At 40.1% G+C, this 144,179-nt stretch overlaps 1 protein-coding gene across 9 annotated transcripts; it reads left to right on the top strand.

Moving 5' to 3' along the window:
• The first annotated feature begins 51,448 nt into the window (after positions 1 to 51,448).
• flrt2 (fibronectin leucine rich transmembrane protein 2) lies at positions 51,449 to 102,568 on the top strand. 9 transcript variants are annotated; one of them, XM_034700230.1, is made up of 2 exons: positions 51,449 to 51,745; positions 95,256 to 102,568. In XM_034700230.1, the coding sequence occupies exon 2, from the start codon at positions 95,701 to 95,703 to the stop codon at positions 97,681 to 97,683; it is 1,983 nt and encodes a 660-aa protein (XP_034556121.1). In that variant the 5' UTR covers positions 51,449 to 51,745; positions 95,256 to 95,700; the 3' UTR covers positions 97,684 to 102,568. The 9 variants fall into 9 exon arrangements, with proteins under 9 accessions (XP_034556121.1, XP_034556124.1, XP_034556122.1 ...); XM_034700233.1 differs by lacking the exon at positions 51,449 to 51,745 and adding an exon at positions 89,932 to 90,007; XM_034700231.1 differs by lacking the exon at positions 51,449 to 51,745 and adding an exon at positions 91,195 to 91,224.
• The last annotated feature ends 41,611 nt before the right edge of the window (positions 102,569 to 144,179 follow it).

The following is a 144,179-nucleotide window of genomic DNA, read 5'->3' as shown; positions in this document are numbered from 1 at the left end:
CTGGCTTTCCCAGATCTGACAGTGAGTGTGTTTACATGGACTTGAGTATCCCAGCTCTGAGCCGTATCCCAGTTTTCGTCATAATCGGGGTATGGTGTTTACCAGAAACAGCGAAACCTGGTTATTCCAGGTCACTCTTATCCCTGTACACATGATCAATACTTTTATTTACATAGTTAGCTAAACAACTCATCCAGACTCTATATGTCTCCCTGTAAAGGCTCAGCATCAGATGCATTAGAGAAGCCAAAATCAACATCACCATCTGCTGTGTGGCCAGTGGATGCTGACCTGGCATCTTGTCCAAGATTTTGTGATATTCGAACGTTGCAGGATCAGAGCCACTTCTTTTTTTTAGATGTTTGGCTACTTAGTAATGTTTCCTCAGTGCTTTCCAACGTGACCTGATTTGCTCTATCCTACATATTGGGAAACCGGCGTCCTTTAGTCTGTTCACCACCGATAGATTCCAGTTTCCTGCCTTCTAAACTACAAATTTTATTTATTCTTGTTTTATCAAAAGACAAAACTTAGTGTATAGGTCGCTACGGAGGTAAGACTCTTGTTGCTGCGGCCATATTTGTTTTGTTGATACGTCACTTGGCTGTGACTGTGACTGAACAGGCAGTCGGCAGCTGTCAGAAGCTAGAGTAAAAGTAAATAAGAGTCAATAATAAATGATAAGAGTAAAATAAGATGCTTAAATGCACAAATAAAAAAATGGGATGCTTAAAAGGTAGAAACACTCAAAACCGGTACACTCTAGTCCATGAAAACACCCTGAGTATGGCCTTTTCAGGGTTGGAAAAGAAACCTAGGAGGCCAAGCCTTTGTTGAACGGGGTTCATGGTTCTTTCACGTAGGAATATATAATAACATTAAAATAAAATAGTTTGTTTAAAAATATATATATAATTTCATCTTTTTAGCCATGCCAGAAGCAAGCTTGAAGTACTTATTTAAAATCATTGTGGGTAGAGTGTTAATAAACACAAGAAAGACCTTGTGTTTTAATCGGTAAGCTTTAATAACTCGTCATGCCTTACTCTTGTTTAGTATAAACCTTATTTGTATTAGGTTCCCAAGTCAACCTTTTCTTGTTTTGTTGTCATATTTGTCCCTCTTGTTTCCTTCTTCCTTTGTTTCTGCTCCTGCCTTTGTGATTGCCCTGCCCTGATTGTTTTCACCTGTGTCTGATAAGTCTCACCTGTCCCTGATTACCTCCAGTGTAAATACTCCCCTGTCTTTGCCTGTTCATTTCTTCCACCCTTGCTTGTCATGTGTTCTTCCTGGCACTGCCTGTGTTTTTCACGTGTTTGCTGGACTTTATTTATCTCATTTTACCGTTGGATATTTTTTTCCTCAGTGCCCAAAGTAAGGCTTGTTTTGGCATTTCTTTGCTTTCTGTCAATCCCTGCGTTTGTTTGCATCTGGGTCCTCTCTTGGTTTAAGCCCTAATGTGGCACAACAGTCTGCTGCAATGCAAAAGGAAGTTGCCGAGAGCTTCAACGCTCAACCATAACAGTGAAGCTGCAGCTTGTAAAATCTAAACATTAAATCTCAGCGGACTGAGAGGAAGGGTATGAGGTTGGGGAGGTAACTTCAGAGTCTGGATTTTTACTGCTGTAAAGATGGTTCACATGTAACTGGGGTTTATAAGTCCTTTTTATTAGCTGTCTTTCTTACTGATCTTCTGGCTGTGTAAGATACTTGATTGTGATTGGTCTAAACCCCTTGACAACGGTTATTAACTTTTATTAACATGAGAAACACCAGAGGCAAACTGATCACACGTCACGTCGAATCATTCTCCTGGGAAAAGTTCCATAACATTTTGATACACCATAGACCGAAAGGTGAGATGACACCAAGCGGCAACCTCCGGTCTAAAAATATGAGTCCAATGCGGAAGTGTTAAAAGCTGCAGTTCATCGAGGATCCGCTTGAGGCTGGCTCCGGAAGTACCGGAAGTCACATACACATGAATGGGGAAAAGACGATCTTTGCAGCATTAATAAACATGTTTAAAGCCTGGTACAAAAGATGAGTGTAGTCTGAATAGCTAATTTCTCGATGTCCTCTCACTGTGAGGGGGGTGAATTTTTTTCTAATTCGGTAATTTATAAGATATTGAGATTACTAGTCTTCCAATGAAAGGCACAGCTGCCTGTGGGAACACTGCAGCTGTTGGCTAGGAGGCTCAAAGCCCGCCTCTTTATGTCACACTGGCTCGACAGAAGCAATATGGCTGCCGCAGCCGATTGGTCTCAAAACAGCTCTTCAGAAACAGATGGGTGACGTCACGGATCCTACGTCCATATTTTTTACAGTCTATGGATGACACCATTCGCATCATATTGGTAAACATTGTGGCTAAAACGTAAGTTTCAGTTAGCATGCTAAATCCGCAGGTTAAACAAGACAGACATTTTCATATTGGATCTTGTCCAGCAATATTAGCAATGGCAGTGGAGCAGGTGACTGAAACTTTGGGTTAGCAGTCAAATAAAGTAGATTCCAACAAGCTTTGTACTTGTTGTGTGTATATATAACATTTTCATTTGTGTTGTTTATATTTTTTTATGAGGTCTACATCCCTGTTTTGATATGATATGGTTTACAGCTGAGAAAATGCCATCCACACTACAAGAATACAGCTGAACAACAAATGAATTAAAGGGGATACATGGGAATGATTGGGAAATTGATACCATATTCATTTCTCACTCTTTCAGTCTCCTTTTTTCTGCCAGTTCTGCAATTTAGCAAATACAGCTGTGTTGTTTCACTCAGGAGTGTAATCTCACCTAGAAGTTCTTCATATTTTCTTTTAGATTATGAGACATGATACAAAAGTATTGCTAAGACTGACACCCTGTAACCTTTACCATAATAAAGACACATACTGTTGAAATTTCAGTTTTTGGTATCAATGAAAAGCCTCAAGAGAAGCACTGACCTTACTCAGTATTCCAGAAATGGTTCTTTTCATAAAGCCTCTTGCCATTTTAAGGTCTGATATTGTGAAGTTAACAGTATGGGTCCTTTTGAAACACCTAGTTGTATTCTTTTAAGCTGAAAGGCCACTTCCCTGAGCCGCTCTCCTCGGTACCTCCTCAGATTGAATGGGGCAATGGTTGAAGGTCATCACTACTGGGAGGAAATGTATAAAAACATTCAGCAGCTATGTGTGTGTGAGTGTGAGAATTGCTGGTCATGCCTAGAGTAGCAGATGGGCATTCTGTATGACTGATGGCCTTGTGAAACATGAAGGTGTTGTGTCAATAAACGATGTTCCACCCCATCCATCAACTGCCACTGACAACAACATGTGCACATTTTTATCTGTTACACACACAAGAACACGTCGGCCTTCACAAACATCCCTGCACACACACATTCACACACATAAAACTTACTGTACCTGTATATAAGAACACCCACACACACACATTCAGCCCTCTGCACTCTCCTACTGCACTCTCCTGCTTCGTAACAGTCATGCTGCTTCGATACTGTCATGTGGGAAAGTACAGCACTGAGAAATAAATCTTGTCCAACAGAGCATATAGTTATTGAGTTTTCCACGTGCTGCCGGTTCCTAGAGTCTCAGCAGTGAAGGGCTGCTGCACCTTTACAGAATCAGGTCTCATGTGGAAATTAACTTTGTGTGGGTTTTCCCAAGCCTCAGACTTTCACTAGTTTCAAAACTAATATGAAAGCACTGTTATTCTCTACGGTATAGTGCTGTCCAAAGTTATTATGTGAGAGGTGTAATTATTCTAAAATTGTACACTTAGAATGAAAGAAACACACAAGATATCAGTCTGCTGAGTATTACATGCAGGGGTCACATTATTCAAATGTTTTCAAACATTGGTGGACTATTTTCAGCAATTTTAAAAAAAGTGAAAGATTTTGTTTTGTCAGATATGACTTAAACTGATCCAACATAACTTTCACTACAACACTGTTTATAACAAACTGATGGCTACCTGTGGTAGACGCTCTGTCCTGTTGTTTGTGAGGGTGCATGTTAAATAGTTTGGCTCGCTCATCTCGTCTTTGATCTTACTTTCACTGTCTCACATACAAGACCTCATCGTGGAGCCAAGCTGTCACAAAATGTCACAGCAGCTTTGCGTCAAGAGTTTAAACATTGTGGGTACAGTATACTGAAGAATCTTTCGAAAAGCATGCGTGATAGATTAACATCAGGATGCACTACAACACCTTCTCACCGATCAACAAAACTCATCCTTCTTTGTTTTCTGTGCGCATACTGTAAAACAAAAGTCTTAAGCTGGTGTAGCCCCACCCTTTGGAAATATCTCCTACAATCAATCAGATCTGAGTGTTTTCATTTTGGTTTGTCTGTTTCAAAGTGTGCTTTGTTAAAAGTAGTTATTTATTTTTATTTATATTTGTTTTGTCCGAGTACTAAATTTGAAGTTTTCAATTTCAAGACAAAAGATTTGGAGTCTCCATTTTACTGGAATAGAGACTTAATATTTTGAAAATAAAATCTTGCATATATAAAATAAAGTTGTAATATGATAAGAATAGAGCCTTACATTTACAAGAATAAAGCTGTAACCTTACAGGTTTTTAGGCTTTGATTAGTGTGTATTATATTTTGAAAGGGCCTAAAATGCCTAAAATGCACATTCCTCAATTGAATAACATGAAGCATCTTGTGACATTACATTTTAGGGTAGGTTTCAAAAAAAAAAAATTCTATATTACTCATTTTCTTTCCAACATTTCTCAGAGACCTGATACTTATCACAATGTGGTTTAAGTGTACTACGATAAAAAGTATGATGTTATTAGCTAAACAAGTGTTCAAAATAACGTAAAGGTTAACCATAAGCCAAACTAACAAAGTTCTTCTCATAAATTTATGATTTATTTTGGTACTTTAAATTCAAATTATGACTTAATTGTTGCAAAATTACTACCTATCTCTAGTTACTTACAAATTTGTTCTTGTCATTTTAAGAATTAATTTTCCAAATCTCAACTTTCTTTTCTTTGATGTGGTGCAATACTTCTTAGTAACTTTGTAAACAATATGTTACAAGAGCAATATAATAACGTTTTTAAGGTTTTAAGTCAGCTCTGAGTGATCCTAAAGGAAGGAACCATAACCACTTCAAGCTTAAAGGTGGTAAAACTCACACTTAAGGATCATTCAACTGCTTAGTGTAATGTGTATATGAAATAGTGATGGCACAGTCTGTCCCTTTTAGTTGGTATTGTATCTCTTTTAATGCATTAAAAAATGTGAATCAGATTCACTGTGATCATTTTGAATGCTTTTTTTGCTTTTCCTTGCTCCACAAGGAAATGCAAAGAGTGTATCTCAGTAACATTCAACTTTTACAAGTAATAATAGAAAACAGCTGAGTGTTTTCCACTCTGTCTGTCACAACAGCAGATACAGAGAGGAGTCCACTGCTACCACTGATTGCATTTTGTTGTTATATTGTACTCCACCAATATGTATGACACACCTGCAGTCAGCTCCAAATCAAACACTTATAAACATCCAACATCTGTATCCCACAAATCCATTATTTTAGTTACAGAGAGAGTCGACTGTGATAGAGATATTAAGATTGTTGCATAAGAACAGACTCCATAATTCAGTGTGGAAAGCCTATAGCAAAGTACATTTAGCTGTGTTAATTAGATATTGTGTATATTCTTAGGGCTTCCTCTTGATACTGTACAACAAAGATGTCTTAAGTTACTCTATGCCCCAGCAGCTTTCTTTTCATATCATAATGACTTCTGTGCACATTCTTCAGACAATTTATTAACTGTAATAGAAGGAAAGTCATTGGCAGTCAAAGAAAACAGAAAACTCAATATTCTCTGAGGTCGTTTTTATCCTTGCACTGTCTGTCTCTGCAGATTAAATCATGCTCCACATTAGACAATGCCTGACTGTTTGCTGTTTCTCTCTGTTTTTCAGACAAAAATACACCCACCGCCCCCGTGACATTATTACTCTATCTATGGAAGTCTTCCTCCAAATGTCAGACTAATCCCCCCGAGGAATGTCATACAACCTCTGGACGAATATTAGATGAGTAGGGAGCATTGGTCCGGTTATACAGGCTATCCTTAGACTGTTAATAAAGACCAGACAATGCTGTGGGCCGCTGGATTCAAACAGACTGTTTTCAGCACGCTGCCAGAGGAGATTACTGTGAAAGAATAGTTGGACAAAGCACGGGAGCTCCCACATCAGGAACAGCTTCCATTAGTGTTGTCATGAGAAGAGCTGCACAACAATTTTGTTATTAAGTGTGTTTGTTGAGGTTTCATTGCTCTCAGTATTTTTTATTCCTGGATGTTCTCTCGTCTATTTTGTAACATTTCACAGGCCACACACACACACACACACACACAGCCAACAGTTTCAGACCAAGCAGACATGCAAAAACATTTCTAATGATTATTACTAACAGCATTACTTCCATTAAAACTCAGTGCATCATACATTATACATTTACCCATCTTATGAGTCTGCATTATCAGCCACACTGTAGCCTCATTAATGTCGTAATGGTTACTCTTCGTTATGCATTTTCAGACGTTTTATGTTTAGATGTATACTGTGAATGTTCCACATATGCTATAGCCGCCTCCTCATGGTATAACAAAGCCTGAGGTGTCATAATGCTTATATTTTTGCGCAGTTAGTTTCCAGAAAACATGTAAGGTCAGTCTTACATTATTTTCAGACCAAGTACAATTCAAGGTAAGACGATTTAAACAGAGAATATCAATTTAATTATGTGTCTGACACTGCTGTCGGTACGTGCCTTTGAAAAAAAAAAAGTCTTCATTTCAATGATAAATACATGTGTCATCATTGATGATCTTCACTTTTTAATTTTCGCTGGTATAAATAGCAACTGTAGCTGTGATACCAAGAAATATGTTACAGGATTAGTTTGAAAATTAAATACATATCCTTGTAGAGAACTTAAAAGCATGTACACTTTAAGGGCCTATGTCCACTATCTGCCTCTTTATTTTTGCATTGGTAGCACCTATTGTCCATACAAAACCAATGCATTCTGCCAAGCTCAGCATCCCAAGGGCAACAACACCCTCGGTGTCAGCTATTTTTGAATCGTTACACTCTCTGCACTCCCAGTGCAAAATTGCGCAAGTTTTATAGCACTGTTGCACTCGTCAAAGATCACTATCCCTCATTAACCCATGAAAATCAAGAAATATGACATCGACTTTTTATAACAAGAATAGCTGAAGTACTTGTGGAGGAGAGACTAATCACGCTTAATTTTTCAAGGTACATTTCCAGGTCTAGAGCCGCTGCTGAAAGCAGACATGAAGCATACATTTTAGTTGTTAGATAGACGGTGTGTATGTAGTGGTTTCTCTAGTCTTCTGACCACTAAAAGCACTTTCACATTACATTACATGTCACATTCACACACTGATGGCAGAGGTTTTATAAACAGCCCATCAGTATTAACTATCCCATTCAGACACATGGCACAGCCACTGGGGGCAGTTAAGGGTTAATTGCCTTGCCAAAGGACACTTTTACATGTGGACAGCAAACCAGGGATCAAACCCCTGACCTTACGATTTAGAGACAACCAACTACGGATTCATAACTGTCCAAAGATGAGTTAAAACAGACTTAATGGGGTTATTATGAAGGGAAGTTGCTGTGAGATGCTGATGTGAAGTGCTTCGATATTGAGTCTTAGGTTGAGTGCTGCCAGCACAAAACCATTGAGTAGTGGACATGGGCCCTAACTCCTAACATAGTTTTTTTTTTTTAAATCAAGTTATTTCCCTGAGAATATCTTGCCTGATTGTTCTTACCTGCTGTGTGGTATTTTGGCATGAAAAACATGAACCTGATACTCAAACTGGACTTTAAGGCAGAGCTGCCAGATTGGGGGTGGCCCCTGATGACATTTTTAGGCTGTAATCCAAGATCTCTGCCTCTCACCTCCCCTGTGTGATGGGTTAAATTGAAACAGCACTGAGTTCAGATGGCTCAGCTCCACATGTAATGAATAACAACTGAAGACCACATAAAATCCTGCTTTGACAACAATTTGAGCTGTGTTTACAGCCAGTGTAACTCCTTCAGTTCAAAATATTTCCCAACCAGAAAAAAAGGAATTGGTAAATAGTCCGACATTACCATTTCCATGGCAACCCTATTTCCATAGGGCAAGTGTCACTGTCAACATTAGCATATATATTTTTTCCATAGGTATATATAGATATAACTCTAACACAAGTTTTGTGACAGAGGCCTGTTACATTATGTATTATGGTGGTATTCTTCCCAGATTTGGCTCCTGGCAGCCTTTGGATGACCCTACATTAACCATCACACACAGCAGGGCACTAAGTGTCACCACACCTTTTTCTCATTCTTCTCCAGTTTCAATACCTGAGCCCACCCGATACCTCTGAGTCTTGACCGTCCCTTGAGTAAGAATCCTGGTCTAGGCTGTGAGATGTTGGTGAAAGGTTAAAAAGTAAAGGGCGTTTTTATTATCAGCAAACAGCAATTTGATACACAGCCATCAGTCACAAAAAGGGACTGAGAGTAAGTACAAATACAACATAGACAATCATCATGAGAGTTTTTAAACGGTTAAAAACAGCAGACAAAAATGAGCTCTTACCTCAGTTTTTTTTCTCTGCCTCTTGCCAGCCAGGGTGTCTGCAGCCTGCTCAAGGTCCTAGCTTTACACAAAATAGGAAAGTCAGTCAAGGATTTGCTTGGAATTCTGCTGCTCATCATGAAAATACCCCACAGTCTGCAGTTTCTGTTTCAAAGGGTAAGCAACCAGCTACCAAAAAAGACTTACTTATATAAGAACAAAGTCGCTTAAACAGGAACAAAATACTTTCAGAGATGTCTAACCAACATTAACATCCTGCATTCACTCACACTGAGAGCTCTTGGTGGGTTTGTTGCCAGTGATTCCCTACCTGGATTGCTGCTGGGTTTTCTTTTCTTGGGACTGAAAACCTCCCCATTCTAATGGTCCATGGCTCCAGTGCTGGTTGTGTAAATGTAAACACTCCCCTGGTGTTCTAAGCTCCTGTTATTTTCTTCTTTAAGCTGCATAAAGTGGGCCAATTTCTCATTTTTAATTAACTGTGGTATTTTTTTCTCTGTATGAACAAAAGCTTACATTATTTTTGCCTATGCATATAAAACTGAATACTCACTTTGTTCATCAGTGTTTGAGTGCTGATGTAGTTTGAAGGACAATTTTGTTACAGCTGTCGAAGTGAAGCAGCTCAGAGCAAAATATAATAATGAAAATCTGCTTCAAAAGGCCTTGTGTTTTAGTTTTGAAAGCTCCCGTTTGTTACCTTGACTTATTCAGGTAAGGTTTGTTGTTCAGAGGTGCATTTACACCTCACTGGGCTGTCCCACTGTTCCAATCCGGCTGCCTATTTCACAAATATGTGACATGTAGAGGCAGAGCGGGCAGACAGATGGACACCCAGGCTGGTAGAACGCCCCCCATCATTAAATCCTCCTCATGCAGTTGACCCTGTGTGGCCAAGAGGACTCTATTCTGGCATTGGCAGTTTATGCAGCAGGACTGAGCTGCTATTCATCACTCATGGCAGGTTAAACAGTGTGCACAATCTGTTTATATCCATAATTATAAGCCATCAACCTGCCCATGGTCTGCGAGGGTTCAAGAACATCTGCTTGGAGCGCTCCAGCAGGAGGAAGGCTGTATCTTGAGAGGTCTCTGGGTTATATATCAGGTGTGTATAAATCTACTGTGATGGGTATATTAGGTGTTTGTGTGTGAGTGGTCAGAGTTTCTGAGAGGCAGAGTAAATATCTTTGTCTGAGTGGACGGAGAGAACAAAGTCTTCCTGAGGCGTAATGTTTCTTCTACAGGGTCAGCAACAAATTGTGTTGTCTATTTGACTTTTACATGACCACAAAATAGTACAGCGGTTTGTTCTGCCTCCAAGTCTCTATATATTTCTCGGTGTGTCTTCCTTCAGGGTAGAGACGGTATCCAAACGGCTGCTAACAGTAGCTTCCAAATCTGTCAGCTGGTTTTCAGTAGCTTGCACTCTGGAATTGATGTATTTTATTGCCCTTGAATCTGCACAGAATGTATGTTCTGTTTTATTATTGGACCTATAAAGAAGAGTTTCAAAGAAAAGTCTCAGAAGCAGAAATAAATTCAAGTATGTCATGCTAGTAGTGGCTAATGTAGCCAGGAGCTGCTAGCCACAAGGAAAGATTGGCTGCAGAGTAGGGAAAGCTTTATCAAGGCACATAAAAATGTGATATTTTTTTAGTACTCATTTGGTAATGATCACTCTTTTGCTTCTCTCTCAGCTGTTTTCAGTTATTTTATGTCATTGCATTATGTCAGCATCATCAATTTTACTACACAGGGCTGGCGACCCTATTTATTTTAGCTTGAGACGTCCTGAATTTTCCCTTTTGAATTTGTGGTCCACAATGACTCTAGTCAAATCACTTGAGGCCATGTTAAAGATTGTATGCACTCCCTACTACAGACCCAAATGGTTCTTTTTTGTTACACATTTGCACTATAAAGGCATTACATGTTGTATCATTCTGGAGACTACTTATAGCTTGTGGCACCATTTACCGAGCATCAGCGTTAGCCTCTGTTTCTGACTTCTTCTGTTGAAAAGGCATTTTATTTGTGTAACAGTGAGATCCCTTCTCTGCCCAGCTGGTTTGAGGAATAAACTCAACAGACTTACTTCACATTCTGTCCAGTTTTTCACATCTCTACATGGCAACTCCAGACTTAATGTTCTGGATGATCTTTGAGGCCATCATTTTTCATTGGAACAAAACATTGCATTGAACCTTTATATACTTTTGAAAATTCTGAGACCTCTGCAGTGTTTTAGTTTGTGGCTCATTTGTAAGCTAATGGTTTTATTATTATTGACTAAGGGCTTAGGGAAAATGAAAGGGAATTGGTAAATAGAATAATAATAAAGTGAAAAGTACACAAAGAAAAAAAAGACCTATAATGCACAAGCATTACACCAGTGAGTACATATGCATAATCGAGGTAGAGCGTAGTGAGAGATGCTGCCTAATAGCATAATGATATTAATGAGAGACCATTCATCATGCAGACTCATCACTTAAGTTGATGAATACCAGCAATTTAAAGTAGAGACTCAAGTGGAACATGCCTCTCGCTGCTCCACTAGCTAACCTTTCAGTCTATTATGCCACGTGTCTCCACGGATTTAAAGCTGAATGAGCCGATGTGAAAACTGCTGGATGTTTTCTTGAACATATCACCAACAAAATAAAAGACCAGTGAAGCACAAGGAGGAAAAATAAATAAAAAAATTAATCAAAGTAGTTTCAAAGACTGCTATGAATTTATAATCATAAACATGCACACATACGCTTATTTTTTAACCCCCCTCCATATGTAGAATCAACCCCCCCTCCCCCCTCCCCCCCTTCTCTCTTCTCTAAATGCAGCCATGAAAACACATTTTAATTACACATAGTTAATTAATGACTCCCATCCGTGAAACTTTCGTCGTGATTGCAAAAAGCTGATACGTTCATTACTATGGAGGAATGGTAAATAGACACATAAAGTTTGAAAGTGATAGAAATCAACCAGGGGAGGCCTTGCTAATTAAAGAGATCTAACATTAGCTGATTAGGGGGAAACTGGAACCTTATCTTGGAGAACTTGTGCAGTAGTAAAAAGAGAAAACATAGCCAAATGAGATTTTTAAAAAAAAGAAAAAACAAGTGCTGTGTTTGCCCCTTGTTGCAATCAACTCAGTTGTACATGAATAATTCATCCATAAAGATGTGTTTTTTTTCTGGGCTAGTTGTAAGATTTAAGGCTCACAACAGTTGTGTTTTTTCTCTTTCTTTTTTTCTCCCTCTGTAGGTGTTGTCTATTTTCATTAGGTGGATTCCTGCTGACTTTTTCAGAAAGAGGGCATGTGCGTTACTCGTCAAAAGTAAGGGTATTACCCACTGTGGGCTCTATTAAGAAATGGGCTTTACTCTCCTGTCAGAGAGCTTGTTCATTTTGCACTATTCAAGGACACATCCGTGTTCCTCTGCCTGCAGGGAATCAGGTCCATGATAAACCAGTTAACCTCACTTTTGTCAAGTACTTTGATATAATGAAAATGTTGATATTTATTTATTTAAGCACCAAATGCTGAACATTATATGGCTGACACAGTAATGACTGAAGAGTTAGTCAGTTCAGCTTAGTCTCCCCCTTCAACATCTAATAGTGTATTTTGAATGAAGTCCTATTGTGCTTTAACTTCTAATAATAGAGGAAAGTTGGTAAAAACAGCGACATTCAGTGAGTCAAGGAACTCTGGTTGGTGTGTGTTCAAGACTGCAGCTGTATGTGATCCACTGATGTCCTCTGGTTCTGAAAGATCCTGAAATACTCTTGTTACCAAGTGAGTGAAAGTAGTTTTCTTAGTATATGGGCATGGACTTGCGTTTTACAAATCTACGCTGTAAGGTAACCTGGGATCTCTCCTGTTTCTCCCCTTCTCCCTTTGGACAGTTGAATCTAAAGCCTGGTTTATAGTTCATGAGCACTACATACTTCCGCTACATTTACAGCTTGCTTTTTCACAGCAATTCCGATCATATTATATTAACTCAGAGCTGATACATGTTGCGTTTATCATACAGCAATGATTACAGGGAAGAATAAAGAGGAGGAATTGGAGGATATTAAATACACAACAGATGAACTGCGATTCTGCAAATGCTGTAAATGCAGGAAATACAATGCCATCATGCAGACCAATCATAGTTGTTTGAGGCCCGTGTTGATTTGACGCATAGTTACAATTTGGAGTAAGTGTGCATCAGCTACGTGTGTAGGCCTCTGCATAGGTACCGGGGCTACGCACACCTAAGGCGTAGGCTACGCCGTCCATCCTATACAGAAGTATAAACCAGGCTTAATTATTTAAACCCTGGTTAACAAAAGCATCCTTTTGTGTTTGTCTCTTTTAACACCTGCAGACCCAAACAGTGGATCAGTGTGCTTCAGACAAAGGAACACGTATTCATCGCGTCTACGAATAGTGCAAAAAGAAAGAATGGGTAATTCAGACAGCAAAGCACAGTGCTGAACAGTTTCCAGGTAGAGCATACGCTTTCTAAAAAGAAGCTAAATTATGTTTTAGAGCTGATCCTGTCTTATAAACCTTTGCTTCCATCCTACATTCAGTTTTGAAAGAACTAGGCCGAGCTGACCGGCATCCTCTGTGAGTAATACACTTACTATTGACAAGTATCTCATTCAAAGCCCCTTTAAAAAGGAAGAAAAAAACATCCATCCCTTTAATGGATTGTACATTGGGATTACTCGGAAATTACTTTCAAATTGTATGTTCGACACACTAAAAAATAGCTCTAAAATGCCGTTTTGAAGAAGCTGGAATAAATAGCAATGTCATGGGTTCACCAGACAAGCTAATGTTTTTCCATCATACGAAAGTGGAGAAGGACTTTTCTCCATCAGTTGAAATTGAGGGCTGTGATTCCAGTTTCCCTTTGAAAACTTAATTCATTAGAGTACCAAACTAGTTAATTCTGCTTTCCAGGCCCACATTTGCATCCCATAACCAAGCAGCATTATTGTTTCTTCCTACTTTTCATCACACATGCCTGGAGATAATTGACATTTATTAAATCAGCACTGTTAAGGAAAAATAAGGAAATTGTGGCAGCGCTAATTTACTCAGAAATGAGTGCGTTCTTAGAAATGTAATTTCTATTAATCCAATAACCTCCTTCCATAATAAATACAGGCATGTCTGGGTTGACACAGGGGGAAATCATTTCAGAAGCTGGAGTAAAAAACTTTTTTCTTCCTCTGGCAGACAAAAATCCATCAAATCATCCGAGTCTGAGAAAATAAAAGTCAGGTGGAAAAGCTGTTTCCATCTCAAAAGAGAATATTTCAGTGTAGGACCAATAATAACAGCATGTGGGAAGAATGCGCTTAAATCACTCAAGCTCTGGGGATACACATATTTGAACACAGGAGTCCAACCAGACAAGTGTTTTCTTTTGTGTGCAACTGGCGCGACAGTGTTTTTTTCCCAAGCTCCTCTCTGCTGCTTTCATTTCGACCAACAGCACTTACTTTGAGCTCAGACAAAAGCGCTAGAAACAAAAAATGTCACAATCAAAGGATCCTGATGTTTAGATTGTACAACAGGGGTGCTGACAGCTACGAAGCCCTGTGCGACTACAGCGAGACGCACTCTCACATTTCCCTTCTGCTGGTGCTTCCTGTCATTCTGACTCCTTTCTGTATCCCTCCACACGTCAGTTTCATCACTCCGCTCTTTAGATCACCATCTGTTTTCTCTTCCTCTATCTCCTACTCTTTTCTCTCTCAGTCTCTCAATATCTTCCTCTTCACACAGATCATCCTTTATTCCAGTACACCAAGTGATTCTTGCACTAGCGGTGGGCGTGCTATCAGACCCATTAGTTCAATATCCGTGTGTTGAGTGGGGACGATGAGAAATGGATTGGCGGCGATGCGGGTTGCGTGTACCGCTGTGAGGTATGTGTGTGAGTGAGTGTGTGGGCGGGAAGCGATGAATGTGATGAGTGTGTGGCTTAATGGATGGCTGTGAAGTGTGTGTGGTAGAGAGGACACAGAGTAAGAAAGAAGAAGATAGCCTCTATGCTAATTTGGAGCCTCTTTATGAAGTTACAGGTATGTATGAAGTGTGAAGTATATGCGGAGGATAAATGCATGTGTGCCAGTAGGTGTAACTGTGTAGGAGATAAAGAGGTAGTTAAACCAAAAACTTTTGTGCTCTCAAGCCTTTAAATATTTAATTAAATCAGCTTTTAAAAGCTATCTTTTGACGGCAAACAAGCTAAATGCATCAGAGCTGTATTTTAGGGCTTACTCTGCAGTTTGTGGCTAAATAAACAAGTATATGAAGGCAGGGATGGCTGTGCACATGATGATCATTAGGGTCTATTATTGCATGTCGAGGGGGATTTCTAATCAACTAAGACCCTGTCCACATGTCTGTAGATATTTTTTGAAATGTAGTTTTTTCCTCAGTTTTGGCCTTACATCCACATGTAAACAAAGTGTTAGGTCACTGAAAACTGAGGTTTTAGAAAACGCCTTCCAAAGTGGAGAATTTCTCTGTTTCATCTGTTAACTGGGACAGCTGAATGAAACAGAGGTTTTTTGGAACTGCTTGAAGTCATTACCTCAACTTGCGTATGACTGTTGTTTATATGTCCTGCACATGTTCCAAGATGGCAGCCTATTGGTGTACGTCTGTTAAGTACAGTTATGTTTAATTGCATGTTTACAAGGAAACCTAGCAGCAGTGTTTGGGAAGTAACAACACCACTAATAGTAGCAATTTAACAACATTTCCCAGCATCTTGGTGGTAGTGTCACTGTTTGCAGTTTCAGTAGCTTAGATGTATTTTTTTATCAAGTCAAGCAATAGCATCAAACAAACAACATTTTTGTACAACAAAGTTGAGACACAGTGGGGTGCTCTGCTCAGTAGATGAACGTAGAATTGTAATTGAAGCAGACTGCTTACTCCTGTATGATGCCCATCTCACTATATCTAATCCTTTATATAAACTCATGGCGGCCCAGCAGCTGGCGATGATTCAGACATTTTCTGCACTTAAATGATAATAAGAGAGAAGTCATAATGTTTGGATGTGGTCCAGCAGTCTTTCCAGCTGGTTTTCTGTCCCCCCCATCCAATCATCAGTCAGGAATCTTGGCGTAATATTTGATGACAGGCTAAAATTTGATCGACAGGTAAGCTCAGTTGTTAAAAATAGTTTTTATCACCTGAGGATTTTATCAAAAGTAAAGGGGTACCTGCCACAGAGAGATCTTGAGACGGTAATCCATACTTTTATTAACAGTCGACTGGATTACTGTAGCTCTCTGTATTATGGCCTGAACCACTCATTATTACACCGCCTGCAGCTGGTACAAAATGCTGCTGCCTGTCTCCTCACTGGAAAACGTAAGCGTGACCACATATCCCCCGTCCTAGCTTCGCTGCACTGGCTCCCGGTTGCCTTTAGAATAAATTTTAAAATTGTATTGTTTGTTTTAAAGCTCTTAATGGCCGAGCCCCCCAGTACCTGACCAAGTTTCTCCAATATCATGTCCCTGCCAGGACACTGAGATCATCTGGTCAATTGCTATTGGTCACTCCTAAAAACCAGGCTTAAAACCAGAGGTGACCGAGCCTTTGTGGCGGCTGCCCCTCGGCTCTCGAACAACCTGCCCCAACAGATCCGCTCTGCAGGATCAATCGAGATTTTTAAATCCTCTTCTCCCTGGCTTTTAATCAACATTGAGTGGACATCTGGCATAATCTTAATTACATTTTAATTTATTTTATTCTATCTTATTTTATTATACATTTGCACTGTTTACGTATTCTAGTATTGTATTTTAGTATTGTATCGTATGCTATGTTTGTCATTTGTGCTGTTTTTGTCCTGTACAGCACTTTGGTCAACTCCGGTTGTTTTAAACGTGCTCTATAAATAAAGTTTGAGTTGAGTTGAGTTGAGACACACAATGCATTTCTTTAACAGGGACCTATGTGAAGACGATTCCTGAATAAGCTACAAAACCAACCTATGAAGTAAACAATTACCAGGTCAGTCTGCCAACACCTGATAGTAAACCCCCAGAAATTGGACACAGTAGCATACAGTTGTAAAGAGGTGGACAACAAAGAAGGGTTTAAAGAGAGGAGTTGGTAGTTCAATCAGGAGAGATTTGAAGAATGAAATGTTATTTATTACAACTAAGTGAATAATGTAACTTGACAGAAGATCTTTGGTGTCAGGACGCAATGGGGATATTTTGTGAGCGTAGGATGTCTGATCTTGGCATCATAAGATCATCCCCCATTGAGTCCAGACACTGGTGGTGGTAGTGCCACTGCTGATTAACCAATGACAGCCCTGGAGCATGCAGCAGGAAAAGGGTAAGCTAATGAGCTAGGTAGAAGAGAGTTAAACTACTGCTGTGAATGTAGGTATAGTCTTACTGTCTGAAAATTCACTAGAGCTACATTTAGATTAGAAGAGAGGGACAAGTTGAACCAATGGTAGGTTGATTAACATATTTCCAGACTTCTGTATACTTTTTTTGTCAGTTGATTTTGTTGTAAAAAGAAACACATTATTTATGTCTTTCAGTGATGATGAGAGACACATGTGAGATGGTCTTAGTTTTACTTACTCTAAAATCATTATTCTGACTTTCATAGAAGGAACTCACCACATTAAATGACCAATGTGTTTAATCAAATGCATGCAAGTCAATAACTAGTTGTTAAACTGACACTATCAGAGGGGAATAATGCAGATTTTCTGTGCTTAAGTTAATTTGTTTTGAGTGTAAATAACTTACAATTTTAGAGTGGAGCTGTCCAAAATATACATCCCAAAAACAAACTATTGACTTTGATTTAATTTCAGCAAATATCAGTCATGAAATACTACTAATCATTATCTGTATTGGCCCTGAAAAATGATATTGGTTGACCCCTACTAATTACTGATGAGAATGCTGTTCTTTCTTCAGTCTCAACAGAATTGGTTTTCAGTGTAGTTTTTGTTGGAAGCATGCTAACATTTGCTAATTAGGACTATATGCAGATGACAATTGAATTAATGTTTTTAATTTGCAGCTAAGTTCAAACACTGTGTGAACTTTTTAGTACCCAGCAAAAACCCAGGTTTGTTATGTAGTTAAAGCTGGGGTTGGCAGTCTTGGAAAACCAGCATGAATTTGAATGCAGCATTTCCTCAGGACTCCGTCTAACCCCTCCCCCCCTCCCCTCGGCGCTCCTCCGAAATGACGCCCCCCCCGCAGACATGCACGAGCGCCGCTGACTTGTGACCATATGATGGTGACTGATTCAAAACCGGTCGTCACCAAAACATTATTATAGTGAAAGTTAAAAACACAAACAAACATGGCTCAAAACTGTCATGCTAGCATTATCCAGTTGTACTGGTGACACGATATCAGGGGAAAAGTTGTAATACATGTAATACTGTAACAGCTCTCCTGTTTGTTAAACAGGTTCAGTGTAGATGTTCTTAATTCCTACAGTGTTGACAGTCAGTGAAGGCATCAGGAGAGGTGTAGAGAGTGTGAGCTGAAGAGAGGAGAGACGAGAAGTTCTTCATTCATTCAAACATTGATTGTTGCTTTGTTGGTTGGCGTGATCTCTGCCGACAGTGACCGGTTATTAAAGATCAACGTGTTCACAAAACGGCTCGTCATCCCTACAGCTTCCGGATGCACGCTACAGTACATCTACATTTTCTGTAGGACTTACTGAATGTCATTAATTCTTCTGCTTGTCAGAGCCCCCGTGGTGAGAGCTTTTTAGACTCTGACCCGGACTACAGTCCTGAGCAAAGCACCTCATCAGGTCAGAGGGGACAGGCCCGAGGTCGAGCGAGAGGAGCAGGAAATAGAGGCAGGGGAAGCAGAGGCAGGAGATGGGGACTTGGAGTGCACGCCGGGGGAATGTACGCGCAGGAGGCGAGCAGGACGGGATTTGAATGGTTTAAAATTTTGGCACCCAAAAAATGGTGATTGGCTGGTGTTTTCCCAAGTTTACTCCGGCTGTAGATAGCAGCTTTTTTTGGTTCTTTTTTAAGAACACATTATGTATTGATTGCCATCAGGACATAAAGATCATTTTAACCAGTATAACAAAAAGTGTATCTAAATCTGATTACCAACCCCAGCTTTAAGGGCGAGGTATATGGCTCTGTTAGTTAAAAGGTGCTGGTCAAGCTAGGTAAAGGGTCAGGGATTATTTAAAGTCTTTAGGTTTTATCCTTTGGTGATAATTAAAAGTTGAAAATAGGATATTCCACATTTAAACCTAAATGTTTCTGAGATCCAAAGTGCCATGACGAGCATGGCTAATGAAAATTCTCTGATCCTCTAAAGCACTAGAAGTGATGGATTTGAGCATTTTTGCTCGCAGTTTATTTGGAGTGAATAAAAGCTCCATGTGCAGTTGTTGGTAACCCGACGAAATAAACAAAGAGAAAACAAGTACCTCCAGGAACTGTATCAACATTAACATCAAGAAAATACAGCAGACATTACATTTTTCATCAATAAGGAGGAAAGTGTGCTTAAAAGAAAGCTGCCTTCAGTGAAAAGAAACCAGAATTCAGCACTTTCTTCAGAAGAAGCATTAAAGGATGAGATTGGGCTGAGGAGGCTTTTAGATGCCTCAACATCAATCAACACATTGTTATTCCTAACAATTCAAGCAGCCTCTGTCTTCTTAGAAATGTAGCAAAGTTTTGCTGATACATGAATACCTCACACATTAACAACAATAATTTCTACAAAGGATGCTTGTGCAATCAACACTGTGAACAAGGCTCATGAGTAGAGACTAACTCACTGGTCATACACTAATGACTGGAATTATTTCAGAGCACATGCTGTGCTGCATTTTGTGGGACCCAAAATGAGAAACCTGTGAAAATATTTTGTACTATCTTGACTTGACGAACAAAACAATGTAAGATAACATGATGGTGAAATGTTAGGGTGATGATTTTTCATAATTTTTCAGCTACAGACCTCATAAAGCACTCTGTGGAGTGTTTGACTCCTAATTTCATTGTGGAGCAACACACTTTTTGTAGGCACATTATTAAGCATTATTTCATGTAATGCTGTTTGCTTCACGCAATACTCCAATCAAAGGTGCAGGGAGAAGACGACCATGATATTAACTTTTCACCAGAGTTGCCAGGTGTCGGTGAAAAAAGTCTAAGTGCTGATCAGAACTAGCCCAGGAGCCAATACCAACCAGCCCAATGCCACAATAAATAGTAAAAAATTGAAAATAAGCCAGTACAATGGCAGAAGACAACCATGATATTAACTTTTCACCAGAGTTGCCAGGTGTCGGTGAAAAAAGTCTAAATGCTGATCAGAACTAGCCCAGGAGCCAATACCAACCAGCCCAATGCCACAATAAATAGTAAAAAATTGAAAATAAGCCAGTACAATGGCAGCCACACCGAGTACATTGCCAATAACACTAGAAGGGCCAGAATTCCATTTAGAAAGGCCACGAGAGGTTATTTTGACTGCCAGATTCCAAATTGTATTATCTGTCATGATAAATACCAAATACAGAGAATGATGTGTTTATTGTTTAATGATATACTATATATATATATATATATTTATGACAATATACATATATTTATATTGAACTTTCCTCTGCAAGTCACTTTTATCCGCTTCTTATTCAGATAGATCGCCGGTCTGCGCTGTCCAATTCCTGAACAACTGTCATCTTCCTCAGCAGTCATCGCTCTCTTTGTGCTTCTCTTTGCTATAATTGCCAAAATAAAGCCAAAACTTGGAGTAACTCACGGCCAGTCTCCAAGTTGTATAGAGACAATGATTGTGCCAGGCAACCAAGAAGCGTATGCCCAGCGTGAAAATGTATCAATCTAATCACGGCAGCCATTATGACTGCCTGTGGCTGAAGTAGGTAAACATGATCATATAATTGTTGCCTTTCATGCAATTTATATAAATTACATTTTAAATACGTAAACACACAACTTTAGGAAAGGTCAGGAACCAGCAGCACTGTAAACTTTAATTTAACAAAGTTACACAACATATAAAGGTCAAAAAGACCGCCTTGGTCTTCCTAGTGTTTAAGTACACTAGTCATGCTATTGGAATCAGCAAACCTGTCTACCCTGCTATGCACAATTAAAATTGTAAAAAAAGAAAATAAGAAGAAAAAGAGCAATATTAACAGAAAGACCTGATGTCGGTACGGTTTCACACACTGAATAGCCACTTAAAACCTGATCTACTAAAGGTTTGCGTGTATAAAAACACGTGCAAACTTGATAGCGCACACAAAGCTGACGTACTAACCGGGAGCACCAAGGATTGCGTCTGTCAAATGAGCAAGGTAAAACTCCTTGCAACCATAGACTGTAAATCTTGCAATACTGCATTTTCTTGTAATAAAAAAATAAGAAAACAACACAAATTCAAAGCAGTTCAGCACTGCGGATAGCGACCGCATCATTCTGACACCCACTTTAACTTTTTCAACTAATGAAAGCACAGTAGGCCACTGTATCAACAGCTATAAAGTTTAGTCAAATTGGCACAGCGCCCCACATCTTCACATACGAACAAAAAATCTATATGAACTCGGCCTACTCACCAATGTTTGGACAAGCCTTAAGCTGTATGTCCATTTTCTTTGCTCTTGCTCAATGAACAATGTGGCAAGTATACTCTGTCTCTCTTGTCCCATCGTGCTCCTCAATGGGTTTTTAATTAGATTTAACTTGGAGAATGAGCGCTCAGAAGTTGTGCTGGAAGCGACAGGAAAAGTAAAAAATAATAGGAGGGCGCAAACCTCACTGCTGGGTTGTTGACAATGCACATTTTTGCCAGATCCCTAACAGACTTTTGCTTTGGTATCTGGTCCCTGAAAGAGGTTCTAAAAGAAAGCAGTTGGTCATGGAAGCTGGGGGCAATGTCCCGACTGTGGTGCTCACTAAGCTATTTAAGCTGGTGAATCTTTGGGACAGTTACTGGATGATGATATCAGGCATTAAAAACGTTCACCTGAAAGTTGCTCTCTGCGTCAGTGAGGCGACGGTCTTCATCGAAGTGACGCCTAACTTTACTGGCCCTGGTTGTTTCAAAACTGTGATTGACTTCCCAATTAAGTAGCTAGAGCAAGAGTGGCAGACTTTTGAACTAATTAAATGTGTCCAATATTAGAGATTTTATTAAGGGAAAGTTTTTCCTTTTTTCCTATCCATGGCTTCAAACTTCATTTTTCGTTTACGGCCACTCTGCTCTCCAAAACTATCCATGGTGACAGCCGATTTAGCACACGCAAAATCCTCATTTAAGGGCGGTCCGTATCCACTTTTGCACTTGTTATCATTTGCACACGCAATCATAGTAGATCACCCGCAACACGCCCAGAAATAGCACATGCAATGTTTTAGTTTGCACACGCAATATAGCGCTCGTTATTTGAGATCTTAGTAGATCAGGCCCTTAGTCTGTACAGAATACAAGCTACATGTTCAGGCGTATCCGTTCCACAGGATGCATTCAGGCTCAGTATTGAATTATTGGATCACCTGTGTTTTGTTAGCGCTGAAAGTCTACCACAAACAGCAAAACATCTACACTTAAAAAGGGGAAAGAATGACAGTGCTGGATGTGTTAATCTATTCCTCCATGCCTGGAAGGTAGTGAAGAATGTTGTGGAACTCTGTGCTTTTTATGATCGAGTTAGCCAAAAGAACAACATTATGATTTAGATGAGTGCAAAGTAAAAATGTAAGAGAAGCACAGTATCAAGCGGATTGTTACTCAAGTTCAGAATTTTGATCCAGCACAGATTGTTAGTTTCATGTACATGCAGATACCTGTTTAAAAAGAGATATAAATTGGGCTCAGATTACCATTGATGGGTGCAAGGATGTCACTGCCACCGACTGCATTCCACCATCTCTTGCTCTACATGTAGACTGTTTTATCTTGCTGATGCCTGCTAATGGGTGATTGGTCAAGAATAGAATAGAATTAAACTTCATATGTCCGTGATGTGGAAAATTGTCATTGGCTTCACAGAAGTCACAAACCATACAACATTCAGAGACAAGTAACCAAGGGAGCGCTTGGGGTTCTTCCCATCATCATAGTCACGGTCAACATAATTCATAAAGAGAGCAATTTTAAAACATGTAATTGCACTTTAAAAAGTCGAGATCAACCTAATTTGTAATCCAAGCAATACTGCATGGACTACAAATGTACAAACTGACACAAGGACATTTTTTACATCAATAATCCGGATCCCCTGGGTACAGATTCTACATTGTTGTTTCAATTTCCTTAATATCCAGCCCATCTATGTACTGTTAATGACACTGAGTCAAAGCCTCTCGCCTCGAGCTTACTGCTTTAAATAAAATCTAAATACAGAAACTCAAATGGCACTCTGCTGTCTGTTTCATGGGACCGGCAGCTTTGAACAAAGTTTTCAGGGGCTTAAAGACATGAAAAGGAGTTAAAGCCAAAGAAACTTTCTTGTTTTAATAAGAAAGTGTCCAGAGTTTTAAATGTTTCTGTAACTGTATCTGAATAAACCCGGACAGTATGGCAGTGAGATGACAGCACATATCTCCCTTTCTGGTCTCCCCGGTGAGCGACTGTGGCGTCTCTGTCGGAGTGAGGAGCTTCTTCCTCTCACCCCTCCCTCATTTATCACTCCTTACACCAGTGGAATCTTCCCCTCTGTGTTCAGACACATTCACCAGCTCCATAACTCTTCTGACGGTTTGACAGCCCGTTGAGTGTGTGTGTGCGCGAATATGCGAGTCTCAACCATCTTTCTGCCTGAATTTGTGTGAGCCCCCTCTCAGCTGCGTGTAGGTCTTTGCATGTGGGCAATTGTGACTTTGTGTGAACGTCTGTGCATTAAGCTCCCCTCTCACCACACACACACACACACACACACAAAGGCCTTTCTGTTCCCAAAATGTATCACAGTTTCCTTTCTTAGGACGTGACGGGACAGGTGTGAAGGGCTTGAGGCGGCGTCTGACATGGGGGGATAATGTAAACAGGCAGGAATGTGATCCACATCACAGTGACTGATTTAGGAGAGGGGCTTTCGAGGGGTGAGAGGTCAGTCACCGCACTGCAACAAAAGAAATGAAACATTATCCCTGTGACAATCACACTCCACTTAAGTTGCTGTTTCAACCAATTGCTATTGTCTGTCAACTTTGTGGGCGAATAATGACTGCTTTTGGCTCCACTGTGATTTATGTTTTCAGGCTATATTACTAAGAGAACAGAACATGAAGTGAAGGGTCATGTCAAACACAATTAAAGGACACTGACAATATGATACATGCATATCATGACTGATAACTAGTTATGCATTTGATTTTAGTTTCATTATTCTAATTTACCCATGCTTACAGAAAAGCTACAATGAGGGGGAAATACTTCTTATTTGAAGTATTGTCGATTTTTAAATGAGAATATACCCTATCATGCGTTCCTTGTAAACATTAAAATATTTAAAATGTTTGATCCATCTTGAGAGGGAAAATGTTCCTTACTTTTCTAATTATTTTCATGTTAAAATACTTTAAATTGGATTTAGAGCCTTATCACATTACAAAACTTTGTTCCAGCGTTATTTAAAAACATTATGCGGGTGAATATTTTTCAAGTACTATTTTTTCCATAATGAAGTCGAGACAAAGTCCAGCTAAACATGCATCACTGATATATATAATCATATAAGAAATATGATGAACGGAAGTTTTTTTTTTTTGTTCCACAGGAGATTACTTTTTAAATAACTCATTAGTTTATTAGATAATAAGATTATGTATTTTACATCAGCAGGTGCAACATTTCAACTCCGCCTCTTTAACTGTAGTTCGGTGGACTCAACATGCAGCATGGTTATTTCCAGGAGTTGTACCAGCAACCTCTGCGACAAGGACTATAGCCTCTGTGTATGGGACATGCTTAGACCGCTAGGCCACCAGCACCCGAGTCAGCATTTCCAATATGGTGACTGCCGATGAAAGGCTTCAAAACTCTGCATCAGAAACCAATAAACAAAGTCACGGATACTACTTCCATATTTTATAAAATCTATGGGCCATCCATTTTCTCTTCTGTGGTTGTGGAAATGTGGCAGTATACAGCAGCATTAGCATCCATTCAGAGTCCTAGTTTAGGTAACCTCATGAATGATATCCAATATACGTTCACCCATTAGCTCTGATTTGGTCTACTTAACAACCTGGATGACATAGCTGCTAATATGGCTCTTTAGCAGGTCATCACTCCACTACACACATAAAACTGGTGGCGTACAGTTGGTTTGGCTAAGCTTTTTGTCATTTTTGTTTGTGTATACAGTATCTGTGCCTCAATAGCTGCCAGTTGTCTAGAACTTAAGTCCATGAGAGCTCTAAGAGGAGTTGTGGGCCATAAAGCCAAAACAATAAACCGAAAGACAGTAAAGCAGTCTGAGCTGAGCTCAAGGACAGTGCAAAATTTGGTGAAAATTCTCTTAAGGTTATCAAAATGAGTGCTCTTCATCACCCTGCACATTGTGAGTCCTCCTGTTGTTTGAAAGATACTGATAGGACATGTTTAATACTAATTTTTAATTAAATGCATACATTTATCTTTTGCTAAGCAAGAGTTTCGTTAGATTGCAGTGACCTGTGTTGCAGCCTTGATGCATATCCCTGCTCTGCAAGCTCATCTGTTTGAACTGACAGAGCGAAAGGGCAGGAGAATTAGTCGCTTATTAAGCAGGGGAGCTCGCTCTTTAATCACTGGTGTTGTTTAAGGAGAAGGAGAGTGTTGCAATACAGTAGCTGTGGTCCTTCATGTTCCAAACTAATGATGGTAAAAGCTGAATTTATCCATAAAATCCCAATCAAAAAAAAAAAGAAAGAAAGAGAAGAGCGATAAAAAGTTAAGACAAGTGCTGCAGCAAATGTTGTCTCATTTCCTAGCTCTTCTTTTAGAGTGTAAAGCCTATTATCTGAAGCTCATTATAATTTTATATCTCAGAGCGGCTGTAAAAATATACATCTCAGAAAGGCCAGGAGAAAGAGAACATAAAGAACGAAATATTTTAGTTTCTTCATGCAACCCACCTCTTTGCCTCTTTGCATTGTAGATGAAATAGGTTCACAATTAGTTGTTGAAGTTAGACCTCATGTTGAGATGAAGTGAGGCAGTCGCTCCCACATATACCCTGGTTACATCTGGAAGAGGAGTGGAGTACACAGAACAGCTAATTACCACTAAGAAGATAATAAAACCTGTGGCAGTTGATGGTGGTAGAAGAACACTGCACAGGAGTTCATGTGGTGGTGTAGAGGCACAAGTGTTTTAATTAGGTATTTTGAGGATTGCTTGTTCGGCACAAGACGGAAATTACTTTACATTCTTTAGCTGGCGTTACCCTACAAGCCACCAGTATGGTTGCTCATTGTCAGAGGGCTAATTCTCTGGTAAAACAAAATGGCAGATGATTGTGCAAGTGACACAATACAAGTGTCTTACTTTTTTTATATTATGCCTCAGCCAAACTGCAAGTAGTTAGGGACCCCCCATGTTAAGGAGCATCCCATGGCCCTTATTGTGGCTCAGAGGAGAGAGGATCAAGAAGAGAGGAGGGAAATCTGAGGAGCGATAACTGAGTATACATGAGAGTGGTTGCATCGCAATGGTCTTCACTTAGACTTCACATCATGATCAGAGTTTAATAACAGAAAAAACAGACCTTAAAGTAATCACTTAGAAACCTTGAAACAGATCAGACAAATACTGTAGGTCAGTTTCTGAACATTATGTTGGGGCTGAAATTGAAAGTATTTCAAGATAAAAGAACAGTGTATAAGGAACAAAAATATTGAGCAGAACTTTCAGAAAATCTATAAAACAGAGAAAAGTTTTATATCTGATGTGTTTTCTAATACACTATCTAACAAAAGTAGTCAGTGTAATAAGACACGGATAATAGAGTTATTTCCTTTGTATCATATATTCAGTCTGAGAGGTAGACAATCTCTATAGAAATAGGAAACAGCTTATATTATATTTGAAGAGAACTATCTTAACTTAGAATCTATACTTTTTTCACATCACAATTTAATGAAAGCCACCAACAACAATGTTTTTCAAGTGGAAATGATACAGGATGATGTTCACAGTGTCCTGGTTTTGAACTAAAAGCATGACAACTTGGTGCAATATGCTTTCAGAGCTCAGCTGCAATGGATCATGGTCTATTAATTCTTGCTACAGTAGCTCATTTCACTGTTCCAAACATGGCACGGTCGCCATCATTCTAAAATGCTGAGATACTTTTCTACAACATTTAACAATCTCTGTGCAAGTAATTAGTGACAGCCATCTGGTTGCAACTTAATTTAGACTACTCACAGTGGAGGGTGTGATAGGGTGTGGGGTCCAGACTGAAGAAGAGAAAAAGCCTTGAGTGTAGTTGGCTGAAGTTGGAGACAGTTAACGCTGCATGCTAATTGCACATAGAGTCATTCTTGTTTCCCAGGATTCTCTTTTGGCTTCGTGTGTTGCTTGAGGAAAGGTGAAGGAAGGGGGCTCCAAGCAAAAACAGCGAATATGTTCCCAAGCTTTATTAAAAAATCACTCTTTTGTTCTCCTATCATTTTACCGGAACAGAAACTAATGGTTTTACCTCACCTTACGGTCTATAGTGTCAACAAGCAGAAGCAAAATGTGCCGGAACTCTTTTCTGTGGATTGATTTGACGTGACATGTGATCAGTTTGCCTCTGGCGTTGCTCGTTAGTAAAAGTTAATAACCATCGTCAAGGGATTGTCAAAAGCTTTTCAGCAATCAGAATCAAGCATCTTATGCAACTGGAAGAGAGACGGGTAATAATAGATAATACAGCTTTGACTTTATATTCCCTCACAATGCCAATAATAATAATTTGCATCAACACTGTGAATATTTGACCAGAATAAACTAACTTATTAGCTTATTACACTCGTGTTAGTCATAAATAGCTGACAATTCTCTAGGTCCATAAATTCCACAACAGCTAATGTTTTGTCAAAGTTCTTACACAGAAATGAAAACACAAGCATGCTAGGCTTAAATTAGCACAACATCTTGACAACTCTGTAATTGTAAAGGTCCCAAGAATCGTGAGAACCTGAAGAAACAAGGTCAAGGGCCAGAAAGAGTTAAGAACATTTGCACTACAGTGACGTTGAGTTCAAGCTTAGGTTAACGTGAATTGTGGCTGGCAGGGGATTGTCAAGTTTCAGCAGATCTCAGGGAAACTGTATCATCCCCTGTCACTGATGAGGACGGATTGTCTTAAGTTTGGACTTGTATTTTACTGCAACTCTATCCTGTTGGCACTTTAAAACTTCAAAACATTGGGTTTCCGTGAAAGGAAAGCCAGAGCGCAAGTCTCTGCTTGTTGCAGGAAGACTAAGCTCAGTCTGCCAACAGCCTTGACATTTTATACAAATCTGCTGACGGGCTCCTCCTCAAGTGTGCTGATGAAAATGTCAAGAAATTTTAAAAAGAAGTATTTACCGGAAGATTATAATTTTTTTTTCTTCGTGAGATTCAAACTCAACAGGGGACACGACTGTCTGTGTTCTTTTCTGACAGCACAGTGACAGCCCCGACAGAGGCGAGGACATCAAAGTGCAGGTGGAGAGTTGGTAACATACGGGCAGAGCAGGATGAAGGGATCACATCACCCAAGATAAAAGGCCAGGCGTCACACACACATGAAAACAAGACCACCGCACCACCAAGGCCCAATATCTCTCGCCTGTTACACAGCGACCTTCAAAAGGTCTTGTTTTATCTTTTGTCAACAAAGTGTCTGGTAGTTTTAAGTGTGGATGGATGTGTGATGAGTGCACTGAGGGTGTGTGTTTAGGCATGTCTGCTGCATGTGTGTTAGTGCTTTTATTATGTAGCAGATAAAACAAGAGAGCTACAGAGAAAAAGCACAAGAAACACAATAGTGTTCTCTCAGAATGATCCACGCAGGCTCTTGTTTGTACATATTCTGATACCTTCGCTCTCTTTTGCCTCACCTCAGAGGCTTAACCCCCCTCCTCCCTCTGTTTAAGGTAAGTCTACGGCTCTGAAGCCTTTGAGGCCAGACAAAAGCAGCCATCACACAGACAGGATAAACTTAGAGCTGTGTATAACCAGATTTGATCCTGCGGCATTGTCAGGGATGCTTTACTTTATTCAGCAGCCTGAGTGATGCTGCTGTTCTTAGCTCTGCCTGTCTCATGACTCCACCTGAGTACTATGATATTTCGTCGGACACGGCAACAAAATACTGGGATCATTTTGGATTCCTAACCAAGCTCTCCAGTGGTTCTTCAACCCTCCCTGGATGGACGGTTTGGGAGACTGAGCTAATGCTCTCACTTCTTCTCAATCATTAATCAAGTGGTGAAGATGGCTCAGTCTTTTTATGGATTACAGCTAAAACCCAGCTTGGTGAGTTAATTATATTTAATCGTAGTCTTCATATGAAGATCTATTCAGGCAAGAATCAAGGTCTCCTTGCTGCCATCATTCGCAGGTTCATGCGAATAAAGTCTAACCATAAGAATATGTAGGAAGGTTCATTTAGCCCGTACAACATCAGACTTCCACCAGATCTCTGTCTGGTGCGTCTCCAATCTACTGTGGTCCTGTTCCTTGCTCTCATTCTTCAACACAGAACATTTGCGTCTTCGCAGCATGGAGCAGGACCGCTGGAAAGCTGGAGTCATGTGACCGAGGTTTTCAATGATTATCCGCCTTCTCCCCTCATCCATGTTGTCTTTATTGAATTCTAAAAACCTCTGACCTGTTGACTCCAAGCCTGGCTTTGCTCATTATGACAGTTTGTTGTTGTGGTTACGTGAAATATGACCTGGTGATAACAAGGAGTGTTTTATTCTGAAAATTAACCGGATGCTTCATTTTGTTTTAGTGCCTGACTTCCTGTCCCGCACGATTTGCCCTGTTGAGACTTATCCGTCGTGCTTTGGCATCCGTCTTGCTTATCTAATCCGGAGGGCTCTAACCTAGACACATAGACTAGAATCCGGTGCCGTGGCGGATTGGAGATGAACCGGACATGGATCCTGTGGAATTTGGATGTAATAGTTGCTGGATTCACAACATGTGTTATAAAGTTGTTTCTTAAAAGTGTCATCTTCTTGTGTATGGAGGAACTCTGCTTTGATGCTGCTCACAGCATCAGTTTGTGGATTTTGTGCCCTCATCCTAGAAAAGTTCATCAAAGGTCAACGGGAGAGCCATCTGCTGTTTCTTTTAAAGGCTTATTTTCAAAACCAAGCAGGTCTGTGTGTGATTAAAATGAATTGAGAGTGAATAAATCTACTGTAAGGTCAACAAGAATGTGAAGAGTATCTATCTATCGATTTATAGTCAGATCAACCTTGAAAACAATGACAGTTTTGCAAGTGAACTTTGTGCAAGTGAGCGCAGAGATTGTCTTTTAATCAGTCGTAGGTGTATTCTAAGCAGAGCGTGAATTAAACCAATCAAATAATCATTTTCCTTTTAAAAAGCAGGTTCACTCAAATCTGGTACAACATAGTTGTGCACGGATTGGATTATCCCTCACAGTTGTGATCGATAGAAAATATATGTCATCATTGTTCACAATAAACTGCCTGCCAATCAATACCCATGCAGAGTCTCGGTGAAAAGAAAGCAGTGTCTTAAGTGGTGCTTATGGATGCCATGGAGATCTACTGTATGAATGTAAAGACAGCTCCTAACGGTGCTTCTACTTTTCCTCTCACTTTCAAGTAGGCGATTGTCATGCAGACAACAAGTGGTTCTGTGACAACAACCAGTATCATATTGTTAGTAACATTTATCCACAGCCCGCTGCCGTCTGTAGCTGTGAACTCAGCCATATCATTAATTCTGTTATACAGCGTTGTGTATGTCTTAAAAACTCAAGACACAGTCAAAGTATTTCACATACAGTCCTCTCTGTTATTGAGTCTGACTCATATAACATGCGCAGCAGGAACAGCCAGTGTACAGATATATACACACTTGCACAGCATGAGTTGCAGGAGCAGTCAGTGCTCAGACACACACGTCTGCTAAATGAACAGTGTACTTCTTCTACGTGTTCACATTGTTCTGTATCACAGTCTGCTTGTGTTAGTATTATTATAGTTATTGTAGCAATTTCTATGGTGCAGAAAATTGAGGGTGCAGTATATTGTTGGTATGTATGGAGGATCGGTGTCATTCATTAAGCCTTAAAATGCACAGATACTGAGGGGTGGAAAACTTATAAATACACAATGTGTGATCCAGTTTAAACTAAGATATTAGTGCTTTGCCATTTATGCATCAGGTTGTATTCATGACTGTCATGAATAGAGTCTAGCTCACTGAGTGTGTTCAATTTCTTGAAAATGCAGGCCATAATTATTTCATGAAGGAGATCCGCAACAGCAGAGGAAATTATATTTGTGTCAGTTTCTGAGTGTGCTTTCACAAAATCAAACTAATGCCGCTTTATACATTTTGAAATGTTCTGACCTGCTAAAATGATCTGCTGTTAACAAGAGTTTTGGGTGCATCTTAACAGATTTGCCCTCTGAATAGAAAAAAAAAAAAAAAGTCCATTGATGATACCAGGTTTTGTTGTTAATCAATCAGTTCAGTCCTGCTTCAAAATAGCAACGCACCAATGATGACCCTGATGTTACCTCATTCCAAAACCAACACACCCATGGGCACACAAATGTAGTCAAATGCATTTGCTACAACATCCAGCTGGATATAGCACTGATACTTGAGCTGTGTACCACCCTTAGAAGGCATGATCAGGCCTCAGCCATACTAGCATCTCTGTGAGGCTGAACAGTGGTGCTGAAAGTTAAATACATTACATTAGGAATCATTGACAACGATAATATGTTTATGTTGAGCAGCTATGTGTTAACCTTGTTCACTATCCATAGCTGTTTTAGAACGCTCACACCAAATATGTTGGGAAAAGGCAGATGTGTCGTATGGTGCCTTCAAATGAGGTTGTGTTTACCGTGTTCGCGGGAAATGGCAGTATGAGCGCCCCCCCCTACTATCGTACTCACGATATTTTAGGTTGAAATTTTCTGAGAGCATTGAGTTCATGAGTCGTAATATGTCTGGTGACGTCCATAGTGGAGCCCATGGACGCCAGTTTCACTCAAATAGATTACGTTATTATGTAACTGATAGGGTCAGTAGTTAGAGGTGTGAAATTAGCTAACATTAGAGAGAGCTCAGCTTGGACAACAGGATTTGATAAATGTTAGCAATGTACGGGACCAAGAGGAGCCAGGCAAGTGTTAATCTAGATTGTTAAGTTTGTTGTTCTTCCGCACGGCATTTCAGCACATGTAAAAAGTAGTAATCTTAGCATTTCTAACAACAATTTAACATTTGGTCTTAGCGTATGTGTTACCACTTGAACGCCAAGCCAATCATTCACACGACTTCACTACACAAATTTACAACTTCCATTTGAGGGCAGCAATAACCAATGTATGAAAAATCCCAATGACCAACTTTTGATTGTAGAGGAAAAAAAGAAGACCAAAGACATAGAAGACAAAGAATATTGTCTTTCAAACAGCGATGCCTTCAAAATGACTTAAAAGAGTATTTCAACTAGAAGGAGAATGGTTAATTTATTAATGAAGCATAATAAAAAGTCAGTCCACACTGAGAGATCCAAGAACTTTGGCCTTCTTTTCTTTTTCTCCTGACTGCGAACAGTACTGAATACTAAGAGGATTTTTTGCCTGAAGGCTATTTAAGGATTTTACTTTGCCAAACTGAGGTGGATCAACGGGGAAGCCCTGCACAGTACAGCTTTCGCCCTTCAACTTTCTGTTTTTCTGGGAGTCTACCGCCGCCGTGTTGGTGGGACCTCTCCCTGCTTCACTCGTTGGCAGCAGAGAGGGTGATTCAGCCTCATAACTTTGTTCACCAGCAGGTACAGGAGACACGGGGTGTGTCTGCTAAACGGTGGGTGACCGACTGTAATGATGCTGCTCTCGGTATCGCTCTGCGTGCAGCTTGAGGCCCCCGGCTGCTTCAACTAGCCTCAGCATTTCTACTCCATCTGTGGGAGACAGCAAGACCTGCTGGGTAAGAGTGTGTCGGCTGGGAAGAGGCAAACACTAAGGTCAAAAGAGAAGGATTAGCTCGGAAGAAATGTTTATGCAGAGCTGAAGGGTGGTTGAGGAAAATAATAGTATTGTTGGAAGATTCCTAGCTATAACAAATACGCTTGACATTCTGGTAGAGTTGAGGCACTGAATGAGGTCCAGACTGTTAACAAATAAACACAAATAAACCATTTAGGCAGAAGTTGCTACAGAGAGTTCATCTGAGAAATATTGAAAACAGGAGGTTGTTGGTAGAAGACTCAGCTGCATGGTGCAGAGTAAAACACCATTAGTTAGACAACAGGGCTCAAATCTTGAAGCTGCATTATTTTTTTGCACCTGAGGGGTGGCAAGATTAGCAATAATATCACATTACATAGTAAACAGGGTCACCAATATTTATGAGCTAGTTTGACACCATGCCAGTTTATCAGTTGGTTGCTGGGGTTTGGTATCCAGTGGGATAATTGAGGCTTCATGCAGTAAATTCTGTTTTTACATGTATATTTTATATGCCATTTGGATCAGTGCATCTATAAAGCATGACTATGTCAAAATTTGATGAACACTTTGGCCACCTGGGACACACAAAGTATAATTTGGGATGGTTATATGGATTTCAACAAACGCAGAACAAGAGCCAACATAGCTACCAAAAATAACTGGTCAGACAAGATTGAGTTACTCTGTAGCACTCAAAATGCTCAGGGGCGAATTCACTGATGTATTTGTGACTGCTGCTAGTACAGAGTATTGCACAATACCCCCCTTGCTCCATTCAAAGTTCCAATTCACAAAGCATATTGTAGTAATCATATTCAAGTATAAAAAGGCCCTCAAAGTTTTCATCACTTCACTAATTGTGAATATAAGCCATGAGCATCTCCACTCAATGCTGTGCAGAGCTGCACCGTGTGCTCTCATCCTGACAGTGCCCTCAGTTCTGTCCACTTACAGATGTTGAGCTAAAGGGGGACGGGGAACTTCATACCAGTGCAGATGCTTCATGACGGATGTGAAACAAACTTCAGAACTTTGTGTAGTTTACTTATTGAAGTGAGCAAGTAAAAAGCAGCTTATGCAGATTTTTCTTTTTAAAGTGTATAACACCATGTGCGAGGGGGAAACTCAGACAGCCCCAGGCTGATTCAACCCTTGATTATTTTAAAAATAGTAAAGCCAAAGTTATATTGTTTGTTTTTGGTTATCCAGAGGAGGAATTGTTATCATGATCACTGGAAAGTCTTAATGTGAAATCCTTTATTAATACTTTCCATTGACCGCCAACTTTCAGCTGTACAATTTTCCCTTACCTGTGTATTGCTGTAATCACCAGGTGTTTTGACCCAGGCATGTTTTGCATTGAAGCTCATATGCATAGAAAGGATCATATTTAGCCCCAAACTTTTGCACAATGCCTCATTTGAATGTATGCAAACACCAACACACGGTGACGGTATTTGCTCTGCAGCCCCGTCTGTGGTGTAACATGTGTTGGCTCATTTGAACTGGATTAGCGGGAACAAAAGCCATGCAATCCAGGCAAATCTGGGCACTCAATCTGTTGAACTGTCTAAAGATTTGTTAAAGGCTAACTTGACAATATTGATCTGAATATGAGACAACCCTGGTTATGAGAACAACAACCCCACCCCACTCCATCCTTGTTTTCAAGTGTAATCTTTGTAAGACTACTTTTGAAACCAAACCAAATCTTTTTTTTAGATTTATTTTATTTATTTAGAATGATGATAATAGAAACATTAAATAAAATGAGGTAATCTGTTTACAATACTTTGTAAATAAAATTGTGTTTTCATTATCTTTTGGACTGAAATGTAATTGTAATGGCTGTATAATTTGCACGCTTGTAGTTTTCACCAATAATACAAGATAACTAACCTGTTGTTTATTAATCAAAAGATGCTCTGTTTCAGTTAAAAATCACATTCTATTGTTTTCCCTATCTATGGATATTACACTCTGTGACACCATATACTTTGGCTGCTTGAGAGTTATTTAATGACTCTGCTTCATTGAAAACTATTCTCTTAAAAGCGGCATCATAACTCAACATCAGTAGTTGATTGACTTGGCCTACTTTTGTGCCGCTCTGTTCGTACTGATCACTGTAGCTCTCCGTCTTTCATCCCCTGGTGTTGTAGAGAATGGACATTAGTATTGTTAGGTCTTCACACCAAATATAAGACCATTTTTTTATAAACATGTCCTTTTGGGGAAAAAAACTTGTCTTCTTTTCAGGTCAATGTGTTATTTTACTTTTGTAGTTATATGTTTGATTGTCATAGAACAGGCTGTCTCAAAGAGAGCATGTCATGCATTCTTCAAAAGGCAGCCTGCCTGTTTTGTTCAGTAGAGCATGATCTTTAATGCAAATGTCAACTAGCCACATTCTGACGTGTATGATGTGTTTGTACAGTCGAGAGAGAATTTCATTGACAGTGTTGTTCTACAAGTAGACTGACATCTTTCCAAAGCAGCGGATATTACCTCTTTTTACTTTCACATCCTCTGAAAACTACAAGCCTGCACAAAGTTTGGCATGCTTTGGCTTTTCAAAACTTTTCACTCATAATGAGGAGCCCTGAGTGGACAAATACCTCAGACTGACAAAGTGAATAATGTGTATTTTTCAATTAAAGTAATATATTCATCCAAAACAATAATGGTTTGTAGAAAATGGAGTATTACATAATGACTGTCTAGCCATTTTCTGTTCTGTTGAAAGGTCAAACAGATTATTCTTTCAGCAGTCGATCATGGCAATTTGACCCGATGATTTGCTTTTTCACTTTTACTTGCAAAACAAACTTTAATCATATTTCCAAATTGTATCACTGAGAAAGCTAAAAGATTAACAGTTTTAGAAAATCACATAAATGTTCCCAACAGTGATTTCACAATAATGCAGGGAAAACATCCAACAGGAAACATTTGCATAATTATGTTGACGATGTAAAGAATGTACAATTAGAGCTGCTTTCACAGGAGCATGCACACCGGCAACATGTAATTTGCCTCTGTGTGTGCTTGTGCTTGTATGTGTGTGTTTGTGTGTGTGTGGCAGAGCAGAGGTTTGTCAAGTGTTTATTTAAGTACAAAAGTGCAAAAACCCTGACACAACTTGGGAGGACACAGTGAGTAAATTAACTTGATGATAATGCAAAAAAGTCAGCAGGAAAGAGTGAGAGGGAAGATAAAAAGGGGCTTGAAAAGCTAAAGGCCTAAAGAAACCAAAATAGGCAGTTTGTGGAGAGCCTAATGCAGCCCTGCAATAAACAAAATTACAGATCAGCTTGGCTTTGCTTCACATTTCTGCAACCGCAAAAACTGATTTCCTGTTTATCTTGATGGTTAGATAGATGGGAGTGAGGGCGTAATTTGACTCCATTTTTCATCTGACTTTTACAAGAGCCTTTTTCCTGACTTGACATCTGTGTGGTGACATACACATGGCCAATCATATGACTCATTAGTGAGTGTGTGTTGGAGGTTATGCTGTGTGTGACTGGAGTGTGAGAGCCTGTGTCTGTCAGTGTGTGATGTATGAGTGGATATGTGCGTTTGTCTACTTTTGAACACTGACATTCAAGGTTTTATTGCAAGAACGTGTAGACAGGAAAACCTGCAGGGCACTTTCTCATAGTTCCCCAGATGAGCTTTGCTCGGAAAAGATGGAGGAAGAGTGATGGGAACAAAAGGAGGGGAAGTTGTAAGGAGGTACAGGGAATAAAGGAAATATACTGTGGCGAAGGTGGGAAATAGATCGACAACAAGGACTGTATTTAAGTAGATCCAGGAGAAAGAGTAGATGTGAACAATTTCAAAGGTCAAGGCAGCGATACTATAAAGCATTGATCTTTGTCAGCAATATAGCTTGAATGACCTGTAAGCAGAGAGAAGATACCATTCATTGCTGATAATGGCAGTATAGGACAGTATATGCTGTACAGTCATTAACATCACTGTGAGGCTCATCACTCATGCTGAAACTTGTCCTTGCCATCGTAAAGTTGAGATACAGTAAAGTAAAACCTTCCAATTACCACCTGAAACTTGACATACTGTTATTTGTTTTAAATTAGAGAGCTCACCTGGATGTTTATCTCCCTTCAGGCTACAGAAATGATCTCAAGAACTTTCACCCATTTCCTAGTTGGATGCTTTCCAACCTCCCAGCATGCCATGTTGTGTAAATACATGTTCTGAAGGTGTAAGTCTTGCACATGAACCTCATTAATTTGCACTGTGCACCACAGAGGAGGTCAATATTCCATAAACTGCAACCTTGGGGTTCATGTAAAAGTAATCTACCATGGCAAAGTCAGAGTTAATTACAGTGGTGAGGACCTCACAGAGCTCTTTTGTTGTGTGACAGCGGTTTACGCAATCAGTCAGAAATGCAAAGGTGAGGTTCCCTCAGGCCGAGCCTCTGACAGCTTCAACTCTCACTGCTATCAAAATACACCAGCATGTTCCTGAGTGTGGGCCTGACGGCGAAACACAAGGCAAAGTCGCCCAGACTCCTGCATGAAACATTATACAATAGCCAATAAATTGTTAAACCGAGGCCTGGCCTTAAAACCTTGACGCGTAAATGTAAAACGACCTCACTTGTCAGGAAACACCCTTTTAGCACCGGGCCGATGGAGCGGGTGGGTGGGAAGGGGTGGTTTAAAGTCAGTCAAATAGACCTGCCAAGGATAAGGTCCTTTCTGAGGAGGGAAATCCTCAGTCTACTTAGTGTTCATTAATAAGTTGGACAGTCAGTCTAAAGCTTTATGTGCTGTTTCAATGTCCAGTTAGATTTATTCAGTGGTTCTTATATGTTTTTATTAACACACCCCCTAATCCTTCAGATGAGCTCGAGTTCCCCTCCAACTTTTCCTCCCATCGTGCTGCAAATGTTTGAACAGGTTTAACACTGGTAACACTGCATGGGACTGTCGTTAAAATCATCTTTATGCCTTTTTTATGTTGGTTTGGTTGGGCTCTACTTTAACCGCTAGGACTGTTTATCCATTTCTTGAAGCAATTCTTTGAAAGCACACCATCTGGTAATCCTAATCCTATTGGATGTTTATGTTTCTCCGAAATCCAAGTAAGGGATCCACATTTTAAATCAAATTAGAATTTATATATTTTCAAAATTGGAGGAGGACTTCACAGTCAGTCCACGTACTCCCTGGCAACTGCAGAAGTACCCCCTTGAGTACAACAGTACCCCTGATTCAGAATCACTAATCTCCCCACCAACTGAGTAAACTGAACCTGACTCATAGCTTCGCCCTCTGGGAAGATCAGCCAACAGCAAAAGACATCAAATCGCTCGGTGCCACATGTTCCATGAACTTGACACCATTGATCGGTTTATTAGACACAGACGTTTCTTAAGACTCTAGTATGGGAGTGGTGCTCTGCTGCAGGGCACCAATCACTGTGTGAACAGCAATGGAAATAAATCAGCTGCCCGCTCTTTATCTCCACACTGCCACAGCGGCTAACAGGATTGGAGAGTGACATGATTCCATGTAACATAATTACATCAGTCTGATTATAAATTATGCTAAGCCCATCACAAAACAGTGGTAATTGAGTAAAATGGAGATACTATGCGACAATCGTTTGACACATTTGAAGAGCTAAGGAAGTATTGATAGGGCAGATTCATGCTTACAAGAATTGATAAGACTACACAGATTAAAGTCTTAAAATGTGATTATCATTGTGTTTTTATTCTACTCTATTCATGATATCATCCAAAACAATGTTAATACATCACTCTGAGCTGGACTGATCTCATAATCCAGTCCACAAGTAATGTTTTAGCAGGTAGGAGCGATAAATTTCATTTAGAGTGACCTTGCCCTGTTTCAGCCCGGCAGCTGCTCAGTCTGTCAGGCCTTTCTCCGTGTGCCACAGCAGCAGCTGAGGAGCCATTTTGGGGCCTGATGCATTCAACAGCTGGTGGTGCCAAGCCCAGGTTGGGTGTGGGAGGAGAAGTGAGGAAGGGGGGGAGCACTGGGTCGTCCGTCTATCGAGCCGTGGAAACATGGGACGTGGAGCATATCGGACAACAGGCACGCAGCCAAAAAGCAAAACAAGAACTTCACCGGCATTGCTCTTCACAGGGCTGACCTAAAATCACATTTAAACTGCAGCTCTAAGCATCCCATCACTCAAACTACGATGTAATGCATGCCATGAGAACACTGCACGTAACCAACCCATATGTGGCATGTTTGAGGATCCAAACTCCACGGCTGGCTCCCACTCCGGTTCAGGTATGCTTGTGTGCGTGCAGACACAGCCAGACAATGCAGCACTTGAGGATTCTTGAGACGTGAGCTTCATTTTACGACACCATGTAAAAAAAGTAGATGGTATCCCATTTTTCTTACAACCCCAGGATGTGTTTACATAAAATCAACCTTAGCGGTGTCAGGTAATGGAAAAAATGTCTGCCAGTTTGAATGTTTACAGACACTAGAGGGTACGAGAGAGGGAATTATTTAGTGAACAACCTTTGTCTTGAAATATCTCAAACCTCTTGCCGCACTTCATTGCAACCCACTCACTCTGTAATGACAATTCTCATCCACAGCCAGATGTTCAAGATGATTATTTCTCCTCTTTTCTGGCGCTGTAGGAAGCGTTGTGGTGCGCGTGGCACATTGGTTAGGTTAAAATGAGGTAGAGAGTCAGCCACATGAAGGTGGAGTTTCCTGTAAGCTTGTTTTTCTCACATGTAACTCATCCAGCATCTCCAAACTGACACTCAGAGAGGATTTTTTTTTCTCTGTTTCTTTGTGGTGTGCGTAGTTTCTCTGACTCCTTGTAAATTATGCACTCGGTATACTCTTTGTGTTCTCTGAGTGTGTGTGTGTGTGTGTGTGTGTGTGTGTCTGCAGAGTTGACAAGACAGCTGAACAAATGAAGAAAGAGATAAACATTTGGACAGGACACACCAGGTGGATAGAGAGCACAATCCAGACAGTGCAGTGTTGAATCAGACTGTGGGAGATTGATACAAGTTGATTTATTTTTTTCCTTATTTTTCTCTTGTCAGGGGTCTTCAGAGCGAAAAGGAAAAACAGGACGGGGTAGTAAGATATTCACTTGTCAGATACATGCAAACCAATACTTTTTTTATCTACAAGATACACCATGGCTTGCCCCCCCAAAAACCCATAAACATACATACGTACTGATCACATATTGTTTTCTGATTAAAAATAAGGAGGATTTTGGCTGCATTTAGCAACTGAAAATGTTGTGTAATACTAAAAATCTGGAGGAATATCTCCTGAATAATTAGGTTAATTTGCAACAGGTCAGTAAAAGTCCCTCAGAAGTAAAGACTAGAAGAGATTCGCCCCTCTGAGAAAGTCTGCATGAGCAAATAGCTCAAAATGTTCAGAAGAAGTGCAAAAAATTAGTGGGCAGAAAGGCAGAACTTCAATACTGGATGACCTTCAGGCCCTCAGACTGCACTGCATTAAAACAGACATGGCTCTGTAGTGGAAGTTATTGCATAGACTTAAAATGACATCCAAAAATCATTATTTGTGAACACAGTTCATCACAGCATCTACAATTGCAGGGTGAAACTGTACCTCGCAAATCGCAAACCATATAAAACCTAATCCAGAAACACAGGTGACTTTTCTGGGCCGAGTCCCTTTAAGATGGACTGATCCAAAGCTTATGCTGCCATCCACACAATACGTTTTTCAAGGGAGACCTTGCATATTGCAGCAAGAACATGCAAAACTATGCTCTGTATTACAATAGCATGCTCTGTAGTAAAACAGGCCGAGTGCTAACCTGTCTGCCTGCATTCATGGCTTGTCAACCATCGAAAACAATTGTCACATCATGAAATAAAAAATACGACAAAGAAGACCCTGAACTGTTGAAAAGCTGAAATCCTTATCAGGCAAGAATAGGACAACATTTCACTTTCAAAATCCAGAAACTTCTATGCTGGATTCCCAAACGCTTACAGAGTGTTGTTAAAAGAAGAGCTGATGAGCACAAAGGCAAATGTTTTATACCAGGGCTATTCAATTAAATATTTGGTCGGGCCGGATTTTCAGACTAAGGACATGAACTGGGCCAGACATTTTTAGCAGACGGTGAGCAAAGTTAACCATTTAATAGAAATACAAATAGATAAGATAACAAACACACTGGATGTTTATTAACTTATTGCCACATCCAAAAGGGCATAAACACAATAAAAGAGCAGCACTTGTCAGTGTTAGTAAAAGATGTTTTTCTTGCCAGACCCAAGTCACAATGTCCATCACTTGGCAGTTGCTTTCGAGCCACTCGAGGGTTGATTTCGGGCCGCATGTGACCCGCGGGACGCTAATTGAATAAGGCTGTTGTATACTATACCCGTAACTCAAAAGTTAAAGACAAGTTTCAAACTAGGAAACCCCTTAAAATCTGTTTTTCAGTTATTTCATGTAATGTTCTCAGCTGAATAAAGGTTGAAAAAGCAATCAGTGACACATGCTGTAAAAAAAAATTCTACAAGAAGCCTAACACATTGCTTTGTAACTGTGATGCTGTTAGTTAATTTAAAAAAAGAAGAGAACTATGATTAAAAAACATGGGTCTTATTTTTTGTTTATTTATTTTTATAGCTTGTCATGATTACACGCTCTTTAAACTCACTGCTTAGAGTTAGTTACAAAGTGATATTGCTTCAATGAAGTCCCACAGGGGGAAAAAACACAGGCAGTCACATAATCATACAGTGTTGTAAACAAGCTTGCAAACAAGCCAGCTTGAGCACAGTGGTACTTTGAAATGAATGCTAATGCCAGCAGCTAACATGCTCACACTGATGATATATTTTACATGTTGGACAGCTGAAGCATTTTAAAATTGGGAGTTAACACAGAGCTTGGTTATAAGCCAAAGACTGGGAAAGGGAAGTTGATCTCCATGATGTATTGATGTGATGGTGGCAAGTGAAGACATCTAAGCAGGGGCATGTCTGGATTTGTTTTGACTAAGCTCAGCTGGAGCACTGACATATGTAGGGGTAGCAGGAAGTAATGCATGCCCACACATTCACACAAATGGATATTTATTTACCAATTTGATCTCCACTAATCAGAACTACTACCATCATTTAAGCCTCAAACAAATATTTGATACTTATTTTGATGGACTGATTCCCCCCACACACCTGCCTGATGAAATAGATGTATGAAGTGTTTTTCTACAATTCAAACTCACTCTTCTTCACCCTCTATGGGACTCAAGGCTTCATTGTGTATCCTCCATTGTACTCTGTCCTAGGCAGCATGTTCACCACGACCGGTTCTAGCTCTTGTGTCACACTTTGACGCCGTGTGGAATCTGGCCTCCCAGGTTCCTTTTCACCAGATGGTGTCCATCTCAAGGCAACTCTTGGGATCATGTATTGTTTCATTCTCAACACATGACCTAGCCATCTCAACATTTGTATGGGATTTCCTTGATCCTGCTCAGGCTACGTGTTCTCTTTTAGAGTAGATTTAGATTTTTAATCTAAATTTAGTGACAACTACCACAAGCCAGTTTTCAAAATCGTCCAGTTTGGTTGAAAAAGTGAAAAGCAAATTATAGTTTAGGATTTGGGGTGGCCAACAGGGAGAGGTGCCCCTAGTCACCCCACTGGGCACGCCCCTGCATGCACTTTATGTTTAACTCAGAGCATGAATGAAGTTTGAAAGCAAGCAGTTTAACAGAGACACATCCATCTGGAACGAAGCAATCTGAAACCCAAGTCGCTAACACTGCCAAAAACGGCAAAACTCAAAGAACAACTATGTTTTAGTGCCATACCTGAGAACGCATTACTCACTCCCTCATTACTAAAGTATTTCTCATAAGATGCCTAAGCTGTAATGTAAGGGAAACTGACCATATGAGCCTTGTAAAGAGGTTTATAAGGGGTAGAGGTGATTTGGGTCCTGGAAGACAATGAGCTAGAAAACGAGTGATAAGTCATGCACATTATTGTGCATTGTTTTGAGTCCTTTTCAAATGTAGCTTGGTTTAAAAGAGGGTTTACAGTACATGGTAAACAGACTGCATTAGAAGCCATTTGCTGCTCTCTCTCATGAAAGTTGCTTTGCAGCAAATACAGTTTGTATTATGGTCCCCAAATCGGTGTGATTTTTATGAACTGTCAAACCACTTGAAGCAGTTTAACTAAAAAGCTGTGAAAAAACATTTTCTAGAACAAATCCCTCTCTGTTTTCTTCATTTGACCTGATAACACAGTTGGGGATCAGTATTACGATGATTCACACTGATTAGCCCGCATTTCCAAGAGGTTAGAAGAACACTGCTGCCATATCCTTATTTGACACGCTACTCACCTCCTCTGGTGCACTCAAGGTGTGCCAATGAATATTTCAGTGAGTTAAAATGGATATTACTCCTGAGTCAGAGATGCTGGCACAGGCTGCAGCGCTACAGGTGGGGCATTAGTGCCAGGCACGCTCAGAGCACAGGGGTAATGTGTCGAGATATTACGTGCCGGGTCACCTCAGTCGTTTTCTACTCTCTTCAGATAAGAGAAAGTTGCATGTGGAAGATTCTGCTGAAATTCAGAGTGTTTAGACAGATCACGACAGCTTTGGCTCAGCTATGTAACTGTAGCTCTAACAGATGGATGCAAGACTGTAATGTTTGAGTTTCCTCGTTTGACATTTGCTTACGTTTTAAATGACTTCAGACGCTGCTAACCTTAGCTGCTTTGACTTCAACAGCTCACATGTTTCTTCCTTAAGGATTCCACAGACCTAAATTACGGATGTATTTATAGATTTTTGCTCCTTTCACTAAGCACTGAAAATCAGAACCATTCATCCACCTTCTTATGTGTGATTTACATATGGTATAGAGAGCACGCAAACACTTACTCAAGGCTAAATTGCAGGTTTTTCAAATCCTAGCTTCAGCTGCTTATGTGTCATCCAGAAGGTTTGAGGCGATAGAGTCCTCACTTGGCTCATCAAAAGATAAGCTCTTCTTAAAATTCTTGTATTTCAGCTGAGACCGCCTTCCCACAATTATAAAACCTAGCAGAGGAATTGCCTTTAACCAGTCACTGTAGAAATACTTAGACGTAAACCATGCATGAAAGACCTTACCCTGAGCAATATGTAATGAAAGAGAATGCACAAAGAAAATATGATGCTGTGCTTTTATGGAAACCCCTGAAATCAATGCAGACTAACATATGATAACATCGAGCTTGCTATAAGGATGTGCAAAGCACAGCAGCCATTATTCGGACATGAGAGGCAAATTATCCTTGGCTGCTGGCTCTGAATTTGCAAGAGGCACTTTGACTACAGCTACAAAGGGGCTATTCAGAGTTTTACTCATCCCCTTCACTCTTATTCATGACAATACATCTTATTGTCGAGCATCCATCTCCTTTCATGTCTCTCCTCAGGGACCAAACCAGTATCATAAGTAATATGCCATGCATCAAGTATGGTTCTGCCCATTCATTTTCCATATGACTCTTGTCTGTCAGGCTCAGAAGTAATAAGCTAGCGCCTCTGGTAAAGACATTTGCAAAGTAAATAAGGCCTCCTTCCTGACACCGCAAATGTGTGCCTATGACTGCTGTCGCCATGGTAGCGCCTGTCAGCATCGTTGTCACCAGTGTCGTCATGGCAGTGTGGGTTGATGTTAATCTTCTCTGCGGGTGTGACACTTTGTGGTGGGGCAGAGTGGGAACTCCAAAAGCAGACTTGTGGTAAATGTGTGAGATGGCTACTGTAAAGGCAAAGATTAGGATAAAGTCGGAGGGCATACAGAATACAAAAAAAAAGTAGTTTAATAAAGTTGTGGTTAAGCTTTGTACATTTTCTCGTTTGCACATTCAATTTAATCCAACTTAGCAACATGGCTCCAAGGGCCAAACTGTAAGTTGGTTTATCATTAATGATGGACATTCATGGAGCCAAGAGATTGAACACTAATGACTTAGATAATCCTTCGGCTTTCCCCTCGTGCCAGTTAAGGATAAAAGTTTAAATATATCAGGACCTACAAGACAGACTGTCACATTCTTCCATAGATATTCATCTCCCCGACAAAATGAGTTCAGTGGAATTGTACTGATGTCCCAGCAAGTAGCATGAAGATGTGCACAATCAACTGCACACGACTTGATGGACTGACATGTACATTTGATACACACATTAAGATGAGTTGTTCTAACCCTGGTTATCCCTGGCAGGAGAACAGCAAAGAACTTAACGGCATCATTTCCACGCATAAGAAAACATACAATGGTCATGAAACTCTGAAAAAACACCCTAGAGCCAGTGTTCTGAATGTCCACTGTAAAATTACTGTATAAACAGGGCAGATACCATGAAGAAAGACAAAATCCCTCCACTAATGTAAAAGGCCTATTGAAAGGTAACACACCAAATCTTGTTTAAAGGTGACGATCCATGTATAGAAGCATACAAAGGCTGTATATATATTTCTTAATTTCACACTATTTACCCTCCTTAACCTTAAAGGTCCTATAAAGTTGTATTTTTTAGCTGTTTACAACATGTCCCAGGTTTTGAGTTCAGTTGCAAAAGACATCATAAATTCAGCTTCTTTGGAGGATCTGCAGCCTCTCAGTTTCTAACCCCATTATCCATGCAGTGATCTAAGTGGGCAGGTATGCAATGCAAATGAGGGGCTTTGCTGATTGGCGCCCTGACAGTTGTGAGGAGGTTGCAGACTGGTGCAGATGAATGCAGCGTGGAAAAGTTTGTGGAAAACTTAACTACTGGCCAATCAATATGCCTGATTGTGGAGCTCTGAGAGACCTGTAGGACACTTGGCCAAGCTGTATAATTTTACATGTAAAAACTATTAATGAAAGTTAGCGTTTGTTCTCTCCCAACATTCAGCAGAATGGGCTTTCATACATAGCATGCTAAATGAAATTGAAATTTTAGCCACACATTTTACCAGTACAATGCCAACAGAAACTAACTAACAGTTTTACCTGACCTTACGGTCTATGGTAACTCTTGGAACTCTTTTCGCAGGATTGATTTGACAGGACGTGTGATCACTTTGCCTCTAGCGGTGCTCATGTTAGTGAAAGTTAATAACTGTTGTCAATGGGTTTTGACCAATCAGAATCAAGCATCTTACACAGCTGGAAGATCAGTGAGAGAGATGGGCTAAAAAATAGTCCAACACATATGATATGTGTCATATGTAGCTTACATTGCCCCGTGCATTAAACGTTAATACAGAAACAGGCCTTTTTCATTTCCACATGCTCAGTGTTTTTAGGGTGTGGAAGTAAACATATAGCCTATAGGCAAGGGAACATTTTTGGTAATCTTTCTTATGGCCTTGGAGCATTGTTTATTTAACTTTAAAACAAGCGTTATCACCAGTTCTATAATTTAATTATCTTAAACCATATTAAAATTAAATTAAGCCGTTACTGTTCATCGTGATTGTTGTAAAAGTTTGCAAACCAAAGACCTCAGCTGTTCTACCTTTATATCTTACCAGTTTAACATTAACATTTCATCATTCATTCATTCTGAGCATAGTAGCTTGAAATGTTAGCACACTCTAATACCATCAATATGCTAAACTAAAATGTGGAGTATGCTTGTCATTTTTCATTCATGCTTCCCTTAACATAACTGTGTAAGCATGCTAGCTTTTGCATTTTCTTCAGTACAAGTACAGCCCAACAGAGCCCCTATAGACTCTGGAATCATATCCCTGGAAGGGTCTTGAGCTAATGTTATTCATCCAGAGGTAACATGGTAACATGGTGTTTTAAGACAAGAGTCCCTTGTAAAACATTGATAGTGGTCAGCTGGTGTTCTGAGGAAGCAGTGGAAGAAAATGAAAGACATTTTTCATTTCTACACCTCTCTGGTCTGTTTCACTCTCAGGGGGGAACAGAACTGAGCATTGAACACGTCAGGGACTGGACAGGTCTGGACTAAATGTGAGTGTGTGTGTTGGACGGTGGGTTACCTACTGTAGTGTTGAGCGGGAGCTGGAGAGAATCATGACTGTTTTCTTTTTCAAAAGCGTGCCCTGTGCAGGTTTACACTGTAGCCGTGCCATATGCTCTCCCTAGGAAATAGGCTTTATTAATACTTTTAAGAGCACGTCAGGCTGGGTGACTTATGGGCTATGTGAGCCAATGTGAAGGTGCATTGTCGACAACTTTTCACAAATAAAGACAGGGAAAAAGGGGAAAATTGTGGAAAGAAAAACAGTCTCTTGGGGCCTCTGTGGAGCAGAGGACGGACTGGTTAAAGGCCTGATTTGGGGGAGAAGGCTGTTTTAGCTGAGCCTCTGCGTTCCAGGTGTTGCTTTTTAATTGGCAATTCCGCGAGCAATAAAGCATTTCACTTACATTCGCTTGTAAAGTGCTTTCATTCCATCTCCAAATGATGTAATTACCTCCACGTCCCAGGCGAGAGGGCGGCAGGAGAGGAGAGGCTTTGCTCTCTGTGCAGCCTGCGCTCTCAGCAAGAAGCCGGGTGAAGGGTTTCCTGGAGTATGTTTCCATTTAGGAATCCAAACACCATAAAGTGAGGTTTGCACAATAAGCATACACTTTAATTTCATTCCAAGCTCCCCCTGCTCTGTGTGTGCCTAATATTTATGAAAACTGAACATATAAAAAAAATGATAGGTTTGCTCTCTTTGATGTTGAAGGGCGGTGGGGGACTCTGTCCATGGACACAGATGGGGATGGAATTTGCCCGTACGACCTTTATCTTTCCATGTTTTTCATGAAGCTGCTGGAGCACATTTTTGTTTTCATCACAGTTTGAGGTTGACTCATTCAAAACAATGAGTCAAGGCTTTCATACATTTTTGCTTTTAATTGTGCCGCTACAAAGTGCTTGTTCACAATTTAACTGGGAAACCCAGCGCCAATGCAAATAAGTCTTAAAACTTGAGCAGTCTTCATGCCTGTAGAAGCTTTTTTTTCAAGTAAGGGTCTACAATTCCAGATATGATAATGAGGTCAGCCTATCCGCGGCTGATGTTATCATTTGGAACTTTAAGGAAAGGTGAGATTTAAAAAATGTATTTTCCTGTTTACATAGTTAGGAACTCCCCCTCAGACACAGAAAGGTCAAGCCAAAGCCAAGTGTGAGTTTGCCAAGCGTGTGGAGACGTGTAACACTAACCTGAAGTCATTTGACTAAAACGGATCTCATCATCCACCTGAGGATTGTGAACCCTTAAGAACGAGTTCAGGCTGTCAGCTTGTGGCATGAAGCGAGTTCTGAAACACAAACTCCATCTGATTAACATTGCCCTTGGATAGATGAAAAAAGTCTGAGTTCTATTGAAACTGTATGGCAAAATATCTCAGCATGAATGAAACAACACACAGGAGGAAGTCCAAGGGAAAATATTTTTTCATAAAGCCGACCTGGCAACATTTTTGCATATCAGACATCCTCGGTGTCTGACAGTATTCCAGCCATGGATACATTGCCAAAAAACACAAAAACAAGCTGTTCGCTATCATTGCTGTTCCCATGGGAACAGGCCCGCAGAGGGTGTGCCCGCTCTGACACTCATCTGCACAAACAGCATGCAAGCCTACTCCCCAGCATGCAACGAAAACCAGGAGGGGTGGGAGGCATGGGGATGTTTCACAGGCCTCTGCTACCCCAAGCCTCTCTCCCTGAGAACTGGGGCCTCAAACAGAACCCTATCAGTGTAAGCGATTAGCTGGCTCCGCTTGTGAAAAGTGCCACAAAGGGTAAAAGGATCAAGATTCCTGAGATGTTGGGCCTGCAGCGCTCCTTCGCACACTTCCTCTCCATAATAAAGACCACACATTCCCAGCGGCTGGAGCAGCGCCGGGCCAGCAGAGCTGCAGTTCAAAGCTAGCCCGAGCTGCTGAAGAGAGGGGGGGGGGAGTAAACAGCAAGAATGTCAGCTAGCAAAACAATAAACAAATATATGCGAGGCCACTTCAGTTACACACAGAAATGTATGTTAGGCTGTAGCATGAGAAGGAGAGAAGTCAGCTCGGAGAAAACAACGAAAAAGGCATCACTCTAGTCTCTATGTTTTTTTAATTAGCTTGTGCTGTGAAGTTAGCCGAGAGTGAGAATTAGCACCACTTCTCGAGACCTCTGCTACACCGCCACAGGTGGCTCAAACACTGTGTAATTAGCTTACATTGCACCTGCAGTGTTTTTGCATTGCTTTATGGAAACACATGCAAATAAAACACACACCAGGTGTGACAGTGACAGTTGCGCATTTGCATGTTATCTTCCAGATGGAAATACAACCAAAAGGGTAAAAGTTAACAAACTGAAAGGGTAAATAAAATTACTGTATTTTTATATATCTATAAATGGTGCAACATATTTAAAATAAAGGTGGTTTGAAGGGTAAATCTATCTGAAAACCTTCCTTTAACTTGAATGCCAGAGCTAAATATTATTTTAGCTATCTGGCTGTTACCTGAGGTGTTGGTCTCTGTTGTTGGCCTATCCTTTTTTTAAAAAGAATAAAACAAAGCAAAATCTGAATAGCAAGGTAAGCGTGTTAGCTAGTACCAATTATCAGTGTTGCCAACTTAGCGACTTTGTCGCTATATTTAGCAATTTTTTAGACCCCTCTAGCGACTCTTTTTCAAAAAAGTGACTAGTGACAAATCTAACGACTTTTTCTGGTGTTAAATGGAGAATTTTTGGAGACTGACGTGACAGCATGTATGGTTCTTACTCAAAGAGCAGTGGATGTGAGTCCCTCCTAGCTGTAGTCAGAGCTGGAGGCGGTCACCCCTCAGCATCCAGACTGCAAATGTATCACACACGTACGAAGACACTGCTGGCTGATCCCGCCTCCTGTCTCTTTTTGGTCCATTTAGATTGTTAATTTAGATTGTATACAATAAACATGTTGAAAATGTTATGGTTGAAAAATGTAATGTTTTACTTTGATTTGTTTAGGCTCATAAGTACAGTTTAAACATATTTAGGGTGTTTTTTAACCTCTTTTTGTCTCTCCTACAGCGTCCATTACAATTACAATTATGCAAATTAAGCAATGACGTCATTTAGTGACTTCTAGGAGAAGCTTTTAGGACAGCCAATAGCTACTTTCCTCACTGAGGAGTTGGCAACACTGCAAATTATGTTTCAAGCTGTGGAGCCAGAGTCAACAGAAGCAGTTAGCTATGTGACTTAGTTACCTTGTTAGCATTTCGGTTATGAATGTTCAACAGAGAGAAACCGACTGTCCAACTCAGAGAGATTATGAAGTTAACAGGTTGGCTAAGTAAGCTAGTAGCAGCCTAGCTAACATGAGCAAACTTGTGGCTTTTGTTTATTTGGGAGGTGAGAGGCTGTATTCCTCGCGGCGAGCAGCTGAGTTTGGTTCCAAGCAGCTCTTATTATTAGTCATAAGCTGCTTCCTTAAATTGTGGATAGTTGTCCGTGTAATAGCGCTGCTTGAGATTCAGAAACAACTAGAATATATTTTCCTTTCAGTGTTCCTCTGAGGTACTTTATAGTTTTTTTTTTATATCATTCTCCCATTCTCCATTGTTTTCTTTTGTCAGATTGCACTCTAATTATTTCTGTTTCACTTAAGCTGTGTTCTGTTTGTGTGACACCTTGGTAACACTGCTTTCAGACTGTGCAAATAAAAGTTTAATTATGATTCCTGTGATTGTGGTCACCCTCTTCAGTTTTATAGCCTGAATTGTGCTTCTCATATCTCTGACCTCAGACTGCTAAAATGTGTAAACAGCATTTCTACAAGACACACACAAAAAGATTTTCTCCCTGAGGAAAACACTCTAGTCTCTAAGTGAGCAATAAATCTAGCACTTAGAAGAGGTTGAGTGTTTGTGTGTGTGTGTGTGTGTGTGTGTGTGTGTGTGTGTGTGTGTGTGTGTGTGTAGGTGTGTGTGTGTGTGTGTGTGTGTGAGTGTGTAAATGTACTCAGTGTCTTCAAGTCCATAGCCTCCAGAGCTGTCAAACATAGCCTGGCCCTGCGACATCCGTAACCTGTGACCCCCTGTAACTCCTGTTTTGTTCTCAGCACTCCAGGCCCCTCAGATATCCCTCCTGTGGAACTCCCCCAGATGACAGACACCCCTCTCCTCTCTGTTCCTACACACTAGCCCGGTAGCCTTTGACCTCCCCAGCACCTCTGCCTCTCTGTGCGACTGCCCTTGCATTCCAGTAAAGGCACTGAAACCCGAGCCCGCAGTGAGCTCATCGCCGGGCCATGGATGCAAGAGTTAAATGATACCAAAAAACAGAGAGAGAAGAGAAAAAAGGAGAGGGAGAGAGAGAGAGAGAGAGAGAGAAGAGGGGGAGAGGCAGCAGCCGTTAGTACAGGACAGGTCTGGAACTGGTTCTGTGTGTCTGCTCGCCAGGGCTCTTTGGGGGTTAAGTTACACAAGAGAAAGAGAGAAGGAAGAGGAAGAAGAAACTGCTGGCGTCTCTGAATTCTCTCTGCTTTTGTCTGTCTCATTCTCGCCCTCTCGCTGTCTCTCCATGGCCTGACTGACTGGTGCCTGCAGTTTCCTCTTGACACACTCCAGCGAGCCCGCCGCCCTCCATCCGCGCTTTCAAGTTAACGAGCCCCTTCGGTCCCTTCCTCGTGTCTGGGAGCTAGGCTGGGATGTGAGTGCAATGCCGTGAGGTCGCCGTCTGCATTCTCTCTGTGCCTCTGTTCTTCCCTGACCCTGCCATGACCAGCAAGTGTCCAAAGACGGTAAGTGTCCTTCTTCAGATTGCCTTCCAGTTTGTGTGTGTGAGTGTGTGTTGATTTGAGGATTGTGTGTCTTTGTCTTGAGTGAAAAAAAGTGAAAAAGAACTTCTCTGTTCCAGAAAAACAATCTTCTCCAAAGCTGTTTCCCAAATGCTGCATCTAGGAATCATTGTGATTCATGTCTCACGTTGTGATGAGCACCATTAAGATGCTTAATCACTGCAAACATAATTAAACCAATCAGTGTTTCTCACAAGCTGAGTCTGGAGGATTGATGCACCAAGTTAGAAAAAGAGGCTTTTTCAGCTGAAAGCAAAGATCAACTTTTAAAAGTTTTAATCGCACCATTAAATAAAACCTTTCGTCCATGCATTATTCATGGCGTCAGTGTTTCTTTCTAGTTCACTGCCTGTTGTTCACTGTGTCTCTCTCTGACCTCCTGCACTTGTCTTGTCAACCTTTGGGGTGACAAATCCCTCCAAAGTAAAGTTTTAAACACGTTGATGATTTTAATGGGTGGCCCTCAGGAGACTCGAAAGAAAAGGTTGGGTACACGTTATTAAAAATAGATAATAGAAGAGTGTGTTCACATTTTCTCTCAGGTGTTTTAAAAACTCTGAACAGTGTGAAGGCCAGTTTACATCCAGAGTTCTGCCTCCTGCTCTTTTTCCCCAGCAGAGAGCAATTTAAAATAATTGTGAATGTTTCCAGTGATAACTTTAGAGTGTCTGAGGTGAAACAGTAACAATTATCACTAACATCTTTTTGCAATGCTCTCATTATTTAAATGGGTGTGAAGTGCTCCAATGCGTCTCACAGGTAAACACAGCATGCTTCTTTGGAAATAATGACATCTCTATGATCAAAAGCTTTCTTCTTTTTTAAGCCTGGGAGGGTTGCCCTGAATACACTTTATTTGAAAGCTGTTTTAGTAACAAATGCACCACTTGCATGCCAAATCCCCACACCATGTCTGCCAATAAGTGATTAATGTGTAAACAACATCCAATACAGAGAAGCTGCACAACCTCACTGGCATAACCTCCAACATTTAATTACAGTTACAGTCATTCAATCTTTTTAGGCAGCATGTTCATTGATTAGAATTATTTTATTCTCCATTTGTTTTTGCAAAGTAGACAAAACTGAACAAACTTATTTCCAGAATTAACTAAATGTACCTTTTATATAGCTCCAATGAAATTAGATTGTACACCTATAAGCCATGTTTGACTGACATAGTCCACATATCTGTAAGGCTTTGCATCTGAATTGATTTGAAAGTAGAAATAATGTTACACAGTATATATTTCTGTGTGTGTATCAATAGGCTTGGTTAAGTTGTATTCTACTAAGACTAGCAGTTCCATTAACTTTACTTTTCTAGGACTGTCTTCACAATGCTGTGTCATCACGATCAGTGTAGAAGTTACCTACAATTCATAATTAGTTACAATTACTTGTAACGCATGCATTGACTGAGTGCATTATAAAATGTATCTGTAACTTGGGAAAGTGACTTCAGGGTTGCTGCTTTTTGCTGCAATACTCTTTTAATGTACCCTGTCTCTTTTCTAATCAGGATGTTGATTATCATTTCTCTGAAAGCAGCAGACTCAACAGTTGATATGGGAGGCGTGTCTTCTGCAATCAGTCTGTTTAGTCCATACTGGCTTACAGATTGTGAAGCTGGTGGTGATTTAAAATCAAGCCTTGGCTGTTTGCATGGAGTGACTCCTCCTTGGTTTGCCGAGCTAACATGAGCTGTGCTGGGTCAGCTGTGTAAGCAGAGCTGGGCTCTCTAGCAACTAGCTTAGTGGAAACAGTGGATGACGTTTTCCTGCCTGCACACTAAATAATAAAGTCTTGGCTATTTTACGTACATTTCAGTGATGAGTCCTTTCATATTTCTGTAATTTTAACAGCATCATTAAATATGGAAACTAACTAGATGCAATAGTTACTGCAAGTAGCGATGTTACGGTAATTCATTACTCAGTAATGTGTTACTCACAACATTGGTCATCATGGGAAAGTTGGAAGTAAGGTGACAGAGTATAGTACTTTGTCCTGTCATGCTTTAGAAAAATTGGTTTTCGAAACTGATGAAGCTTTATGAATGAACCAAACTGAATAATTTAGAGATTATTTTTGGCAGTAGTAGCGGTAATGTACAAGTCAAACAAGCAAAAGACACAATTTACGTAAAACGACTGATATTTGTTACGTGTTTCATACGTAACAACCATCACATGCTGTATATAGGCCTGGAGCCCAATATGTTTATACCCTAATATTATTTAACTTGTGTAACATGTGTTAAGTGTCATCACTAGCAAAAAAACAGACCAAGTAGTTTGAGTTCCTAAGCATTAAGGGCCGTTTTAACCTAAAAAGTAGTACACGTCTTTGACAAGAACATGTTGTCTGCCATTAGGAACACTATTTTAGAAAAGTGCTCCTGTTAGTTGTGAGGTAAGAACCATACACTGTATAAAACATGGTTGTAGTCTCTGTGACGTCACCTTGGATTGGATTCTGGAGAGACCTTTTGAAGCCCAACACTGGCAAGCACCTTGTTGGTTGATCAGCCAAAACACAGGCAAAGAGGTGGATTTGAGGCGGGCTTTCGGCCTCCTGCAGCAACAGGCTATGCACCTGTCTGTCTGTCCACTCAGCTGTGCCTTTAATCTTGCAAATTTATATTTAACATTAAAATCAAAATTGATGCACTACAAAACAACCTCCCAGTATGTACAAGTAAAGAATTTAGCTACGTTTTAAAGCCTCTTTTAAACCAGGCTGTTAACATGTCTAAATTTGCAGTTACCCCATTGGCATTACTTTTTGACGTCACAGGTTTCAACAGGAGGACTTATAGGATTATTCTTAGTCTCACTATGAGCTAATCATTTCAACTCTTTGAACTTTAACATCCCACTCTGTTTTAACCTTTTATCAAATCATTTTAAAAGCATCACTTGTTGCTTTATAGTTTAAATGTAGAACCCTTTCTATCATTTGTCATTTAATACTTTTTCTCATCTGATTTTGCACAAACTTCAGAAAATTATTTGAACTTATTTTTTTGGAGGCTCTGTACTTTTTTTTTTTTAATTGCAGTCTAGCTTTCATGCAGTGTATTCTAACTGATGATATTGAGAAAGGTCAGCATAACTCTGAGTTCTGTAAAACTTAAAATAACGGAATATGAATACATGTTTTATTTTTAAACCTTTGGTGAGGGGTTAATGTCAGACTATGATTTCTCTGATGTGGCTGGTTGAAGTGGAGCTGTATGAACCACTTGTTATACTTGAATGTTTTTCAAGCACAAAGCCGCCCTTTCTAACGTGAGGATTTTCTGTTTTCTCTGCTTAATATCATTTTAAGTAAATATCTTTTGGGGTTTTGGGGCTGTTGGTCAGACTTAACAAGACATCTGAAGATGTAATTGTGGCCTCTAGTAAATTTGAGGAGACATTTTTTCTCTATTCTCAGAAGTTTAATAGACCACAAATTTGATTGAATAGGAAAATGATTCCCAGAGTCGCAGATTTCATCTCCAGCCACAGCTTCCAAATAAATATAGTGAAGAGAAATGTTTCTTTCTTTTATGTCTTGTACCCATTGTGTAGAGTATGTGCTTTAAATGTTGTCATATCTCTGCAAATTTCATGCACCATGATTTATGCATTTGTTCTAAATGTAACAGAAGTGTCAGAGGTTGTGTCAGTGTCAGACAGCTCAACATGCTCCTTTTCGGAGGGTTGAGGTACAAGTGTTGAAAGAAAGCGCTTACACTTACTGTACATCTGCTTTAGGGGACAGGCAGGTAGTCAGAAACAGTTTTATACGGAAGTACAGGGATGAAGTATTTGACAGCTGGAATGTGTTTTTGTGCGGTGCAGGGGGAAGAAGGAGGCACAGATTCAAACCTAGAATCCGAGCAGTCCAAAAGATATCTAGTAGCAGAAATTTGATTCATTCTTTGGCAATGAGAATTACCATGTCTGAATTAATTTAAAATTATAGACAAACGGGATCTCACAAAATGTAAAAATCAAAACGAAATGTTTTGTAGAATTCCCGTCTTTAATTTATTTGACTGTTCTGTTCAGTTATTCCTATTTAAGCGGTTGCTTACATGACACTGAAATTGATCAGTGTCCTGGCACCGAGCCTGAACCTATAGTTCTGTAGAGTCAGCTGACCGCAGCAACAGACTGAACCATGAATCACACGTTGTCTGGCGCTGGACATGGCCCGAGGGCAGAGCTCAGATATGCAGCGAGGGAGCAGAAGGAGAGGGTTAAAGAGAGAGCGTGAAGAGAGCTTTGAGAAAGCCGCAAGGATGAGGAGGGGGAGGCAGAAAGAGAGAGAGAGAGAGAGGGAGAGAGAGTAGTCAGTGGACTAGTTCTCCAGCCAACTGGGAGACCCAGCACAAGGAGAAGCTTGTTCCTCGGCTGCCTCTCCGTTCTCGGGGCTTGTAGCAGGAGGACACGGCCTCCCTTGGATGAAAGAAAAATAGAGCTGAATACCAGAGGATAATGTGATTATGGGCAAATAGGAGAATGAAGGTTAATTGGAGTTAAGTGTCTATAAAAAACGGGCCTATATATATACATCTGCAAGCTACATTCTGCCAACAGGGCTCAAATTCTTCCTCTTGCTTTTTAAATAAACACATAGCTCAACAGTTGAGAGAACGCAGGGAGTGTATATTTTCTGAATAAAATACCTGGACGTTTAGAGTCCAATCATTAGATTATAGTCAGTGGCTCAGACAGGATTAAAATAACATGAAGAGCAATGTAAAAAACATGAAGCTGCCACTGTGACCTCGAAACAAGCGTCTCACACGTGTCTGGAGGTCGAATGGAGCGATTTAACACCACCCATGATATATCCCAGACATAGCTGTTTTCATCAAACCCTCATAATCTCCCTCTCGTGAGTGCTGGCGCCCTGTTTATGTGGGACCTGTCATTCACAGAGACAGACTTCCCTCGCAAAGGTACAAATGCCTCACCTTTGAATACAACCTTGACCTCTTTAAGAGATCTGAGCGAAGCCTGGAAGAAAAAAAATGACTCTTTTCTTCAATGCATCAGGTTTCAAGATGGCTTTTTTTGGCAAGTGTGACAGTTGTGGTGTTACAGTGAAAGTGCCTCCACATCAGTGGTGACAGATTATTTGTTCCAAACAAATCACTCATCATTTACACATACCTTTGATTGTTCTTCACAGAGCTGAGTTAAAGGAAATTACAGCTCTGATTGCTGCAGTTACAACGCTTTGAGGACGCTCTGGTATTCAAACCAGTTTGGGACTAGGAAAGCACGTAAAGGTTGGAAACAGCCATTTAAATCTGACTCGCATGACCTACTATGTGGCAAGAAGCCCAGGGACCTCCTCACTGTAAATAATAGATGACATTTTTAAGCTGGCATGTAATTGGGATTGTTTATACTCTTTAAATATGAATTGTGGAAGACTTGGTAGAAACAAGAAGGAAACATGAATTTAACTCAAGTTTTACTGAAGTTTCACCTTTTTTACGAGTAATCTAACTTTGTTTTATGTTAGCTAACTACACATAGCAAATAATCGTTTACATATTTTGTCCTACAAGATTAAAATGAGCAACAAATAAGTTACATCATTTTGTTGCTCCAGACCAGAAAGAGACAAAACTTTAGAGACAAATAAGATTGAACCAACAAAATCAAAGCAATTTTTGAATTTTGAGCTCTTGTGTTTGTCTTGTTAAAGCCTCTGGAAACGTGTCTTGAAATATGTAAAATTCATAAAGAATATCAACATATAATGTATAATTAAGCATCAATGAAAATCTGAGTAAAAATAATCAGCATAACTATGAAAAAACACTGTTCAAAAACAGCTTATTTTCAAGTTCAGATCTCAGGACTCCATGGGCGTGGCAGCTAACACTTTGATCAGATTGAGCCATGGCAACAGTCACAGCACAACTTTGAGCAGCACATAGACTAAGTCTACATGTTTGAGCCATCTGAGTCCTAATCTGAATCCAAAAATCTCCAGCATTTGAAAATGATTTACTTAAAATGGTCTCTGAGGGCTGAGTTTCAAAATATGTGTGTATATGTATATACATATATAATATGTAGTGTCCTCGTTCAGGGCATCAGGACCATGTGATGCCAGGAGCAGCTGAGACTGAAGTGCAGGAAGGCAGAGAAGGAAGGCAGAGCACGGCTCGGCTGTCATCTTCACCGATGGATGTGCAGCCAGGGACAGCACACACGAGCCACAGCGGTGCAAAGAGCAGGGAGACAGCTATATGGACAGATTACAGGCAGTATGTGATCAGCGAACAGGAGTTCGCTCTGACGTTAGGATACAATGCAGGAGTAAAGTAGTTATGTTGAACATGTGTGGGCGTGACCTAGTATTTTCTTTACGATTGGTTAGATATTTTATGTCATAATAAATATCCAAGTTAACCCCATCTTCCTTAATTAGCGCAAGAACATTATCAAAAACTTGACTGATATATTTAAAGTTAAGTTCTTATATTTTTAGCTATATAAAAGTTTGAACATATGAACATACATGTCTTAGTTAAAAAGTTTTTGTTGATTTGGGTTACCCGAGGCTTTAATGTCTTGCTTTCAGTCTCTGCTGGAGAAGCTCAGAGTGTTTATCTTAAGACACTCCTTTGATCCGTCTGTGAAGTGTGGTGTTCCAGGTGTACTCACTGTTCTGACCAAGATTAGACCCCGTGAACTTCTGTATATAGAGCCGCAGTGCTAACCAGTACATTACGGACACCGACTTTCACTCCAAATATTGCTAAAAATAGATGCAGAAAGGGGATACTGTTGAAGTTTCAGTTTTCTAAAAAAAATATTTCTAAGGCAGAGCCAAAGGCAACCTAACCCGTTGATTTACTGAACTCACTTTCAAAAACTCTAAAGTACTTTTTTTACATTTGTATGAAACAGGAAAAATCAGCAATCCTCCCTAGATTCATAGTTTAGTTTGCATTTCAGCTTGTGAAATAAATCCAACAATAACTCAGTTTTTAAAAAAGAAAAAGAAAGACACTGATCATGATCGGCTCATGGTTTAAGTAAGACATAACCTTTGTGTTCTGTTGAGATTATACTGAGACATATCTGAGAGCATAAACCACTCTCATCTCTCCCTTATCTGAGAACTTGGAATGAGCATCCAAAAGACAATTTGAAGATCAGGCTGTGAGACAGGACCTTCACCCATTCTTTAAAGGCTGAACAGGGCTGTGATACGCTACACTAAATTTCTAACTCGCCTCCACGCAATAATTTAGCAACGCTCCTGACAGTCAGTTAGCTGCCATGTTAGCCCACCCACATGTCTCTGGCTTATACCAAATGTGATAGTTTAGATCACAGTAAATTAAGACAATTTAACATTAGAGGAAAGTCAGAAAGATATAAACAGAAAGGTTTATATCAGTAATGATTTCACTGTTTTTCTGTCCCATTAAAAAATAAGTGTATACTACACTTAAAAAAAACAAGATTTGAAGTACAGTGCTGTGTATGACTGAGTGGGCTGACAACCAGGTTTTACGTCCTGTTAGCAGAGCAACTCTTGTTTGCTTTGGAGCTTCCTAAAAGCAGCCAAAAAAGAAATGTCAAATGGCAGTTAGAGCAGCTGCCAGCGGGTGCATGGCACATAACCAGGGGCCCTGCTCCTTGATTTTGAAACCACAGTAAACTTTTAGGAGGTTGTCATGCTGCTGACACATTTGGAACCCAGCCACTCTGAACTCAACCCCTCTTACCCCCCTTATCTCAGATTTTAGGTTCACACCTTATAAAAACTTAATCTATCTCTACAGTTTGATCCTTTCTGTCATTTACGATCGATGTTGCAATTTGTGTTGAGGCACTGTTAACCTGTCAGGATATGTTTTTGTGGTATCAACACTGCTGCACAGACAGTGTGTCATACAATCAACACAGTAAGAAGCAAATAACATGGAGACATGATCCCTTTAAGAGCACCGTGGCAGCTGGTTGAAAGTATTAGTAGGCAGAGTACTCATACTTCACTCAAGTATTTTCATTTTTTGGTAGTTTTTCGTTATAGTTTGCTGTATTTCATTGGCATATGTTTTACTTTGTTATATTTTACAGGTTTAAGTGGCTTTTCAGATTCAAGCTTAAACCTTTTTCAGTTTGTGGCCCCTTACTATACTCAGCATTAGCGGTACTTGAATTTGAGAGACCAAGTCAACCTTGTCAAAGTCCTACAGGACACCTTCGTCCATCACACTATGGTTCAGTGCTCCCATGCCTGTTGTAGATGTTTCCAGCATTGTACAGGGGTCAGCATGGGCACCCTGACAGGCCTGTATACATTATACATCAAACTGTGACTCACTGAGTGTTCTGACACCTTTTATCCGATCCAGCACTAAGTCTCTTTGATAATTGAGACTCAGTAGCTCCTCTGTTGAATTGGATCACACAGGCCAGCCTTGGCTCCTACATCCCTGTGTTCTGGCCTCCCATGACCAAGTCCCAGGTCACTCGTTTTCCTTCCTTATACCATTTATGCTACTCTTGTCAAAATAATTAATTATTTGCATGCAATAAGTTATATTTAGCAGTATGCCTTTGTTCTGAGAGCTCCCTGCCCTTCCATGTGCCTATGTGGAATGCCAAAGCCTGAGGTGGGGAGAGCACACCTCCCCTCTCTTCCATCTGCATACATGAAAAGCCAAGGCAGGGAGGGCAGCAAAGACACCCCAGGGTACAGAACAGAGCAGGCATCAGAGACAATACATATGACACTGGTAAAACCAGACACAGCTGAAAAGGAGGAGCTGGAGTGGAAGTGGGTTGCAATGCTGTTTGCAGTGGAAGCAGCAAGAGAAGGCAGGGTAATGCAGTTTAAGTATAACGCTCATATGTTATTTGCCATTTAGATGTGTAGATGTAACCAGCTGAGCTGTCAGCTGATAGGGGCTGTTGTGAATAGCAGCTGATGTACTGTGGGCCGAGCTTGACTTCGTTGCCTGCCTGAAGTAATGCTATTCTCGATTTTTGCAGACCCTCTGACCCACTTATTTAGCTATTAAAACCAGGCTCTCATCAAAGTTGCTCACATACTTCAAGGGGGAAACGATTACCTGCTGCCTCACGTATCCCTCCCGCTAGCAGCTTTTGTTATAAGATAATCAATGACATTCACTTTACCTGTCAGTGGTCATAATGTTACCGCTGATAAGTGTGTAGTTAGTTCATGAATGGTTCAGAGCTTTTTTCTTCCCTCTGCAGACAACAGCCTCAACAGGACAGGAATAGTTGCAGCATAATCCCTGCTGGCTACTAGACCTAGACCAAAGTATGTTCGCTGAAAGAGCTTGTTTTTTCCACTGACAGTGTGTTATTCAAGTGCCTAAAAATGTCATTTAAAGGATCTCTTGATAGACCTTTTTGCTGAAGAAAGTATGTTTTTTTAACTACCTTTACACTGCTCTCTCTGGGGCCAAAACACTCGTTTGATAAAAATTCCCTTTAATTAGCAGAACATGAGTGCTGCTGGTTGAACTCGGCCTTTGTATGTTGGTTTGTTTGGGGTTTTGTATGACTTTGGTCTATTTAGTCGTTAGTTTAAATCCAACACGATATTTAATTACAAACTCAATAAGAGGGATAACCAATCCATTGAGGCACCAACAGGCAGGCAACTTCCCCGCTCTGCAAGCTAAAATGACTGTTTTATCAATGGAGCCTGCTGGCATTGAAGTGAGTCATGTAGGAGCAGTTTATGGCTTAATTAAAACATCTACCTCAGACAAAAAGGTTGTTCTGTTTGAGATTTGTTTTTAGAGATGTTTTAGCCCCTAAGATAAAAATCTGAGCCTGTCAGTTGCAAAACAAAGCAGTTTTGTGTACGTGGGCTTTCGGGCCAATTGCCTGAAGGACTTCCTTCGTTCCAGCCTTGTCACAGCTACCCCCTGAGGCGATCCTCTGAACCAACTCCTGAACTGTTTGAACTTCTGTCATTTACATACCAAAACATGTCAAATAGGGCCCAGGTTAAAAAGCTACAGGAATTCCCATGCACCACTTCAAACAGTTCTACTGACACTAAAACTTCATCTTATTCTATCATCAATTGTTTTATGTCAGACACAGGAGACATTTACCTAAATACAATAATATTTTGGTACTTTCAACACATTTTGAAAATAATTATTTACTTTTAACTACCATAAGTAGGTTTTTAGAATTTGAATAGTCCTATGAGTCGGCTTGTATGCTCCAGCATATAGTATTGCCACTTCTAAATTAATCACCTTGACTTTTTTGGCAAACGTTGGCCTCTTACAAGCTGCCACTACCCTTTCTGTCCTCTCTTTTTCACAGTTTCTCTTGGCGACTCATAAAAGCACTGAAAATGCATTACCCATAGTACACTTTGTGACACTGTAGTCATTTCCTGGGATGTACATGATGCCCACTTGTCTGTTTTCACCAGAAATAACATAAAATTCACACAAACTCACAAAAGCCTCAACAGTGTTGGGTAAATAAGGGGAATTATTTTCGTTGTATATAGTGAGCTAATGTAAAAAGTTTATATAGTTATTTTGAAAACCAGAACTATCTTCTGGTATTATTTGTTAACTGTAGAAATGCGATACTCATGGTTTACTGATGCTGGCTGCAAGTGAATAAGGGGACTACTAGCACTTTTTTTTTTTACCTGAAGCACTTTGAATGCAGTTTGCACCCATACACTGTAAATGTATGGGCATAGTCTCATTGACGACCCCCATTGGTTTCTGTAGTGGCGTCATGAAGCTGAATGATGGCGGGCTCCATATTGGAAATGCTGACTCATATTAACTCTCCATTAACCTAAAGACAGGCAAAGAGGTGAAGCTGGTGCAGGCCTTAAGCCTCCTTGCAAACAGCTACAACACGCTCAACGACAAGTCAGCTTGCAACACCCCAGATCATGCAGTATATGCATTATTCCTTGCATTAATATAATCAAAATGGACCCATCCAGGCCTATAGGATTTTTTTATTTTTTTTTACCAGGATGTAAAGGTGTTTATTTCTGCTGTAAAAATGGGCATTTTAATATGAGTGTTAATGGGAAGTCCTTGGCAACAGCAGCTGTTCCTGCTTGGTTTCACCTTAATGTACTAGGACGTATACTTAAGGGTTAGCATGTAAGTCACAGTCAGATGTGATGTCACCATCATATGTTCTGTGTTATGCTCTGTGGGTGACGTAAAGGACAGTTTGAAATCTGATTTAAGTGGCTCAGCTAAGTCATTTCAAATCTGATTTGCGTCAGATTTCAAACCACCTCTTACAGCAAGACTTCTATGTGTTATTTCTGCAAGTCTCACTTGAAAGAAGCAATCTGATTCCAATCCTGATATGTTGAAAATCTGATTACAGCTGCCAGTCTGAATGTTACCTTAGTGCCTGTTTTTACCCACAGTTCTGTCTTATGTGTGTATGCATCTTTGACCTCATTCTTGAGTCACCTCTGACCACCTCTTTTTCTCGCCAGACGCTGTCAGGTTCACTTTCGCAATCCTCAAACTTATGACTCAGTGTTTCAGGCTGGATCAGAAGTCTAGTAAACACAACACACCAGATCTACTTCTAAAATATACACTGTATAGATATTATGCAACTCCCTGGACTTCCTGTTATTGCTCATCTTAAAGTTTTCCTTTATTAAACTTCCCCAACCACTAAAAAATCCACTGCTGATATCCTGAAATGAAATAATCTTTTCATGTGGGAACAAATTTAATAATTCTGTTTATATGTACTGCTTTAATACCAGCTGATACATGATTCATTCTCAATAAAACAGTTTGGAACACGTCTATCCAGGCTGAGGCATCGCTGCCCGTCCTGTTTTCAGTCAGACAAGCTCCACTGAGGACCAGGCTCATAGAGGAAAGCCTGAAAGTGTGCCTTCACTCCTCTTTGGAAGTGTCTTTTATGTGCTTCCTTCACCTGTCTACTTACACTGTTTTTCCTGTCTGTGTTGTGTTGTAGAGACGCTCTTCTCTTCCAGCACTCTACACAATTATTTCCCTATTTTGCATGCCACTTGCTGAGTTAGCTCCCGCTGTCAGCCGCCTGCTGAGTGATGCATTCCCCTCTATCTCTAAAGCTACACAGTAATTGCTGTGTAATTGTTTGTCCAGTAATGCAGCATGCAAACGCCCGGTCTCACACTACATTTGTTGAATTTTGTTGAAACAATGCCGCGTCAAAGAAAAGCAGAGATCTCTGCCTTGTGGCGAGATACTGTCATGAATTTCCAAACCCAATTATTTAGCTAACCTGGACTCCATTGAAACAGGGAGGAATAATCTGTCCCATGTGGCTTACAGTTCTTACTTTGTTTTAAGAAAAATAATCTTTTTCGACTATAACAGCCTCTGGCGAGCATCCAGCGTAGCCACATTCCACTTTCACATGACCTTCCTGCAGACCTGGCCTGAAGCGAGAGCCACACCGTCCGTCCCTGACTACACCTCTGTTTGACTGGCCTGGATATTTTCAGAGCTGCTTTTCCTTTCTTCTTCTCACCCTGCCTCCTCCACCTCCTACTCTTCCTCAGTGTTTACAAGTTTGACTCAGCTCCAGATATGCAATTTGTCTGTTAAACTTATTTGTGTGTATTTACAGTTTTGTTTTACAAGGACAGATACACCTACACTCCCACACATGGAGCTTTTGAAAATGTACCACAGTGTTTTGGTTAAGTGAGGTTGTTTTTAATCTGTCTTTGCTGGTTTGAACACATAAAAGTTATCATTTGATAATTTGTATGGTTCCATTTTCATTTTTTGGTGAAGATCTAGATTAGAAGAATGAAACAACTCACGTGTCAGCCCTCAGGAAGACAAGCTTTTAAGCTAATTTGATTTAGTGATTAATCCGCATGATGACAACTACCATGCTGTCAAATCATGCAGACTGGCCCAAAGATACTTGAAAGAGGTGTCTTTATAACAAGGGATTGTAGGGGGATTTCTTTAACTATTAAATACCTTACTCCACTCAAAGTCGCACAGTTGTAAAGGTCCCTCAGCGCCAAATCTGGAGTTATGCTGTTTTTCCTCTGGCCTAATGTTTCAGTGCCGTGTGTGTGGGAGGGGAGGTTGAAGTGTGCTTACTCTTTTTGGTCTTAAACCAAGAAAGAACAGGGAGAGCTACTCAGAAGATGCAGCTAATAGAGTGAATTGGGTTACAAAATCTACCTCTTCAATTTGCTGATGAACACTTTTATTACATTAGTTTAAAATGCACAGATTCGAAAGTCTCACAGGGACTACATGTGGGACATACTGTTGATCTATTGATCACAAGTTTAGATCTTAGTGAGCCTTTCTACCTTCTCTTGCAACTAAAGGCTGATTTATACTTCTGCATTGAATCAACGGCGTACCCTACGCCGGGGGTCCGCGTAGCTCCCGTACCTACGCCAAGGCCTACGCACGTAGCTGACGTGCACCTCCTCCAAAATGTAACTCCACGTAGAGCCGACGCGGAGCCCTGTGATTGGTCCGCTCGGCGGCTTTGTCTTTCCTGCATTTACAGCACTTCCGGGATCCCGGACATCGGCCGCACATCGGCCGTGTATTTCATCTCCTCCTCTCTATTCTTCATGTAATCATGTCTGTATGATAAACAGCAACATGTATCAGCTGTAGATTAACATAACACACACTGAATCGCTGTGGAAAAGTAAACCGAGATCGTAGCGGGACCGGAAGCAGGCGGCCGGCTATCAGAGAGACCGCACTGCCCTCAAGCGTTTCGGCGGAGAATTGCTGCGCGACACGGACACACCGACGCACAAGTATGTGGTGCTCATGTCCGCGTCAGCCCCTGCTGCATAGGGGAGACGCAGAAGTATAAATCAGCCTTAAGGGATAATGTATGGTGAGCAGGTAGTTATGGGAAATAGCAGCCCTGCAGGGTGAGACAAGACCTTGAAAAAAAAACCTTGATTAAAATATTATTTTATTGATCTAAAATGATTTATGTACACTGTTATTAAAAAATAGTCCCAGTGATTACACAGCAGTTTGCGTTCCATTGCGATGGCTTCTTATTTGCCTGTTGCGGTTGGTTTAACATTAAACTGTCCTTGTTCAGCTCTTCTTCTTCTCTGAGCTCTGCGGTTCACACAGCTTTAGAAATAAACAAGGCAAATGTCACAATTTGAACCCTGATGCTATCATCACCACTGCTCATGGTTTAAGTTTCTTTGTAGAGATAGGTAACTCAAAGTTGCCCTCACCAGCTCCACTACCTTTGCTAATATTGCCAGACAGGATCCACTAAAAAAATGTCAGCAGCCTGCTGATTTAGCATGCTAACCAAAACTAACGTTTAGCCCCATTGTTTATGCTAACGTCACCTTACAATCTATGGTATCAACAAGCAGAAGCAAAATGTGCCAGAACTCTTTTCTGCAGATTGATTTGACATGACGTGTAATCAGTTTACCTCTGGTGGTGCTCATGTTAGTGAAAGCTAATAACCATTGGCAAGGGGTTTTGACCAATCAGAATCAAGTTTCTTACACAGCTGGAAGATCAGTAAGTGGGTTCTCCCTCCCAGGTGATCCCTCTTTGTTGTGTCTTTAAATTACGCAAACTTTCCCATAAATACTTAGGAGGTAAGGGAGGAATATTAAACAAATAGTAGGAGGACCATTTTCTACCTTTGGACAGAGCCAGGATTACTGTTTTTCCATCCCTGATCTTTGTGCTAAGCTAAGCTGCAGCTCGTTGTATCTTCAAATTACTTTACAAACACAAAGGGCTGTATCACACACAAGTACAAAGCGTCTTGACGTGCAGTGCAAGAGTCCTTGTTTTTATGTTGAGCGCGCAAGTTGTGGATCTTGCAAATAAACCTGCGACCATGCTACAGCCAAGATTGTGCATGGCTTAGCTAAGAAAATGTTTTTGGACAATTTGCCTTAAATTGAATACTGTGTTTTAGATTGTCTTCAAGGTTTTTTGAAGTCTCTTCAGCTGAGTCTAAGCTAGAAAGCAAAATAAGTGACTCTCCAAGAAAGTTTAAGTATTCTCTTGCATTAAGCTGGAAAAAAATAATACTTTTTGATTTAAGCTTCCAAAATAGGAAGATATGTATCTTTTAAATACTTTATTTAATTGCAAATTTAACTTTCAACAGACTCAGACCAGGCTATATAAAGTTTTAACCTTTTCCTCTGAAAGCAGGAAATGTTTTATGTTCAATGATTTAAACTCTTATTCTAAAACCATCATTAGCTTTTCAGATAATGAAACTGACCCAGCCATCCAGCCCCCGTCTGGTTTAAAAGTTCCCTTCCTGAGGTTTATTAACTCTCTGAACAACAGAGAGAAACTTAAAGCAGGAACTTGAATTGGCTTCTTTTTTTTTTTTTTTTTGCAAATGATGATGATGGTGTGTGTTTGTATTAGGGAGTCAGAGAGACAGAGCCATGCAGCACTTTAATATCCCCAATAACATCGAAGAGACAGGCATCTGTTTGAGAAACCCACATCAAATGAGACGGCATGTCAGCTGAGGGTTATGCATATATTTCCCTCTTGCTCCACATCCAACAGGAACAGGCAGGCGTGCAGGGAGAGCTTAGGAGAGGAAGGAGGTACATCTCTGATCAGGACTATAACGTAGATACAGAAACACAATTACCTTATCAAGGTTTTGTGTTCTGTTCTGGTTCTGTGGTGCTTCAGACGAGGATGTTGTTTTCCTGTGAGGGCATCTGGATAAGATTAGGTCCAGCCTGACACTGCAGCCTGTGAAACATGACTCAGGGATGAATGGAGGCTTTTAGACCAGTGTCTGTCTTCCCACACGTTGTTCTGCTATCTTTATTTGTCCATCACCCAATAAAACACGCACGGCATTATCTGATACCCACACGCTCGGCAGGCAAACAAGCTTCTGCCAATCTTTGTCTCTGCTTCTTTTTTTAAACCAGCCTTTATTGGTGCTTTTCGCATAAGATGTGTTTCATGTTAGAGAGCAAAGCCCGAGAAAAACAAGACGTCACTGGCAATTTTATTAATATGAAATCAGCTGTCTGCGCTGGCTGCACATCATTACAGGAGAATGTGATTTGTAAGATCAGCGAATGCCTGTGTTTTCTCTGCTAAAAGCATGAAGCAGAGCATGAAGAGGGGAGCATGAGGGAATGTAGCAGAATAACACAAAGGGAGACAGAATTACCTGCAAAAAGAAGTGTGCATTCACAGCCTCTGTTTTGGTACTCTCTCTGTGGCTGCAGGTTGGACTCTTATTAGATTGTGCTTGCGTTTCCACTCGTGGCTCGGAGGACGGGGCCCTTCGACATCCTTTATCCAGTTACGTCTGGGCCCTCCATCGGAGCTCCAGAGACCTTACAAATGCGCCTTCGTAACGGGAGCAGAGGGGGACTAATGTATGTCACTGATGCCACCTGCAGTTAAAGCAAACAGAGCTGACTGCCACTCAGCTGGGCGCTAATGCAGCAGAAAAAAAGTGCAGGTTTGAACATTAGGGCTGCATTACTACATTAGCTTACCCGTGTCACTTAGCTTACAGGTACGTACGTATGTATTTCACACAAAGAGAGGACTTCCTATGGCTGTTTCACAATGCCGTTTGAATTCAGTATCACTCTGTGAAAGCTGTTTTGTTGCCTCTATAATTGCAAGACTGGTTGTTGCCACTGCTGCTGCTGTCAACTCTTTATTCTATTTTTTTTTTATTGTGAGGGATGCAAGCTGAGGTAGAGACTTGACACACTAACACAGAGGCTTGTCTGTTGGTTTGACAAACTATATCTGTGTGCGTGCGTGCGTGCGTGTGTGCGTGCATGTGTGTGTGAGCATTCAGAACCTGAACATTGTTTCCATTCCTTCCCCCGGTCAAAGGCAGGACTATGCGGCGTTGTTCTGTTTGAGAGCGGGCCACTGTCCCTGCATGGTTTTCAATTTCATCCCCCTCAGCACATCAGCAACAATTGCTTCCTACTGCAATTTATTACAGGCAAATTGAAAGATTCCAAGGTGTGAGTCAGTTTGTGTTGGCTCTGAATGTGCAGCCTGGTTACTTACTTTCCTTTTTACCTCGTCTCTTTACATGGCCATAGCTGCGGCTCGTTGCCCCATCTGGGATTGTGAGATCTGTAGTTATTGTAACCAAGTCCTCGGGAAAAGAGAAAGAGAGGGGGAGAAAGAGAGAGGAAAAAAGGGGATGACGCTCTCCGTTGCATAGAGGGAGGATGGCAGTGGTCCCATTAGTTGACCCCCGGGCGAGCTCTCTGGAGGCATATAGACTTACAAAGCATAAGAATATGCAGCAGGCAGCATCAAAGCGCAGCACCGGCTGCAGCTGATAGCTCGTGGTGACATCGTGCTGTTGGATGGAGTACTCTCTCCACCATCATTAGCGCGGATCCCTCACATCGTCTATTTATAATCAGTTTTCCATTCTGAAAACACACCGTGTCTCCGTATCCCATATGTTGTGGAGGGAAGGAAAGAGACGAGGGACAAAGAGGAGGAGAGGGGCTGAGCAGGGAGCTGCTGGAGTGTTGCTAACACGGGGGAAATTATACAACAGGGACTGCTCACATAAATGGACCCAGACGTATAAAAGTAACGGCGGTTTAGTGAGGCCATTTCTTTAAAACCAGAGCTCAGACAGGGGGAATAAAACCACTCAATTCTTACTGGGTCATACATAGGAACAGTCGCCTTTTAAATTAGCCAGTAAACTGTGTAAAGCCACATCATTATTTGCAACAATATGGCCTCATTTACAGGCGAGTCAGCAAGGAAGTATTGTTCTTACCGCTGCCGCCATCCTCCTTCTATTTATCATCTGGGGAGTTTTTCCACTCTGATTACTCTGCGTATAGTTTGACAGATTTTTATTTCATCTATTGGAAATGCACTCATGAGTGGAATTTGTTTTCTTTGGTTAAATGTCAAAGGAGCCTCACTGTCAAGGGAAGAGCGCGGCTGAGACGTGCACATCTCATTGTGCCCCGATGAGAAACAGAAATGGAGCCGTGTGGGAGGCTGTTTTCACTCCCTTCCTGAGAGGATGAGCCGCTGCATTCTTGATGGAGGTGATGAACCCACGTAGCAATGACATTCTGTCTAAGTGTGTGTTCCCGCGTGCCTGTGGTGAAATGTTTTGTCTTTGACACGCTGATATGTGAGAGGGAGTGGAGCTCAGCCTGGGTGCATGACTGTTACTGGGGAAATATGACCAAACACAGAGACAATAGGGGTCAAGTGCTCTCCTGTTTTTCTCCCCCTCCATCCTAATACCTAACACTCATTCAGGGACACATGGATGAGGTTTTTGGCCTTGCGATGCCACTTTACAGCCGCCTCCCCTCAGGGGACAATAATAGGCCTCAAAGTGTGTATCCAGCTTCAGAATAGATGCAGGTTAAAGGAAATGTTGAGCCTGACCTTTTTGCTAATCTCTCATTTTTCTGCTGCTTCAGGTCCTCAAACAGCATCACACAAATGAGCTCTCAGTTTCATTAGTGCTCACTCAGACGCTTGCAGCATTCAATTAATGTAAAAGTAACAATCTGTGACATTTGCTGCTAATTTTGCTTCTCTGTTTTGAGCCGCATGAGAGCATTTGCAGAATTCTCTGATGTAAACATTGTGTGACAAGAAGGCTTTCAGTAGTAGTGCACTAGAACAAGCTTATTACTGCTCCACTTATACTGAGTTCAACAACAGCAGGGGAATATACAGTGTGATGGTGCAACAGTGAGACAAGTTAGTTGAAATGTTACAATGAGGACAAAGATTCAGAGAGTGAAAGTAGTTTTGATGATTACCGAGACTTTCAGTCTTACTTCTGCTTAAATTCAGAGAACTGCTGTCAGTATATATAGAAATTTAAATATTTTCTTGTCAGCTCTGGAAAAGTAATCCTCTGCTGCTTCAAAGAATACATTGTTTGAGATGTTGAGTAGAAAGTCTTAATATCATGAGAATAATTTACTTTTTTAAGCAAATAGTAATAAGAGAAAAAAATTGTAAAAAAAAAATGCAACTTACGACAAAAGTCCAAGAATCAAGTCTAAGAGTATAAACTTGGAAATATATAGATACACACACACACACACACACACACACACACACACACACACACACACACACACACACACACACACACACACACACACACACACACATGTTATGTTTATGTTTCTTAATCAGCACTGGGATGCAACAGATGATAAGGGCCACTTCAAGGATAAACAAAGTTCTGAAATTTTGTGTATAAAGTCATAATATTATGAAAGTGAAGTCAAAAATAGTGTCAGTAAAGAATAAACTAACACATAAACAACATTGAAGATGTACATTTTTTAGAATACATTTGCACATTTTTGAGGAAAAAGTCAAATATGAGGGAATAGAATCATACATGCATGAGATTAAAATTTTACATTTACAAGAATGACAATGTCATTATATTGGAGTGAGGTGGTATATAAAGTCTATGATTAATCTACAAAGACTAAAATCAGGAATATTGTATATTGTATCATCTTGGGAAGCTCAACTCGACACCTGAGGACAAGCGACTTTCACAGCCTGTTAACCAAACTATGGACTAAAATGACAAGTTTATTCTTATAAATTTAAAGATTTATCATCTCAATCTTGAGATTTTCCTCTATAGCTTCTATAGTCATTGCAAATCTCTGATATTTAAGAGAAAATATTGAATCAATTACCAGAAAAAAAAGGAAAATTTGGCAATGGAGATAGTAACAACATACAGGCTACAGTTGACGCAACCCATTTGATAATTTAAAAAACAAGATTCTCTTAGATGTCCCTGAGAATGGTTTGTAAGTATAAAAGGGATTAATTTTGTGGAAACTAAATTTGCTTTCTAGATTAAAGGTCTGAGACAAACACTCAAAAAGTTCAATAAGTAGTAAAAGGACTGGTTGAAGAGATATATGGCAACTGAAACAAAAGACTGGAAGTGAATTTGAAGTGTCAGTCAAGTCAAAGTTTGAATGTAAGTTTTAAATAGAGTAATAACTGGTCATAGAGCTGAAGGTGTGAGTGCAAATCAGAGTGCCTCAAATAAATGTATGTCAGTGTGTGTGTGTGTGTGTGTATGTGTGTATGTGTGTGTGTGTAAACTAAAAGCTGTTGCTTGGTGTATAAACACTGAAAGCAGATGGAGTTAATTACGTCTTAACAGTCAAACCGTGTAAATGGGAGGAGATGAAGAAGAGTTTACAACATTGAAGGGTTTTGATGATTCCTAAGTTTAGTCACCAAACACAGAGGAGAGAGAGTGATAATCAGAAAGAGACACTTAGGTCAAAATAATAATCTCAGAATCAATTCAAAGTAAAACAGTGCTAAAGTAAAAAACCACAGTGTTTGTAGAGAGTAATAACACAGTATTAATGAGTAAAATCATAGTCCTGTATGTAACATAGTACTTTGTTTACATTTTTAAGGATGGTGAATTTCAATAATCAATGACATCAGATTATCAGACCTTTCACTGACAGACGGGTTTGTCTGAGGTTTGGCAGTGTGAAAACAGAGGCCTGTGTTCAAACATATTACAAGAGTTAGAATGACAGCCAGTGTTGTCGATGCAAAACCGCAGTCCATCGTTACAAACCGAGCTTCATTCGATAGTTTGTAGCTGGTAGCTGTTCTGGATGGCTTGGAGACCAAACACAATTTAATACAATAAAAACAATGTGCAAAATGAATCTAAAGAATGAAAACTTCTGCTCTCTGAACCTCGCTGGAAGTTTATAGAAAAGAGCGGCTTGTAATGAAGAAAGTTGCCCGGAAGAAAAAGGAGAAAGAAAACAATGAAACTTTCTGTCTGAGTGAAAATTATTTAATCTTCAAACAAGTTAGAGGGTTCTTATTCACAGGAAATATTTCCAAGATTATGCAATGTTATCACGGGACCAAAATGTGGGGTGATATTTTCGGAAAATAACCACGTATGTGTAAATATGCCTGTGATGACTCGGAGAGATCTCTACAAAGTTGATGATTTATCCTGGCAGCAGTCAGTTACACAGACGGCCACGTAGCTTTACCGTACTGAAAAATGATTACAAATCTGTAAGGGTTACTTAATACCGCAGGACAGCTTCCACACTAATTAGTCTGTTATAAGGGAACATTAATATTTTTGACACGGCACTCATTATTCATGGATTATATTTGCATTAACAAGGTAAAAACTCAAATCTCCCCCTCAGGACATCTTAGCTTTTAATTCAAAATGTTCCAATAATAATAACCATCAATGATATGCACATTTAATTCAACATAACAACTTTGATGGTAAACTTAATCAATTTAAAACCATTCCCAGTCCAGTGAGGCTCTTCAGAGAAATGAGATGGGTGTAAAAGGAGAAAAAAAACGTCTTAAATCAGCATCTGTTAACACTCGTGGCGGCCGGCCTTCCTGGACTCAGAGGCCCCACACGCTCTGCCTATACTTTTAGAATTATGGGACCGGCTGATGAGTAGTTGTGTCGAGTTGGAAGGTCCTTGGCGAGAGGCCTTGGGCACCACTGCAAGACTATCAGAGTGCAGAGTCATTAGAAATCCCTCATTCTCACTCTGCTGTGTAAACGGCCCGGCGGCCTCCATCGGAAAGCGCCCGAGGAAGGATCACCTCCGCCAGGCTGAAATTGGATCACGCTCAGAGGAGGGGAGCTGTGGGAGTCGAGCGGAGAAAAAAAAAAAAAGAAGTTATGTGTTCCTATTTATTGACTTGGCTGCAGTGATCACTAAACTGTTTCAAGGGAGAGCACGGTTTGGTGGATTTTTTCCCATAAGCACTGTGGACATTAAGGAGGTGACAAGTTACCTTCACTAAAGCTTTTAAGGACTTTTGAGAAGAGAACGGGATTGGAAATGTGTTTAGACCCAGGTCTGCGACCGTTTATCTACTTGCTCCTCATTTTCCTCACAGAACAACTATCCATACTGCAGAAAATGTTTAAAGTGTGTTAAATCAACACAAAGAAAACAGCATGGGCCCAGGTGTAAGGTCTGAAGTACAGCAAATGCATTCTGAACATCAAATTAACATAAATTCTGCATGTTTACACAGAATTTAACTTTTGAGCTCTGATGCATCACTTTAGCTTCTGAATCCATCTCTTCAGTTTTTAAATATCCCCAAAGTACTTGAAATTACAAACATAGTATTGAATGTCCTGCAAACCAATCCTATCAGTGAAGGCTGTCTAAAACTAACAAGCATTACATTTACAGTAGAGCAGCCAAAAAAGAAAGAGGCTGGGACAAAGAAAGGATGATGGAGAAGAGAGAAAGATGGTCAAACCTAAAAAGCTGTTTTTATGTTATATATGTGCCCTGTCAATGTATTGTAATGTCATTTTATAATTGCTTTGTAAAACTCCTAAATCACAAAAATGATCAAAAATAATAAAGAGGTGATGTAGGTGGTACAAAGTGAGTATTCACTTATCAGCAAAGGTTGCCTTTTAAACCTCCAAACCCTCCTCGCCTACATAATCTAATCTAAAATATTTAAAGCTCCCATAAGGAACTTTCTATTTCTATTGATTTTGGCACCCACTGTGGACAAAGCTCCTCCACCTTTATATTGTCCTGTATATGTGTGAGTTGTGTCTTTTGAATCTTTTAGCGGTGAAAAGTATGTTCACTCACTTGAAAAAGTAAGATAGGCTTAATCCTAAGTGTGCTGTAAATAGTCTGTGAGGTAGGCATACACTCCCACTGATTTAAGCTCACTTGTGGCTTACATTAGCGGTTAGCTAGAAGTGGCAGGGTTTTTTTCATTAGGACACCAGCCAAAAGTGACGAGTTTCTACGGTTTACAAGCTAGCTGTAAAACAAAACATCAACTAAAGGAAACTCAAGAGCCACAACTCTAATAACTTTTAGTTTTTTCAGCTAGGGCTAACTGCTTTCCCCACATTAAGCTAACACGGCCCATTCAAGTCTCCAGTTAATATTAGCCTTTTATTGAAGTCGTATTAGAAAGAAGCTGCCCCCAAATGGTATGAGAGATTTTTGTTTATGGAAATAATTATGAACATAGTTGTATTGCTGAATTTGAAATAATATTCTTTCCAGTAGTAAATAAATTATATTCTGGGATTCTGGTTTGGCCTAGTGGTTAGTGGCCTCATGTACAGGAGCTACAGTCATCGAGCAGATGGCCAAGGTTCGATTCAAACCTGCTGCCTTTCCGACATGTTACTCCTCAGTCATTCTCTCAGTCTGCTCTATCCACTGTTCTATCCCCTCAAATATATCTGACAAATAAAGTTATGAATAAAAAAATATATAAAAAATTATGTTATCGCAATACTTTAACTAAGAACGCAACAATAACCAGTTTTAAAATAATATCTGAAAAAAATCTGAGTGGCTAGAAGTGATATTGTCACTTGAATCCTGAAAAAATGTATTTGACATTATTTTACCCTGTCATAAGACAAAACAAGCTGCCTTGGCTTGCTTTGTCTTGTTTTGCCTGGCATAGAGAAGTGTACTTGTGACAACAGTCCATTTAGTTTCTCTGTTTTTCTGTTTACTGTCACATGAGATGAATGTGGACAATTGTGAGAAAAAATCATCTTTTCTCTGGCGTGTCAAGCAACCAGGCACTTTTAGTAGTCAAACAGAAGCTCAGCCCTGTATGCTACAGTGAAAACTATGTTGTTGGTGAGTCTACCTCCCAGAAACCAGTCTTCTGCTCTGAAACAAAGCATCTGGCAACATATCTCTAATTTTATCCATCATTTGAGTAAATGTATTATACCCATATGTGACTTTTTAAAGCCACAGTTACTGGCTCGTTATCACATCAAACTAACATTCGCTCCTGTATGCATAAAATGTGGGTAATTGCATTTCACGTAACATTTAGTTACACCTCACACACAGAGGAACTGGAACTACATGTGTCATAAAAGTACGCCCTCATGCAGGAAGTGAAAATAGTGCTCATTAAACATGATAATGAGCAGCTAGGTGAAGTCACATGAGGAACAGTACATGTGTTGTATTACCATGGTGGAGGGTGTTAGTCAGAAGAGTCGTTTACTTTATGTTCGGGCTGTTTTTAAGGTTTCTTTTGGAACGAACAGGAACTTGTGACTTCCGGGATTTGAGGCGTAAAGCTGCGGCGGAACTGACAGTAAAAGCCTCTGGCTTTGGCAAACACTAGGCAGAGCTTTGAGACTTTTCCATAGAAAACACCACGTTCAGGGTGAAATGAAGTATTACCACCTTGTCTCCACACAGACCTACACTCTTTGTTTAGCCTCATGACACAGAATAAGTAATGCAGCACTTAGCCTTGGTACTACCTGGGAGCGGGAGTTGTATTGAACATGGGCTTTGTGTGTGTTTGTATGGCACGTGTGCAACAGTTCAAGGTAGAAATAATGGAAGGTTTTATGTTGGCATGAGTGAAGTGGGTTAATTGCAGAGGATGAGGGAAGTTTGCGAGGTCTGCTGTGGAGACAGCAATAGAAAAAAACTCAGGAAGAGAGAGGTAGGCTACCTAATGCTGTTTGTTATTAAATTCTGTCAAAAAGCCTTTTCATTTAGTGAGGCCATGTTGAGAGATGAGCACTGGTTGGCTTGTGTGCTGTGTTCTTTACCTCACCTCTTGGTTGGCAGGAGAAGCAGCCAAGGAGGTGACACAGCCTACCTCTTTATTTTTCAGCTCCTACTCGTATCAACTGTTACAATCAGTGATCTCAGACTTCCAATTCTTCAGCCTGTTAACTTTTCTTTTGCATTTTCCTCTCCCATCTAGCTTCTCAACAGTTTAACTACCTCTGAGATTTACCTCAACCTTGAAAAAGCTAGATAAACATTTCAGTATATGCAAGCCTATAATGTAAGTCTTTTATGTTATGCATATGCAAGTGTTTCTTTGCCTGATTTCAGCCTTTCAGGTCTCACTCCCTCCTTGGCAAAACATGAAGCATTCTGAAATGGCACCGAGCCTGGTGAGAACGCTGTCTTAAAGCCGCACTGATCAATATTTTATTATTAACAATGGGCCAAATGACTATGTTTACAGCCTTGTTACGAGCAGCAGAAGGCAGCTTCCAGCAGGAAGCTCTAAAAACCATACAAACCCAAGCTAACCAGCAACCAGCAGACAGTGTTATTGACTGGCTGGTAAACCTAGTGGAGCATTAATTAGACAGATTACAGCCATATATTTCCATCAATAGAAGGTGGAGACTTAAGAGCTAACACTGAATTTACATTTGTCTCAGGTAGCCAGAAAATAATAAATGTTCAATGTACAACTAACCTTTATGGGAGGATTATTAACAAAAGTATTGTTTTTAAGCCTGTGTTTAAGTTTGAGTTACACTTTCTGTGTGCCTGAAGTGATCAGCAACCAGCAACCTCTCAGGCTAATTCAACAACCTCATATGTGCCAAAAACTGCAGTTCATCCAGTGGCCACTGGAGGCTAGCTCCAAAAGAGAGTCGGACACCATCAGGCTCTGTATGAAACAACCCCTTATTTTCAATTTTGGGATGGATGGATCAATGGATGGGCAGACGGATGATGGATGGATGGATGGATGGATGGATGGATGGATGGATGGATGGATGGATGGATGCATCATGGATGGATGCATGATGGGTTGATGGATGGAAGGAGGATTTCCTTCAATCCAGGATTTTTATTCCTCTTCTCAGAATGTGTGTCTGTGAGTGAAATCCTAGCATTATTAATTTATACATTAACATTATTAGCAGTTATCAGTGTGTCAACACCTGGTTTACCTGAGGAAGCCTGTGTTAGACATGACAATTAACTAAAGCAAATAATTGAAGCCATGGATCTAGACAGTGGATGTGAAGTGGATCGCCAACAAACCAAACTCAACGCTTTAAAAATTGAGAAAAGGCAAAGGGTAACTTCAGAGTTGCTGCGTTCATTATTCCTACAGTCATTGGTTATTTCAGTGACGATACACAGCAACCATTTGTTTTTAATCCATTAGAATGAAATGGCCCATTGACTGTACAGCCAGCGAACAAGACAGCTATTCCACAACCACCTTCAAACCAACACAAACATAACTCGCCCGTGTATCTCTCCTCTCTCTCTCTCCTTCCCTCTCTGTATTTTTTGCATAATCCCTCCTGGTTGAAAGATTCAGTTTCCTCTTACTAGAAATAATAACACAATATCAGGTATTGTGTGTGTGTGTGTGTGTGGGTGTGTGTGTAAGGTGCTGCGATGAGGATCTTGAGCAGCATTCCTGATGTCAGCACTGCTTTTGTACCCGCAGGCTGTAACCGTGTGTCTGTGTGTGTGTTTCTGTCCATTTGTGTGTGTTTATCGGTTTCTCAGGCTGCGCTATGTACTTGTCCGTCTCTGAGCCGACTGGGTGCTGTGTGTGTGTGTGTTCATGTTTGCGTTTGTGTGTTTGTCTGTCACTCAATTATGTGTAAATGTGTGACTTTGAGTTTATTGGAATCTTTGATGTTTGCATTTCTCTATCTGTGTCTCGTCTGTGTGTCTGTTGATGTCTGTGTGCGTGTGTGTGTGTTTGTGTGTGTGTGTGTGTGTGTGTGTGTGTGTACAGCAGGAATAAAGCCCCCCATTGATAAGAACAAGTTCTTCTTGTTAACGTATCAGTAGATCTGGACCAGAGCCAGCGCTGAAGTCCCAGGGGCGTATTTCTACATAACCCCCGCTATGACACGGCAGTTACTATTCTGCAACTCCAGACACACACACTCTTCACACTCACACACATCGAAGGCAAGATAGCCTGGGAATGGAACATGTGTTAACACTCTCTTTCCAAGAGATACATTGAAGAGGACATTGAGCAATGTTTCGTCTTACATCTCTCTAGCGGCCGCCTGTTTTGCACTCGTCTAAAATGCTTCCATGTGTAGTCTCTGCATTCCGACTACCTTTCTGAGGCATTTTGAGACTCTCCCCGCAGATACCCGATACCCAGGGGAAAGCAGATAGTCATGAGAAATACCTGCTAGCTCTTAACAGTTTCAAATAACAAGAGGGGGAATTTTTGTCATTCCCTTGGTCTTCTTATTTTGCACATGTGCCAAGCTATTGTTTTGCTCCTCTTATACACCAGGGAGATGGAGCCAAGGCTGTTTTACGACAGTCATAATCACCACCCCTGGCGGCAGCATAGGGACATCATATCCAATCGGCTGTTGCGGGGCACACCTCGTTGTCAAATAAAAGTGTCTGGATGAAGGTCGGAGGGAGAACAAAGAGGTTCAGTGTGCCGAATAAGCACCTACAAACCCCACCGTTCCAGCGTGTGCACGCTCTGCCTCTCGTATATTTGTTCAATCACTGCAGACCACGCTAGATGTAGTGCAGCCAGGCCGCACACTCATTCTTTGACAGCAGGCACTATCACTGTAAATCTGTGCCGAACCACACAATTAATCACAACAGTGGGTCAAACAAGTGGCTCGGCGTGACGAATGCATGTGGGCAGTGCATGCTGAGAGCCCAAACACAGTATTTAGAGCAAGAATTACATACATCAGGACTGCACTTAATACAAAACAGGTCAAGGCATTCAAGTGTAAGCCTCATAAAGGGCCGTGTTGTCAACATCTGTTTTAGTTGATAGATCAGGAAATGTGAGGGCGTTCGGGGATGAACACAACCACAATGATAGACAAGGGTTTCGTTTGCTGCAGCTAAATTTAAAGTTGTCATCCTCGCTGCATTTGAAGTGCAATCACATACATTTGCATGAGTTGATTCACTCTTGCCCCCTCAACGCAGGATGTAATGTGGAAACTCAAGAAGCAGGATTTAAAGATCCCAAACGCGCATTTAAAGACAAGGCAGGACTTTTATTTTCCAGATGGCTTTGATATAAATCATAGCGGTGTCACCACCAAAGCATGCTTTCCATTATTGCGATTGTTTAAAAGCTTTACCTCGTAGAGAAAATGCGAAGTGACAATCCAAAAGGGTTCAGACAAAAAAAGGGGGGGAGGTCTTACAAATGGAATTGTCCCCCTGGGCAAACTGCATAATATTCATATCAAACCTGATACATCCAGCACTTGAATTTCTAACCATGCAATCAGGGGCTCTGCCAAGTTAGTGAATACACCCTGATCAATCTGATGATAACAGGGGACTAACAGGGCCACAGCGGCTTCATGAAACACTGTGTTCTTGTTAACAATTGGATGACCGGCCAGTTTAGATATTAACTTAGAGCATTTAAAGGCCTCCTGTCCTGTGTTGCAAAGCAACAAAATATCTTTGAACAGGAACATGATCCCTCAGGTGATATAAACCGTTGTGTACTTCTTTTAATGGTTTTCACAGCCGCTGGAGGAAGTTGTGATTTGTTGAAGAAAACTTTTATGTATGTCTACATTTGAGGAAGTCACTGGCAAGAGTTTTTTTAATCCTGCATGTTTTTGCTGGATTTTCTGTCCCTGTTCTTATTCTTTTAACCCCTACTTACCATGTGGCTGTATGTACTGGCATTGGTTGGTTAGTCCTCTTCTTTGGCCCAGATTGAAATATCTCAACTATTGAATGGATGGGTATTGATAGTCCAAGTCCATTGAATCTTACTGAGCTTTGTGATGCCCTTGAGACTTGTAAATAACAATGCGTCTATAGTGCCCAATGCTCTTCTTAACAGGTAGTTGGAAACCTAATGAAAACCTGACAGCTTCATAGAGGAGAGGTGGGAATTTTCTGATAACTGATAAAGCTGTAGTGGTGTAGTGTAGTTCATATCAACCTTATAAAGACAATCTGACTGTATGTAATGTATAACCAGACTGACATGAGATTCAAAAACAGTTTTAACTTGATAAATTACTTTAACTCATACAAACACACTTGACAATAATTATATGTAACTGAATTCAAGAATATAGCCTGTTAGCTAGTTGGCAGCCTGTTAGCTAAGCTAGCACACTATCTTATGGTGTCTCAAAATGTCAACATAAAAATAAAGAAGCTTACCAAATGCAGATTCCAGACCAAAAAATATAACAGAAGGGAGGAGTTTTGTAGGCTAATTTCCTTATAGAATGGGCTTAAGGTTGACTTCCCTCACTGGCCTCCATCTATGAAAGACTAAACAAGGTACAATGTTTGCGATTTTGTCCCTATAAAGTTAACATTTCAGACGTTGACTGAAAAGCTTAGACACATATTTGATGAAATGACCAAATATACAGATGTAACAGAAGGGTAGACATTTTCAAAAGATAGAACCCTGGAACCCAGTTTCACAAGTTTCCATATTCAGCAACAAAAATGCTGTTTCTGTGTAAAGGACCAACCACAAAAAACAAACAACTGTTTACCATTTTCTGTTGAATAAGATCCAGGGTAAACAGCCACTCAGTTTTTTTTTCTGACTTATGTTCCAAAGAAATTATTAAACAGAATGGTTTGATTTTTAACCATTTCATCATTTATTTGTATTATTTAACACTGAACATTGGCATGGGATAAAATGATTGTATCACTATAATGGACATGGCAAGAGGGCAGTATGGATTGTTCTCATTGCTGTTTTCATTAGTTTCCCACTGAAGTGCATTGAAAACAATGAAAATAATGTTACTCAAGAAAAATGTTAAGAAAACATATTTGGAAAATAGAAAATGAGTCTAAACATGTTTTAGCTATTTTCAATAAGAACAAAGCAACTAATTATGTTAGTTGCGGTAATAGGTTTCCCTCGTTATCAGTTGACATTTTAATAATTTATTAATTAATTTTAATTTAATTTGATACATTGAATTATTAATAATACTAATAATTCATTTGAATTAATTTGTATTCTTTGCCTACTTAACTTTACCCATTATCTTTCTCCATAAAAATCCATCACTAAATGAAGGAGCATAATTCCTTCCTTGTCTTTGTTCTGTTACAACACATGTAAAGATTTATTTCCACAAACATGTCCTCCTCCTTCATGTTGCTCTCACACTTCATCCTCCCATGTCGTCTATGACAAGCCTGCTGTGTTGACATAAAACCCCGATCTCACCGCCTGGCAGGATGTGTTGTTAATGTCACTTTGGTCAACATTTATCACGCTTACATTTTACTTCCTTGTAAGCGTTAGTGCCAAAAGCGCTGTTGGTGACTGTTCGCTCTGTCCCCCCTCTTTTAGTGCTGTTATTCTGGGCAGTGGGTCTTATAAATAACTAATAAAGAGCAAAGCTATGATGCATTCATCTTAATGCGCGGTGGCATCAGGGACAGGTGTGCTGGCTTATTCCTACCTTTTGTACGACAGCGCAATTAATCTGCTTCGTGCCAAGTTAAGAGCAAAGAGTGGAATGTGGAAAGAGACAAATGAAAAAACCAAAAGGGAAAGTCATGAATTTTACAGTGAACTTTAAGCAATGAGAGCCTGACCATGGCTACCTTTACACTCTTTTTGTCCTTGTTCTTTTTTATGTTGAGCAAGTAATTCTTTAAATATAAGAGAGAAAAGAAATGTGAGTGAAGTGGTCTATTCCAGAAATAGCCCCAAACCAGGATAGGTAATGTTAGTATAAGCAGGAGAGGGGGAAGCAGGGAGATATTAGCCATATGTGATTCATTTACAACAGCATGCTTCAATTAATCTGGGCAGGGTGGCAGGCGCCAGGGTTGGGCCCCATGCCACCTGAGCGAGAGAGGAAGAGTGATCTGCCGCTCGGTGAGGGATGAGCAATGAAAGCAGATCCCTCTGAATCGATACGCCTTACATTATAGCTCACACCAAACTCATCCCCTCAACTTTCTCCTCTCTTTCTCCCTCGTCGTCTCTCTTCCTCTAAGCCTCTTTGTTCTCTGCCTTCGTGGGACTCAAAGACGAGGCCAGTGAAGTCTGAGCGAGGCACTCTGATTCGACCGCAGTCCCAGAAGCACCCTGAGAGGAGCGGTGATTCTGGTGTAGGCGTCCACCTAGAGACACCCTCAGGATGTTCTGTGAGACTGTTCTCTGACTGGGTCTGTGCTGCGGCAGTAAGTGAAAGCAAAGGGAGGGACAAACTGACGAGGGGCAAGAAACCACAGTGACCAGATGGAACCGCAGATTGTTTTAAAGGGGGCTACTGCCTCAGCAAAACCATATGGGGCAAAAATGCTATTTAGTGAAAGCTCCTTTATGATTTTCACGACATGGTGAGCAACGCTAGAGGATCTTGTAAAGTAAAGATATAGTACAGACGCTGTCAAGGCGTTATGGAAAAAGAAGAAAGGCAACCCCAGCAGCCTCATCTGCATCTGTGTGTCTCCAGGGCGTGTTTTTGTGAAGGGTTTTATTTCAACTCATGAGCAATAATCCAAAATGAGAGCAGATGAACACAGGCCAGGCTTTAATATTACAACGCATTAAGTTACAGTAAAGCTTGCCAAGCCTAATACTGTGATTGTTACTAGAATAAATAAGACGGAAAAATATTTTGATGATGATGAATTAACCAGAGGAGAGATATGTATATGGAGTCTGAGGATAAAGAATATTACATTACAACACTTAATAGGAAAAGACAATCGATGGCATCACTATGGCAAAGGATTAAACAGTTTAGCTTTGTGGTGTAATTATATTTTTAGCTGTCTGTTTGGTAAGCTGTTTCACCTGGCTTCTGATGTAATCTGGATTTATCCAAATTCCTGCCTCATGCATCAAGGGGATTTTTCACACCGAGAGACAACAGGGGAGGGCTGGAACAGATAATACAAGCCTTTCAAGCAGACATTGTGATGTATGCTTTCGGCCATGCTGCGAGCTAAAATGTCTCTTTGCTTCCCAGGCAATTAAAACTTTCTATGAGGAATAAAGGTTGGCAAAGTATTTCATCTGGAAGTGAAGACACAGGAGTGAAGGAGTAAAAAGAACACGAACAACCTCCGTGCCTCCTCCTGTGGTGCGTCTGTTTTGGATAATCTGAAACGCTAAATGAAAAAATTAAGATAATAATGACGCTGATAACAGTAATTATCTCTTTATTTTATTTCCCATTGAGTAAATAAGAAGGGTTTAAAATTGTATCCGTCTATAGGAAGCTTCATTATATGCCCTGCATTGTAATTATCTCTAATTAAAATTGAGTAATTAATAAGTGTCTCCGGTCATGTGAGTGTAAATTGTTGTGAGACACTCTGCACTCGGCACCAATTTGAAATCATGCAATAATAAATCAGCTGCAGGGAGAAGCTGTCAGAGAGAGAAGGGTTCAGGGGACCGTGGTGTTTTGGTGTTTCAGGGCTTAGTTAATTAGTTGGAGGGGAAAGCCGAAGATAAACACAGATTGTCATTCAAGCAGCGGCTGAGCCTTTAAACAGCTGTCCACAGCTGTGAGGGCCTGATCAAATCAAGCTGCTGCTTACGGAGCTGTGCATGGTGGAGACATAGTAATTCAGTGAGGCATGTACCAGACTGTGTGTTTCTTATTCTTCAGACAGAAGTTACTGTTTTATGTGACTTTCTTTGAACATCTTCTTCACTTAATTTAAGTAACCCAGTTGTTATTTTTCACTATACGGAGTTTGCATTTCATTTCCTTTATGAAGTCTTGCTCATGTATTTCTGTTTCTGTAAAGCATTGGCTTCTGAGAAAAAACCTAATAGGACATGAATGAACGGTTCAAAACTCAAACATCATTCAATTAAATCTGAAAATACTTAAAAAGCAAACAAACAAAATAACAAATTACACTTGATATTCCCTTAAAGCTCCTGGGAGGAGTTTTGAGCTGGTTATGGAACAAACTGAAATCAATACGTATGTCTCTACATGACCTACAAAGACAAATAAGACCTTTGGTGATGTATTAACTTGTACAGAAAAAACAAACTGATGCTTGGAATTGCTGCGTTGTCAATGTCAGACAATTGATTTAACCACAAGCTGCCAAAACAGTAGTTGTTTAAAATACATACAGCAAAGTTCCTGGGTGAGAGATCAGCAGGATAAACTTTTGTTGAAAAATACTACTAAACTTGTATAGTACACCATTTTTTTAAATTGTTTTTTTTAAACTCCTGTAAGGAACTTTTGGTTTGTGTTGATTTTGGTGCCCCCAGTGGCCAAAAGCGATCTTAACTAATTTAGTCCTCTACATTTGTTTTAAGTGTCTCTTGGCAAAAGTCTCATTTCACTTAAACAATCATTTATATCACTCAGAATCTCCAGAATCTTAGTCGTGGAACATATGATAAAAAAAAGCTTCATCATTAGTGTGTAGTCTGACACCTCCCCCTCAACCAGTGGTTTAAAATGATAATAACAACTTAATAGAAATAGTCCCTCTTCTTGCTAATCGTCTTGTTTCCTTTATAGGACATTTAGAGGCAAGGATATTCATTTCAATCAGTTTTATAACCAGCTTAAATCTCCTAACAATAGCTTTAATGTTATTTCTATGACAAATTTCATTAGTATGCTTACAGTTTTCACTCAGATGGCTTTAGAGATTATGTTTTCTCTGTACATGTATATACCATGTCATTAACATGGATAATGTCATGGCATGTGTAATAACTAGTTTATTACTTTAAGTGTTATACTTTTAAACAGTAGTCTTACACTTTTTTTGTTTTGGATCCTAAATCCAAAGTCTATCAGATACTGCCATAGTATGCCAGTGAAACAGATTTTAGTTTCAGGAAAAACACAATTTTTAGAATATTGGAGGCAACCCAGAAAAAGAAGCTGAGTTTCGTTTGGCGAAATTGGATTTTCTTTCTTTTTCCTTCCCTTTTAATCATCTTGTGACCCCTGAGATTCCTTTCGCAACCCCTTGTTGGGTTTCTGACCCCCAGGTTGGGAACCACTGAACTTTGTCCAAGGTAAATGTAAACATGTTCTGCCGATCAGCAGAATAATGAGCAGTCAGACAACCTCTCCTCTCAACTATCATAACCTTTTGGACTAATGAAGTCAGCGTTGTGATAACTGTTGTTTCTTCATGTTATCATCGTCCCTTACTCATTTGAAGCCGTTAAAGACTTGTCCTCTAACCTTGCTCACATGTGATGTCTGCGTGACTGATACTGATAAGGCATGTGTGTCATTCTAGTAGTCATCATGGATCCACCATGAAGAGCCCTGAATCAGGGTCTGGCTGAATGGTGGTTCTTTCTTTAGTGACTCATGGATCTACAGTATTTGTACAGTTTAGCCTGGGAGGCAGGAGCAGCCCTGAGCCCCCCGTCCACCCACCCAGAAGACTTCCTCTTTACTCAAGTCAGAAGGGGAAATTTAGCCCAGATGTGACTTCAAACAAAAGTAAAGCTGCAGGGATTGGAGGTGGGATCAGGCCCATCTTTCGCGTGACCCCGAGACCTGCTCCTTCCTGGCATCTGTCTATTTTTCTCCTCTCCTGTTCTTTCTCTGATGATCTCTTGTAAGTTGCCGTCTCACGGGCCCTTTTACTTTTACTCCTAACCAGCTGGCTGTTTTAAACAAGTCAGTGCTGTGTCATTCTTTCATTGTCTGTGCAGTTACCCAACAATGTGTGATAGGAAGGCCTGTGTAGCTGAACGTTTTTCTCCAAATAAGGTGAAATTTAGAGGTTTGCAGTTCTCAGAAAACAGATTCTCTTTAGCCTTTTGAGGCCTAAAACAACCACATATCGAACTGACATTTTTCAGTCTCATATTTTTATTGTTTTCTTAAAGATACCTGACAAAATCCTTAAAACATCACATTTCCACAAAAAGGACCAGTGGAGATTTAGCTAAGGAATGTTTTGGTGATAAAACTTCTGGGTTTTTATTCTGGGATCATACTGCATTATAAAAACAAGTGCCTTTTTGTAATCTCTTGTATAATCGTAGAGAGAAGAACATTTGTATTTTAATGTATGACCTACAAATTAGGACCCTGTTTCCATTAAAAAAAAACATAAATTTGATATAATAATTCTCTTACTTCTTTATCCGTTGAACCATTCAGACACGCAGCTCGAGGATCTCCTCCCTGAGAAGCTGTCCAACGTCACTCTAATATCCTGAATGAAGCAGAAAGTTGATTGAAAGTACAACTGACAGCACTTGACCCAGACCCAGTGGTCCCCCCCTAATGCCTTACATTACAATTACATTCAAGTCGCAGAGCATATGTTGCAAAAAATATATACAGCTCCACGAGGCTGCGCAGCTGTGCTAACGTCAACATGCTAACATGACAGTATTTAAATGACAAGTTTCCTGTTTTTTGCAGGAACTATTGCTCTGAGAGGAGTTTGGCATGCTTGTTGGAGCCTTTATCTTTTCATGAAATAAAAGGGTGATCCCAACATTTTCTACAGTCAGATAACACTGACTGTAGCATGACTATGTTTCCACATTCTGCTGCTGATCGAAATTAAATTACTCATTCATTCATTCATTCATTTACTTTAAAGTGCTTCTAAAAAATCTTGCTTCTAAAACATTTTCATTCCTTTTATACTTATATTTTTCCTTTTTATGCCCTTTTTTCTGGATTTCAGCATGCTAACGTATGCTAGTTAGCACCAACCAGCTGATGCTAATACAAATGTGATTAATTCTACAAGTATTTGGTTATGAAATAAAATGCAGTGTCTTACTGTAATGCATCTTCAGGGAAAGTCTGAGGTTGAGAATAAGAGCAACTTTTTGGTATCAGAGCTCAGGTCAAGTGTTTCCAAAATCAGTGGGGGTCATCCTCTGGGGACGATGTCAGTGTTTAATATCATTCTGATGTTGCCAAGCTAAAAGTAAACTTGCAAGAAACAAAAAGCTCTGTGGTTAGAGGGCCTTTCATTTGTATGTACTGTTTGTAAAACTAGATGCTTAGACCACTTTTAAACAGACTCACCTTAATAAAAGTGGGGATATAAAATAACGTAGGCCCGTCTGAAGGTGGATTTCTCCTTCACTATAAATTATTTTTCATAGCAGAGAGCAGCACACGTCAGCACAACATGCCACCTAGCTCAACAATTACACGTTGCTAAGCAGTTGTCTGTGGTATTAAATCTGAGGAGGACAAGGCTGACATGGCAGCCGCATGTCAGAAACAGCAGTAATCCACAATCCTCTCTTGTTGTCCTCTATCCAGTGATTTTAAACCTCTCCACCCCTGTTTTTATTTTGCCTCTTTCCCCCCTGTATGTTCCCCTCTCTCTCTCTCGCTCCTTTCCCCTTCTCACTCGGCTTCTCTCCCCCATCCCTCCCTCAGCAGAACTACAGGGGCTTGCTTGTTGTCAAGTCAGTGTTTTTACAGGCTGGCATTAGCACAGGGCAGCATTCAGTCAGGACGCCGCATTCACTCTGCCTCCCCTATAATTCACAGGCTCACAGGACAGCGTGCTGCCCTCGCTGCTACTCGTGAAATGACCCTGATTTAGCATCGACGGCCCTTTGACCAACGACAGACCACTTTACTCTTCCTATAAAGGCGACTTTAAGCTTTATAAATACACCTTGAATTTTGAATGTCAATATAACATCCTGTGTAGTATGGGGATGCTGAACAATAGTTTCTTCTCTCAAGGGTTGATTTTTCTTTTTTACTTCATTGAGAAAGGTGGCAGTAAATATTTAACTCTGATTAGCTTTGTGTCATCATTTGGAATATACCATGTCTTCCAGCATATATATGTTTTATTTTTTGAGTCTACTGTGCAGTGTTATTTTCCCAGTGTCTGTCAATCATTTGTTTGCACTCGGGCAGAGCAGTAAAGGAAGTTGAAAAGTGAAAGAAATAAAGATGAATTTTGGTCTTGAGGCTCAGGAGATGGTGCAATCCTCTGACTCCCTCCTCTCTGCTCAGCTCACTCCATGAGTAGAATATACAGTATGTTGTGGCTGACTCGCTCCCTCAGCTGCACAAATATGCATTCCTCTTCTGGGAGCCCTGCTGCGACATTAGATGCATGTAGATTGATAATCAGCGGCGGTAAACATAATTACTCCGCCTCAGAAATTAATGAACGCATTGATCGCCCACTCTAAACATTATCTGCATGTTTTTTTTTCTTCAAGCCGCTGAAATCTAAGGGAAGGGCACATATATATCACGGCTTCAGCGATTTGCAATGTTACTCGGCTTCCTGCAGTTTGTTCTCACAAAGATCCTGCCAATACTTGTGGGGGAGATTTTGAAACACTGATGTTGTTGGCACCTTTGAAGTGCCTTTCAGTGTCCAGATGTAAATTTATGTAGGGAGAAATGTGATAAGCTAATGATGTCTCCGGGGACTAGACTGCACACAACCAAGGGATAAACATTTCTGCATATCTGAGAGGACTTATTTTCCCCTTTACCCTCCTTTTACTCTGTGCGGGGCCTGAACAGGAGCAGATGGACAGAGCAGGCTTTGATGTGCTCTGGGGTCATGTGTATCTGCAGTTTTATCAAGGTACACAAGCGTGCAGAGTAAATATGCCACGCCAAAACTCTGGGAAGGTCTCTGGCAAGGCAGAGAAGGGGAATTTCCACTTTGAGATTCAGGCCAGGGTGTAGGCTGAAATATTTTGCTGCATTTGTGCAATATGGACCTGACCTATATAGAGTATAACTGAGCCAAACTTGATAGCAATGCTAACGTAAAATAGATGTTAGCAATGTTGCTTACATAAGCTTATAGCAGTTACATAAGTGTCCATTTTGTTTCTCTAATCTGATGAATCAATATTTTCTCAAAGATAAGTCTATCTACTATTATACTGAGTTATTTTACTTCACAAGACTGAAAAAATCAGATGAGAATCTGAATAATGGATGGAGGATATTCGCCCGTGCGTCCTTCTTTTACTCATTTGAGTGTCTGTCATTTTATCCCCATTTGCGTGCCAGAAAGAGACATCCCTTAATGCTGCAGCCACCAGGAGCAGAGCGCACTACTGCAAAACATGTCCATCAAGAAGAAAATAAAAATAGGCTGTTTCCTCTAAATTCACTCAATCAATAAGTCATGCTGTGCAAGAAGCTTGATGTATGAAGGAATTAAATGTTGTGGACTGGGCCTTGAAACGGCCGTCCATCTTGGGGACGTGAAGCCAAAATTAAACATGAAAGGCAAACAGTGAGAACAACCGAATTGCACGTTCAGAGCCGTCATATTAGAAGGCTTTAATGACACACTCAACGGACCTCCTGATTGGACAGAATGACATTGGTAATTTGAGCGGAGCTGTAATTATTTGTTCGGAAAGTTTGGTGAGTTATATACGTAGGAGCGGGTCACCAAAGGCCAACAAGATACATTAATACCATTTGGCAACCGAATGGAAGGATCAAAGGCAAATGTGTAGCTGCTGACCTGAGAGGGTCTCGTGACTCCCATGTCTGTGTGCCTCTCCTGACCCCATGGCTTTGGCTGTAAACTGAAATGGAGAACACAGAAACATGACAGTTTAGTAGTTTTAAGTAAAGCTGAAATTTGATTTCTCCTCCTCTTGGTCAGTCGTATATTTTCCCTTTCCTGCTTTGGGTCGTATACATTTAATGATACTTTAACGACTAAACATGATTTTTAACTTTTAAAAAAGAGAATATAAATGTTTTGTGAAAGTTTCCTGCAGATTGTTGCCTCTGGGTCTACAAATATATAATGTTTTTTTTTTCCTTTTTTATTCCAAATATTGTTGGACTATAAGCAATCCGACTCTTGCCAATCATCAACATTTGAAAATGTGCTGTGTTTGTATGTTAAGTGGAAATCACTGAGATACAAGAGGTGTTGTAGTCTAACTAATGCTAGCTCCCTTTAAGTAACACTCTAGGACGAACAACTACTACTACAAAAAATATGACAAAGTAAAATGAAGTATTCTTTGACCAAGTGATCAAGGACTACGATGGAGTATTAGGGCCACCTTATAGAAAATACAATGTAACATTTTGAGATCAAAGTTGTAAATTTACGAAGATAAACTTGTATATTTATGAGAAAAAAGTTGTAAATTCCTGAGAATAAAGATGGATATTTATGAGATTAAAGTAATACATTTACAGAAAATGAAGTTTATATTGCAGGAATAAAGAAGCATCACAGGAATAATGTCATAAAGTCATGAAAGAAAGTCATAATTTTAGCCTATGGTAAATCTTTCTTTAATTTTGTTATAAGAAGATCTGCCTGCAGCCACCTAAACTGAAATAGACCATCTTATACAAAGTTAGTCTATGTTACATAAAAAATGAACACTTGATATTTTGGGCACATCAGCACCACATTGTAATAAGAATCAGGACTGTTAATCAGTTGTGCCAGAAACAGTCTATTCTGAAGAAAGGTGGGTAATAGGCAGCTTGTACATGCTTCTGCAACCACTGTTTATCCTCAGTTGTTGAGTTTGACTTCACAAGCTGATCCATGTTCCTCATTTTAGAGTAAGTGGCCGGGTGCTTTCTTGATTTCACTCCATGTGTAGGCTAATTTTAGCCTATAAACCATAGCCTGTAATAATGACTTCTTCCCATAAATGTACAACTATTTTAAATGTACAACTTCATTCTTGCAAATGTGTCTTTTCTCTTAAAACTTTACTCTCATAAATGTAAGACTTTATTTTCGAAATTTCAATTTCTCAATGGTAGCAGTTATATGAGTCATGAAGGCAGCTGATTGTTTGGTAATGTCACAGTTGTTATAATCAGTTTCCAATCTCTAAAATTAATCTTTGTTTTATGACCATATCTTTTAACCTTAATCCACCGTATGTGTTATATGGATTCATGTATGAACACATGAGAGCTTTCTGGTTTACTGTTTAGGTGTGAGGTGTACGAGTTTGTTCTCATTGACACTGTGAGAAGTGCTCACTTATGGTACACGCAGACAAACGTGTCTGAGCGCGCGCTGATGTGCGCGCGCGAGCGACCAGGAGAGTGTGGGCAGAGTCACAGAGCACTGCTGAATCAGTATTAGCGCGAGGAGGCAATGAAGTCAGATGAAATTACTTTGGCTGTGTCTAAACGCTCCAAATCACTGGGAGAAAGTACGGGAAGTAAGGACGAGACTTTACTTTTCACTTGGGGCTAATTACCCTGCTGTAGCCTAATTAAAAAACACCCTTCCGAAGAGGGGAAACTGGGGCTAGTGGTCCTTAAAAATCTTCCCGTAGGCCACAAATATTCCGACTAAACTATGGTTAATAAGCTCCTTCAGGGACTCTTTGTGACCCCAAGGATATAGTCGCGCAGAAATTAACTCCGGGAACATTAAAGGACTCTGGCCTGTGGTGATTTTTCATTGAGAATGTGACTCCAGGCCGATTTCCTGGATTGTGTGATTAAAATGCAAATTAGGGCTCAGACACCGTCGCGGGGGTATAAGGTAGGCCGGGCATATAACATGTAGGAATGAAGAGTGTTGAGAGACAACTATTTTCTGCAGTGTGAGGGCAGCAGGGAGGATCTGTGGCTTACAGCCATCACGGAGCTGCTGGAGGAGATGCATTCTTTATTCTGAGGAGGGAGGAGTGACAGAGGAGAGGGAGAGTAAGAGAGAGAAAGAAGAGAGAGAGAGAGAGAGAGAGAGAGAGAGAGAGAGAGAGAGAGAGAGAGAGAGAGAGAGGTGAACAGAGCACACACGTCGCACTATCAAGTGAATCCATCTAAGAAAACAACTCGCTGGGAGTCCGGGTCCGAGCTGCGTAGGGCACTGAAGGCAAGTTTGAGCTCCCCACTGAAGAGCGCGCAGAACGGACGCAGCTGGCCGTCATGGCCCGTGGCGGATCTGGCGGCGGACACTTCGTTGAGTGCGTCCTCACTGTTCTGGCAGAGTGTGGAAGGGGAAAAGAGGGCTCTGCGATCACCCTGCCGCCGCTTTCCTCTGTTCTCATGCTGCAGACGGTTTAGTTAAAGCGGAGGAGCTCCGTTGAAAAGCGCCCGGGAGCGTGGGAAAGAAGGAAAAAGTGGCGGACAGCGGTGCAAAACGGACGCGTAGACCAGGGAAATATGCTGTTCCGAGGACTCACCGGGTTTACGCTGATCGGAACTGACTCGCACCAGCTTTGCCGAACGGAGCTTTACGCACGGTGATACAGCAGGACCGTATGAAGGACAGAGGCTTAGAGAACGGGGAAAGTTGAACGTGGTAGTTGGGGTTGTAATGGATAAGGCTCGCCAAAGGTACAGTGAATGTTTTTTAATACACCAAGGAGATAGTTGTAGAGACGTGTAGAGGGAGACACAGGCCTGAGTTATGTTTAAAATGCATACTTTTCAAGTTATATTGTGAATGATTTTTTATACACAAATATACGAATCTTATGTTAAGTGAGCCCCTCAAAGAGCACAACAAAATACATGTTTACCCGTAAAGCCCCGAGCATTACGCGATCATAACGGACTTTTTAAGTTTGACCATTACGTTGCTGAATTCGTCTGTATGTCAGTGTTTCATCCAGTTGAAGATAACAGCAACACGAAGCTCTCTGCTCCACATTTTTCACCCCGGAGATAACCTGACTTTTTGGGGGGTGTTTGGCGGTGGAGGTGGAAGGGGGGGGCTTTCACTCTCAATGCACTGCACGGTTTTCAATTCTCCCTTTCAAATAATTCATTCAGATGAACACTGCTCACTGGGCAGGCTTTGAAGTCTACCTGATCCGCCTCTTATCGCCTCTTAAATACCCTATCCATTTTAAACTTTTAATTGCGTTTCTGTCGCTAAATCCACTTCTAATCGGATTGTCCTGGCCACATATCAGAGTGTTCATCTGGCGGTGAGAAACTGTGCTCCCTCGGCTGGAAATCAAATAAAAAAAAGAAAGAAAAAGCAAAGAATAAAAAGTCTTTCATTACTTTCCCTCCTTTTTTTCATTCACACCCGCCATTAATCAGGTTTGGTGTTGTCAAGTGAATATCAACTTGACACCACGCATTTTTACAGTTATTATTTGTATTCATGGTGACATTTTATTTATGCTGCTATAATAATCTTGATGCTGCTGCCTTCTGCTGTTGATTCTGCTGCTGTGGCAGCACATTTTATCGCCTCATGTGGTTGCCTATACCCCTGGAAGCTTATTTGATTAAATTTAGCTCTTTCAATTTAGAAAAGTAGATCACAGATGTGTGTCAAAGGATTGTTTCTCCATCTTTGCTACAAAGAGCTTGTGCTCGCCAACAAACCGCACAGGGGAATTTAAAGAAGCAGGGCTACAAAGGCGGCCAGATGCATTTTTTTTTTTTTTTATTTGACAAATTTTCTCTTCCTTCTCCTTTCATGGCTGCCAGATATGACATATCTTAAAAAGAGTTTTAAAAATACCCCAAACCTGCAGGACTCCTGATTATGTTTCTATGGCTTCTTCTTTTCCTTGACAAATCTTGCAGGACACCTTAATCAGCGCTCACGGTCATTCCTGTGCTCAACATTTTACCCAGAATTGAGTCTCATCCGACATTGACACAGGGCGGAGCTTCAGTTAAGCTGAAAGCCACTGGTGACAAGCAGTATCTTTCAATCATGTGAGGGAAGAGGTGTAAAAATGTTTGATGGGTCATAAAAATTGCCATAATGGATGGAGGGGTCTACTGTAAACCAATGGCCTTGTGCTTTACCACAAACCTCTCCATGCTGAAAAATAGCCTGTATCGATCATTTATTGCAGTTGGAGGGCCTAAATTATTTTCCAATCCCATTTCATTTGACAGCTTGTGTATGTCACTCCAGTGAGAGGAGGAGCTGATATGCAGGGTCTCTGTTTCTTGACTGCCTCTCCTTTGTTTTGTAATTCCACTCTTCACAGCCTTGAATCCTGAGTTAAAGGTTTGTTCAGGACTACCTGAATAACAAGCTCCTCCTTCGGCCAGCGTCAAAACAGTTGCCTGTGTTGACTGTAAGCACTTGTGTGTTTACTCATGTACCTGTGTCCACAGTGTCTGCTCGAGCACACAGAAAAACAGACAGCTGTAAGTTGTGTCCAGCGTTTTTCCAGGAAAATTTCTGTGGATCCATATTGGCAGTGAATGTGGTGATGTCTTTATAGGCATTATCTCTTTTAAGCCTGTTTTCCACGAAGATGCATTTATGTTGCTCAGAACCTCAGTGAGTCCATGAGTGTGTGTCCTTGCAGTGCTCTATTCCCTCCTTTGATAGAGCAGAAGGGATAAAAGCCTTCTTTATGTCTGCGAAACCGGATGTGCAAGAGCTGGTCTGAATATTTATCAGATGGTTTGACTTTTTTAAACCACCGCATAATTTGACATTAGCAGTGAACGATGTGTTTTGTGACTCTGTCTTGCTGTTTTGGAGAGAGAGAAAGAAGAGAAGGAGAGACAGTTGGTATGTGTGTGCATGTTTGTATGTCAAATAAAGAGCCAGAGGAAGAGTGGGGAAAAGAGAGGCCCCTTTTTCCAAGAACAGGCCACCCCTAACTATACTAATCCAGCATTTCTTTGTTTTCCCACAGGTTTCTGGATCCAAATGTCACCCCCCTTGGACTCTGCCCCGGTTGGGGACCAGCAGTGTGTGACGGACAGGCGAGTGGAGCCTGCGGTGGCTCTGTACTGCATGGTTTCAAATTGGCCCTGGCTGAGCTCTGCAAGGAGCAGCGAGTGAAGAGTCTTGCAATGGTCTGACGTCTCAGCATGGATGGAGTCAGTCGGAGGACCGGCCACCACTAATGAGACCATCGCGCTTCAGCTGAGGACTAGCATTTACAGGATTACTCCCACGTTTTCCTGCTCATTTCCCAGCTAACTGCATCGTTACCAGACTCTCTGAGTGGGACTTTTAATGCGTCTGGTTTTTGGTGGATACATACATCATTGCCTTTCTGATTTTCATATTTCTTTTATTCCATCCCTTCTTCTTTTTTATTGTTGGTTTCTCTTTTCCTGTTTTGTTTTTCAACTATGGAGTTTTTGGCTGGATCCTGGAATAAAGATTGGGCTTCATTCTTGCAATTTTGGTTGACTGTCATCCTAAGCCTCCAAATGCAGTTCAGGCCGGGTGCCTCTTGCCCGAAGGAGTGCCGTTGTGACAACCAGTTTGTGTACTGCAATGAACGCAGCCTGACATCAGTGCCTCTGGGGGTGCAGGAAGGCTACAAAGTTATCTTCCTACACAACAACCAGATAAACAATGCTGGATTCCCTCTGGAACTTCACAATGTTGCCTCAGTAGAGACTGTGTATCTCTATGGCAACCAGTTGGATGAGTTCCCTATCAATCTGCCCAAAAACACCAGGGTCCTGCATCTCCAGGAGAACAATATCCAAACTATCTCTCGGGCAGCCCTGGCCCAGCTGACTCAGTTAGAGGAGCTGCACCTTGATGATAACTCCATCTCCACAGTGGGGGTGGAGGAAGGGGCCTTTAGGGAGGCGCTAAGCCTCAAACTCCTCTTCCTCACTAAGAACCACTTAAGCAGTGTTCCCATTGGCCTTCCTGAGGACCTAAAAGAGCTACGGTTGGATGAAAACCGCATTGCTGTCATTGCAGAGGAGGCCTTTCAGAATGTAACACGTCTGCAGCGCCTCCTGCTGGACGGGAACCTGCTGACAGATGAAGGCATTGCACCGGGAACCTTCCAGGAGCTGGCCAACCTCCGTGAGCTGGCCCTGGGCCGCAATTCACTCACCTTCCCCCCTCCACTCCTTCCCTACCAGTCACTAATCAAACTCAGCCTGCAGGAGAACCAGATAGACCAGATCCCAGTGGCAGCCTTTGCTGCCTTAAATAGGCTAGAAAGACTGGATATCTCAAGCAACCAGCTTCAGACTCTTACACAGGGAGTATTTGATGGTCTGTCAAGTCTAAAGCACCTGATGGTGCGAAATAACCCCTGGCGTTGTGACTGTGGTGTCAAATGGGTGGTCGTATGGCTCAAGGCGCTACCTTCATCCATCAATGCCCGAGGGTTTGTGTGCCTGAGTCCGGACAAGGTGCGTGGCATGGCAATCAGAGAGCTCACGCTGGATATTATAGAATGCCCAGTTGAAGACGACGAGCCACCCTGGCCAACCCTTCGATCAACACCCCCTCCCCCACCAACAACCACCCCCTTCACCACCATGATCTCCACGCTCATCACCACATCCATCCCTTACTACTTTGGCTCACCCTCCCCTCCTTTACCCCCTGTCCCTAACAACCCCCCTGGCCCCTTGCCTCCTTACGAGGACCCCCTTCAGATCTCCTTCCATGTTGTCAACTCCACTAATATCGCGGTGAGCTGGGCTTCCTATTACACCGTCACAGCCTACAAGGTAACTTGGGTCAAAAGGGGACAAAGCCAAATAAATGAAGGAATGCGGGAAAGGACCGTGAGTGGGGACCGGCGGCATATTAGCCTCACCAACCTGGAGCCCCGGTCTGTGTATCGTATCTGTGTGCATGTTCTGGACACTCTCAACTCCTACAGGCCAGGAGAGGATACTATATGCTCTGAGGCCAGGACCAAGCCTGCTGTGCCCATTAAGCCTCCCAGCAGAGAGGAAGCTCCTCGGGAGAGCATCAACTCTACTCTGCTCATGGCTGGGATCATTGGTGGAGCGGTGCTTATCATTCTGATAACGCTGCTCAGTCTGTTTTGCTGGCACATGCACAAGAAGAACCGGTCATCTTCGACCAAGTGGAAATACAACCGTGGTAGGAGAAAAGACGACTACTGTGAGGCTGGAACCAAGAAGGATAACTCCATTCTTGAGATGACTGAGACCAGTTTCCAGATAGTGGCGCTGAACAATGAGCAGCTGCTTAAGGGAGACTTCCGCATTCAGCCTATCTACACACCCAACGGGGGCATTGGATTTAGAGACTGTCACCTCAGTAACAACAGCATAGCCTACTGCAAGAGCAGCAACGTGCCCAGTACAGAGTTCTGCCACACATGATGCAGCAGCAAAAAGTACATTGGCATTCACACAAACACACACGATAAACACTTTACAGTACACGCATAAATACACATACACCGTTTGTGTAGACGACAAAATACATAAAGTTCTAGTGAAATATAACTGTACTATATATATTTCCAAGTTCTGTCTACAATGTAATTTATACTGTGGATAATAATGTGGGATTCTCTGCTATCTTTTTTATTCTTAGAAAAAGAGATACAAGTGTTTCTTTTTTATAACCAGCAGGGTTTTGGAAGTTGTTTTAATGGTCAGTACTGTACATGAACATGGATTTGTACAATCATGGCACCCGGGGTGTAGCTTCTGACGAACGCTGTCAGCCTTGGAAATGTTGGGGCGCTTAGAGGGCTGGGATCCTTTGCTAACCACAGAAGCAAAATATGGCCTTTTTGCGCTTTGAAACCCTGCAAACCCTCCCCAGTACAACAGAACAGTAGTAAAGACAACACAGCACAGGGGAAATCCAAACACTGCTGATTAGAGCACTGTGGAAATATAGCTCTGGTTCACTGGTGGCATGTTGTAAAAAGAAGAATTGAAGTGCACTTTCTTATTAATGGAAGCAAGGCAGGAAATGAGCAGAGGTGGTGATCACATGTAAGAGAGGTGGACGGCTGTGTGTGGAGAATGTCACCGGTGCTGTTGAAAAGCCTGGAATGAGTTTTCCCAAAGGTGCCTAAACAGTAAAAGCATCTTTGTTCTATCGGTTTACAGTAGGACAAAGGTGGGCACGTTTTGGAAAACTCTGAAAAAGGATGTGTCATTTTCAGCATATTAGTTGTTTTTTTAGTCAGGAGGTACTATCATTAACATGAGTTGAAAAAGCAACAAAGCATTATTGTCCCTAATGAGGCGCATGGGTCTGCTGGGACCTGCAGATCTTTTTGAAGAAATTCCCTAATTTGTTCTGCTTTTTTCTCCCTGTTTTTCCCCCCTGTTTTGGCAAGTGAGGCCACAAGGGGGCAGTTTGTTTCCCTCAGTGTGGAGTGTGGGACAGAGGAACAGAGGGCAAGACAGAGAGAAAGACAGAAAAAGAAAGATGCATGGATCACTTTACCTCCTCTATTCCCCCTGGAGTCCATTACCCAGACAACATTACTCATGCTCAAACAGCATTGTTCAGAGTATTATTGCTCATCGAGCAGCTTAATGATGTGGAATCATTTAAAACTAACAGTGTTTTCTGTGTTTGGTGGCTAAATGATATGGATTTTCAACACTGTGGTCTATCATGAGGCTGGAGGAGTCTTTTCCTCCCTGTGCGTATGTGTGTGTGTGTGTTTGTGTGTGTGTGTGTGTGTGTGTGTGTGTGTGTGTGTTGATCATGATGAATTTCCAGCAAGCACACACATACTGCTAATTATACACCCACTTATTTCAACCTTGTCGCAGCGTTCATTAGGCTATTTGATAAATTAGGAAATTACAACAATAAGATGGGAGCCCGCCCATGATCCTAACAATGCTGCACAGGTTTGACCAAGCAGCCAGTCAACTGTCTCATCATTTATCCTTTTGTGTACATTATATGAGACTGTCTGCTTCATTTATGGCCACCTGAACAATGCACCGTCTCACTCCACAATAATCGTTTCTGCCATTGTGATTCTTGCCCCATCTACTTTCATTTCTGTCTCACTTTCTCCCTGTTAGTCTGTGAATCTCTGCTCCCTGCATGGGCTCAATTAAATCTCTTTCCCTTTGCTTCAGCTCTTAGGCCGTGGTGGCATCTCTTTGCATGTGAGGTGCCAGTGAGAAGACTCCATTATGCACATCTCCTTAGGAAGACTTTATTTGATTTGACAAGATTTTTTTTTTTTGAGGGGCCAAGCTTAAAGAATTCCCACTGCTGACCCTCCTGCCCCCCACGCCCACCCCTTTCCCCCTCTCTCCTTATAATCCTCAACCAAAAAAGGGAGAAAAATATGTAGACTTTATTTTCACTTGGCTGCAGGGAGCTCACGCTGGGAGAGAGAGCGTGTGTTAACTCTTTGTGAGGCTTGCCCTGAACGTACACGGTAGAAAACCTCCAAACTGGGCTGAATACCTAGAAAAAAGTTTTAAAAAAAAAAGGTTTTTAAAGGCTTTACTCAAATTATTCCCGAGTGCTGAGATTATCTCTGAGAGGATTCACCTCAGAATATCTCCAAGTAGCTGCACTTATTGTAATTCCTGATATTGCTCAGATCATAATCCCATGTGAGCCCACTTTAATCTGAGGTGATGCACAAACACAGCCCCAGTGTTTAGATTCTGTTTTAACAAAGGCAAGAACCGAGAAACTGTATGAAGCTGCTTTGTGACACATTATGTCTTTAAATATTGGAACAAGACGGCTGCCAATTTTTTAAAAACTTCATATGATGTCAAGAACTCATGGAGAGGCAACATCTTTACTTTCTTAGAAACAGTTATTCCAATACTTTAACATTTTGTGAAATGAGTTTGGTCACTTTATTACTGAGAGGTTAGCAGGAAGGCTAGGTCAACAGTCATGTTTGTATGGTAAATATGAAGCCACTGCCCACAGCTATATTAGTTGAGCTTTTAGAATAAACACAAAGATTTAAGACAAGGGCTTCACTTATTCTGGCCCTGTCTGAGTCCACAATGTAAAACAAAAAAAATAGTTTCATTGTTTGTTTAATTAGTTGGCTATAAAGTTGCTTGAAGTTGTATTTTTGTTAATCTTTGGCCATAGCTAGGCCAAGCTGTTTCTAGCTTGAAGTAAATATGAATATGGGGCCCCCGGCAAGAGCCTCATCAGTTAAGCTTAGCATTAAGTTTTAAGATGAGGGCAAACACTTACTATTGCTGTGTCCCGAAGGCAAAAAAAACCCCCAGCCACATGACCAGAATGTGTTTTTCTTCAAGTAAAGCACACAAGATGATAATGAGGGAGCTTCAGAAATGTTGGTAGGCAGATTAAGTTACCTGCCGACGAGGCCAGCTTAGCTGCTTCTGAGTGTTTAGTAAACATGAAGCCACCGCCAAAAGTAATGTTAGTTTAGCTAAGCGTTAAGACTTAAGTCAAGGCCAAACAGTTCATCTGGCTCTATCCAAAGGTGAGAAAATCTACTGTTTGACCACAATGTGTTCTCCACAAACAAAACGTGGTGGAGTGAGCTTTAAAAGTTTGTAGATTCAGTTATCTCTGAAGGAGCCTGGCAAGATGTTTCTGTCCTCGTGTTTAATATGAAGCCACATTTGTTAAGCTGCATACAAAGACTGAAGGTGTACTAAAGGCTGATTTGTTTAGAAGAGCTAATGTGGCTCTGTGCAAAAGTGAGAAAATCTGCCTTGAGGCCTCAGTGTGTCAGCTTAATGGTGTTGGTAAGTGAGCTTTAAAGATGCTACTGAGTCTATTTTTCTATATTATGAAGTCAGGCTACCTTTCTCCCCTTGTGTCCTTGCTTTATGCCAAGTAAAGCTAACTGGCTGTATCCTTATTCACCATACAGACATGAATTTTCTCATCTTACTTTCAAAATATTAAAGAGTATGAAATATATGCTCTTTTCCTCTGGCAGATTAAATACTCTAATGTTTGAACAAAGTCTAAGAAGTCCACTTAATGACATGACTGGTTTGGATGGGTATTTTTCCGTGGTGGGTTTAATTGGAAAAGAGCTTCTGTGGTTATCAAAGTATCTCCATTTTATTTCCTTTCTAACCTTTTTCTACTGGCATCCACAGCAACCATCAACACTTGAACATTTACATCAGATATAGTTTGTTTTTCTGTTGGAGATAAAAGCTCTATTTGAAGTCATGTGCTGATCAAACAAGAGGTGCGTTAAACTATTGCAACACACACTATCTCCCTCATCTGTGAATGTGTAACGGAGACAGATATTTGCCTTACCTTTTGTGCAGGACTGAATGGCTAGCTAAAGAGAGACAGAGTGAAGTGGCAGAAAGTGAAGGAGAAGAGACGATGAGACACTAAAAGACGATGCTTCACAGAAAGCACATTTCCCCAGTTGATTGGAGCCACCAAGGCAACACTAACAGTATTAACAGGAAGACAACACTAGCCGTGACACTCAGTAGCTAACAAAAAACTTTTCATCCTTATTGCCAGACCTTAAGTGGTGCACGGCTAATGAATCAACCAAACGGGGACAGAGCTTTGGTGGTTGTTTTGCAGCATAGGCCTACATTACTCTTAATTTTCTACTTGCTTGATGAAAGAAGGAGGCTGCTGTGCTGTGACCAATGGAATTAAACGGAGCGTATTACAGACTGCTAGCGCTGGATTATTACTGTTTCAGGGCGCCGAGAAGTAATTTCCCTTAAAGCGCATCGATTCACGTTAAATAATTATCTTTAATCCCAGAGAGGTCAATTCAGACACAACACGTGGTTGAAACAGAATACATTTGAGGCCATATTTTCTTCCCGTCAGGTAGAACCTCCACTGCAAAATATCTCTTCACCAGTGACATTCATTCGAAGATTTTTGCATGTACTGTATCTAGCTTCATAGCCTTTCATCTATTTTTTTTTCCTTTATGTTTTCTGGCAATCATTCATCGGAGGTACGAGCAACATTTCAGAAAGGTTCTAATGTTGCTCTAAGAAAGAAGGCAGGAAATTTACAGTGCATGTAAAACAGCTTTGTCAGGTTCATTCTTCTCGTCGAGACGCTGCAGTTTCGTTTGCCACCCACACCAAGTTTTCTTAGGAACCAAAGTTAAACTTCTGTTCTCATGATGAAATATTGATGTTGTTCCATGTATGTGCCTTGAGGTTGAACTTACAATGTAAAGTCCTTGAAACCTTTAAATGTTTTTGCACAAACTGTAAATACTTAAGTGAAGCTTTTTGAAAATAAAAGAGCCATTGGATTTGAGCGATCATTACTTTTTTATTTAAGAGCATTTACCTCCATCAATTCTTTGTCTTTCATATAACTTGTAAAGTTGTCCGAGGAGAGTTTGTAAAGAACCAAAAAGCCTAGTTTAATCTATTTTGGGTCAGACACTTGTAATTCTAGGTCAAAGATTTGTGCTGTACACACCATGCCAAGTTATCCTCTTATTTCTATACGGGGAGCTTGAGACATCTTAGTGTAGCCACCGCAGCTTAGCCCTCAGCTGGGGAAAATCCAGGATACTCTCTCATTCGACTTGTATGGCAAAACTAAATCCCAGAATGGGCTCCTTTTCCAAATCCCTGTGTTCTACCAGAGTCCAACTTTTTCCCTCCCCATGACCACATCCCAGCGCTGCATTTGTAACCTCCAGCCCACTAAAAAACCCTACATTAGCCTAATTTTAATTCATTACGATGATTAACCAATGCATTCAGCTGAGACACACAAGGGTGTGCCGCTGTGGTATTTTGAGTGAGATATGTGTTTTTTTTTTCAAAATCCCTCAATGTCAAATGTGATTTGTTGTTGCTGAATTGTAGGCTTTTTGGGGAGATTTGAGGCTTTGGCAAGTACTTTAATATTCATTCCTGCTTGTGTGTGTGTTGTATAACAAAAACCATGAAAGATTTAGAGTGTGTGATCTCACCCCTGTGTTTTCACCAGCACTGGATTGTAAGTCAAGCCCTGAGTTTCTGCTTAAAGGTCTTAGATAGGTCAAAGTTCTCACTAAATAGCTGCTTTCAAACTCGTTTTTTTTTCTTAACAGGCTGGTCCACCAAAGAAATGTCTCCTAAGAATTGAGTATTGTGAAGGGAGTAACAAGTAGTAAAGGAAACAGTTGACCACAAGTTAGTCAGTGTCATTTCAAAAGCTTAGACATACAAATCCCCTAAATCCCCCCAACCTAAAATATAATGCGTTAAATAACAGCTAAAGAATTCATATTAAATTTTAACATTTCATAAACAATAAAATAATACTTAAAAATTTCTCTCATTGTAAAATCTAAACATTATTGTTTCTCTGCTGACATTCTCAAAAAAAATGTAAAAATAACGGCAGTACCTGTGTCACGTATATCTCGCCCTCTATTCAGAAGGAATTACCAATGTTAAAGGGTTTTTAACCAATCAGAATCAAGTATTTAACATAGCCCTGTGATTGGTAAGAAAGCCTAGAAACAAAGTGAACTTAAAAGCCATTAGTGTAATGGTATCATGTGTTTTATTCATTTAAATGTAGTTCTTTATTTGTACACAGTTTACATTTATGAAGTAGGAATGAGAAGCTATCAGATTATGCTTAACAGTAGCTAACTAGTAGCATTCTGTAAACGGTGGTTCAGTGTTATTTTTTAAAAACATTACTAACAATATATCCACTTAATAATTTTTAAAGAAATTCAGATGCCAAATAAGACGCACAGATCACATTCTGCACAGCCTTTATTTCACGCCAGTGTTAATGTGAAAAAGTTTCAAGCTAAATTCAGTGTTATTTATTCAGTTAGCCAAAGAGCAGATCCTCCTCAAGGCTGAATAGAGATACTACCGATAGTAACTATTGAAATTCATTTAACTGATGTTCAAATCTGAGCAACTTTACTCTGCTTTACTCATTCTTTTTTCTTTCAACGCTACTTTATACTTTTAATCCATCCCAGTCCCGTTTTGAATATTGCAGCTTTTGTGTCACTTCATATGTTAAAATTTCATGTACAAATTTGAGCATGCACATTAAAAATATGTTGCATTTGGACAAATGTGACTCTGAAAATAAAAGCTTAAACCATCTAAAGCTAAAGATGAAACAGTAACATGGTAGTCAAACTCAAGTCAAGTCAAACTTTATTTATATAGCACATTTTAAAGCAACCGCAGTTGGCCAAAGTGCTGTGCAAGATTCAAAACACAAAAGATAACACAACATGTTGCACATTGATGTAGCATTGATGATAACTATGGACAATTTTGGGATGGCTCACATTTACAGTGAGTTCAAGTGAATCAGGAAGACAAAGACAGAAGTAACAAAAAGAGATTAACCCAGAGAGAAAAGGGAAGATTAGAATTAGTAGGAAAAAAAATAAGTGTTACAATTAGAGGATAATAGATAATCTGATATGATTCAAATGTAAAAAAAAACAAACAGATATTTAAAAGATTAAGAACAGATCATTTAAAAGGCTTAAGATTAAATCACTTAAATATCTACAATATATAAGTGCACTGGTGGGAAGATGCTGTATTTTTTTTCCAGGTGTAAAACACAAAAAGGATCCAGTTTCCTTCACTTTGAGTACTTTTAGTTTGAAAACTTAATGTCACTTAACTCCTTACCTCAAACTCTTACATGTATATAATTTTCACTGCAGAACTGTCACTCAAAACACTATGTGTATGTTTGGTAGCAGACTGTTTAGTTAATGTTGTGGAAATGTTTTAATCTAGTGAGGTGTAAGTGTAAGAAAAAATACAAACAGCTCAACTGGGCTCATTTTGCTCCATGCCTCCTCATTCATTGTCATAACCCTGACAAACAGCATCATAGCCGTGTACACCAGCACAGTTTATGTCGACTTTACATTTGTGGATGTTGTGATTCATTGAAAAGAAAGTGGCTGCATTTGTTTTTTTCCATATGGCAGGAACTAATGAAATGTGGATTTCTGCCTTTGAATTGTTCACAGAACAGGTGTTAGCTCTGAGAAGCTGTTTTCTCATCTTTTCCTGCCAAAGGAACATTCAATTTTCTGCTCAGTGCGAGTTCTCTAACAGCTTCGCTCTGTGATCCTTGTTTAAGCATCTTCTAATCAGCCTCAATATGGAGGAGAAGTCATTAAAGGATGTAATTTAAAGCAGTCTTATTCCAGGTATTACAAACATCCACATCTGCTAGACTTCACAACGAGTGGGCTGGTTGAAAGTGGTGCTTTGTTGGTATTTCAATCTTCCATTAGCCTTAGTAGCCTTTAATTAAAGTCTTAATGCAGGTGAGGCCTTTGCCTTTTTCACAGTCCGTCAGGCTAATGCGAGTCAAGATGGGTCACTGGATTTCTGCCCGTTTGCTGCCAACAGTGAATGCCATGAACATTAATAAAAATAAAAAAAAATAAATCCATCCAGGATCACCTTGCTGTACTTTGATATAAAAAAAGCCTTGACGAAAGGAAAACTGGCCAAAAACAGGCTGTGTGTGGTTTGCATTCGTTCCTGCAGTTAAAGAGAAAATAGCCTCCGCAAGGTCTGTTTTCTCTTTCCCCCTGCACTGCTGTTTCCTGAAGGTGCTTACTCTTTTTGATGCTCCACATTAAAGTTTGATGCCTTGAGTTGAAAAAGACGTAAAACGCAGCGCAGACTATAGGAACCCCTCTGCCAGCATTTAAACATTGAACACAGGGGATATTTAAAACAATCATCAATCAGGGGACTGTTTTAAAATGCAAATTACATCTGCCCTTCCAATTTAACAACGCTGAGCTGAAGGTTTCCACATGAAGGGAGAATAAAAACTAAATTTCTGCTGGCTTTTTTTTCTCTGTCAAGCTGCAAAGATAAACATTTTCTGTACCAAAATGAATGAATACCTTAAGTGTATGCAAGGAGAATAGCTTCGAAACAAATAAAACAGCAGCAGTTTCTTCAAAAATGTACACAATGTACACAATTTTTATTCGCCTTTAGAACTCAGCAGAAGTTACTCCACAGTTATATAGAGTCCTAATGGGTGACAAAATGAGTTTTACAGTAAAAACTGCTAAGTGCCTGAAATCCTCTCAGGCCCTGAAGGCATTCACAGGTGTCGACACAGTAAAAACAACCCCTGCTGTATGCAGCATGATGCAACCCACTATCAGAGTTCTGCAACAAACACCTCCATTGTGAGGCTTAGAATTGGCAGTTTATGTTTACACTATGGCCTGGAGGCATCAATTCAACTGCTGTAGTTTGTGGTTTTTGCAGTTTTATAGTGCATTATATTTTAAAGTACCGAAATGTTTGGATTCAGGGTATAAAAAAGAACAATACCAAGAAAGGTACCGGGTTGTAAAAATGGTCTTGGGTTGCATTTGATTGCATATTTGTAATCTGGCACTATGTCATTTAATGGCTTTTCTCTCATATGTCAGACAATGAGAGGTACGGTCTAAGAAACACTGTTATGCATTTTTCGTTAAACATTTGTTTGGGATTTGTGCGAGGCTACAGAAATAGTGTTACCATCACCCTCCACTCCCTGAAGTATAGGACAGAGTAACACGCTGTGTGGAGGTGAGATTGTAGCAAGTGTAGCAGTGGGGGAGGATGTGTTCATATCTTTACCTTTGGCAGAAGGAGCAATGCTCTGGTGTATGAAAACTTCAACTTGAAGTCGTTCTTGAGCAGAAGTGAGAAGTGAGAAGTGGCATGATTCCTTGATTATATGATTAACTGTTGTTTTATGATAAGAAGCTTATTCTGAACTTAATACGTTTGGGTATTAACTCTATAAAACTAAATTATGTTTTAGAAACGTGTGTGTTAAATCTAACCACATTCAGCTGAATTGTGACTTGGTAATTATGACTTCAGCAAGTGCTTCAAAAAAAAAAACCACTCTGAAAAGAATGGATCTCATTCAACCGCCGTTCTTAAGAAATTAGTACTTGAGTCTGTGAACACTCAAACGCACTCTAACACACACTTGTGTGCTGACATGTCACATGAGTGGTATCAGTGAATGTGTGTTCAGAATCAGAATCTATAGAGATACTATAGAAATACTTTATTTATCCCGAGGAGGAAATTCAGTCCTTACAGTTGCTCTTTTACACAATAAGAACATCAAATATTAACAGAAAGAAGGAGTAAAATGATAATAAGCAAATAAAAATGAAATATTTGCAGTATTTATCTTATATCCTTTTCTGTCACATACTATAAATGTATAATAAATCAGTGGTTGGTGTTTCACTTCCAGCAGTTCTACTTCTAAATCTAAATCTTAGTTATGATTGGCTTTTTGCCTTGCCAAAGGTGGGACTTTCATTGTCTTTTGTTAGTGGCCTCAGTTGTTGCTTTGGTCATCAATCTTAATTTTAAATTCCTTAAATAATTAGTCATAGAATATTTTTGTTTCTCCATTCATCCATATTTTATTTGGCCACCCCTGCACAACTCTGTGCCGCAGTTTGGGCGACCCCATAAAAAAAGCCTGGATATGTCCAAGATTAGCTTTAAACTTATGAGGACATGGCATTCATCAATTTAAGAACATATGCAAACCATTTTGAGCAATTTATGAGTTTGTCTCAGACTTCTCTTTGGAGTTTTCTTATGAACAATTTAAAGAAAAACCATTGGGGAATTATTAAAGAATGATGCCCAATGTTTACTTTGTTTTTCTTTTTTTCCCTTTTTTGGTTGGGGTGTGTGAGTTTTAAATAACCATTAAAGTAGGATCACCATGAAAGTCTTGATGGCACACCTGTTACTAATCAGTTGCCCCACTACCTATCCAACAATCATGCAGTTACAGTCCTGCTCTGTTTTGTTGTGAATTTGATATTTTCTGAGTGAAATAACAGGCTCCTCAGCTGCCAACCATGTGCACTAACCAGTCAATAACTGTGTCTGTATTGGAATAAGCAGATAGTCCTTTCCAGCCCCTTTTCACTTATATCACTATCAAAGGTGTGACCTGCTAGCAAAATAAGATCTGAAGCTCAGTACACAAAGGCAGAAATGTTCAAGGTGGCAATTCTCTGTAAGTTAATCAATATGAGTGACAGTCTTTGTCATTGTCAAAGTGTCATTTTCTGCTTTGTTAACATAATATTACATCTGTGTTATCTGCTTTAATGACTTTTATTTACATTCTGAGTTACACTCAAATGAAAAACAACAAAATACAGTTACTAACCTAAAAGCCTCTGCTCTAAATGTGCACACATGCTGTATGGTCAGGATATTTGTTATAAATTCCCTCATTAAAACGTACCTGATGCATGAGACGTCTGGTCACAGGTGCTCAGAGTGATCACGCAGCAGATCAGAACAAAGAGCTGTAATGAAAATATTTTAATGCACAGACTTCCTGATACCTACCACATAATTTCTCTCATTTGTTTGAAAACCCTTTTTTAATAGGGCTTAATTATCTGCATCCTTATCCGTGTGGCTGTGAGGCTGTGCAGACTCAGTTCATTAGCTGGATAACACATGAAGTCGTCCAAACCCTTTGCTTGTTTCGGGAACACAACAATGCACGTCTTCGCTGTCTGCAAGACATTTCCCTTATTGTGAGACTCATATATGGTTGTTTTCATTAAGCTACACACACTGAAGTTTGTGCATTTTTGTATGCTAACTGGTGATTCCTGCATGAAGCATAGATTGCCATGTTGAATGCCTTAGAGAGGCTGTTATCACAGGGAAAGGTGATTTCTCAGAAGACAGCCGTATGGAGAAATAATTGGAATAGATCTAAACACATGCGCTGTGTCTGCTTTCCTTGATTGAAAGTGCTTTCACCTACCACTACATGAATTTTTAAAAATATACAATATTAATGTCGTAAAAGGGCAGGCTGGATGTGATGCTTCAGAGAAGATGTTTATACATGCACAACACATAACAGCACAATAGGGAGAAAGCAGAATGTTCCACTTTACTATAAATCTATTCTTCTGGCTGCAGGATGAAAAAAGTAATCTGTGGCTAAACTAAATATGAACCAAGCATTTTCAATAATTAAAACACCACCTGCCAGGGAAAATTTTAACAAATTCCCCGGTAGCCTTCCAGATTAAAGTTTAACTTTCTCCTTTGGACCACATGGAGCATGGCAGCACCTCCATATGTTGGGCCAGTGGGTCAGAGGAGTCACAATCCCAGGTGGGTCCGAGCAGCTGTGACCCCGAGTGAAACTCAGCGTCTGGTGCGGCCCGTAATGGATGAAGACGGTGATGAATAGCGAAGGCAAAAGGCTCAAGGCTTTCTGGAGGTGACCAGGAGGAAACTCGGAAAATGCTTTCTCTTTTTTATGTTCATGTTTGATACAAGTGCGGGTTGTGCAGGGCCACAGCCCGACAGAGATTTATTGATGTTGCTGAAGCTCTGCAGAGATGGATCACTCAAAGGGCTAATCAGGTTCCTGTTCTTTTTGTTTGACAGAATCCAAACTTCTTCTCCGGTTGAAAAGATATAGAGCTTGTTTGAGTGCCCTTATTATCTAATGAGCAGCTCGGTTAGAGACAATGATTGCAAAATAAATAAAGCTACTTTCATAAACAAAATCCAGAGCCATTATATGAGGATAGAGACACACCATGATCCATGATGCATGACTCTGCATGTCACCTGAAACAAATTCATCCCACAACAAGGCCTCTCTGGATGTATTTATGACACTGACAATGACTTACTGTTTGAGGGTCAAGTTTTCTAAACATGAGTTATGATGAACCTTGATGACTGAAATAAAGACTGAACACTGTATGAGAAAACAAAACTACACTATTACTATAATCTAGACATAAAGAAGGACTCCAGGTGGGTTTGAGTTAAATACTAATTAAAACAAGAGCATCTTCAGTACTTAGAATAATTACTAAAAGTGTACTGTAGGAAAACTAGAGTTGTAAACCAGCTTTATGGACTTAAATGATAAATGGACTGTGTTCATATAGCACCCTCTCTAGTTTTACGTCCACTACTCAAAGTGTTTTTACATAGCATGTCACATTCATCCATTCACACCACATTCATACCCTACTCTCTTACACACTGCAATTCTGACCACCATCATTATGCCTCTGTACTTACACATTGCACCCTGAAACGACATAATATTACCATACCAGTTTGTAATTACACACTGCATTACAGGGTTTTGGAAGCACATGATGCACAGATTGTAAATGCACAGCAGGAGCACCACATACACACATCCCCAGACATACATGTTCACACAGTACTGTTCCACCCTGCAGGCTCCAGGGCTACACATCGTCACTTTATTACCACCAAGATACTACCTTCGAGGTAGTTACATCCCATCTCTGAGTGACACATTGCAGACATAACAGGGGCGTACAAATCCCACCTTGAAATGGTTCAAAGTAAGCACCTACTGATGGCAGAGTCTGCTATGTAAAGCCCATCATTATCAACTAATCCCATTCACACACCACCCTTCCTTCAGACAATTAAAATACGTCCAACTCTACTACTGCGCCACAGCCACCTCTTTAGTTAACAACCTAGGAGAACCAAATCTTAGTAGACATTATATTTTTGTAGGACTCCTGTAAATTTGATGATTTAGTGGTTCATGATTGGTAAAGTTGTGGTCCAGTAAAATGCCTGCAGTGACGCTGGCACAGTACATAAAGTATAGTAAGTGATCTTGTTCTCGTAAAAAAATAATGGATGGATCAAAACTCCATTTCGCTGTTCACACACACACAAAATCACAGAATAATGAATATCAAGGATGCACTGTTAGAATATTTGCATGCATTTTCCAACACATATTGTAAGGCTAAGAGTGAAATGTGAAGAAAATTACATGCAGATTCTTGATTTATTGCATTATTTTTTCAACTCATCAATGCTAAAAAGAGGCAACTAAAGGCTGCTCTATGCTTCTGCGTTGCAGCAGTGGCCAACGTGGACATGAGCACTACACACTTGTGCGTTGATGTGTTCATGTCACGCAGCTGTACTCCGCCGAAACACTTGAGGGCAGTGTGGTCTCTGACAGTCAGGTCACCTGCTTTCGGCCTCAACAAGTTTTCTTCTTGCTTTTTCAAAGCGATTCTGAATGTATAATATTAATTTAGAGATGATACATGTTGCTTTTTATCATACAGCAACAATAACAGAAGAACAGAGAGGAGACGTCAGAGGAGATAACATGTGCGGCCAATGTGCAGTGATCTCGGAAGTGCTGGAAAGGCTGGAAATATAATGCTCGTTGTCGATTCGACACGTAGTTACATTTTTAAGGAGGTGCATGTTGGCTAAGTGCGTTGGCCTCTGCATGGGTACGGGGGCTACACAGACCTATGCACATAGGCTACGCCGTCAATTTGACGTAGAAGTATGAATCTCATACATCTCATCTAAAATAAGAGGGTTAACAACATGATTTTGGATTTTTTGGTTGTTTTCTGAACTTTATTTTACAGCATATAAACAAAATTAAAATGTTTCAACACTATCCAGTTTGCCCAACTCTGCATTCCTGTGGTAGTTATTCATTAGAATAACCCATTAAGGTTATATCTTCAAATCTTGATCTCAGTACCCTGCAGGAAAAAAAATGACTCAAGTAAGATGATTAACACGAAATACGTTATGACTACGATGAGAGTTACGTCGTCAACCGTTTCTTTAACAGTTTGTCCAGATGATCTGGTTTCAGGTATGCCGTTGGCTGGGGTTTCAACATTGTTCCTTTGTTTCACAATCTCTTCTGCCTTGTGTTCATTTAATGATACGAGGAATCCTGTAACTATAGTCTGAGAACAAAGTGAAAAATGTTTCCTCGAGTCATAAAAGTCTTAGTCTCTGCTGCATTACTCAGGCTGGGGTCATAAATATACATCTTAGTGAAAGGAAAGTCAGTTATACTGCAGGCCCAGAACACGACTTTAATGAAAAAAATATCCCCCCATTTGTGATGGAAAGACTACAAAGTGATTCTGTGCCGTGCAAATGTGCTGCTGATGTAAGAGAGGAAAGCATGCTTTTTATGTGCACTTTCTTTCAACCAGACTGGAATTACAGTCCGAATGAGAATTAATGTTTATCTCTTCATGGATATTGTTTCATTTTTTTCAATTCTTTTCATGATGTAAAATAAGTTTTTCATTTATTTCTGTACTCAGGTTCTGTCCAAGATCCTGAAACATTTCTCTTCTAATTGACATTGTTAGAACTGCTGATTCATTTTGAGCACTTCAGAGGAAATTAAAAACAGTCACGCATTGAAGGCATTTAACCAGCTGGAGCCAGATGTTGTTTGCTGATGTTTGTCTGCTTTCTGATCAAAATTAAGAAAAATGTTCGCAACAGAGTAGAAAGAGTAAAGTCCAAAATGTTGCAGTGAGGAGTTCCCACTCATTCCTGTGAGCTTTGACATTCCGATCAGTTGCAACAAGTGGTTTAATGAAAGAGAGCCGGCTATGGAGGAAGCATTCCTGACATTAGCAAGCTGGATTAACTATCTTCAGTTAATATGCTGACACAGTAAACGGCCAAACACTTTTACATTTACATTTTTTTGATAAGGCAGTAATCTTCTTGACATGTGTGTGTGTGGTGTGTGTGTGTGTGTGTGTGTGTGTGTGTGTGTGTGTGTGTGTATGTATGTGCGTGTGGTGTGGTGTGTGTGTGTAGGTGTGTGTGTGTGTGTGTGTGTGTGTGTGTGTGTGTGTGTGTGTGTGTGTGTGTGTGTTATTTGAGGGTTTATGCTCAATGATGAAATAAAACAAATAAAATAATAACCTCATTCTTTCCAAATTCAAGCTATAGTCACTCTAGCATGCTAGCTAGGAGTGGGAATCACCAATGGACCGACAACATGATATTATCACAACACTTAAGTCTAATATAATATCATAATATTTGATTCTAATCAAAATCTGTTTTATTTCACAAGAAAAATTGTCAGAGACGATTAAAAAAGACCTTATACAAGAAGTTAGAGGCGGCATCTTGTACACCTGCGTCATTACATGTTCTTCTTTGCTCTGGATTTCCCCTAACTGAACCTTTACCCATGCCCTGAAACTGTAGGCCCAGTCCAGATGAGCCTTGTCACTATATGCCCCCGTAGCAAGTAAACGATTGTTAAAACCTTGAGTACAGATGGATCTTTCAATACCTGGACCAAGAATGGTTTAGTCAAAACAAAAAGTTAACATTTTGCATAATTTGAGCAGCAAAGGCTAAAGGGTTTTAACTCCTTAACTCCCTCTTCTTCAAACACCTGTAACTTTGCAGCTTTTGTCCTACATTCAGCTCACTTTCCATCTTTGCCACCCAGCTCTCTCCTGGAATCTGTTTGGATCTCAGTTCCTCCCTTAGAGAGTTTATTGGTGAATTCTACACTCTATTCAGTTCTCCCAATCAAGAAACTCCTGGTGCCACTAAAGAGACCATGTGAAGAGGATTTAAATATACAAATCTCTGAGGCCATTTGGTAATTACTATATCAGAAAGGATAAATTCATATTCAGTTTGCCTAAACTTGAAATAATACAATTAGGATTGTTTATACAGATTGCTTGTCTAAAGCATGACTGGCCAAATTCACATCTAATATTAACCCTAATTGTGATGGCTGTGGAACAACACAAGCTACTGCTTCATACATCAACTGTATATAGAATGGACAATGACACCAAATTTCCACTCATAGTGAGCTTTGCAGCCAAAAGGCGGAACCGAGGCATGCAGAGAAGCAAACCTGACTGGTTGCATCACTGAACTGAAGTCACACCCGCAATGCTAACCATAACACACAACTAATTTACCAATAAAACACAGAGATCCCTCAGGTTGGTACAGTCCACAGCAGAACAGGTTCATGTGTTGATTTAAAGGTGACACTTGTGGCTTTGGAAAGTTCAATGACTCTGTTGTAGAGTTATTGTTTCTCCACTACTCTGCTAATGTAGTACAGAATGCTGCAGGAGCTTGGAGGCGAGATTTATAAACCTGTCCTGAAGCCAGCCAGCAGAGGGAGCTCAACATCTTTTGGCCTCAAAGCCATAGAGCTCATATGGTGTTCACTTTGATCTACAGTCTATGTATACCCATATGTTTTGCTTTGCCCCAACTGAGAGATTTCTATCTATCTACATTCAATGTTTTTTTTTCTGATATATTAGGATCATCCATAGAACCCTTTGCCATAAAAGCATATTTGGAACAGTACCACACAATCTCAATCCATACAGTGAAATCATGATGTTTGCTACGCTACCGGCTAAGGACACTTCTTCAAGGGAAAGATGGATTTTTCTCCAACTTTCAGTTCATGGATTAAAGACCTATGCATCATCTGGCCTTTGAAATAACATTCAGCAACCATGTGGGAAAAAGATGGGCCCCTAGCCAACCCCCTCCGTCAAGTTTTATTTTACATATGCGTATTTGTACATTTGTGTTATGTATTATTTATGTTTCTTCAGGTCTTTTTTTTCTTTCTTAGCTGACGCGTACTTGTTTGGTTATAGTTAGTTATCAATGGTTTACTGGTTATAATAGTTTAATATGGTTGGCTTATTTATGGGATGGGATTTGTTAAATGTATCAACTGCACTTTGGATTGTATTTTGTTCTAACACTAATAAAGAAACGTTTGTTAAAAAAAAATCCTCCTCTTTTTGAAAAATGTCTCTTTAATGTAAACGGTTTTGGAAAATCTACCTGAACCAGTGTGAATCACACCCACCGACCCTAAAGCTGTAATCAAACATTTTGTCACCATGTCAAATTTACTCAAAGCCCTGAACACGTTCCAGGACCTTGAATACAACATTGAAGAGTTTAGCACTTAGCCTAAAAATGTGCGTTGTCTCTGCAAATACATGATAACTTGTTTAGTCACATGCATCAACTATGCTGATGAGATAGTGCAAAAATATATATGATAATGATAATACAGAAATCCTTTTGTATAATCTTCTTTTATTTGTCCTGAAGTTTCCAGTAGTTTCAAAACTCTTTTCTTGCTCTCAGAAGAATCCACACAGGAGGAATGTGTGTGTTTGTGTGTGTGGTAGCAACATCAGATGAAATATGTATGATGTGCAACTTTTAGTTCAGTCCTCGGCATCAACAGGAATGCACTGATGTTTCAACTCCTCTTCAGCTCTGCTAGAAACATAGAAGTTGTGTTTTCTCAGACTGTTCATAGGCTCAATCAGTTCATGTGCTTCTCTCATTCTCTTGAATTCCACATTCATTTCCTCTAGAACTGCTTGAATGACGGGATTTTTGCAGTCCTGAATAAACATTTTGGTTAAATTGGGAGCTCATTAGAGTCACACACATCCACCCTGAGCGCCGAAAAGCGAGCCATTATGAATTGATTTCTCTATATCTGGACCATAAAAGCAGAGTGCATTAGCATTAGAGAAGATGAACGTTGTATTTGAGATCAGCAGAGGGATGAGAGTGGCTCTGAATTTAACCGACATGTTTAACAAGCTGTTAACAACTCCCACAATCCTGCTCTCCCTTTTTTCTTCATCTCTCCCTGTGAGTGGCAGAGACAAAAACCAGCCGCGGCCTGAACGGGAGCAAGATCCCACGAGAAAACAGCAAGAAAAAGGCCACTGTAGAGAGGTGGTGACAGTTCACACAGCGAGAGACTGGAGAGGAGTCAGCCTGAGACAAAAAGCAGAAGTCCTTGTCCCACAGCTGGGGAAAGCTGGCTCAAAGCTGTTTAAATGTTATGCCGGGTAGGAACAGTTCTTATGAGCCCTGGGTCCGGAGTGCACATTACATGTTAATGACTTGGAACACAGACAGCAGAGCAGAGGCTCAAACTGCCAATTAAGCATATGCTGCAGACGCCACTGGTGTTCAGACACAACCATCTGATAGCGCTCAGGCTTGGCCTGCAGATCTGAATCTCTCCATGGGACGTGGAGGCGCTCCAACAGTGAGTCATTAACCACAGACATCCCTGAAAACCACAGAGGAGTATACGCAGCGGCTGATTGGACATCGCTCATTCAAGTCATCTTCAGTCAATGCTTTTTTCTTCTGTCGGCTCGCCACTGTATCTTTGTTTCTCACTCATCTGTTTAATCTCGCACGTTCTGATGATGTTTGTTTGTGTCTGTAAACAAACTGTACTCTGGCGCTGAAGCACCTCAGTTACTCTGTGAAGGTTTCACACAGCTGAGTAATGGCTTCTTTTTAAAGTGACATAACATGAATAAGTGTTATTTTAAAGTGAAGGATCTCCACAGATATTTAGATGGCTTTCATTTAAAAGCTGTTTATATAATGCCCCAGAGGTTTAGTGCTGTATTGTTTAGCCGTCAGGGAAACATTTAGAAACTATACATTTGTAAGATGTGTTTGCTCTTGCTTTAAAGGTTTTAAAAACAAATGCACTATACACTGTACAGAGTCTAATTATATCTTCAGTGACAAAGATAAACGCCATGAATACAAATACATTCTAGGTGTGCTATCATTAAAAAAAATCACTGCCTTAAGAAACGCCAAAAGACAGAGATATGTAAAAACATCACAGATGGAAAGAGACAAACAAACAACATGAATCTTTGAGATTGTTTGTGGTTCGTTGAAATCTCTTTTAACTACTTTGTTATCTCTGTTATTGTTTGGCACCTTTTTATTGCTGTTTTGTATCTCTTTGTTGACATGTTGTATCTATTTGCTGTTGTTTTATATTTCTTTGTTGTTGCTGTTATTGTTTTGTATTTTGAACTTCAAATGTATTAAGGTGACTGAATACAATCAGCAAGTCTATTTGAATTTTGATTTAAATTTGTTTTGCATATCTCTTGGTTTTAATCACCATGTTTTTGTTTTGCAACTATTGTTATTAAGCATCTCTGTTATTGTTTGGAACTACGACTGTTGATTTGTATCACTTTGTTTTTGCTTTGCATTTTTTGGTCTTCTTTATACATCATTTTCTTTAACATCTCTCTGTTGTTTTTGTTTCTCTTGTGGATATTCTATCTTTTGAAACTTTTTGTAGTTGTATCTCAAGTTTGTATATTTTACATTTATTGTGCTTGTTTCATGTCTTCTGTTGCTCTTTCCATCTGTTTGTATATCTTTTTCTTGTTGTTTGTTGTCTCTGCAGGTTTAAATCATTTATTTGAAGTATTTCTGTCTCAGTCTTTTCATGTCTTTTAAAACATCTCTGTAGTTATCTTGTATTTCTGAAGTCTTTCTGTGTCTCTCGTTGTTGTTTTTCGTCTCCATTCTCATCCTATCTTTTTGTAATTGTGTTGCTTTCATTAGAGATTTTTTAGTGTCTCTTTGTAGTTGTTTTGATTTTCATTTTGGCTGTTTAATATTTCTTTGGTGTCATCTGAATCATCTTCCACTAAACAATTTTGAATGTCTATTCGTCACTTCACTGTGAAGGCCCTCTGTCAGGATTCGTGGTAGGGTTATTGAACCTGTTCATAACTTTATGGGCCACAAGACGGAGAAAGGTAAGATAATTCTAAGGGCCAGTGATTTAAAGGGGCCATAAAAAAATGTCAGAACATTTGTGGTAGGGAAGTGGTGTAGTCCAAAACTCCTTTTGGTGCCCATGCATATAATACAGATTAAGTGACTAAGTGGGCACCAGGAAGGGTTACAGCTTCCAGATGGAAGCTCATCATCCAAACCCACCTCTCCTGCCCCGATTCTGTCCTCATTTTTGACTCACTGTGAGGAAAATTCAGCTGTTTTAAAGAAAATCAAACTGAAATCAAAGTAAATTACAAATAAATAGATCTAAATTAAGACCAACGGAGAGCACAAAACGATTGATCACATAATCAGCCCACTAAGCTTCACAGAGCTGCAGAATGAAGTTTGTACTGATAGGTCTGCCTCAGTTTGAATTCGTTCAAGTTTTTCTTTGCTAAACAGCTCCAGCTCCGTGAAAGACACATGACGTACACAAATGTTTGCCCACAAATTGTGGATTTGATTGTGATCTTGCCTCGATAACCACTTTTTTGTTTTGTCCATGTTTGTCATGGGCTTTTGGTTTATCTTAGATGTTCTCTTGGGCACTTGCAATCATGATTCATTCATATTTTGCTCAATTCAACTGATCTTTTCTTTCTTAAGTAGTTCAGTCCTGCTTTAGAGAACTTTCCCCTCTGCGTGATGCTGCCTCCACCAGACTACATGTTAGGTCTGTGTTTTTGCTGGGACCTTCAAAAGCACTTAGAGACAGATTTATTTAAAACAAGAAATGGTACTGCATGCACAGTGCTGTTTTTTCTTTGAGTCTGTGAGTCTGCATGAATAAAGATTCTGATTCATATAGATAGCAACTTCTTACACTTTCTTCTCCTGGTGGTAGAAACCTCATAGGTGCAGTTCAAGATTTGATTCTAGACTACAGGAAAAGTTTTCATACCATATTGATTTAAGCAACAACATCCAACTATAACTTTATTTATTTCAAATGCCTTTGATTTTCATAATTACCAGTGTATACTAATGTAATTACTGATGGAGTAGTAGGAGGAGGTCAAGAGCAGAGCTATGGAGGTGGAGATGCAGTGGATAAAGATGTTAATTACTGAGATGTATTCAACCACATGCAAGGTTAGAAGTGTAAACAACACAAAAAGAGGTTCAGTAACAGTCTGCAGCAAACTCTTCTAATGATTAAGTTTGAATAACAGTTTGAGAGACAAAAAAAAAAGATCCCTACCATCCTCATCACAGTAACCACATCATGTTCAGAACAACATTTGATGCACTCTCATTCAAATAAAAAGGAGGAGAGGCGCCATGAGAGCGCTCACACAATATAAAATCTATAAAATCAGTGTGTGTGTTTGAGGCAGAATGTCACAATACCTTCAGAAACCTTGGCCCTGAGTTTCTTGTCTGATGTCTTTTTAAACAAAACCTGAGGACATTCTTGTAGCAGCCCTTAGCAAATGCTCTTGTACTATAGTATAACATATTGGTTCAACAGCAAGTGTGTGCACCTCCCTCAGTGCCATGGCTTTGCTCTGTCCGAAGGCACACTGGTACTGGTTCTGTAGCTTAATGCAACCATAGACTGTATGGATAAATGGATAGTATCCATGACATTACTCATCTGTTGCTGAAGCCCTGTTTTGATGCTTATCATTGATTGCTGCCATATTGAAATGCATAACTCAACCTAATTTTGTCCAAGCTAGTGTGAGGTAAAGAGGCGGGACTTTAGCCTTTCCGCTAACAGCTACAGTCTGCACGATCAAGTCAGTCATGCCCTTATTTAGGCAAAACTCGTAAGTTTAATATCTACAAAAATCTCAAGTTATAAAAAAGACCACCCCAATACAGTGTATGCCATTAGAGAAATTGGCTATTCAGACTGTTGTGTGTTGATATCTTAAGTTTGTCCCTCCCGAGATACGGTCACGCCCTCCTGTGTGTTTACTTGATGCATCATTGAGTGCGGTGTTATGATGGTGCCGAAAGACAACACACGTTCCGGTATAACTCTCTCTGGTCTCCTGGTCATTCTTATTCGTAACATAAAGTGTAATGAGTACACAACACAGACCTAAACAATATTTTGAACCAGGCTGTAAACATGTTTATTATTGCTGCAAAGATCCCTTTTGTGAATGGGTTGTATGTGGCTTCCGGTGTTTCTGCAGCCAGCCTCAACGGACGCTCAAGGAACTACAGTTTTTAGCTCTTCTGCATTTGCTTCATATTTTAGGACTGGAGATTGCTGCTTGGGCGCAATAGAATGCAGTTACAAGTGGCCTAACTCACAAGATCACAAAATAACTTGATAATTCTACAAGACCACGTGGAAGTATCAAATCACATGGTCTATACAGAGAGCACCATATTAAGAACATGACCCTATGCCTTTCTGAGGTTGATCTACCGTTGATTTGGACATTTCTCTATAATCTGTGTACTTGTGCATGTGTGAATATCTCACATAACTAGAGTAAAGTTCCTTAATTTGTAGGTTTTAAGTAAATTTGATGTTTAAATTGTGTTCTGCTGTGTTGTTCTGTTACCTACAGACAAAGAGGAGGGTGCAGCGCTGACAGAACGCAACACAAGCTTCCTCCAGGATCACCGTTGCACAAGAGTTTGATATCCTGGTTTAAGACTTGGGCTGGAGTTGCGCTTAAGTCTGACACAAATGTGACTTGAGGCAGGACTTGGACTCACCTCTCAAAGATTTGAAACTCAACTCAAGCTTTGGAGCTTGTATGCAATAAGTTTTTTATTTTCAGTCCATGTATATCACGAGATGACAACGTGTGTAACCTTCTGCATCTGCGTGGGTGGCCAAACTCCACAGATGACACCATGGCGAGCTTTTCAATGTTTCTTTTATTCTATTTTTTCATCTTAATAGGAAAAAGATCACTGTCCACAATCAAAAAGTGAACACTCTCCCCTTGTATCTATATCCCCCATCTAAATGATGTGAATAGTGTCCGATACATACCGTGCAGGTGATTAGAGAGAGAGAGAAAGGGAGACGTCCTTTAGTGTGTCCCTCCTGTTTATGAAATGACTGAGGTCAGCGTGTTATATTAATCATTAACCTTCTAATACTGCTGATTCAACATTGTTGTGCAGATGGTTGATGCACAGTCAGTTTTGGAACTTCATTAACAGGCCTCATCTGCACACGGATCACTTGTTGTGAAAGTCAGTGCCACCCCAGTCTCGAAAGTCCACCCTGTGCAGGTGTGTGTGTGTGTGCACGTGTAATAACAGAACAACAAAAGTTAAACTAATTTAATGGAAAATAAATTATGTGTCTTAATTGATGAATCCCAAATTTTACCATTTTTAATTTGTTTTTATTGAAACTTAAAGAGACTTGACTGAGACTTGACATCGCTGATTGCGATTTCATACTACTTTGGCTTGCATCTCTGACACACTCATACACTAAGACATGCACACACACTGTACCTCTGATACCGGCACAGTGCTGAGAGGACTTGGTCCCACCATCGAGATGCTACCCTGGCCAAATAGCCTGTCTGTAACTGACAATGTTAACAAGGCTGTGTCGTTCTGTCATGCAAAAAGCTCCTACTGTTTAAGACCCTGGGAAACATCCGGTATCCTTTATGACAACAGGTGCATGTAGCTCCTGCAGACCCTTGAATTTTGAACTATTGATAGGTTCCTCTTACAACTAACTTAAAAAAAATATCCTTTTAAGCAGAAAAATGTTTTCTCTGAACACAGATCTTAAAAGTCCACTTGTTTCTTACACTAAAAGGGCTTGCAAATGTTTTGCTGTGCTCCCATCACTTCAATTTCTATATATTTGTACCATAAGTAGTTCTTTTTGACATAATCCTTGAAGGGAAACTCTACAAATATAATCAGTGAAGGTCAGTGAATGTAGCTCTGATGTAGAGCTGAGCTTTGTTCAATGAAAACATTTGGCTACCTCTTTTAGTGATGCCATATAGCGTATAGCGAAGATTCAGGAGCAGGACCACATCTCAACTATGGCTCTTCCGGCTCTCTTATAAATTCAAACCTATCCCTCTCTTCCCTTTCCTTCTCAGATTCTGATGGTGAGGTCCTTGCTAGTGAAGTATCTGTAGGGGGTTAAATCTAAGAGGTAAAAACACCCCCCCAAAAATGTGTAGGATGTGTGTATTGTGTGAAAATCAATCTACTGCAGGAATGTTGGATATCATTAGAAGTTTGGATTCCATTTATGTAACAGGTCTTTCTCCTGAACTCACACATCAAATCTCTCTTCTGTTGAAAAAGTCATCCTACATCTCTGGAGCAATTATTTTTAAAGTGATATTTTTTTTAGCTTTATTACTTTATTTTAGAAAGGAGAGATGGTGGACAGAGCAGAAAACAGGGAGAGAGTTGGGGAAAGGGGTCCAGGTGGGAATCGAACCCAGGGTTTACCCATCAGGCCAAACCCGTGCCCTCTGGAGTAATCCTAAAGACAGAAAACAAGATGTTCTCTTATTAACTGTTTTAATGACAGTGTTGCAGAGAGCTGTATACCATGTCGCTCTCACATAAGTGTTTAATTGGGTTTAGCTCTGTTGACTGTAGAGGCCACAGCATATGATACAAACCATTTTATACTCATTAAACCATGCAGTGACCCTGTATGCCCTGTCTGGAAGCATCTGCGTTCATTAAATGCAGTAAATGAAATGATATATAGCATTCAAATCACAGAGAAGCTAATCAAAACAGTTTCTTCACATCTGAGGGAAAAACACAGACTCTCGGTGACAGACACAAGCAGGCGCTGATCCCTTTGTCTAAGCCTGCTTGTGATTTTTGTCGAACACGGCACAGACCAGGACCTCATATTGTGCTATTGTTGAAAGTTCATTTTCTCCCTGATATGCAGGCAGCAAAATCGACAGTGACAATTCAATTTTCCACGTTCGGCGACTATTCAGCCACTCCTGAGTCTAAACCACACACATCTGCTGATAAGCGTCTCCGCACACCGAGGAAAGTTGGTGCCAAAAGCAGTTTGCACAGCATCTCTTTGACCTTGGCATGATTGCCTGTGAGGCACTTTAATTTAATCAGCTTCCTGAAGCTTGAAGCTGTGCTCATTGTTAAGGAGAGCAGGTCCAGGGAGCGCTATCCACACATGTACAGACACACACATACACACACACACAAGAAGGCGTATTCCTCGTCATGCTGAGGCAAGGTTAGAGGCAGACCAAAGCCCCAGGGACCTGGGCCTCACATCCTCACATCCACACAAAGGCCAGCAGACAGAGGAGTTTGCCAGGCATCTCCATCAAACAGGCCGTCTCTAATTATGTCATCAATCAGGGGCGAGATGACGGGCAGGTACTCAATTAATGGCCATTGGAATGCAGAGCAGGGTCTTCAGGCACTGTGCCATCTCTGTCATCTTAGGCAGGCAACAGGACATACACATCAATGCACTTGGAAAATGCATGAGGCTCTGGCTGAGACAAACACATGCAGCCATTGTACAAGACCTGGAGAATGTTAGGACTGCATTCAAACTCTAATCTTGTGCCTCTAAGATCATTTTTAAAGCAAGTCTTGGAGACTATTATTCAATATTAGCTACTTAACGATACAATGCCTTTCTTCTTTTGTTGTCCTGTTTGAAGTAGAAAACACTTTTGCTGACATTACTTCATCTGCTGTCCATCTGTTTCTTAAATCTTGAAAGACTGGTGAAATAAAGCGCTGTCACTGAATTATGGCACTTAAAATTGGATTCATGTTATAAATATGCTTCATATCAGTGAATAATGTGGTTTGCTTTTGGCCAGACAAGATGTAACAGTGCAGTGAAACTAGTGTTTTAATAATGCAGGTCATGTTTTGTTTGTGTCAGTCACTGAATTTATATTAATATGGACAGCGTGCCTCCATCGCCCCGTACTAAAAAAAAGTGAAGCCAAAATACTGCATTTGGGTGTTGACATATTTTGAAGCCAAGGAATGGGAAGCAGCTATCTGGATGAAGAAGCTGCTGGGACTGAAGTCACAACCCTTCAACTGACCTGTGCACACACCTGATTTACTGATAAGATCCATCAGGTGGGTACAATCCACAACAGATCAGATTCTTGTATTGATTTGAAGCCAACTCTTAAGGTTATGGAAAGTTAAATGATTCATGTTTTGGTGTTTGCTACAATTCATATCTCTTTTCTTTTAGGAAAAGACCGTCACAGGATCCTTCATCCGTCAATCATTATGTCATATCTCCTCTTTTTACTAAAAAACTAATTAAAATGAAACTTCTCTAACAAATAAACACTTGTAAACAAATCTGTATGATGAGAAAAAACTGCTATGACCAAATTGGATGAAGAAAAAATGAATCAATGTGTATTCTACTTTTGTAGTTTGACCCATGTTTGATCGTTTAAACTAGAGGAGGTGGGGTTTATGCACCCAGTCACCAAAGTCGGGCCTAAAATGGTCTTGACTTCACTCTAGGGATTTTTTGTACTGTCCATTTTTTTACACAGTCTATGAAGTCAATTAATCCACTTTATATATTCTTAGATGTGTCAGCAATGTTTGTCTTTCTGCAAGTTAAATTTAGCATTTGAAAATGTAGTCAAAAGCAATCTGAGCAATGTGAGTATACTGAGGATATGCGCTTTGGTCGACTAAACAATGTCACTCTCGTTACAAATTATTAATATTTTGTTAATTGTAAGCCCTGAATGTCTGTTATATGTTGTGCCTAAGCTGTAGTGCAGCTGCCTGCCACTAGCTGGGCCTGTAGCTCCAGTTAATGGCACAGTGCTGCAGTCGTATATTGCTATAATGCTCTACTACCTGGTTGTAAACAAGCACAAATGACAGATAGCATCTTGAAGCACATCATGGTTTGTCAATATTTTGATCCAGGGCATGGAGATAAACTTGTAAGCTGTTGTTGGGGCTACTTCTGCTAATGTTAAGCACACTGGGTAAACCAATTTGACATTGTCTACTAGAGACTGTTATTTATTTTTAGTGGTGTTATAAATTGTACTCAATGTTGGCTGTTGAGTGTTTTCTTACCTTTTAGACTAGTTGGTTGAATAGAATCAAAAATTATGTTTACCAACTAGGAAATAAGTTGCTCCAGAACATCTTTACACATTTGAGACTATTTCATCAGACAAGACAGTGAGTGATCCATCACATTCTAGCTGACACACTACAGTATGTTTTAAGACACAAAGTGATTATACGGTTATAATCATAGCAGAACTTGTCTATGGACATCACTGGTTCAATCATCCCAACGCAGATCTGCCCTTGGTTGAAATACTATCAGTTTATCATCTCCTCAGCAGTAAACACAAGTGTCATTATGTCAAACACAGGTTTCAGTAGTGGTAGAGTGCACATGGAATAGCATATTTGTCCTCCCATGATGCAAAGTGCATAACATATAAAGGTCAGGAATCAATCATCTTTACATCAGCTTAGCTATATGAAGGGTCTCTTCCTCAAAACTTCCACTGCACAGGTGTTCATCTGTTCATGATTGTGGGTAACTGTGCAGAATGTTAACCTGTTATTCCAAACCAGACTACAACCCCAAAACAGTCTTATCCTGAAGTGTGTCCACACAAATCATGCCAACATCCATTTGAAACCTGATAAACTGAGATGTCAAGAGGCCAAAGTGTAAAATGCATTTCATTGATAATGGGACCATTGTTACTATTATTGAATAGTTTGTGGATAGGAAAAAGGAGACCAGGCCCACCTACTGTATGTACACAGCTTCTAGTTATTGGTGTAGCTGTCATTGTTATGCTGATGACATTCAACTGTACATGTCTTTTAAACCTGGAAATGCCTCTAAATATCTGTTTTACTGGACTAAGTAAAGTGTATAAAAGCTTGGATGGCAGACCATTTTCTCCAGTTGAACACTGACAAAACCGAGGTTCTCATCTCTGTATAAAAAAAGAATCTTAATTTCTTATCCTCTGCTGCAAAGCCTTCCCTGCAAAATATTTAGGTCTGAATGGGCCAAGTTTGGAGATTGGATCAACATGTAAATGGTCTGGTTCGCTCCTCATTTCACAATTTAAGAACTATTGCAAAACTCAGGCCAACTGTGCCAAGGGTTGAACTTGATGGTTCATGCGTTTGTTTCATCTTATATTCATATTATTGTAATTATTTGTTCAAATATCAAAGCAGTACGTCTTTGTCTGTTTTAAAAAGGTACTATATAAATAAACTTTAGTATCACTATAAATGCTAAAATTAGTTAAAGTGGCTGTATTCATGGACATTTGTTCCTAATAAACTTTCAATGAGACTACTAGTTTCTGTTTCCTTTTTTTTCTTTCTGGTCTTGTATGCCTTTATTTAGAGGGACAGCACAGTGGATAAAGCAGGGAACCAAGAGAGAGTGTGGAGAGTAACATGTGGGAGAGGGGCCACAGGTCAGAATCACACACGCAACTTCACCATTAGGTCAAACTGGCGCTCCTGGTTTTCTGTTTCTTTCATTTACTGCTGTAAAAAACACCTGGTGCCGAGTACCATGAGGCAAAACTGAAGAGGCAACAGGCTTTATAACACTTTAGCATTCCAATATAGTTTCAATGTAGTGAAGCCATTACATGCAGGTTCCTTTTTTTAAAGCCAATCATTAGATGAAATGAATAAATTTGTTCACAAATGGAAGATTATATTGAACTCTACATATAATCATATTTAATCAAGGATGCAGACGGATGGAAATCACATCATTTGTTTACTGAGATGCAGAAGCCTGTCATCAGGGTATCTATATTTTCCATCAGAACTATTAGAGCAGCTCAAATGGACTTTGATCAGTGATTTGGTTACAAAATGAATCGCTGTGGAATTAATGATGTTCGATTACCGTGCTAGCCCACTTGAGATGCTAACTGCACTCATTAGCCCCTGAACTGGGCAGGCGTGAAATGGGCCCCCCAGTGTGTCAATGCTAGCCCTGGCCTCAGTGTGCATTATCAGCTGCTATTTGACAGAGCCAGCTGATGAATAGGAGGGCAGAAATGCACTTAAACGGATTTATTTGATTAGTATTGGATGTGTTTTTTTCTTGGTCGAGTCAACCTGTGCCTTACCGTGAGGGGGTTGAATCTGTGTGACCAGTTGTGTGTTTATGTGTATGTGTTGGTTGGCGGATGTTCTCTCAGTCAAACCATGGAAATACCTCCCCAACAAGTGAATTAAGATGAAGCCAATACTCAGCCCACACCAACAGATTCTTTATACAGGCTGGATCAATAGTTTTCTGCAGTGAGATATCCTGGGAGCATTGCTGGACATTTCTCTCTGCCTCTGCAGATTTATATGAAATCTGGCATTTGAAATGAATTCAAAATGAATTCCCACAAAGAATGAGGAAATGTGGATGCCACAGAGCTTCTACAAAAGAGGAAAAAGTCAAACAAGGACCATTGTTAGTTTGCTACACCCACCCAAGCTAAATTTTTGTTGCTAGGCCTGTCAAGCGTCTATTCTCCTGTTAACAGTGGTTGGTTTCTAAATTTAGAGACACTATTTCAAACATTTGAAATTGATTTTCAGACACGGGCAAATACAGCATTCCAGAAGTGGCAGGGGCTATTAGATGTAACTTGCTAGAGAATTGAGCTAACATTTTCTTGTTTGAAAATTTTCCACGACTAACTGGCATTAAAATGAAAACTCTAAAAATGAGTCTTTAAATGTTCACCTGATGACTACAAGGTATGATTCAAAGGCTGAGGTAGAGCACCATGTCATCCGCAAAAAGTCAGCAGCCTCATCCAATCCAATCAAATCAATTTGCCAGCCAATCAATGGTTGGATGCATTCAGGAACTCGATTGTAACTAGTTAAATTTTCTCATTACCTGGCTTTCTTAGTAATCACCCAGCTGTGTTAAATATTTGATTCTGATTGGTCGAAACCCCTTAGCAAGAGCAACACCAGTGAAAACCTGATCACACGTCACATATCAAATCAAACTGTAGAAAGGAGTTACAGCACTTCCAGAGTACTGTTTATGATTTCACCTCTTCTTTTTAACACTCTGACAAAGAAGTTACCTTCAGATAGGTTTGGTACTCAAAATGAAGTACATTTTTATATCACTCTCAATTTATCTGAAGCACAGAACTTTAGGTTCATGGCAGACCAGTCAACATTAGAGACAAGTGGATGAGAAGTGGTGAAAGAGAGCAGAAATGAACAAGGTGTGTTTGAACGCACAAGGAGCTGAGGGACAGAGACGTCAACCAAATTGAAGAAAACAGAACAAAGAAACCAATAGAAAAGTTATTACCATATCCATGCTGTTATTTTCTGCATCTGTTCTGAGAAAACTAATGCTTAGACTCCACCGTGATTGCAAAGGTATTATTTGGATTTTCAAGTTGGCTGATAAGACTACAGTTGCCATAAAAGTGTTCCCAACTGCCTGAGCTTATGGACTATTTTTTAAAAGCTGTATTAAGATTTATTATGATTGAAATCATCTTCACATCAATACCAACGGTCAACTTGTTTGTAGGTTAAGTTGGAAGCCAGATAATAAGTGAGATAATGTATAGTTAGCCTGTGCTCATGTGAACTAGAATCCCTTCAAGACCCCTCTACTTCATGTTGTTGTCTCACCCAATCAGGATTCTATTTGGCATAGTCATCATATAATTATGAATTATCCGTGTATAATAAGGAAAAACTAAACCCATGACTCATTTTGATTTCTGATAAAGCAACACTTATACAGAGAGGAAAGAACAGGGCTTTCTTAAAGCTGCAACAAACATATTTAAGCATGAAATTGTCTTATTTTTGATGGAGATATTGGTAAGTTAGCTTTCTGCTGGTAAGACAATTTGTTGAATATTGCAGCTCAGTATGACAGATAAACAGATTATATGCATTCCTTTCACTTCTCTCCGGTGGTTTTGGATCTGGAAAGCTGAAAAACACAGCCTCCAATCTCTTTAGATATGACATCTTGTTGGCTAGCGAGCAGGTTGATAAACCACAACTGGAAAATCACTGCATTGGTTCAGGGTTTATGGTCAATTACAGTATTACAAAGGATTTTCTTTGGTTTTCAAAGATATTTTGGCAAATGTATGTCTATCCAGGGGATTGTACATTATTTATGATATTCTGAAAAGTACTTAATCACCAGAATTCTGAAGCTAAATGTTTGCAGTAACATTTCTGGGTATCCATGATCTGTTTTTCACTGCTTGGCACATTTTATTCAGGTCTGCATCTGATGGTCAGAAGTATAGAGCAGCTCAGAACAAAAACACACGTTTGTAGAAATAGGTAAAAATGCTTTCGTCAGCAGCTCTCATGAAACCCTATAGACGTAATTTAGTTTTGAGTGTTAGTGGAAATGAAAGTGGAAGTCTCACTCTTACTGTTACTCCTATTCCATCGATGGTTAAATAACTATGTGAATAAAAGTGTTACTGTCAGGAATTCCAGTCATGCACTGAGTATTTTACTCTTCAAGACTGAGGATTGAATGTTCTTACACCTCCTGCTTTGCTCTTAAGGCTGTTTGTCGATGTCTTCCTGTCAATAGGATAATCCTTATTTTTCATTCCATCCTGTGTGAGTGGACATATAATGACTTTGGACCAACTCACCTGCAGAGAGCAGAGAATAACATGTAACAGGTTGAGTTAACCTTTAATTAAATCTCTAAAGTACAAAGTGTTGAGAGACAGCCATTGATGGACTTTAATAACTTATTCCAGGAGACTGAGGTATTCATGGCACAGTCTGACAGGCGCTCATCAGATAATCAAAGGAACACAGACTGTTGCCTCTCTGTACAGTCTGGCCTACAGCACAGATGTCTTTCACTTATTTAAAATGTTCTGAATGTTTATTCTTCAGCTGAGGTCCACTCGATATTCACCACAGTTTCTTTGTCTGGCTTGACAAGCACAGGTTGGACTTCAGGTTCAGAGGTCTTCTCCTCTCAGTGTGACTGATTACCTGCCTGTGTGCTGAACAAGCACCAAGTATTGATTTATTGCTTTGACTGGTATTGATCCAAAGTGTCTTCCTCCAGGCTTACAACAACTTACAGAATGATTGTAATGAAAGACGAGATCTGGCCAGTTATATTAAAGACAGATGAAAAATATGGAGTGACTTGGTGTTGAACTCCAAATTCCAGTCAGCAATTGTAAGTCAATTTAAGATGAAAGAAAGAGGAGTGTAAATAATTCATTGTAGTGAACTGAACAGTGTCTTTCTATGTCTGGGTTTTTGATAGTACTCATTTTGGTGAGGCCATGACCCAAATCTGGTATTCTACAGGCTCTTTTTTTGTACAGTTTAAATACATCTACAATTTTAATTATTTTAGACTCTCCCCCTGTTTAACCTCCAATGTTTGTTCATTACCTTTCCATTTAAAGAGCTAGTTTCTTTGGGTTGTATGATGCTGGGTTGCCTCTGTGTTGAGAAACCAGCTGGTAACTGATATTGTATCCAGGCTGTGAACTGCTGCAAATGAGGTCAACTTAATTAAACTAAATTAACAAACTATGACCCCAACACTAATGTTAGTGCTCTCTTTAGAATCTTGTCTGTGCTTTACTTTGCCATCAGAAAGCCCATTTGGTATTGCATTATTCGCAAATGGCACACATTTGTGTTCCTCCGCCTGCAGCTAACACATCGTCTTATACTGACTTTGGTGTTTGAATCAGAGTTCATGATCGTCTGATCCATGCCGGTTCTCCAGCCAGCTTCTCAACAAAGGGGCCAAGATGACCAACATCCTTTATGGGTAATACACTTGCTGTTGACAATTTTATACAACACCACTTCATAAAAGTCTTAACTATCCTTCTAACAATGGATTCACGTGCATTGAAATCAGATCATTACTCTTGATCATTTATGAATTGGTACAGTATTACTACAGGTCAGGCATGTAGTTCTAAATATTTTAAAACATGCAGACAGTGCTAGTAGAACCCCATTCCCAAGGAGGGGGGAAAAAGACAATTACATGGTTGATAATTTACTTCAATTAACTTAAACTTTAATTAACTTTACGTTAAAAGCATGGGTAGCTCGTATAGTGACAGGCTCCTTCACCCACGCTGTCTCACAGAGAGATACTGAAGGTCTTTCCTTCCTGTTGTAGTCAGACTTTAAAACCAGGGACAAACACTGACCAAAAGAACACAAGTGCAATCATCTCCCCTATTAAGAGTGCTGCAACCTCTGACGTCTACATTTGTTTAGTAGATATATTATGCTAATTTCTGTACATAGTTTTCTTATGATACACTAGTTTACTTGTATTTTATATTTCCTATTGTTGTATGCTCTCTTTTGTAATGTTTGCACTGTCTACTTTGCTGCTGTAACACTGTAAATGTCCCCATTGTGGGACGGATACAAGATTATCTTGTCTTTATAACAATGGCAATGCTATTCATAATCTGGTTTCCTGCCATGTTTGCACATGGCACTGTGGTTTGTATTAGAAAAAAGTAGCCCATGACAAGTTAACTAAACTACAGCTCTATTTCTATCTAAAAGACAGCAGGTATAGTCGGTAAAAAGGAAAGACTGTTCTCTTGAATGGTATCCCATTCACAGCATACCTACCTACCAACTCTGGCCTACACACACACAGATACAAACAAACAAACAAACATACAGTACAAGACCAACCACACGCCCCCAGCTCTCCTCCGTCTACTCTCTGACAGTTCAGCTGCAGAATGACTTTCTGAATTGTTCGCCTCAGGGCACCAGTAGCACTCACGCATGATATTTCATCACTTACTGTAAGCAGCCTGTCACCTGTTCATTATACTTTGATACATGGTACGATATATTATATAATGAGACACTGAGCACTTAATGTGACATATATTCATTCCCCAGATGAAGTATCTGTTAAAAACCATGTTTAAAATGTATGTGGGATGTTAGAAGTAGCAGTCTGATATAATATATCCATAAATGTCTCTTATGGTTCTAAAATATCTAATTTTGGTATTAAAAAAATACATAAAAATAGTAAAGTACCTCCTACATGATGCTGAAATATACCAACTTCATAGTCAATTACCTCAGTCATTCTGAGTATAAGTACCAGATAATCTATGTGCAATTTTCACTGCTGCTGCTGTAATGAGATTATTCATTGGTTTTCTTTATTACCTTTCAGAATTATTCTTATCTCATGAGAAACCTTTTGAGTGGAAGTAAGGATTGGATTTTCATTCAATAGCTTCTCACTCTTAGACTGCTGTATTCTTAACTTTGTTAGGAACTGAGGGTTTTTTTTAGTGTTACTCAAAGGACCTTTTCCATCAACAGTTGTGGATCTCCAGGAAAAGGAATGTTAGGGTGGAGGCTAATGAGGCTGACTGGGTGAAAGAGCAGAATGGCGCAGGGAGCTTGCCTGGCCTCAGCCCCTCCAGGGAATCACAAAAGACCTGCAAGTAGAGGAGATCACGGCCCTGCCAATCCTGATACCCTTTGAAAAGGAACAGACATTGTCTGGCCTGGGCTCTGATGCCTGAAAATAAGCATTCCTCTGGCAATTGAGCTGTGGTTGGTGCCAGGAAGGGGGGTATGGTGATGCAAGGTTAGCTCTCTCAGATTAAATAGATGTGTTTTTTCATGCAAACTTCACAAGTTTAGTTGTGTTTTCACCACATGTGGACGTAGACTATAAAATAATTGGATGTAGCCTCTGGTTCAAAAGTTTTGCGGTTGCAGAAGTTAAACCTGCAGAACAGCCATGGGAGAACTCCCTTGGGTCAATGAAGGAGTATGGTTTCATAACATCAACAATAGTATGACCTCAGTAAAAACTTTCCCATTGGGGTCATGGGGGTCAATCACAAGTTTCAAGACCTGTCCAAAAAATAGCATGGTGTTAATTCTTGAGAGCAATGGTCCCATTTGGTAGAGTGTGATAGTGCTTTGGGTCTTGACTGCCTGTGATTGACAAATTGTTGCCATGGTGGCTTGTCAACCTGGATACCAATGTACTTTGGCAATCAAGCTTGTCTCCAAATATCGTCTCTACTGGTTCCAAAGCATGTCTAGCTACTGCCAAAATGCAAAACTCAGGAACATTCTAAACTGTGACTACATCTAAATCGTATATGAAGTCAACTTTTTTGCGTGCATTAGTTAAAAAAAATGTATTAATCAACTAATTATGATCACATGTATGTGCATATTTGAAAAGCTATAGTATTTTACACTGATCAGCCATATGTTATGACCACTGGTAGGAATGACACTGGCTCACAGCAAGGGAACATTTTGTCCTTGAAGTCAATGGGTTGGAAGCAGAAAAATGGATCAGCGTAAGGATGTGGGCAAGAGGCTCTCCAAATGAGCAACGATATGAGGTGTTCCCAGTTTGAACACAACTATCGCACTCTGATGCATTACAAAACAAGCAGGCTGATATTGCCTAGAAGATGTATTCTCTGCTTCCTTCAAATAGAACACTGGAGTGGTTGTTTGCAGTGAGAACGCAATCAACCAGCAACAGGAAGGATCAGCTAACTCTCACACCACACACTACAGCTGCTAGGCAATTTCAACAACTGATAGTTAGCATAAGAGGTAGCGATTGGCTAACGTTACTCTCTGCATTCAATCCAACATAAGCAGAAGAGCAGAAGGGCTATGCGTAGCAACATCACAGGGCTTGAGATATCTTCTGGTTCAACAACCGGTTTAACTCAGATAATTGTGTCCAGCTCGTGAACAAGGGGAATTAGTCTGTCTTATCACTGGAACCTTCACTTTTGCAAAGCTGGTCCCCGTGCCTTTCATACAGCTGTCAGAGTTTCTTGGCCTTTGCGCAACAGAGCGGTGAAAGCCCCTCTCATCTATGCGCTGATTATTGTTTAATGTCACAGTGATAACACAGCATTTCATACAACGTAACTGGCTATGTGGAGGCTGAGCTTTGCCTTGTTGTTATTCCACAGCAACATGGAAAGTCACCAAATGGTCCAGCTGGAGGAGATGCATAGCAAGCGGTTAGATGATTGCCATAATCACAGAGAACGTGTTTCAATCAGTGAGAGCAGCCCACTCAGGAGCTTGACCAAAACAGTTAGCAGGTTAAAACAGCTGGCTTGTTTTTCGAATGCAGTAGCTGAGCGGATTTACATAGAGAATTAACAAAAAAACACCACCACGGATGCCATGCTCATATCAATCAGCCCTGAGTGCTTTCACAGGCAATCATGAGCTATGGATGAGCAGAGATGTCAGAGGAAATTGTCCAGGCCAGGGGAAAATGGAAACACTCATCACAGACATCAAGAAATGCTGAAATAATTTTACAGAGCATGTCGGGAATATATTAACACAATGTCTGCTGTTTGTGTTATCTCTTTTGCCTATTTTGTGAAGGAACACTGAACACCATCAATCAGAATAAAGATATAGCTTATGAGTTTACCGCTGCTTGTTTCTCCCTTTTTCCTCTGCCTGCCATATTGGGCCATAGATCTCAAAGGCCTGACACTTCGATGAGCCCATTCCAAGGGAGTGATATTGCACCATAGATTTTAACAACGTGACAGAAACACCAATACCGTGCTGAACAAAGAGGCATTAAGGCAAAGATAAACCTCTGTGAAAAGCACATAAATCTGCAGGTGCCGGGGTTTCAGATGGAGCCCAGAGGGGTGATGGCCACCCTTAATCAATAAGAGCCTCATCAAGAAAGGCTTCCGTCACACCCATGAAACTTAGACCAAGAGTGGAAGGGAGAACTGCTCTGAGAGTACACTCAGTGGCTCCAGTTAGTTACTGCTTTTGCCGTATACTTTGGCCAAAATAAACAAGTTGAGAGTGTTTAAAGCCTCATGAAGCTTTGACTGGAGCTCTTGTTTAAAGCAATGCTGTCAACATTACAAGTTAAAGAATATAGGGTCAAGTAAGTCTTCTTGATCTGCTGTCGACCAGATTTCACTCAACAAACATGTGACAAGTATTCAGATGACCACTTGAACCCCAGGGGGTCATGTCAAGTGTTAATCCCCAGACCCCTTCAGTTAAGTGGAGGGTGACCAGTCAATGAGCTGAAAGTTCACTATGAGTTCACTTTGAAGGGAACTGAGTTCAGGTCACAAGATTTCCTCTTCCTCCTTAAGGTCAACAGTGACACTGTTATTGGTTGAGCCACTTGATGTGCGGGTGATTCTGTTGCTGTTTTTTTCCTGGATTGTCAACAAAATCTTGGTAATTTTAGAAGAAAAAGTCAAAGAAGAAGGAAACATGCTCATACCCACTTTGATTTAATTATAGCATTTCTGTTTGTGGAGCTAAATTAACCCAAATCATGAATACTTACCAAACAATGGGTTGTGCTCTCTGAATTTTTGACATTAGACTGGGTTGTGCTGTCAATTTACTGTCAAGAAAGGCTCCAAAGATGGCATCGTTGGTTAGTCTGTCTACCACCTACATTAATGCTTTCCGTTTACTGTTGTAACTTGTATTAAGCTCTACCATTTATTAAACACATGCTAACTTAACATTTAGTGCCACTAGTTGTTCAAGTTTTTTCAGTTGAACCATCTCCGAAAAGTCTTGGCACCTGCTTGTCTTGAAACTAAATCTTGGCAATATTTTTGTCCCAAAGATTTCTCCTCTAGTACATCCTTTAATCTTTACATACTGTGCAATTTTTTTGCATTCACTCTATGGTCAAGGTCGGTTTTGACCCAGGCTAGGAATACCAAATTTTAAACCCCAGATCCCTTGAATAATAGCCCAACTGACATTAGGAAGTGGATGATTAATCCATATTTAATGATTCAGAGAGAGGGGAGACTGTATTTTTTGGGGTTGTACATCACTCATTTTGGTAGAAAAATATCTACTTTTGAATAATATAGGTTCCTCTGGACTGCTCCTGTAGACTCCTGTAGAGATTGATTGATTGATTGATTGATTGATTGATTGATTGATTGATTGACTAATTGATTGACTAATTGATTGATTGATTGATAATAAACAGCAATAACGACTTTAACATTTTTAATTAAAACTGAAAGGAGAATGTTGAGGTTTATTAAATATTCACGTTTAACCATTTGCAACATGTTGTTTGCAGCTTTATCATCAAACTAATCCTCATAGCTATCATCTATAACTATTACATATTAATTTAACATTGATTAACACTTGGCATGCAAGAAATGAACAATTGCTCATTGCAAACTAATCTTTGCATGCAGAGATGGTAAGAAATCATATGTACGTGTGACTTTGTAATGTGTTTCCTAAAAATCACTATCTGCTGCCTAATCTTGGGCGATCATATCAGTGGCCTCTTGCATAGCAAGTTGTGCTTCCATAGCCTCAGTCACTAAAAAAGCAGCTCAGGTACCTTCATAATCCCATGACCCCTAACTTCTCTTTGATGTCAGTTTTGATCTCAGCTAGCTCAGAAGTAATTCTGTGCAGTTAACTCTTTTACTCTTTCAAGATTCCCTCTTGACTCTTCCAAGACCAACAGGTGCCTGGGGGAGCCCGGGCCCATGTGGTGGGAACGCAGTGGGTTCAGCATCAAGGTCCCACTTAAACTCTATCACTACTGTCTCATAAAATATACAACATACATGGCAGGCAGTTTCACACTTTTCAAGATTCCCACTTGAGGACTTACCTTGGAGGCACTTTGTCTTTTCCAAAATGTATGACACACGGAGGGAAACTTCTGTGGCTCTCTGTTGGGCTGTTTAGCATCGCACCAGGGTTTTACATCTATGTTCGTAAGCTGCAGATAAACTCTGTAATTTGGTCTCCCTCTCTGAGATCCCTTGGGAAAGCTTGCCCCCAAGAATTCAGTGTTTTTCAAAGTGATGCCTTCGAGCATAATATTCTTTAATTACTCCAACGTACTCATTGCAAATGACACATGTTAGTTTTGCATTTGGAGTTGGCAGTAAACAAATAACCACTTTGCAGTCCAGGCAGGGTTATACTGCTGGTTTTCACTCTTTTTCTTGTTAATTTACGCTGCAGAGTGGACGACAACATTTGCATGCTCTTTAGGCTTACTGTGCTTACTGTGCATGTGCAACTTTTAATAACGAAGGTAAGAAGGAAGTAAGATGGTTCACCTGTAAGCTTTCCATGCACAGTGTTTATGCTGTTTAATCCATTTAGCATATATTTGATTCATATGTGCAGGTAGGGTTTGGGTCACTTGTAGATTGTTGTATTAAACCAAGGGGCCTGGATACCCTGACTCTTTAGTACAGCACTTGTTCTGCTGTCCTCCAGTTTACTTGCTTAGTCCTAATAACCCTTTTTGATAAAGTTAATGAGCGACGTCAGAAATGACTTTATAGTATGGCACACCCTTAAAGCAGATGTAATTAAGGCTCGGCACAAAGGGATCTCAGCTTGTGTCCTGTCTCACCTTATGACATGCCCATGTCCTTGACATTTACAGCTGCACCATTGAAGTAATTACAAAGCGGCATGGATTACAAAGCACATTAAAAGAAGAATCTGAAAGCAGGGAGAATAATGTTAGAAGAAATGTCTTTGTTCTATCACCAAGATGCTTTATTATTCTGCTTTAAGGTAAGTGTTCTAGCTTTAGAGAGCTGGTTAAGATGAGAGATTTAAGCATACAAAGAGATGACATAATCAATAACAGTTCTTTTTATGCCATCAAGAATGGGCCAGTAGTTACTCTTAATATCTCTTTTTCTGTTTGGTAAGACGAAAACAAGTAAGCAAAATGTGATGTACTTGTTTGAACATGAAGTTTTTAGTTGTTCTGTATATTTTTTGCAGGTTGCCAGGTTCGAGTCAACAGAAAAACAAGAGGAAGCATGTCAGCCTACATATAACCATTGATCTCAGTAGGAACTCTATATTCTTCTGGCCCTATTCACAGGAAGCCACAACTACACAGATTCTCTCTTGGTGTGCTTAAGGCCTTTTTGCCTTCTGGTCAATTGTCATGTTATATTAAACATGTGAAAGGCGCATTGTGAAAGAATCCTCTGAAGAGAGTCTTTGAAGAATCCATCAGACACATCATTGATCTGGAAAGCGAGCAAAGGCAAAGAGATCAATGGTTAACTTCTGTGAGCTTTGAGATACAATTTTAATTATGTAATAATTCAGATTAGTAATCATACAGTAATTATAGCTTCCTACAGTCTACAGTGTGTTTTCCAGGACTCAGAGTTATTTATGTATATTTTTGACCAGCGTGTTTACAGCTTCTCCTCTTAATGTGACTCTGAACTGATCACACGTAGGCCTGTTAAGCTAAGAGAACAAATGTTCAACAACTGTTGTAGGATTTTATGTTTCTCTGTTATTAAGTTGTGAATGAGTTATGGATGTGACAAACATGAATACATAAATACATAAATACAAGACCTAGGGCTCAGTATCAGTTAATGCACATTGGCCTGTAGTTTAAAGCTAGGGTTGGTAGTCAAGGAAAACTAGCATGAATTTGAATGTAGCATTTCCATGGGACTCCGTCTTTGGACTGTGGAGTTTTTGTCTCTTCCAAGCAGTCTTCAGTGGTGATGATAAAGCAAAATAGAAAAAAAAAACCTACTTAATATTATTAACTGTCTGTGTTAAATTCTGATTGGTCAAAACCCAATTGATGATCATTCTCATTATCAAAAGGAATGCTTGGAACAGAGAGGTCAAGTAGGTCATATCAAATCAACCTGTATTAAGAAGTCCTGTCCATTTCACCTCTGCCTGTTGACACTGTAGCACAATGTTAGTGTCAGCTAGTGGGCACAGCTATGAGAGTAGCACTGGGCCGCAACCATCTCTGCTTGAAAAAAAGTGGAGCAACATCCTGTCATACAATCCAAGTAATGGCAGCCACTCATGGGAGCGTCATCAAGTTGCCTACCACTGTCAAGTAACTGAAAGCATAGGCAATAGTGAAATGTTAAAAGTTGTAACCTCCTCAGGATGAGATCAGACAGCTGCTCACACTGTCAGAATTTTAATTTGCATAACCACCTGTTCACTATGCAATGTCTATTACTTAAATTGACTATGGACCAGAGTGTTAACCTTTCCTACTTCAGCGTTCAGACTGTGGTTGGGAAACTAGGAGAGACTTATTGATCGGCTCCAGGCCTGAAGCTAATGCTAATTTCAAGCTAATCCCGTACACCTTAGTTTGTCAGCCGCAGGCAGTAAGCAGTGCACAGGAGTCTGGCTTAGGTCAGGAAGAGTTGCAGACTTTATTGTCAGAAAACAAAGAACACTTTTCATTGATTCACTGGTAATAATATCTACCACTAAGTCTCACTTGCTCATGGCTCTCATGCTCAGTCCGTCCAGACATCCACAAGCAACCAACAACACGTAAGTACAGATGTCACTGTCTCCTTCACTATATATCCAACACATAGGCACATAGCTACTCTTAAAAAGAGATATACAACCAGTATAAGAAGTGTTTCTCTTTCTCATAGGCTGAGTGAATTAGTCTACAATTGGGAGTGATCTCATGAATTTGTAAATTAATTAATGCTTCAGTAAACTGATGCTTGTCTAAATGATCCCGCTTTTCTCAAATATATTGCAGTTAGTTTTGCTGTTTTGAAGATCAAAAAAATATGTAGCCTCTAATACAGACTACAGTGAAAAAAACTGATAAGATGAAATACATTTCAAAAGGTAAGGCAGAAACAGCACTCTATATCTATGTATTACTATAAGCCTTTTTAATTAACTTTACCAGTCAGATTATGGAGAAATGCAGAACTTTCAGTCGATAAAATCTGATTCAATCATAAGAAGTATAAAGCTGGAACACAGCGTACATTCAAATGATGTAAAAATATCCCACATCGTCTTTGGATTACGTTTTAAATCATTGACATTTTTCTGAGAGTTTCTTCAATCAAGCAAAGTTCGAAAATGAGTTTTTCCAACTGCTTTGGCACGGCTCCCGAAACATTTTGAAAGTTCTCAGCACTAAAGACACTTTTCCCAATGCTGCTCGTACGTGCAGAAAAACACTTCAGTTAATCTGCTTAAGGCTGTTTGGATGTTTGTCAGAATGACAGTGTACTCTGGAGGTGTGTTTTCATCTCCTGGCTTTCAAACAGTCTTGTCCTATGTGTTTTCACTGTCACTGCAACCACTCTGGACCAATCTGTTAAGTTATAGCTAAATGAATTCTCCTGTGTTATCATAGGGAAGAGCTCACCCTTTAAGATACTGATTACAAGAGTTCAGTGACCCCATTGAACTTTATAATGCGTATTACTGAGAAATGTAAGTTATTTGAGAAAGACCACACTTTTCTGAAATTGGCAGTCAAATCTAACATTTAAGCCAAAAACTGTGAACTTACACAGAACTGCATTAAACAAATTCACCCATTTCAAAAAACCTACTATTAAAGCAAAACGTAGGCCATCTTATTGCAGTTTTATACACACTCTGAATACCTGAGAAGTTAGTTTAACTAAACCAATTTGAGGAAGCAGATTGCCCCAAACCATATAAGTGTATCTCTAGGTGTTTTCAAAAGTAAACCTAACTTACCTTTTTAATCTGGCTTTTAATTTGAAGCCATTTATTTGTATTCAATATTTTTATTTTTTTATTTTATTTTATCTTATTTTAGATTTTTTAATTTTATTTTCTGATATTTATCTGATTTTATTTTTATGATTTTATTTTATTTGTAAGTATTTCATATTACTTTCCTCTACTTACCTCTGAAAGGTGCTATATAAATAAAAGTGAGCTGAGTTGTTTAATGTTCATTCAAATAATGTAAGCATATAAATGTAATTGAAATGAGATAAATTAACTTGTGTTTGCATAAAGGTAAGCTCAGGGCTCTGCAGCTTCGTTTAGCCGCCAAAACAATGCCCTGCCTTCCTGCGCTGCAGCCATGCTCTGACATCCTGGAAGTGGATACTGTGTGGTAATAAAAATAATGAGTGATATCAGTATTGTGTAACTCAGCTGAGAGAAGTTTCTTCGTCCTCTGGTTCAGAATCAGATGGTTTAAAAATGTTGCGTTAAACTACTCTTTTGTTTGACTGTTGCCACAGTTTAGTTTGATGGACGTGTCAATTCAAACATTAGCTGCCTGCCCACACAGATCTGAAAAATGGAAAATAGGCTATTTTTGAACAAGGTTTTCTAACAGTTATGGATATTTAATTTTCACTCACATTGATTTTTTTTTTTTTTATGAATTGTTAATATGTCAAGTCATGTTCTCAGAAGCTTTACATGTAACACAAGTATAACCAGCCTCAACTTCAGACTGCTTCACTCCAACATTTAAAAATACAGAAATTAAAGGTTACACCCCATGGAGTTCATCAGCAACATGTCTCTGTGCGTTAAAGTTTCCCAGATGTGATGTCTAATCCAGGAAATTGTTGATGAGTCATCTTCTCTTTTATTCATCTTGACCACATAGAAGCTATTACACTGACAAGTGGTCACTGTGTCATCCTTGCTTGTAGGCGAGGCTCACAACTTTAAAAAGAGTTGGTAAACTCAATTTAGACTGAATGACTAAATAAAAAGCAACTGAAATCAATAACCACAACTTAAATAGTTTCAAGGAATAAATGATGTCAAATTCCCAAGGTTTAAATGAGATTACTTTTTTTTATTAAGATATACAGTTACAGTGGAATAACAAACTTATGAATTTATCAGTTCACCTTGCAGACATTACAGCCACTCCATATCAATGCAAATCAACCAACTTTGTCTCAAATTTGTACAAATAAAGACAACTCCAGTCTTTTCTGAGAGCAACACGTTTAAGCTGTTTCTATTAATCAAAAAAGAGTAATTTACCTGAATGTGCTAAAACTTTAGGTAATTCTTACAGAAAAGAAGAATTATCTTCCTTTTCTGAGTAAGAATCACATCATACAGAATTTTACATAATGTTTTGAGGGCTTTTCTTTGCCATTTGAGAGTTGAGCCAAAGCATCTGAGAAAAGCCCTGAAGAAATATAGACATATCGTACATGTCCAAGGTCCGGGTCACAGAAATTTCTCTGACAGACACACTAAGGATCTTGTTTTCTAGGTTTCACAGCACACTAGTTTTGACAGCTGTGGGTCCCTCTAGGTATCCAGGATTTTTACACAACCCCACAAGCTGAGCTGAGACCACAGAAGCTCTGTGCCTCCAGAGCCCACTACACACAGAACCACAAGTACCCCTACTGCTGAGGTGACCTTATCCCCCGGCTTCAAACAGGAGGGCGTCATGAAAGGACGGGAACCGCAGATAAATCAGAGATGCTGGAAACGACAACAGCCTGGCAACTGACGGGGCTTGGAGTGCTTCGACAAAACTGACGGGGATAAAAAATATGTTTGTGTAATCTCTCCAATCGGATTACGTTCCCACTCTCCTGCAGCGGAGTGACGACTGTGTTGTGTACCAAGACTGGAGACGCTCAAAATGTATATTTCAGCATCTCCATAGTTAAATGAAAAATAGAAATAAATAAATACATTTTGTCTGAGTCTCTGCCAAAGTTGTAAACTTCAATCATCACTGTTTATTGTCTTGGAAACTGCATTCAAGCAAATCTAATTTCAACCCAGAGACACTGAAAGTGAACACAAAAGCTAGAGAGCTGTATGACACATTTCTGCTAATGGTTCCATAGAGTCCGACGTTAGCCTGATTTTACTGACAGATTGGAAAAAACAGAACATTAGCATCCCCTTTAGCGTTCATTGTTGCCCTGCAGTGAATACAACTGCATTTCTAATTTGAAAAACCTTTGTATAAGGAAGATATGATGAACACTCAGAGGTATTGTGATACAAATGAGAAAAGAAGTGCTTAATATCCACTGCACCAGCCGAACAACAGGGAGTCATTCAGCACAAATCTGATTGTCTGTAATTATATATGCAAATATCACCCATCTGTGCTTTAATATGGCCTTCAGTTTTATTTTATTTATTTTTTTTTCCACCAAAGGATGACATTTCTAAAAGACAGTAATTACTCAGCTGACAATGTGAGTCCCATTAAATCTTTGCTTTGGCACAAATACTGTGAGTGCCTCCTATACACTCCCAGTGCTGCAGCAGAGATTTATTAAAGTTCAGCTGCTGCTATTTCATGGTGATAACTGCACTAAGCTACACACTGTCAGATTTTATAAATAATTATCATATATATTGGTACACAGTTTCAAATATATGGTTAGTCTATTTCAGCACATATGGCCTCCATAAAAGATACTTGAGAATAATGCCGTTAAAGGAAATTAACTGAGAGGTGAATATGGAGTTTTAATGTGAGTCGTTATAATCACAGAGAGCTGATACACCTTACAGCTTTCTTTATTTCCAATAACTGTTTGCTAAGCCTTTACAAATGTGTTTGTGCAGATGTAACCTACCTGATCTTTCAGCATCTGGATGGATCATGGACCACATGTGATCCGTTGCACCTCCATGAAAATCCATTACTCCTTTAAACCGTTAGCTGCCAGAATTGCTGTGAACAAGAACCAATATGAGAGGGGATAAACACACTACTGCACAAATTCATTACACTTTCTTTTCCTTGCTTTTCGTTTTGGAAAGGATTTAATATCACAACATTCACACCGTTCAGGGTTTAAGTGCTGAGTAATGATCTAACAACAGGCCTTAACATAGCACTTGTTTTTTGGAACCAAGTACTCCAGCTCTTTCTGTTTGTGTATGTGCATGTGTGTGAGTATTTGTGCTGGTGATGTGTTTTGTGTGCCTCAGTAGGTTTTTGTACATATGACAGTTGGTTACATGTTGTTCCCCTTCAAAAAAACACCAACCTCTATGCTGTATGTGTCAAATTGATTATAGCTAATCTAAAACATACAACACAATCACACTCATGTCCGACTGTCTGTCAAGCAAGATCTAGCTTTGGTGCAATAAATCACTCATTGACACACAGTGTAATTGGCCATGGGATGAAATGAAGTGTGCTGGAGTATCTGATGGCCGGAGGGCCAGTTCTTAAGACAGCTCTCACTTTGCTTCCCGGCACATCATAATTACTCTGTTTCCCCACTGGCCTTCAATCTGTCTCCATAGCAATCCATCTTTTACATTCAGGCAGTGCATCAAGCACGTGCACGCACACATGCACACCAACACATACACACACACACACACACACACACTGATACACACACTTCTTCCTTCGTATTCCTTTAAGCCCCCAATTAATCTCTAAAGCAGACCTTTCACATTCATTTCTCACATGTGTTCTCATTCACATGTTTATTACAACAGTAAAAGAGTATCAAAATCATGTTCTGCTCATG

The sequence above is a fragment of the Notolabrus celidotus genome, chromosome 13 (assembly GCF_009762535.1).
Source record: "Notolabrus celidotus isolate fNotCel1 chromosome 13, fNotCel1.pri, whole genome shotgun sequence".
In the NCBI taxonomy this organism is placed as follows: Eukaryota; Metazoa; Chordata; class Actinopteri; order Labriformes; family Labridae; genus Notolabrus; species Notolabrus celidotus.
This window is presented reverse-complemented; position numbering and strand designations above follow the sequence as displayed.

Excerpts from the sequence above, each read along its gene's own strand:
- flrt2 (XM_034700230.1), top strand. The coding sequence starts at position 95,701 with ATGGAGTTTTTGGCTGGATCCTGGAATAAAGATTGGGCTTCATTCTTG.